The 144,179-nt window shown below is 40.1% G+C and overlaps 2 protein-coding genes across 29 annotated transcripts in view; one reads left to right on the top strand and one right to left on the bottom strand.

Moving 5' to 3' along the window:
- The window catches only part of MYBPC3 (myosin binding protein C3), a 61,395-nt gene extending 7,326 nt beyond the window's left edge, over nt 1-54,069 (top strand). The window contains exons 2-32 of the mRNA XM_027785134.2: nt 1,892-2,158; nt 4,699-4,794; nt 5,060-5,146; nt 5,285-5,433; nt 6,406-6,523; nt 7,895-7,943; nt 9,209-9,253; nt 11,596-11,652; nt 16,566-16,589; nt 17,372-17,538; nt 18,324-18,456; nt 18,690-18,692; nt 19,138-19,262; nt 19,863-19,968; nt 23,936-24,102; nt 24,484-24,649; nt 25,560-25,666; nt 25,987-26,016; nt 26,173-26,309; nt 27,748-27,825; nt 29,089-29,248; nt 30,305-30,409; nt 33,903-34,091; nt 36,209-36,343; nt 37,518-37,685; nt 38,973-39,061; nt 44,125-44,320; nt 49,619-49,758; nt 50,490-50,649; nt 51,210-51,346; nt 53,847-54,069. Of these exons, the coding sequence (XP_027640935.2) occupies nt 1,892-2,158; nt 4,699-4,794; nt 5,060-5,146; nt 5,285-5,433; nt 6,406-6,523; nt 7,895-7,943; nt 9,209-9,253; nt 11,596-11,652; nt 16,566-16,589; nt 17,372-17,538; nt 18,324-18,456; nt 18,690-18,692; nt 19,138-19,262; nt 19,863-19,968; nt 23,936-24,102; nt 24,484-24,649; nt 25,560-25,666; nt 25,987-26,016; nt 26,173-26,309; nt 27,748-27,825; nt 29,089-29,248; nt 30,305-30,409; nt 33,903-34,091; nt 36,209-36,343; nt 37,518-37,685; nt 38,973-39,061; nt 44,125-44,320; nt 49,619-49,758; nt 50,490-50,649; nt 51,210-51,346; nt 53,847-54,062 (3,806 nt within the window). The 3' untranslated portion in view covers nt 54,063-54,069. The remainder of the gene's footprint in view (nt 1-1,891; nt 2,159-4,698; nt 4,795-5,059; nt 5,147-5,284; nt 5,434-6,405; nt 6,524-7,894; nt 7,944-9,208; nt 9,254-11,595; nt 11,653-16,565; nt 16,590-17,371; nt 17,539-18,323; nt 18,457-18,689; nt 18,693-19,137; nt 19,263-19,862; nt 19,969-23,935; nt 24,103-24,483; nt 24,650-25,559; nt 25,667-25,986; nt 26,017-26,172; nt 26,310-27,747; nt 27,826-29,088; nt 29,249-30,304; nt 30,410-33,902; nt 34,092-36,208; nt 36,344-37,517; nt 37,686-38,972; nt 39,062-44,124; nt 44,321-49,618; nt 49,759-50,489; nt 50,650-51,209; nt 51,347-53,846) is intronic.
- A 12,836-nt stretch (nt 54,070-66,905) lies between these two features.
- Nucleotides 66,906-143,961, bottom strand: MADD (MAP kinase activating death domain). 28 transcript variants are annotated; one of them, XM_055791960.1, is made up of 38 exons: nt 143,816-143,961; nt 130,080-130,272; nt 126,667-127,281; nt 123,448-123,751; nt 122,968-123,099; nt 121,608-121,721; nt 120,719-120,799; nt 118,877-118,933; nt 117,943-118,121; nt 117,118-117,353; nt 116,587-116,743; nt 115,493-115,596; nt 114,417-114,610; nt 113,413-113,744; nt 112,605-112,744; nt 111,258-111,359; nt 110,362-110,400; nt 109,277-109,336; nt 108,716-108,818; nt 107,487-107,673; nt 107,162-107,312; nt 104,534-104,740; nt 99,544-99,597; nt 96,410-96,507; nt 96,002-96,085; nt 93,299-93,457; nt 91,475-91,583; nt 90,851-90,913; nt 90,335-90,455; nt 89,026-89,131; nt 86,450-86,560; nt 85,372-85,479; nt 85,124-85,288; nt 83,782-83,854; nt 82,024-82,130; nt 75,406-75,475; nt 70,433-70,479; nt 66,906-68,427 (listed from the first exon to the last, which is right to left on the bottom strand). In XM_055791960.1, the coding sequence occupies exons 2-38, from the start codon at nt 130,139-130,141 to the stop codon at nt 68,320-68,322; spliced, it is 5,139 nt and encodes a 1,712-aa protein (XP_055647935.1). In that variant the 5' UTR covers nt 130,142-130,272; nt 143,816-143,961; the 3' UTR covers nt 66,906-68,319. The 28 variants fall into 28 exon arrangements, with proteins under 28 accessions (XP_055647935.1, XP_055647941.1, XP_055647929.1 ...); XM_055791966.1 differs by having other exon boundaries at nt 113,413-113,693; XM_055791954.1 differs by having other exon boundaries at nt 115,493-115,600; nt 116,588-116,743.
- Between the last annotated feature and the right edge of the window lie 218 nt (nt 143,962-144,179).

Genomic DNA, 144,179 nt, shown 5'->3' with positions numbered 1-144,179 from the left:
TCAAATGAAAGCACACAGGGACATCCACTCCCAGAAGAAACTTAACGCACTTACATCTTAACATGGAAGAAAAGCAAGCAGAAGAGTACAACAGGAGCTTATTCCAGGCTGCTATAGGCTCAGTGCAAACCAAAACAGCTTTTTTCATCAAACACATAAAATGTGGGGAAAAAAGAAAAAAGAAAGAGAAAAATGTACTTCAGGTTTTTCATATAACAGAAGCAGGCAAAATACAACAGGTAATAAATTCTCAAGGTATTTGTAATTGATAATTTAATTTGTTTAAGCAGCTTTGAATCCTTTGCAAAACAATGCAAGAAACATGAACTGTGAGATGACTAAAGTCCAAAAGCCATCAGATGAAATCTTTGCAGATGTAACTCCACTGAGGTCAATTAATTTATTCAGTCTGAGGACATGCTACAGAAATAGAGATTTTGTGCAATGAACAGATGGTATTATTAGTCATATAACATTTATATTAGCTAAAGCACCTGTTTGAACATGAACATAAACTGTTTATTTTAAAATATTTCCATGCCATATTCCTTTCATTTTTATAAAGCAGAATCAAGAGTCTAAAGCTAATTATAACCACTGTTGTGGTATTTGGAGGAGTTCTTTTTGCTGCCCAGTAGGAAAGCCATAGACAATTTGCCACAGAGGTGACAGATGCAATTAAATGTGATGGAATTACTAATATTTTATAAAAGCTTGGTTATGCAGGGCTAAGTCAGTAAAAAGATGACATAATGATGCACAAAAGACATTCAGTGTATGAATCAATGTTAATTACTGGTATTTTTATACATTAACATAGCTTATTGCAATTAGCAAAAAGATAACAGATTTCATTAAGACCAAAACATGAGCATAAAATGAAAAACTTATTTCAAAATATAGTTGAATAAATCTAAATAAATAAATCAGGACAAAGAAATTACTAAAATAAGTTACCTTATTAAATTCTAATCTTGAGAAAGTTTAGGATACTTATGGACTGAAATCATGATAAATTGCTTGCTTTCCAAATTCCTGTTTGTTGTGCTACTTTGATTACATATGAACCAAAACATAATTTGATTTATGCCTGTTCACCCCATATATTATTAATTTCATTAATTCTCTTTATAAGCATCATAAGTGCTCCTTGGCACACAGAGGAAATATTTTGATCCACTTTGTAATTAATTATAAAACTATTTGCTGTAGACTGCTACGTAGGCAAGTATTTTAACTTTTAATGCTGAATAAATATTTGAATGCAAACAACAACTCTTATTTTAGCTGGGATAAAATTACAAGGGCCATCATAGGAGAATGCATCTCTTTCCACTAAAGCCCTGATCAGTCAAAACAGAAGGTCTAAAGATGAACCACCCATTCATTGTGGTATATTAGGATGCAGGTTACTGCACAAACTGCACTTTTGTTGAATGATCAGATCCTGATCCTATTTAACAACTGTATTAAGCAACTGTTATGACAGAATTAATATTTCTAAATAAAACTGCATGGCAAATTATTGTAGAGAGCTTGATATGTAAGCATACATATCGTGCCATCTTGTCATAAATCAAAACATTCACTTATGAAAAATCAGAGCTCATTATGGGGGGAAAGAAAGACGAAGATGGACAGTGAGATGAGTTTGCTAACCATTCCATTTTATTTCACGACAATATGGAGAAGATATGACACCTCAGTCAGAGATAAACTTTGTAAACTCAAAAGACAATTCCACAACTTCTCGGTGGAAAGTGTTGTAATTTATATCTTGCATGGGCAGATGGGACAGAAAGGAGACAGCTGTTGCAGCCACAACAGCTGACTACACCAGATATGCCGCAATTGCAAAACAGATTTTAGCGAGCCCTCTCTCTTTTTTTAGTTTCTGCATTTACCAAGAAGCCGAAGACAACAGAGGTGACAGCCGGAAGCACAGCTGTGTTTGAAGCAGAAACAGAAAAAGCTGGCATCAAGGTGAAGTGGCAGCGAGCTGGCACAGAAATTACTGAAAGTGAGAAATATGTCATCAAGGCAGAAGGAAACAAGCATTCACTGACGATCAATAACGTAGGAAAAGAAGATGATGTGATATATGCTGTAATAGCTGGAAGTTCCAAGGTCAAATTTGAACTCAAGGTCAAGGAACCAGGTACAGCGTTCCCTAAGCAATTGGCAGTTTATCAGTATTTGCAGCCCAACATACAACCTTCATGAAAGGCCCATGGAAATCAGCCTACCTTTAACCCTGTAAAACCTCCCTACCAGCAATACATCCGTTTTGCCCAATTATTTGAAGCTGCTCATTAATATTAAGCTGAGGAATACATTTCCTGTGGCTAAGGCACCAATTTCCAGATGTCAGAAATCCACACAGCAGAGATCACAGAGGAAATCCCAATGCATGACTTCAGAATTCTCTGTCAAGCTCTTCAGCTTAACTATCGAAGAGCAAAGCAAAGCCAGTTTTACCTAACCTGACCTAAACCAAGGGGCCTGCATCTTAGGCCTGGTATTTTAATTCTTTTAGATTATTTTATTTAAATACAAAATTGTTACAATTTGCAAAAAACATGCTGTAATGTTTTTAGGAACTCATAGGTTCCTTGAAATTGCCTCAAAATCACCTGCCAATAAAAATGCAGGTTTCAAGAGGGACTTAAATACAAAGAGTAACCTTTGTATTGTTACCTTGTGTTATTTGCATATCACCTATACTGCCTCTGTATGCATTAAAAGATCAGTTACATGGGAAATTGAAAAACTTCCCCAGGCCTTTCCTGGGAAAAATCTATAAAGACCCAAATTGTCTGGAATTTTCTCATGAAAAATGCCTGAAGATGCTGAGGATAGATGAAATCACTCATTTTTTGGAACATGTTGACCTTCCTGATCCCTTTTTTCTCCCCTCCAAAATGGTCCCCACTTACCTCTTCTGGTACTTTAATTTTCCCTATTTATTTTGGTGAAAAGCCTTAAACCCCAATTGTTTATCTTGCCTCCTCTCCTTTGCTACCACTTGTTTATTCTAGCAACATGCTGCTAGTGAGATCTTCTGGTCAGCTGAAAAGATACTGGTGAATATTTAACAGGGGACAAGACATCCTGTTCCAGATAAAAAGACAGTGCGTGACAGGTTATGAGGAAAGGAAAATCCTACAATTTAACAGCTGTCAGAGCATATGAAAGTATAATCCTGCTGACTATCTCATCCTGAAAGTAAACAGGTACATATTATACTAGTTATATCTTCCTCATTTTCTTTCAGGTTAGTTCCAGGTAGACCCTGCTACAGGCAGACAGTCTACAAATAACAGAGTTACTGAATTTGGAGGTGTAATCATCACCTAAAAGCAAGACACCTCTGACAAGCTCACATCAGGGATGGAGATATCATGATGGCAAAGGAGAGATAATTTTCCTTATACATTATATATTGGCCTTATATATATATATATAAAGCCTCATAATAAGCCTCTTCTAAACAGCTACACAACCAAGTTGTGAGAGCATCTACACTGCATTAGGTAGAATAATGTTTAGTTCTTTCCAGTAAAAATTAAGTTGAAATTTATTTGGACAAGATCCAACGGGATACCTTCTAACAATAAAAGTGGTAGAATTTGATACTTAAGTATTAAAATAATATCAATTTTAAATCACACTGTTTTCTTTCAAGACACAAATACAGTTTAGGGAAAAAAGTATAAATTTTCTGAGAGCGGGCTTGGCTCATGTTCATATGTTTGCAGACACTGTCTTGCTTTTCAGACCTTACTAAGATGAGATTGTTAAAGAGTAACTGGATTACCCATTATTATTTTAACAAACAATAATATTTCTGGCTCTTCATTATCAAAGGAAAGGAAAATGGCCCCTAACATGCCCAGACAGAGCCCCCTCCCTTTGTGGCAGAGGAGCCACTCAAATTATTCATCACAAAGCACAACAGGGCCAGAAATCCCTGGTGTTAAAAATAGCCGGGAAACTGCATGCAGGACTTGTGTGAGAGGTAGGCGAGACCCTTTGGAAGTGGCTCTACCACCTATGGAAAAAAAAAACCAACAAATCTTGCTGCAACTGATCTGTTTCAAGAAATTCTACCTCCCTCCATCTGTCCCAGTTGCTCACTCCTACTCCCTTTTCGTACATTTCTATCTTCTCTATTGTGCCAAATGCATTTGCCTGAATTTGTCTGTGAGGTCATTGTTTAACTGAGAGGCCATAAAATACCATGAGCCAGGGGAAGAAATGATAGACGGATTTTTTAAATACTTTCTCCATATCGATTACTGGCAGTGTCTAGAGCTTTACTCAAGCTGCACACAGCAGTAGCATTTGGAACATTACATTCCAACAGCAGTTAAACAAAATCTCATGAATAAGCAAATTGTTTACAAAAATAATAGCTGTGTCATTTTTTATTACCTTTCCTATTTAGACCACTGATGTTAACATCAAACAACAGTGTTATTCATCAGCTGACAACTTTTTACACATCAAGACTATACAATTTAAAAATGCAGCTTCAGTAGGCCCCTTCTGCTTCCAGCACATCCTCAAAGTGCTAGAAAATGACAGCTAATCCCTCTGCATGTCCTAACATATGTTAAAAGCTGTTCTTTTAAAAAATTTCTTCGGAAAGGAAGTAAAACATGACTTTCTCTAACCTTGGCTTACATTCATTTCCAGAAAAGAGTGAGACAGTCACTCCTGCTGAAGCTGCTCCAGCCCCAGCTGCCCCAGAGCCACCTGCTCCACCAGTAGAAAGCAGCCAAAACACAGAAGGTAATAGAGAATTAACACTCTTAACCAAGTCTGGTTCATTAACAGAAGGGAAGAACGGGAACATGGACTCCTTAGAGTCAGTGAGGTAGGGACGGGAGCTGAAAGCAGACCACTAGTGATAATGATAGACAATAAAGAAGAAGGAATCTCAGAGACTGAAGAAACACATTGAGATATTTTGAAATGACTTAACAAATTCACTACACAGGCTGTAACAGAAGCTGATGCAGAAAGTTCTAAGCAGTAATTCTGATGTTTATTTCAGTTGCACCTGCTGGGACTCACCCAGAAGAGCCTCTAGACCCTATTGGGCTCTTTGTGACACGACCCCAGGATGGAGAAGTTACTGTTGGTGAGTACAAAGTGTGAGTCAAGTGATGTTTGTAAACTGCACCTGTTGCTTAGACTATTTAGCTCTCAGTGTACAGGAGTGATATAACAGATAAATTAAACACTTCATAATCTTATTTTAACCTACTTCCCTTACAAGGTGGAAACATCACATTCACTGCCAAAGTGGCAGGTGAGAGCCTGCTGAAGAAACCATCAGTGAAGTGGTTCAAAGGAAAGTGGATGGACCTGGGAAGCAAAGTGGGGCAACACCTCCAGCTACATGACAATTATGATCGAAATAACAAGGTACAATAGGCAGAGTAAGGTTCTCCATCTTCTGGATACTAATCTTTAATCTGAGGAAAAGACAGGAATATTTCGATATTAAGGTACCCAAAGCTACACACAATGCTATACTTATGCATAGAGGTCTTGTTTTGACCATGCAGGCAAGAGACAAGCACTACATAGAGACTCTTGTACACATTATCTACAATGAAATGAGATTTTCTCATTCCTGTAGGACTAGGGGAGTAGTTTTTGCATCTACTGCAGAATTCCCTCCATCTTCCTCTCAAGTAATAGATACCTGTTATGTTTAAGAGAAAACAATAGATCAGACAAATCTTTGAGTATGGTCTATCCTGGGTTTAGTACATCAAGCATTCAGCTACTAGTGTTGGAATTTATTCTTGTCTTGCATTGTCTACACTACTTTAAATACCTGAGTAAGATCCAACTGTACCACAAATACATTTGAAAATAACATAAATCAGGAATACAAGATAGTCTGTACCATGACTTCTCAAGCCTGTGTGGTATGTGAAACACTACTACCCTCTCCTGGATGGAACAGAACAGACTTGCTCACATTAGCCACTCCTTTTGCTGAATTTTTAAATGTATCGTATACATTCTGGGTAGAGGCTGTATTTGTTTAATGAAAGCTCTGCCCTGGTTTCCAGTGTACATACAATTACTGTATATGATGACTGCACACACCAGTACACCAGCAGAGTTTGCTAATATAACGACGTATCCTCTGGAAGACCTGTTCTGATAATACTCTTTAGCTGTCCCTACTGAATCGGGTGGCTCCATGCAATTTTTGTGACAGCAATGAGTTACACGCTCAGGAGGTTCTTAATTCTAAAAGGACACAGAGGCACATTTCATCCCCTGCCTATGCCTTTCCATGCCTTACTATGCTGTATTCTCTCTCTCCATTTCACTGTTCATTCCCTAACTTAGAAATTGTGTCGCTGGTGTCTGTTCTAGGTGTACACCTTTGAATTGGAAATCATCGAGGCAAATATGACTTTTGCAGGAGGGTACAGATGTGAGGTGTCTACCAAGGACAAGTTTGATAGTTCTAATTTCAACCTGACAGTCAATGGTAAGATGAATTCCTGCCAACTTGTTATTTTTTTCTTCCTGTATGTCTACCAACAATTCTTTCTGGTATAAGTGGCTACCAGACAAGCATAGATCTGAAGTGTAGACCTGGAGAGCTACAGGTACACTTACAGAGGCCCACAGATGAGGATTGGCCTGGGTTGGCAGAGGTACAGAGCATTAGAAGACTTGAACATCACTGAAGTCAGAACTGTGATGCTCTTAAAGAAAGCACACAGAAAGATGCAAATCAACTTTTCTCTGGCTTTATTCAGAGTTCAGATCCGTTCTTTCATGACATAAAATTTCACTAGAATCAAAGAGAGGTCCTTTCTTACTTTGGCAAAAGTTCAGACTAAAATTAGTACTAAAAATGGATACTTGAAAAGAAAAAAGGGGGGAAATGGAAAAATTTAGACACGTAACACTATTATCAATTCCTTTTTTCCTCGATAAATTTAAGTCATGCAGAAGCACCTTGTTATATAAAATTGCTTTAAGGTTAGATGACTTATATTACATAATACATGGTGTCACCCTCAACCGCTATACTGCAGATCTTATCAGCAATTTAAAAGGAAGTACATTTTAGCATCCATTTCCCCCTAGTGTGGAAGGGTTTAGGTAAAACAGCGTAAGCACAGATCACCTGAATTATCTGAACGTTTGGGCTGTTTCCTCTTTCAGCAGTTCTGTTGAAGGGACTGTAACATTAACTTGCACCCAGTGACTAATGAGACTAATATGCAAAGACAAAAGCTTACTGATGTTATTCAATTAGTAGTGTTCATTTTTGAAGTTTCCCTAGTTGGCTGTAGGACTTACAAGACTTTGGAGCTATGACTGTGAACAGTTTTTCTCCCAGTAGTAGCAGTATACCTATTTATACCAACAAAGCTTAGAACACAGTGACGTTCTCTCTGAGCATCATCGTTGATGGAGTTTCTGTACATCTCTACATATTTCCAGGAATTTACCTTTCATTCAGAGGATATATTACAATTTATTAGTAGTAATAATATTTAGTTGCTATCCAGAGGTTTTCTTAAGAGTGTGAAGCTAGTATTGAAACTAAAGCTTACCAGCAGGAGAACTGACAAACAAGAGAAGACTGTTCATCATGCTGCAGGTTATGAAGAAGCATGAGAAAGAATTAAGTTATACATGAAACACTGGATGTTGAAAGCTAAGTAGTGAAGACTGCATGTTTAAAGATGATGCTTCAATTTTGCAAGATGTAATTGATCACAATTTATAATGTAAGAACTTTAGGAAAAAAGTCTGCAAAGGAAAAGCTTTAGAAATAGCACTGTATTTTTGCGTTATTCTCACTTACTCTCCCATTCTTGTTTGTCACTTTTTGTCACATCAGAAGCACCAATAACTGGAGACTTAGATATTCGCACTGCCTTCCGACGCACGTGAGTATGTACAGTAGACACTTATGTAGATCAGATTATACTTCCATGTGGGATTCATTACTTTCCTAGACAAAACTAACTAAAAGCAAAGCTTTTGTAAAAACAAGCACAAAGATAGGGATGTCTACTAAGAAAATGTTCCTATTAAAATATTTCTATTAAAATACTGTGCAACTAGAAATCATCTAAGAGAGTTTAGACTGTACTAGCATAACAATCATGCTTGTCTTCAGTTATGCAATTGATAATGTGCATAATTCTACCAAGAACTTCAGAACTTTTTTTCTAAACTTGTAAAGAGCACTCTAGATGTAGACCAACAGAAAAGGAAAAGATTCTGTGTAGTGCCTAGTCTTGATTTGGTCTGGCTTAAAGAAATACATGTACCTTAATACAAACATTTGCTAAACAAAGTGGAGGTTGACGTGAGCTCTGTAAGCATCATATCACTGATAACATTAATACAACCATTTTGATTGTATTTGTTTTCATGTTGTATAGTTAATTGAATGAAGACAATGATACTGTGTCTGTGTAAAAACTCAGATATATGTAGGTCTCTAGATATTAAAGACTGCAAGGTATTGTGCACTGGTGTGGAAAAGGCTTTTTTCCCCCACATCTGTAATACTGTCTGAATTGATACACGACTTAATGGAATAATGTTCCCTTCTTTAGTAAAATTTGCAAAATCAGTTGTGGGTTTTTTTTAATTATTTAGGCATTATCAATGTGTTTTTTCACGGATGAATATTTCTTCTCCCTTTCTGTAATTCAGTTTCTGTTTTAGCGTTTATATATTTTTGCAAAGTTACCAGACCAAGAATATTCCAACATCTATTTCCCTAACATAGGACACGAATCATCTGTGGCAATTCCTTGAGTTTTTCCCTATAATGATAAGATGCTATTTTTATGGGGGGTGGGGGGTGAGGTGGTGTAACATTCTATCAGAAAGAACTAAAAAAGGCTTGCAGAATTTATCTACAGTGCAATCCATGGGTAGCAAAGCAGCCTCGCTGCGATGCCTATTATACAGTACACTCAGTGCATAGCTGCATTGTATTATTTCACGGTGGTGAAATTAAGCCTCAAGAATTTCTTTCCTTGCTAGCCCAATTAAAAGCATTCAGAACCACTTCAGCCTGAGTGCACTGTGAGCAGCTTCAGGCTGTTCAGCTTTTCAGTTTTGTCTGGAAGAATGGAGGCAGATTTTGAACTGAACTGTTTAAATCTGAAACTTTGTCTTTGATACCCTCACTCAGGAGCCTAGCAGGAGGGGGCAGACGGATGACTTCAGCCTTTCTCAGGTAGCCACTCTCTGTGTTCAGCAGACGAATTAATTTTTAACAATGAACTGTCTCTCTCTGCTTAGGAAAAGGAAAAAAAGAAAAAGCCACGGAACTAGCTGCAGCTTAAATTTCCAATAAATCATGGTTTATAGTATGTAGTATTTATATAAGATGAATGCATACAAGTAAATTAATGTAAGATGAGTATAAATAATGAGTAGTTTGATAGCTCTGTGAGAGGCAGATTCATCTACAGAAAATGCATGTTTGCTAAGTAGCATCTCACCACTGTTAGAAGAAAAAAAAGTAACTTATATGCATGTCTGCTCCCTCTGTTTTGTGGTTTGCTCTCTGATGAGCGCATCCTGACTAAAACTGCTATTGCTCACAGAAACGTACCAACACATTTGTACACAAAAATCTGTTGTATCCTGGCATATTCTTTATGCTAGTATCATTAAATTTCCCACCCTATCCCTTTTGGTCCCAGTGTCCTCTACCATAACAAAAATAGGAACTCTGAGATTAGACTTAACTCTATGCATGTTAAAGCAATTATTAGGGTCTTATTCTTCAGAAAAGCGAAACACTGATTGCTGGGCTTTCCTGAAAATCTGATTTAACTACCACCTGGGAAGCAATAAGGTGACTAATTATTCTCTCAACTGTATATTCTGATTTACTGAATCTTTGGTCACAAGAAGCCCATTTCAAATTTGGGATTACACCTGTGATTTTTATGTAGATTTTATGCCTGCAAACAGTAAAAATCTTCTGAAAGTAGGGAACAAAGTGACCAAAAATACACTTTTCTGTTTGAGCGTTATACCCAGAAAATGATCCCTTTCACCAGTACAGTACTATTTTGAAAGTAATTACAGAAGTAAAACCAGTATTTTCTTAATAAGATCTCTTCTCACAACATATTCAAAATTACACTGATTTGAAATTGTTACTTATTCTCGCTAACCTTGCATTGTCAAGCAGCACAAGAAGTTTGGTACTCATTTCTCTTCTATTTTATGAACAGTACTGTTAGAATTCCCATCATTTACATGTTGAGGCTGTTTTCTTCCTTCTAAAAATATTTACTCCTGCAATATTGAGTTTTCCTGACATTATGGTTTACACTTCTACAGACAGACTGATTTTCTCTGAAGGAACTGTGCATTAACAGAAACAACATTATGGGCTACCACTAGCACGACCACTTTTCAGTACAACTGAGAAGAACAACTTCCATGTATAAAACAATAATTAAATATAAGGTGTTGTTGCTGGAAGAATCTGAATGCTGTGAGATAGCATCACATTATTCTTATCCTCAAGACAACAAGTGATGTCAAGGAGCAGCTGGACATTGATGATGAGAGACTGAATGAGATAAAGAAAATCCATTTTGACTTTCTAAATCCTGACAGAATGGGAGTTTTCCAGTGTAACTCCCAATACTTTTAGATCAAATCCCTGAAGCATTATTTTGTATTTTTTTTAGGAATTAAACCCAAAGAAGTGATTTTAGTGACTTTACAATAAGTTTTCACAGTAGGTCTGTACTTCGAATATTAAAAAGCACAGCTAAAACACATTTGATTCACAACACCAAAAATAACTGCATTCCATCTGAGTTCACCATATGTAACAGACAGATTTACACCTCAAAAAACTGCTTGTTGCTTCTCGTTCTCATCAATCAATTTATTCACAACATTGCTTGCCATGATATTTGTTGAACAACAGCACAATGAACCTCAGAATGAAAGTCAGGTCACAGAAATTCTCCTTTCACTCTCCCAAGCACCAATGATGTGACACCTTTTTCGTGTATATGAATTTCAGTACAATGAATTCTGGAGTCTGAAGAGCCCTAAGAAACAATTACAGCTGGGATTATACTAGGAAAAAAATGTGATTTTAGATTGCAAGAAGTCCCACAAAAAGGTTGGTTAAATACCGTTCCCCATGGCAAACAATATCCACATTCCAGAAACTACAGCTTTCCAAAAGCACTAATGATTCTAAAGGAAAGCTTCTGCTACATCTCTATGATAATGAATACATTCCAGATCAATATGACCACCAAATTAATACCTGTACAACTTCATCCATTGGTATTTTTCAATATCATTCATTGATATTTTTCAATAAAGAAAAAATACAAGTTTATTATATTTCTTAAACCTATATGAAGACCAATACAGACAAAGAGTCTAAGTCACCTTCCACGCCAATGCAAATTCTGTCATACTAAACCCATCTACTACTCCCCTGCAAAAATATATCACCTACATAATGATATAGTCTCACAAGTTATTCCCATTTCCTTCCAAAACTAATTATCATTTTCTGTTACTATACAGTGCCGAGGGACATGAAGAAGGTGGAGAGTTTAATTTTAGTGCCCTGCTGAAAAAGAGGTGAGTAAAAATCCATAGACTGAGAAAGAAAGTAACCAGCTTCTGTTGAACAACTATGAAAACACTAAAATTCAAATAAGTGAAAGTTCTGTAAATTCAGAATCATTATAGTTTTCCTAAAGCAGCTGTAACTGGAAAAAGGATAATAGGTAATTATGGAAAATTCCCCAAATACTCAGTATTTGATGCATTTCTGCTAGGTTTATTCTGGAGAAAGAAAACAAAAATTGATATTTCCCAAGATAGAAATGGCAGGGACTAGGGTAAGCGCTGGTGGAAGCACGTCATTTTCATTAGAAACAACCTAAAACACAACAATTTACTTGTCTATAACACTGCCTTACTAAGAATTTACTGTCCTAAGTTTTTACAAGACAGCATCAGAGAGCTCGGAGGACTAGCCGTTATGTATTTTATAGCTGTTTATCTTATATATGAAAAGACATTCGATGTTGTGTAAATATATATAAAAAATTTACTCTTCTGATTCTAATTCTTACTTCTTGCTTTTACTTTCACTTTTTTGGTGGAATTTCCTCTCCCATTCTTATCCTTCCTTGCCACATTTGTTTTCATAACCTGTTTACTTATCTTTTTCTCTTTTTACCACATTCTTAATCTGGATGTTTTGGATTCCACTGTTGCCAACAGAGAGTAAGATTTCTATTTAATTTTATTATAAATGCATGGGTCACTCTGAACACAAGGACCATTTGTTTTAAACTACTGCATGCATCGTTATCTTGCTTACATGTAGAGTGTGACAAAAATTAGGTAGTATGAAAGAAAATTATCAGCCACCAATTTCTGAGACAGAAATGCTTTTAAAAAATTAGAATTAAGGGTGGGCCATTTAATACAAATAAATGTATTCCTCCAAATGTCCTTTGGTTTTCACCACCACTTTTTTTTATAAGCAGTTTTAAATTGTCCTTGAATTTCCAGCTTTTCTCCATAACCTGCTGCTTTAAATTCCTATTGTCATAAAAATTAGAATCAGAAAAATAATTTGCATAATATGCTTGCTGGTGCCTATAAAATATGTGCTGAAGTTTTGTTCCATTCTCCTTAAACGTGTTAAGTGAATGTATTACTGAAGTCACTTACCCCATAAAATGTACAGGATTGTCTGTTACAAAACATTTCTTTTTATTCCACGTAAAGTTTCTATTGCTATTTATCATCCCATTACTCCAAGCATGCTTCTTGCTGTTCACTGCCCCTGGCCACTCTGTCTTTTCAGCTCCTGGAGTTACTATAAACATTTGACACTAGACTCTTGTTTCACAAACCTAAACTTACTCAGTTTAAGTTTTCACAATCAACTACTTGGATGAATGTTGTTGTGCACCTGTGTTCAGTCTCTGCTCAGGTATTGGTATCACTATTTACAAAAAATGTTTTGTCTTCACAAGGAGTACAGGATCATGTAGACATCTGAACTAACTTGTTACAGCAGGCAATAAAGCCACAGCAGCCCCACGTTTCACCCAGGTTAACTCACCCAAATTTCAGTGGAGCAAAGGTCACACAGGTATACAAAGCCCTGCTAAGCCACACGCAATGTATCCAGCTAGAAGTGGATTCTGGCTTTGCAGTAACCCTACAGCCAGAGCTCTCAAGGGGGGGGCAACTAGACAAGACAGAACATGCACCTAACAAACCTTCCATAGCTGGCATTGATAACAAAGTTTCTTGTTTCAAGTTGGAAAAAAAATAAGTGCCTCAGAAATTTTTTATAATTCCCAAGTAGGGAAAAGATGCTTTCTGAATAATGGCAGTAATCAAAATTCTACAGATTTGAGAGTAGTTGTACACAAACTCTAATTTCTATAGCAAATATAAGGCAAAAAAAGAATTGATTTCTTTTTAAAATTTTCAAATAAGCAGAGGCCAACGTGAAAATCTTTGCGTAATTTCATACAGTGACTCCAGCTGGAATGAAGTGCTAAGTATTATGAGCCCCTCTTCTAGTGCCATTCCCTTCTGCTTTCATTATTAGTTTTGAGCAGTGATAGAACTCTAAAAGGTAGTAAAAATCTCCAGTATTTCCAGAAATGTTGTTTGTGGATTTAGCTATTCATTATTTGTTAGAGTAGAAATACAATTTGTTAAAAGAAGCTTACAATTTCACTGCATTTTATCAGTGGCTTTGACCTTTCTTGACTTACAAATCTCCATTTAGTGACTTAAAGCATACTGATAAATTCACTGCTCCTAGTTGTTTTTCACAGCCACTTTAGAAGTAATTTGTGGATCCTTCAGGCTTTGCACACCACAGGTTGAAGACCACTCCCACATTAACAAGAACTGATAGGCATAAAAGCTCACCATGGAATGAAATTATTCTTCATTAAAATAGAATAGAAAAAGGAACTCTTAAGAGCTATGCAGATTCAAAGAGAATTGAAGACTATTCTTTCACCACTTCTGCTTTGTCCCACCTAATTTACAAGCGCCTCTCAATCCAGAGGTAATGAACATTCCTGCTATAATAAAGAGAGCTTCATTTAATACTCTATCTCCTATCGCTGTAATTTAATTAACTGGTGTTGACATACAGATGTCATGGGCCAAGGAGAGGTCATTGGGAAGAGGAAGCAAACAGCTGTCACAGAACTATTAAATGGGACAGTGAGCAGAGACCTTGAAGGAGGTGACAGCTGACAGGGTCCAATCAGTTGACAGTAATGAGATAGGAAGAAACCATCTCTGGGATGTACAAAACTATTTTTAACCCCTCTACACATGTTTAAAACATATCAGCTGTGTATTCCATTTACAGCAGATTCACTAAGCTGCATCTTAATGCCCCCGAGTGCATAGTTAACCTATGAGGTGGTCACTCTGAATAAGGATCCCCAACATCAGGGAGAGTAACGTAGCGGTGGGAGAAACTGCAGGAGTCCAAGTGCTCTGTTACTTTTCGTACACTGCTCAGCTCTTGTTGGTAGTGTAAGAGTACAGCCTAACTGTGCAAACTCTGTGTCTTTATGGGATCAAAGAGAACGTTTTAACAAACATAAGATGGTGAAAAGGAGTACTGGGACGGGAAAACCTTTGCTCAGAGGCAGAGACATTTTTTTTCTTTTTCAGAACTCAATTAAACAATATACAAATTCCCTTTAGCTTTTAGTACCATTTTGCATGCAATTTACAAGCCTTCCCCTGTACTTAGAAAATGTTAGTATTTCCAAGGAAGAGACTATACTCTTGCTTATGATCAAATTCCTTGTATTTCAGCTTGCATACACCAAAACAGCATTGCCAGATATAACAATGGGATGACACTGAGTAATGGAAAAGCTGAAGCAAAAAATTAAGGAAGTCTTCTCAACAGTGAGATATCCTAGACTGTGGAATTGCTTCCAAATTGGAAGATTTTTCTCATGATGTATTTAAAAATAACTCACACAAAATATATTTGAAAACTCCACGAATAAGCCTACCTGCAAATTTTCAGGTAAAGAGGTGCATACAGATAAGCATAAATAGGCAGATAGAGAGGGAGACCACCAATATTTACATAATACCTAAGGGAAAATAATAACATTTGAACCTGTTAAGACTTCCTTATTTCCTGGGATTTTTTATTTCCTTTCGAAATAGTTTGCTCCACAGAACATTAATTGTACTAGTACAAAGAAATCTGCACATATTAAAAATTCCTGGGTTTATGTACTTATATGTCTATTCCAATTTACATGTATTTAGAAATATTTTAAAGTTGTTCACTGGTATGACCAGGGCAACTAGCCCAAGAACTGTTTATATTAAAAAAGTTCAGTCTATTTGGCAAATCAGTTAAATGGTCCTGCCTTCTGCTAGGCAAAAATACAAACCATTTGTAGTTGCCTCAAACTAGAAGGTAGGTAGATAGAGGAATCCTAAAAAAAATTGTGGATGATGTTGATGTGCTGTTAAGACAGAGCAAATACACGGTAGGCTGCACTTACTGTAAGGAGTCCAAAATTCAGATACACCTATCCATTCGTAAGTGCTAGTGAGGGCTTAGAGCTTAGTGAATGCTAAACCACTCCAAAGAGATATTACATGCCATATTTCAGCTCAAACTCACTGCACTGAACTCCTCTTCTCTTGCTTCCTTTCTGCTCAAGAGCTACAAGGGTGCTGGAAATTGCAAGCCTGGACTGAAGCACTTTAATAAACATAGGGCTCTCCTTACAAGCCAGACTTTTTGGGGCAAATAAGGAATACCAGAAAAGTTTGGTTATACCTGCTGACTAGACTGACTACAGTCATGCTTTTTAAGTAGCAATGTTTCCCACAGACTAATGGGACTGTTCTTTTACTGGGGGGGGGGGGGGGGCAATGCAACCAATAATCTTCCACTTTTCTCCACATTACCTGCTGCATAACTTGTCTTCTTGCTGGGGTTTACTACTGAATATGGCTTCATTACAAGGGTGTGCTCTACTGCACTGGAATGTGCTTGGTCCTGGTGAGATCAGAAACCACAGCCACGGGAAGTTCCTTTTCCTAAAGAAAGTTTTAAGAAAATGTTACTTCTTTGGTCTCTTCTCTGTTTACCAAAATGCAAACCATGACAGGCAACAGTTCCATGATGACAGGGCAAAGCAGAGCTATTTGTTTCCCTGTAAGGCAATCAGCCATAATTAGGAATAAGCAGAAGCGCTTACACTTTTAAATTGCAGATTGGAACTGTACAAAGTGTGGGAGTGAGTTTGGTTTCAATAGAGAGCAGCATTTTTCTTAAGGCTGTTTCACAGTTTTTGCATGAGTGCCTTCATCTCCCCACTACTGAAGTGTTGTTCTGCTAGAGGTGAAGATGACATTCATGGGTCTTTTGTATTAACACGATGCCCTCTTTCTTGCCCATTGGGATGCTGCATGTTTTTCCGAACGGTTCTCTGCATCATTCTGGAGTACAGCAGCTTCTTGCGCTCGGTAAATCGGTAAGGTTACACCAATTTCTTTTTCTATTTATGATCTATTAAATAAAAAACATGATGACAGAAAAAGAATGTCTTACCCAAAACCAGACAACCGAATTTCTACTTGGTTTTGCTAAACCAAACATTAATTCTTCCATAAACACTAGCTTTGTGGTTAAAATATAAAATAAGTATTCCATCATAAATACTGTCATTTGCCACCACTCACCTGTCTATGTGTCTTTATGTTTTATAGATTACTATCACCTGTATATATATACACACATACATATGCCTATACCCTAACAATTGTCTTTGCAATATCTAATAAATATTTTAATAATCTGTCATTCATTCATTTTAGTGAAGAGAAAAACGTCCTGAGTAGAAAAGGATTTGTTTCTAATTAACGCAAACCAACTGCCTTGTTTCTAAGGCGTTCTCAGGATATCAGTCCAGTTCCTTGCTTTGCCACATGTTTTGTGTATGACCATGACAGGAAAATAAGTTTTCTTGTGTTTCCATTACCCATCGTTAAAGGGAAGTTAATATTTATTTGCTTTGGCTATTAGAAAGTAAACCCTTCAGGAGCACTTTTATTTTGATCGCTGTATAGATAAATATAAGTAACACTTATCAAAAGTTTTATTTCATTATTTTAGGTAATAATATAATAAAAACTAGACTGCTAAATTTTTTATTAAGAAATGGCTTCATCAAACTGATATGTAGCTTGTCAAGCCTATGGCTGTTCTTAAATCCTCTCAGTAGTGGCATTCAGGCACTCTGATCCCTTTCTGCAGAGGTGAAGCAAAATCTGAATCACAATCTGATGTTGATGTCTGGGAAATCCTGAGGAAAGCTCCTCCTTCTGAATATGAGAAAATTGCTTTTCAGTATGGTATCACAGATTTGCGTGGGATGCTGAAACGCCTCAAACGCATAAAAAAGGAAGAGAAAAAAAGTACAGGTTGGTAAGCTGTATTTATTCCAAACATACCTGTTCATATCTGCTTTGGAAGCCGTTTAAATATTAACAGCAGCCCAAAACAAGAGCATGAGAAATAGGAGTTTCCTATTACAGTCTGTAAATGTGAAATGTCGATTACCAAAGATTAAAGCTCTGCCTGAAGCTCTGAGCTACCTTGCTCTGAAACTCTGGATGTTCTGAACCAGCTCATTTTACTCATTTCTTCTGCTCTGCCCTTTATCTTTCCCTCAACATAAAGCACCACCACACCCCACTCCTCCCACCCCCAAAACTGGTCAGTATGGCAGGCATCAGTGAATGTGGAAAGAATTTCATTGGGATGATACATTTGGATTCTTGAGTCTTTTCTAGCCTTATGAAGTATTGATCACCTAATTTTAACTAATTTGTTTTAAAAGTCTGAAACAGAGAAGGCAAACCGACATTCACCACTACTGAGGTCAGTATCATTTTCTTACATGGGCAGATGTAGCTGTAACTATTTAGGATGTGTTGAAGTACATATTCAAATGTGATCTATAATATTCTACCTCACTTATTTTAGTTTATATCACCCACTTTCCATCCGATGTTAAGGAAAACCAGAACAGGATGAAGACCAGACAGAAATGGTAAAAATGCAAACAGGGATGCAGAAAGTGGGACAGGTCTAAAATGATGGTAAACAACAGGAAAGGGAATAAAGACTTGCTCTACTGGTAGAAAATGTTAAAAAAAAATATGTTAAGTATAAATTTTTTAAAAAAATTCATTCTTCATCATAGCATTTCTCAAGAAACTGGATCCAGCTTACCAAGTGGACAAAGGACAAAAGATTAAATTAATGGTTGAAGTTGCCAATCCAGATGCTGATGTGAAATGGCTGAAGAACGGACAGGAGATCCAAGTGAGCGGCAGGTAAACTAGAAATACAGGAAATCCAAAAAGGAACGAGCTACAGCTTAGACAAAGTGGAAAACCTAGGTTTTCTTAGAAAGAAAGGAATAAAATAGGGAGAAATAGGAGCTGAGAAAGAATCTACCTAGTTCTTTGGCTCTGGATCGTTTTGCTGTTCTCATGAATTTCTCTTTTTCTTCCCTCTGCTCTGTGTATCTACATGTGGTCCTGGATGCTTACATCTACCTACTTAGCAAGTAAGTTCTCAGATTATATTCTGATCTTTATGCGTATATCCAGGGTTCAAAATTACTTTCTCATGATACGGGATATACTTCAGTGTAGCTTGTTTGTAAAACAAATTTTAAGTGATTTTACAGTGAGGCCATGACAAAGCATTTTTAATGGTAGTCAGGTTTGTTGTATGGCTACATGTTAGAAAAGCATCTAAAACCAGTCACAGGAGTTTGTACATCTCACACGTGTATCAAGATTTCACCCTAATTTCCTACGCTAGTTTTTCAAACGCTACTGCTGCCCACCGCACTGGGTCAGGGATATACGGCTGGAGTCACAAAAAAAACCCTTGTCACTGAAGTCAGATAAAAATGTAGGAACCTTTTTCTCTGCCAGGCAGGGGAAGAGTGTGACTGGGTCCAAAAGAGTTGCTGTCTGATAATTACATTTATATTCTCTTTTCAGATATATTTTTGAGGCAGTTGGGAATAAGAGAATACTGACCATAAACCACTGCTCCCTGGCCGACGATGCAGCCTACGAATGTGTGGTGGGGGAGGAGAAGAGCTTCACAGAATTATTCGTAAAAGGTGAGCAATGAAGATCTCCCCTAGCATTTAGCTTTAAATTACTGTCATCTCTGCTCTCAGATTAGTTAATCTCATAGGAAAGGAAATTCTCAAACATATGAACAAATTCTGACTTTCAAGTACATCTTTTTTTTTTACAGTTAAATGAAGGAAAATTTTCCTATACCTGCAGCTAAGAAAGCACAGGAAAACAGCACAGTGAGAACTACCGTTAATTCTCATTTAGAAAGTGATCTAAGTCTTCCCAATAATGGGGCTAGAAACTTTCAAAGTTTGATTCCACTCAAGATAAACATGTGCCTCAAACTCTACAAGCAGATCAAGTAGTACAGAGAACTAATGCCTCCAGTTTAGAATTTCAGAATAGATATGAGAACTGATTAATCCTGTGTTTCTATTCTGTCTCATGAAGCAAAACCCAAAAGGTCATTTGATAACATTGATAATGTGATGTGGCACAGTAAATGTTAGGATCCAACACAGAGAGCATCACTGTGTATTTGGCCGGGGGTTCTTCCTGTGGAGTGCAGAGCGGTGAAATATACCTCTGGTATTCGGTCTTTCAGAATGTTGTTTTAATGAAGGTCTCTTCATTTCCAGAGCCTCCGATCCTGATCACCCACCCACTGGAGGACCAGATGGTGATGGTTGGAGAGAGGGTGGAGTTTGAGTGTGAAGTGTCTGAGGAAGGAGCTACTGTGAAATGGTAAGGTAATAGAAAAGGGGGGGGGGGGGGGGGGGGGGGGGGCAGGGAACCCACAACACAACAACATGAAACCATCTCTCTTCACTGGACAATCTAAGACCATAGTTTGTGGACAAAAGCTGTGGAATAAAAAGGAAAGTGGCATTCTACATAACTGTTTTCAGGAAAAGATTGATCCTCCTCCTATAAGTATAGATATTTTATAATGTCTCTAGAATCTCTTGTTCAGTGCTTACAGGATGCTACTGACTGTACTGAGCTGTTAAGTTTTCTGAACAGGTGACAGCAATATCTAACTATTGCCCATACTAAACAGATCTGTATTGAGAGGAGTTTGCTGTACTTCTGGGCTTCTCAACTACAGTGAGGTGTGCATTTCTTTTTTTTAAAGTGTTTTTTCTTAGGTAAAACGTAAGTGTCTCTTGAAACAGAGAGGGAAGGTCATTGACTTATTTTAACATATCTGTTGTGGCGATCCTGCAAAGTCAGTCATTATGCATACGCAGCGAGCAGGATTACGATGATAAACATTTAGACCATAGAGACCTTTTTGTTGGGCATTCCAGCTGAGCGGAAGCTGGAAGGTTCACGCTACCCGGGCAGGCACAGCAGGCAGTGCTCACATACCAGGTTTTACACACACTGTTCTCACTTCATTTCTCTACCAGATGAAATTCTCTTGTGCTTGTTAACAGCTTCAGGCACATGGTTATCAACTGTTCCCACAATGCCCATTACATTCCTGGAAAGTGCCAACCACTCATCTGCTCTCCCAAAGGAAGGAACTGAGAATTTAAATAGAGCCCAAGAGCTAGTTCAGCATATGCATTACACTGTTGAAGCCACATGTACAGACACACACATGCTATTGTTCAGGAACTGCTTACAGACGCCTGGTCACAAGAGATGGTGACAACCAGATCTGTCCCTCTCAGAGCACAGTGCAGCTGCCGCACTTTGATCCTATGCCTTTGAACAACTCCCATACATCTTGCAGAGCTGGTATATGTGGGATGAGCATTTGGTGTGACAAGGGCAAACCTGCAGCTGTCTCAGCCTGAAATGCAGCAAGTGGTCAGAGAAACTCTTCAAAACATAGCAACAGAAAACTGAGCAGTTAGACATTTACACCGTATTTTACTGCTTTTATCACGTGAGACTCAGTCAATGCTCTTTGGCAACAGAGGGAGTCTTTTGGACAATGGAGAGATGAGTCCAGAGAAAACATGAAACACAATATGGAGAAAGAAATCCAGTTTTATGGCTCATTAGGGAAATAATCAACAGTTTAAGGCAAGTAACAGGCACTAACAGGGCACCTGTTATAGCTCTTGTACCCTTTAAACCTGGCACATAAAATCACAAGCACATGAACAAAAGCCATTACGTGACTTGCACAAGACAGAAATAAGGCTTAGAGCCTCTTAGGCATGGCCATCAGACTAGGGCTTGCAGAAGGGTCTCTTCATAGTAATCAGGAAACAATGTTTGCCTGAACACCCAGAAAGGTCTTACGTTATTATTATGAAGTACTACAGAATAGTTATTTCTGAACTTCAGATGGTCTTGGAAATAATGTAATTCTTGAAGACAAAGATTTAATAAAATACATAGTTTTGACCTGATATTTCCATCTCTGAATGCTGGATGTGTCATCTTATCAGCTCCTAATGAAAGCAAAGTATTGTAACATAACAACAACAATAAATCTATGTGTCCCCATTATCACATAGTGCCTACATCAGTGATATCTCAGAACACATTCACAAATTTATCCTTAGAACTGAAACAGGAAAGCATTTCCAGAGAAAAGAGGTGTTTCATGGCAAAGTTGAGAGCAGATATTTGATCTTGCAAATGTTCAGGACTGATAGAATAAACCATGGCTGACCTACATATTATTGCACTAGTTCTGCTTCAAGTGTGAGGCTGGACCAGATGACCTACAGTGGTCTTTAAACCAACACTTCTACGGTTCTATAAAATCCTCCACTTACATTTCATTATAAGTAGATTCCTCTACCTCATTGTCCTCGTTACCAAAGGAAGTGTCTGTAACATTACCTTCTATGAAATTTTTCACTTTTCACTGCAGCAGAGTATTATTTTAAGCCAAATGGTATCTGGCAGTTCTTTTTTGAGGTTTACTGTTTTATCATTCCACTATTTGTCAGTACCCCCCTCTGCAAACTTTCTACTCACATACAGCATTCAGCAATGTGCTAGTCAGTAAAACAAAGTGAAATGCACTATTCCCTTCCCAGGGATTTAAGACACTGGTCATTGCAAAAGTCCGTTTTCATTATTTAGACAAGATTTCAAGAAATCTCTCTCTTACCAATAGCTGAATATAACACTCAGATATCTTTCATGAGCCACATGGCAAAATAAATCACCAAAAAATAGATTTAAAAGTTCAACTTTAGAACGCTAGCCACAGTGCACGTGCCTGGTTTTGCCACAGCAGCATGCTGCACTTCGGGATTACAGTCCATTCTCAGCAGCTCAGCAAATGTTCACACATTGCATTGTAGCACTTGTTCCAGAACTAATCTGCATGAATGAGAATATCAGCCTCAGGAGAGCATCTTGCACATGGCCTCAGACCCCTTGTCACTCAGCAAACAGAGGAAACATCATCCTGACATAACACTACGCACTGTGTTTCACATGGTTGTTACAGGCATCCTCTGTTTCCTCCCTTACTAGTAGTGTAGTTCTGTGGTCTGGTAGGGAGGCCTGTGTTTTTCTAAACCACCTGTTGATTCCAATATGCTGTGCTGTAAAGGACAGTTAGGGGGGATGCAGCTGCAGCAGGTACGTACATCTAAATCACAAGTTTTAAGATTCCTGTCTCTGCTGTGAAGTTTTGATCGTGTGACTCACTTCAGCAGACTAAGAGGCAAAAGGTTTTCTTGCATACATCTACCCAGAAATTTGAGCTATAGTATTTTAATTAGTCCCAAAGTGGCATTTCAGTTTGCTATCCTGTAAGATCATTTGTTATTGGTTACCAGTGGATATTCAGCTTAAGGGAAGTAATACAAGATAGAAAGAAAATTCTTACTTCGTTAAAAGCAGATCATCTTTTCTATTTCTTTTTCCACATAAGTAAATATCAAAGAGAAAACTTTTTTCATTTACAAACTGCAGCAGTATTCAAGTAACATAATATAAATATATTAAAATAATAATGAAAAAAATTATATCAAAGGAGTAAGTCAACGAAATTGCAACTTATTTTCTTATAGCTTGTTGAAGTTATTTAGGATAAGGATCAGGAAATCTTTAAAACATTTTATGTATTTTTGTGTGACCTTGACTGAACAGCATGAATCCTCTCTGCTCGTTTCCCTTTATGACAATTGAAAATTACAATAATTAAATTTCCTGCAAGGCTGAAAAGTGAAGCTTAATTTAGTAATGTCTTAAATGTACCACAGCATCTTTGAATGGAAAGGGTAACAAAATCCAAAATACATCTTCATTTAAATCCATCCTAAAATTTTCTTCTTTCACTGATGCCCACAAACCATGAATTTGTAACAATTATAATTCACATCAGGAAAATTAAGACTTTTAAGTCATTTCCCAGAAAGTCCCTTTTACTTTATGTCAGCTTTTAAGATAGTAAATTCCCTGCTGGTGAAGTGTGTCTTCATCCCTGTATCTTCTACAGAAATGAATATATTTTCATGTTTACCTGTAGCATAGAAATAATAATAATAAAGTACTTCCTTGTGAGTGAACTCTCTTGAACCAGAGGTTCAAGCGAAGATTAACGGTCAAACTAGAAGCGTTCCAGGCGTGCTTCCAATAACGTTTGTGCAATGGTCTCTTTTGCTAACCTGAAATGCTACAAAGATTGGATTTATCTTGTGTCTTCCAATCTCTAGTAACATCGAGCTGAGTCTTACTCTCCTCTCCCAACCACAGAAAAATGACTCAACGCTATTTGGCATTGCAGGGAAAAGGACGGGATTGAGCTGACACGGGAAGAGACATTCAAATACCGATTCAAGAAAGATGGAAAGAAGCAATATCTGATTATTAATGAGACATCCAAGGAGGACAGTGGACACTACACGGTGAAGACCAATGGTGGGGTATCAGTCGCTGAACTAATCGTACAAGGTAGGCACAGGTAATATTACAGAACCAGAGAAGCTGAGAAATGAAAACAGGCCGAAGGTAACCTTCTCTAGGATAGGGCACAGGAGTAGCATAATCCCCATGCCAGGGGAAACAGCAACTTAATAAGGGGCATAAGGTTTGATAATAAAGGCCTCAAGAACTCAGACCTGCGTGCTGGATGTAATAGATACTCTGATAACAACAGGTGCTTAGCTATCAATCCTGTTAAAGCCCTGCACGCTGTGGATTTCCCTTCATATTTCACTCTTCCACAAACAGCTTGCTCAGCCCTAGCCCTTTCTATTCAGTAAATCCACACCATTTACTTACAGAGCTATTCCGATTTTTTGATGTGTGTATCGATTATTCTCACAATATCAGAGAAAAAGCTGGAAGTTTATCAGAGCATCGCAGACCTGACAGTGAAGGCACGCGACCAGGCAGTCTTCAAGTGTGAAGTTTCTGATGAAAACGTGAAAGGAATCTGGTTGAAAAATGGGAAGGAGGTGGTCCCAGATGAAAGGATAAAGATCTCTCATATCGGCAGGTAAATCTTGTTTCAGAAATCAGGTACAGTCTTGGGTACTGCATTACAATCCACAGGAACTAGTATCTCAGGGGATAGGAATATAAAATAAGACTTCATCCTGGCTCCAGCTAGAAGGAAAATAAGTTTAAAGCCTTCTCATATGCAATCGACATAGTCACAGACTTGCTTTGGTATGCATGCAGTCTTTCAGTGTTGGTACGTTTTGCATGTATGGCAGCAGAATGGCATATCAGCAGAATTCATTCTTTCCTTGGTATTCAATCTAGAAAACACCTTGTTGATAACTTTAAAATTAGAAGTAGTATTTAGACAGATTAAGATAGCACATATGCAGAAACCCCTTCACGAAAACGAGCGTTTATATTAACGCATACAGTTGTGCAATTCTGTGCTCAGGTTTCTTCGCAGTTTAACTACTACTGAAAATGGAGACCAAGGAAATTCAAAAGATACATAAACATTACATGTTAGGTAAAGCTGTCCTTGGTATTCCTTTTCTGTATTGTTTTGAATTTACAGTACTACAGGGATGGAGCATTAATTTTTAGCTTATTTTTCCAGAATTTATTGCAGTCGCAATCTGATGAAATGAAACCAGTCAGCAGCGTTACAACTGCCCTTGTAAGGGGAAAGGACTGGACTAAAGCAGAGAAATTGCTTCCTCTGTTCACACTAGAGGATGCATTTACCTTGATAAGAAAAATCCATTCATATGCTGACATGGATTTGCTTCAATACTGAAAGTACAGCAGTCTACAGTCCTGGTGGTTGTTGACTTGATGGTAGGGCAAGGGGAGAAGAAACAGCAGTGTCTGTTAATATCCTATAGCCTGCATCTTGTCTTGTGAGATAGTACGGTTTCTCCTGGAGAGGTAAGGGAGTGGACTATATTTGTTCACGTTTCCAGAATCCATAAGCTAACTATTGAGGACGTAACACCAGATGACGAGGCTGATTATTCCTTCATCCCTCAGGGATTTGCTTACAACCTTTCAGCCAAGCTCCAGTTTTTGGGTAAGTTATCTTCAGAATAAGTCATGGGAATTCCAGAGATATAAAATTATGGCATTAATCATAGTCATACCAGGAAAAAGCACACAATCTCTTTCCTGATACTTTAACATAAGCAACATTGCTTTTCCCTGTTATGTTGTGTTATCATTATCACGTTGTTTTACAGAGCTTAGTTTCCAGTTTGAGTTAATCTGTTGATGTTTATGCCTTATGAGGTTTTAATGATGAACAGTTTTAACATTACTTTGTGGGTGTAGATGCTATGTAAATTCTGTTTTCTGATCTGTTTCTCCTATTCCTTCCCCCACTTTCTTCCCCAGAGGTCAAGATTGATTTTGTACCAAGAGAAGGTAAGAACAGTGGTCATTATTTATATGCAAGTAAACATGCTTTCAACAGCAAAGCAAGCAAAGTATTTTCATTTTTAATGTATGACTCTTCACCTTTTTTTCCATACAGAATACTCAAACTATATTTAAAACTTATTTTCTCTGCCTTTTCTATAGAACCTCCCAAAATCCACCTTGACTGTCTGGGCCAGTCCCCTGACACTATTGTCGTGGTGGCTGGGAACAAATTGAGACTGGATGTTCCCATATCAGGAGATCCAACACCCACTGTCATCTGGCAGAAAGTAAACAAGGTAATGCATAACCCAGCACAACAACTGAGGCAAGGAAGGCACAATTAATTTACAATTCTTAGTTACAAGTATTTTCATCTTGCTTCTATTTTTCTTAAAATCCCCAGGAAAAAAAATATGTATCTGCAATGCAGCTGTTTGGGATTTAGCTCTTTTTGTGAGAGCCGTCCTGAACTGTTCTTTTCCTGAACCGTTCCAAAAGAAGGGGCTGAGTACATATGAGTAGACATTTGTATATGCAGACAGTAAGATACCATACACATTTATTCACTTCCTACCTCAGAGAAAAAGAAATAAGTGATGAGTCATCTCCATCACCTTCACCTGACAGGATGGACATGTTCTGGAGATGGCAGCTTCTTTTTTAATCTTTCTCAAGAATTCTACAGTCAGAAGAAAATATCTTCTTAGCAGACCACTGGGGTAAAACTATTTGGGATAGTGAAAATAGATAACACTTGGTATTTACCTTATCAAGAAAAGAATTTAGAAGCTAGACACAAACTGTGAGCTTCCTTTCTGGCTATATCAGAACATCCCCACCCCCACCATCTGCAGGCTCATGAGCTATAACTAGCACAAAGCACAGAAATACTTTGCATAATATTGTACAGCATCATTACACTTCCCATAGGTGTAGATATAGACAATATACCATTGCAAATTAATTTCCCCAATCTCATTTCTTCGTAATCCTGTTGCATTCTTTGTTCAGGTTAGCATATTTAACAACAGTTAGGACTTTTTTTTCTGCAATGCAGAATTAGTATGGGAACAAAAAAGCCATTTGTCTCTTTTGGGAACCAAGAGAAATTGACTTTTCTCATACACAAGCTTCTCTGACAAAATTATATCAGTGGTGACGGGATATCAGACAACCTCTATACAGTGGTATTTCTGAGGTATGAGGTCTCTATGTGTTAAAGAAGCCAGTCTTGATTTGAAAGATGTATAACATATACTTACTAATGAAATCCTAAACAAACAGTAGCACAGCTTCAGAATATACTGTTTGATGTTACAGACCTGACTATATTTCTGCGTGCTAAAACATCTAAATCAACTTACTATCCCGTTGTTACAAAAAGAAGTAATCCTTATTTTCATAGTTAGACAAGATGAGTAACTAGTACCACATCCCGTTACAATTCTACTGCAGGAATGTCATGTATCTTTAAGCTGTAAATTTGGTTTTGCTGACTTATCCTCCCCTTAACTCACTGCAATCTGATACATCTGTTTCCTTTTCTGCTTTTTACATTTGCATAGTTTATTTCCTTTCCAGGTTAGCTTGCCGCCTCACTTTGCTCTTTGCTTTCATCACACCTCCATACTGAACCCCCTGCTTACAAACCTATGGACCGCTCTGTCTTACAGAAACAGCTTTACTGTTCTGCTCAGACTTCGCTTACTTTCTGGCATTTCTTTGCTTATCTAGAAAAGCAACCTTGTTCGAAGCAATGATGATTCCATGACTCCCTCAGAAAACAGCAGTGATACAAATACTGATAGTAAGGTAAGTTGCTTATGATTTATGCAGACACACAAATATGCATAGCATCTTCCAGATAAAAGGTCACATTCAGAAGGAAATAAAATTGAAGTCAATAGATATTAAAACTGGTGGAGCAAATAGCACATCAGGCCCAGCATCCTGCCTCACAAAGGTAATTACCAAACACTTTGAATGGGCACAAGAGATCTGGTGAATAATTTTGGAGTAAGATGCTGATCAAGGAAATATTTTTAATCACTGCCACGTGGTAGATTGATTAAGAGGAATCAAAGCAGTTATTTGAAAACTCTTCTAAATGTACTTACAAATATTTATCTCTTTTTTTTCCTCCCCTCACTAACCTGTAAGCTTCAATAATAACTAGAGGGAAAAAAACCCTAGGGCAAAATCTTACAGGACACTGGAAAAGATGACAATGGATCAAGAGAGTGACTATATGCACAACACAGTGAAAGAGGATTTTCCACAAGTTTCTATTTTTTCCAGAAGTCTCCATTTTTTTCATAAATACTCTTTATTTTAATAGTCAAAAATTCATTTATTACGCAGCAATAAACCTTTCTCAGGGATAGGGTTCTGCTGTATTCATCACTCTTCAGGCGCATATGCTTTCTAATAGTTCCTGTTCTAACTCTAAGATAAGCAGACACATGAAGGAAGAAATGTGTTATAAGTGTACAGCAAAGTTGTGTTCATTATGTTTAGACCTCAGCTCAGCGAAGAGTAAGAAGTAGCCTATATGACACTGAGTGACAGAAATCACAGGGATGCCATTAAAAGTTACAAGAAACATGGTAATTATTTTAGAGGGAAATTGTTCAAGTCTATGCTATCTGATGCCAAATGTAGATACTGTTGATCGGGAAGGTTTGCTCAATCATTTAAATTTGCAAAACTTCTTGAATTTACATAGCACCCAACTGTTATCCATGAAACTCTTTACATCGGTACTAGCAGCTATCCCAAGCAGGAATTTGTGGAAGTACTGATTAATGTCATTGAAACATAACTGGGCATGTGTAACTAGCAATGAATCTTAACAAGCTGCAGACTTTCAGAGCCAATTTCCCCAAATGTTTTTTATGTCAGCCACTTAGTCTATATTTTCTCTTCTGCATACAAGTAGAACTTGAAAAACCTTGTAACTTTTCAATAATTTTTATAATGTTCAATGACTTGAAGATTTTCACCAGCTTACACACTAGGCTCATCAGACTATCCCAGCAAAACTTACAGTGACTTTGTTACTTTCACCGCCCACAGCTTCTGTTTGAGTCTGAAGGCAGAGTTCGTGTGGAGATGCATGAAGATCACTGTGTTTTCATCATTGAAGGAGCAGAAAAGGAGGATGAGGGTGTATACAGAGTTATAGTTAAGAATCCAGTGGGAGAGGATAAGGCTGATATCACAGTCAAAGTTATCGGTAAGTGAAGGAAGGAAACAACCAGAGTATGAGAGCATCTTGAGTTCACTGAAACCCACCCTCCTCAGACTGAGGCAGCTTCTGATTTTCAGTTTAGAAAAACTGAAAAGGGTCATAAAGGCAGGAATACTAGCAATCACAAAGTTTAGCAGAAGGCAACTACCTGTGAAAAACACTTCTGTCAAGAGGTAAGAGAACAACTCCCAGCTGAAATCTATGTACTCCCTTATGTATTTCCAATTTCAAGTGATCCTATCATTTTATAAATGACATTCCATTCTGAGGTATATGATTCATGCTTGTCTGAGATAAAAAAAAATTCTTGCCATTTTGTTGTGGTTTATGTTTTCAAGCAAAGATCACCTTATTCTATAAGCAGTAAATGGTTAATAGAATAGAGACATCATGATTCTGATATAAACAGATTGCCACTACAAATCACAGAACAGCAGGTGGAATATGATTTAGAGTTATTAATTTTTATAACATTTTTCATATTTAACTGTTTATACCCTGCCACACATGTGACAAAGGGTCAGCTTATAAGCAAACTCAGAAATAATAAAGTTACTTTCAGCTACAGTATTAAAATTCAGAATTCACTGCTTAGGTGAATAATAAGTTTCTTTTCATCTTTTATAAATCCTAAATCAGGACATTTGCCACTAATATCTCCAAATAAAATGAGACATGTCACCATTATATTCTATATAAAGTTAATTCTAGAGAAAATAGGAAACCCTGGAGCAAGCCTTTTCTTACAGAACAGTGTCACCTTGTTACCATACATTTTTTTGTGCAAAAAGCTGATTATTCAGCTCCCTTGTCCTTTCCAGACACGATCAATGGTGTTTAAAGGAAAACCAACCTAACACAGAAGCACCAAAGAGCAAGATTCACTTTAGAATAAGATAATACATCCTCAGTTGTACCCACTATTGCCGACAGAGCTGTATCAATATGATAAAGAAAAAGCATTAAAGAAACCTATTTAATTGACTTGTATACAGAAACTGAAACAGTAACAACTCTCATTCATTCTCACACTTTCTTCAGATGTTCCTGACCCTCCAGAAGCTCCCAAGATCAGCAACATTGGAGAAGATTACTGTACTGTGCAGTGGCAACCCCCTAAGTACGATGGTGGGCAACCAGTACTTGGTAAGAAGTACCAAAATACAGTCCCCAGCAACCTTGCCTGTATTTTTTTGTTGGTTCTTTACAACGGCACAGGATTCTCCTTTTACTCTAGGGAAGGCTGACCCTCCACAGCTAACATAGCAAACATTCCAACTAGGTTCTGGCCCTGCAATTTTAGGGAGAGGGTGCCCCCTACCAGCACAATCTGAATCAGACAAACGCTTCCAAAAAAAGCACAAGAAGGTGATACCAAAAATAGTTTATGCTAAACATTTTCATTCAAGACTGAAATTGTAGATCAACCTTTGGACCTACCTAGGGATACCAGCACAGATCTGTGGCCACCTCAGTCAGCAACTCCAGTCGTCTGCAACCTCAACCGCTTACACATTACATCTATTTTCTTTTAGAAAGCGACTTCATAATTCTGCTCCACATACAACCACACACCACTGCTCACAAAACACTTTTCAATCATTTTAATGACCTTAAAATCTGTAGTAAAAACCTAGAGGCCATAGTTACCATGCAATACAGGAAATAAGCAGAAGTAATCAAGAATATCTCTGATACCAATTTAAGTTCTCTGCAGAGCATGGTGGTTTCTAGATAAAACTCCCTAGGATCCTAGGAAAAAAGTCAAAATAATGTAGGGTCTTGGCCAATTTTAGGGAGAAATTTCTCTGGACTCCAAATCTAGCCATTCGTTTAATGAAGATCACCAGAATTTGAGTTTCTTTTCAAAGAAATACAATGAAAGCTATATGGGATGCCAGGGCTAGAAGTGTTCTAAAACTCTTTTAACCCCCTGCATAGTATCTGGAAGAGAGAAGTTTGTATTTGCTTTTGGATACTTGGGGTTTATTCACTTCCACAAGAATAAAGTAACCTCATTTACTTCAACAGAAGTTATCTGTGGAGGAATAAACAAGATACTACTGGGCCAGCCCTTTGCGGTTTCATCTGTTCTGGCAGGAAGCAAGCAAGTCAACAATTCAAACTTATGTGCAAAGATATGTACCAATAGCTGTCCCATCACCACAGCCCACCCACACACACCCCATTTACTAGGCAAAGCACATGATTTTGTTTTGTATAGTTTTCAGGACACATACTTTGAAAGTTCTTTATTTTGTTTTCACAGAATGACACGGTTAACGTTCCACTAACTCTTTGCACTACATGAGGAGGTTTCTTCAGTTAGCACAAGGACTGTACTACTAGTAGAGCTAGAACAAAACATCTGGAGGAAAAAAAGCCCAGATGCAGCACTATCCATTCAAAGTTTTAAAAGCAAGTTAAAAAGGCAGGGGAAAGAGACATACGCATTCTTATGTCTTCATATTGTTACAGATGGCATTGTAGGCAGTCTGCTACAGTCTTTATTAGCTATATCCAATATAGAAAAGAAATTCACACTCCATCTTCACTGTTACACAAATGGGGTCTCATATACTTTTTGTATTACTAAAGCAGTATCTTTATCTATCATACATCTGTGCATTTGGGGAAATAATCTGCTTTACCAAATGTCACCAATAGTCCCAGTATGGTCTTTTTTTAAAAAATTCCAATTCTGATCTGCCACAATGAAGAAGCATCTCAGTTCTGACAGGAAACTATGGTTATCTAAAATTGCAGAAAACCAGAAACTGAGTTGCTGAAACCCCTCCCAGTCTCACAGACCCTGGTGGAGAAAAAAAAAAAAAAAAAAAAAAAAGAGGAACATGTCAAAGGAACCATAGGTTCTTTGCTTACAGCATTAACCCTGCTTAAAAGCTACTGAAAACAAGCATGCCAGGAGTAACTTTATACATTAGAAGTAATGATACAACCTTTCAGCTCACCACCACTTGTTTCCCAAAACATTCTATAGACTCCCATACTCTTTTTGAAGTTCAGTGTAGGCAGGAAAGGCTGCTGATGCATGGTGTCTGTGCTATAGCATGTCAACAAACATGCCTGTCATGCTCCATCCCCCATTAGACACTGTGAATCAACTTCCCAGGTACACCAAAGGGACACCTGCAAGTTGATAGCCACGACCTTTGTGAGCAGCAGGGATTGAATCACCAGCACACACTGCTCGATTCATAAATCTTTACAATGTATTTGTTATAGACTTACATTATTGTAGCTGACCACTGTTACAGATTTATCCTCTGTAGACTATGGTAGAAACAGACATACATTACATAAAAATACACTGAATAGTGATTAACACATACCATGTATTTTCTGATTATTCACTCCCTAGTTCAAGATTAACAGCTTTGAGAACAAGTTCTGTTTAAAAGAAGTCTTTGAGAACAAGTTCTGTTTAAAAAAAGTCTATATGCATCACATCCAGGCGTACTATCTGCAACACAGAAGCAGCAGAAATTTAACATAGCTAGATGGAAAGAAAGCATCGATAACTTGTAGCATGTCACTGGAAAATAATGTATACAAACATTTCCAATGGGATATACAGCCATTCTCCGTATTAAGGACCAAGAATCACAGATTCCACTCCCAGTTTTGGGAAATCAGAGTTTAAAAGATGAACTGATAACCCAGCCTGACTTAGTCATTCTGAAAAACAGCACAATAGTTTGGGAAAGGCTGTGGATATTGAGGGGGTGAGGGAGGTGCATTAAAGACCTGGATTCTGGGCTGGGCATACAGACTACATCTAAGCTATACTACAGATTTGTTCTGCAGTGCATCCAGCTCTCTTGGTTCTCTGTAATCATACAGAGCATCTGTATTCACTTTCCTTCCCAAGGGAATCTAAGCAAGAAAAACTGTGTGTGGCCAGGACTTGCTCCACTCCGCCATGGGACTGAAGCAGAGGTGGGATCTTCGCTGTCTGGGAAGCACGCCACAATTCCACCACTTGGCAATAGACACAGAGATCTAACTTCAGTTCTTTAATAAATCATATATAAATAATAAAAAAGAAAAAAACCACACACACAAAAATAAGTGTTCTTCCAACTAATTTTTTGCTTTGGGAATTATGCTGTTAGTGAAGATCAGTGAATTGCAGCAGAATATAAACTCTGTCTCATCTTACACATTTCAAGGCAATTTCTCTTTCACTGTGGAATTTCTGTGGAAATGCTCTGTCTTGTTTCTTTGCTGTTAGGAGTGAATGCTCCACCATTCTCACCAGAGAGGAATTACCATTTAAACCAGATCTGTTGTATCTATTTTGCATACATCTAAATGCCTTGATAGTAGCGTACAACATGCAAAATGTGCTTAAAGCCTAATACCAGACATAGAAAATTCTAAATAACTTCTACTCTGAAAAGTATAATTGTTCAGGTAAGAACGTCAGATAGAAGGAAAGTAATGCAAAAGGAAACTGTAGGAAAATACCAAAGCTTCAAACAGTTCAGTTATACACAATAATTCTGAATCACATTTGGCTCTTTCATGCCATTGGGTGGAAAAAAATAGGTGATTTTATTTTTTCCTGTGATAATAATTTGCAGTTCTATTACATCATAAGAGCTATCCTTTTCAGGCTATATTTTGGAGAGAAAGAAGAAGAAGAGCTATCGATGGATGAGACTGAACTTTGACCTTTTAAAAGAGCTAACCTACGAAGCCAAGCGAATGATTGAAGGAGTAGTTTATGAGATGCGGGTTTATGCTGTGAATTCTATTGGTATGTCCCGGCCAAGTCCTGCATCACAACCCTTCATGCCAATTGGTAAGTTTTACCACACTCTATGTTATTTTAGGACAAAACCAAGACAGGACAATTTTTACCTCTTCTCTTCAACTGCCCTTATACCTAAAAAAGAATGTCTTAGGAAAGAGGCCATCAACAGACGGTCTCTATGTTCTACAACTGGCAACTCTATATTCTGTATTTATTCAACATTCTATAATTATTCTACAAGATGGCTACTCTCTATTTAATCAACCTTTTCCTTTGCAATCTTCCTCTTCTCTGTCTCTATTCCCCTTCCTGAGAAGCACAGAGGTTCCAGTTTCATGAAATTGCTGATGAATTTTTAGCTGTTATAATTAGAAGTGTGAGAGGCAAGCTGGATCTGGAAAGGAGGAGAGCTAATTGACAGAAATTTCCCTGTCCCTCTCAGCTTCTGCCATTCCCTTATGGGTGCAAATATCACAGTATCCCACCCAAGTACTCCCTTAATCCTGGCCCTCTCCACAGCTAAAAGGATAGCTGATTAAGAAAATATTTGAGGAATGATTTTCTATAAATAATCCTTCCCAACACAGCAGTGCAGTGTCTCCTGCAGTTCCTGAGCAAGGAGCAAGCTAAAGGAGTCCTCAGGAAGCCTGCCTGCTAAGAGCTTTAGGAAGAAGACCCAAAAAAATACAAACAGCTGGAGACTGAAATGACTAGGGTTGCTGAATCTACAAGTATCAGTGATGGGGGACAGTCTGCTGAAGGAAATAATATGAAAGCAGATGATGCAGTGAAGGGGTCAGAAGGAAAGGATGAACTGCAAGAAGGGTCTCTTAACTCTGGATTTCACACACACAACGGCTGGTCTGCAACAAAAGAGGACAAACAAAAGCCATCAAGCGGAGCTACTGAAAACAAAGGTCCACAGTTTTCATGGGATAGGCAGAGTTTTACTTGATTAAGGACAAAGTTCACACTTACTGCTTCAGAGAACAGGTTTGGGGTTTTGACTGTGTACTGTGTGGCTGTGTATGCTCCCAAATGCCTTCGCCTCCTGGGTGCAGTTCACAGTCCTTGCTGCCATTTCAATATGAAAATTTTTGACACAGCTACAGGAAGGAAACTGGGTGATATTTTTTTCATATTTTTTTTTTATAACAACTTTGGGAACTAAGATCAATTTCCACCAGTTGCACAGTTTATAAACCTGTACTTAACTTACTTTATTAAATATTTCTAATACATAAAATCTGTTATGTGCATTCAAAAGATATTCAGCTTATAATGCATATACACAGAGTATGCCAAACATACATTTATTTAACATGATTGCTTTTATGCCATGTATACTAACTTTTACATTCAGCACTCTAAGTGTTATCTTGAAAAAGTTACCATTGTTTGCTTTTTAGAATCTATGATTTCACAGTAGCATTTGTATCTGTTTGGAATTCTCCAGTAAGGGCTTTTCTTGATGGTTTTTTAATTAGTAGACAACAGTCATGCTTCAGAAGACCAAATTTAGCTAGTGTTCTTTCTGAACTATGGATTTCAAAAGAGCCATGACACGTTCTGAAAAGATATAAAATAGCTGTATCTAACTGAAACAAAAACTTTTCAGCCCCAAAATATTTTTCTCAGGCATGTCTCTATTGCAAATGTGCAAATCAGAACTAGTGTTTCTGTAAACACATAAACCTAACTTTTGGTCATTTTTCTGCACAGTTAGAGGGAAGTGAGTGAAATGAAATTTTGCCACCGATTAATTTGGTCCTCTGATACTGTACATTTTGTCTAATTACAATCAGGGTGTAAGAACAGCATAAAAATTTTACATATTTTTATTCCTAGACTTTTTTGCAGACTCCTGCTGATAATTTCACTCCCTTCTACAACTCTTCTTTTTTCATTGGCTTTTACTTATAAGGGAGCATATGTAACTAGGAACTACTTTAACTTCCTATTCCCCTCCCCATTGTAAGAACCTTATACTGCACTTCTATTAAATGAAGTATTAGGCGTTACATTTTACAATCGAGCTTCAGCTAATTTTTATTAAAACAGACAGTGGTAGATAATTCAGCTGTTAATCACTTGTTCTATTGCCTTTGAATTCTCACAGTTATATTGCTATTTCTCAGAATTTACTTCTACGTATTTCCTTATAGCTCCTCCAAGTGAACCAACCCACTTTACAGTAGAAGATGTTTCTGACAGCACTGTTGCCTTGAAGTGGAGACCCCCTGAGCGTATTGGAGCTGGGGGATTAGATGGTTATATCGTGGAATACTGCAAAGATGGATGTAAGTAAGCATGAGGACTCAGCAGCAGCAAGTGAACGTTATCAAAATACTGTTTCAATAGCTCCACTGCAATATCTCAGTAAATTAACCATATCCAGTATCACTAAATTTGAACTCTAATCTATGACTAACAACCATCACCAGATTACTATGACGTGACTGTAAAACTACAAGTCACATCAACCATAACACAACCCTCACAACCATCATAAACTTTAGTGTAGAAAAATACTAGTGCTGTTCCACAGTCTCTACTATACTTTATAGAGCATTCACAAACCGCATATTTCTTAAAGCCAATAAAACAACATGACCGTAACAACATCAGTCAATCTTTCAAGTAACTTACCTTAGCTCATTTAGTACTTGTGGTCTGGGAAGAGTGTAACTCTACCATATCCACAACGTTCAACTTACTGTGATGCTACAATATAACATTTGTGTCAAAAACCCAACAAATGTATCACTTCAGTCATGAAATCTTCTCTGACACTAAGTTCAATTGCCATATAACCTAAACTAGGGGGTTTACAGGGTATGATTTATCCAGAATTAGTTTATAGTCTTTAATGAGATATCATCACAGAATTACCAGAATCCCTATGTCATCATCATAGAGTAATGATGTTATCAGTCATACTTCTGTGTCATTAGAATAACTAAGGAAGCCCTAGAATTCTGTTCTACAGTGTCAATTAAGAAGTTAATAAATCCCAACAATTGTGTGCTCTATTATTGTTTTCAGCATATGTGGCTCTCACCCATCTGTTTGGACACCCACAGGAGACACACTTATTCCAAGAAAAATTAAATTAAGGCCTCACTTTCTTGCTAAAAATAGTTCCAAAATTCCCCCTAACCCCCACTAATGAAAACAAATTTAGAGAAGCCATGCAGCTCTAAGCTCCATAAAATGGGACATCAGAGGAACTACCCAAAGGTGTCTCACTTGACCTTAGCTGTTTTGAATAACAAAGTGTACATATTCCTTAACTCCATGTGTAAACACACCTTCTAAATCCAGAGTTCTTTCTCCACGTTAGTTTATGCCCTTTTAAGTGTAGTATTGCATGTTAAATTCATTTTACCCTAACACAAATTTACTTTCAATTATAGAAAAGGCATCAGTTTGGAAAAAAAATATTATTACAATAAGCAAATCCTGTACTTGCAGCTACAGAATGGATTCCAGCTCTTCCTGGCCTAACTGAGCGCACATCTGCACTGATCAAAGACCTGGTGACAGGAGACAAACTTCATTTCCGTATAAAGGCTATAAACGTGGCTGGTGAAAGCGGTGCAGCAATCATCAAAGAGCCTGTTACCGTTCAAGAGATCCTGCGTGAGTATCTAGACTGAATAAATCTTACTCGTCTATTTCTTCTGGTAAAAATTTTGCTTTCCGAGTATAACACCCAACTTTGACTAGGTGCCTGATACATTCCGGTTCTAAGAACATTACTATACTGCCCGGGTCTTGCATTTCTAAAGCATAGCTCTTAAAACAAAATCCTACTTGTTACTTTCAAAATATGGGTATTTTACCTCTTGTAAATAGCACTGTCACCCTTTATGAGACACTTTTTTTAGTTTTAGCTCTGTGCTGGAAAAGCTGTTAAATTACAGCAAAATGACCGCAGTGGCTATGGCAAGAGATCACTTTAAATAAAAGCCAGTTATCTATACTTGATTATCCTAGGTTATTAATTAACATCCTGTGTATCACCTAACAGCAGTAGATTATAAGTCATTTGACTGGAGTCCAAAAGATAAAGAGCTGCTAACAGTGGATTCCTCAGCCTTGACTCACACGACACGTCTGCCAGCCTCTCACTGACAGTAAAATGACTGTGTAAATGAAACAAAGCTGTAATGTATCTCCAAACCAAATGGACATTAAGACAGATACTCCAACTGTATTGTTAAGAAATACTTTCTGTAAATGACTAGGAAAAGAATAAAGAACACATGGAGAACATAAAAAGCTTTCCAATGAGGTAAAGCAGGGACTAGATGAAAAAACATGCACTAAAGTCCTCATTTTGTTGGTGAAGAGTAAACTGCTACAATGAGACTCCACTCCTTCCACCTCATAGAAAGAATTATAATTGAATGATTGTAAAAAAAGTAAAGGAAATCCATTGATCAATCTGCTTTCAAAGTCCGTAAGTATCTCCAAATGGCAATTTACAAGGAGCTGCAGTAGCAACAGATTAATCAGTCTATAACCACTCTTTTACTCCAATACACTGTTGTCTCATCCTTTCTATAGAACTGATAAAGTTCTCCAAAGAAACAAAGTCCACACAGAAGGCTCACATCCAAGGGAAGTCACCCAGATCTGGCAGTTCAGATGCAACAGTTTCATAAATCCTGCTGTCATTGAAACCTGCTCAGTTGTAAATACATAACTGAGATTTGCAACTAAATTTGTATCTAATAGTCAAATATATTTGAAATTACTTAGAGAATTAGTTACTCCCCACCTATACAAACAGTGTTTGCACAATTTTCTTATGCTTACAAGTATCCAAGCCTCTCCTCTTTGGTGTTTTGTCTTATTCGACCTATAAGTAATATTACAAATTATCTAAAACTTTCTATTTAATGTACTAATGCTTAACTGCAGAGCGTCCCAAAATCTGGTTGCCACGTCATCTCAGACAGACTCTGGTGAAGAAAGTAGGAGAGACAATCAATATTGTGATCCCTTTTCAGGTATGTATCAGTTTCTACTGTGTCACGGTTATTTGTCATTACTTACCTAGAGTAGTTTCCCCTTATGTGAGTTCCCATTCCTTCACTGCTTAAGTAGTATTACATAATGTGTAGCTGATGATTTAAAAAAAAAAAAACAAAAAAAAACCCACCACGCTCAAACATTAAAGGAAGGAGAAAAAAAAATCGTCACTCTTTCAGTCACTTTTTTTTTTTTTTTTTTTTTTTTTTTTTTACACAATCAAAGTTTCTTACATAAATCCTCCTTTTGGGGAAAAAGTACTGTAAGTAAACACAAGCCTGTTCTTACTTATTGACCACAGGATGCATCTTAAAGAAAGCAGTACACGTAAGCATAAAAACTCAACCAACTACTTTTCTGGAGCCAAGGTACATGATGTTACCAGGCAACTTCTTTGTCAGAAGTGGTATGTTCATTTCTAAAAGGCTGACTACAAAAAAGAGTTTGTACATAAACAATCAGCCCTATATACAGAATCTCTGCATATAGAAAGAATAGCTTGGGTATTACTGTATGTGAGCTCAAGGTGTAAAAACACACAGCATTCCAAGGATTATCAAAAGTGTATGCATGTAACTACACATGCTGCTATGGCATGTGCAAAACTGCTAAAATATACACACAGGCTGACCTAACCAGTTACCCTGTCTTTGCATTTTCTACAGCTGTGTAAGCAACTATAATGACCTTCTGTAAAACACCACATGTATTTTCTCAGATGCAAGACTATAATATTAATGCAGTGCAAGTATTAGTGTGTGAAAGGAAAAGGCTTTCTGAGTGAGACACAGGAAAAATTGTAAATTAAGATTCTGGTTCTGACAGAGATAGCCTCAGTAATAATAAATATATCGTTTAATCTAATCCTCATTCATAATTTGAATAAACTAAAATCTCTTTGCTGTCCAGGGTAGACACTTATGAAAATGTAATCACTTCTATTAGTGAAAAGCTTTGAAATTGTCATGTAAAAGATGGTGGAGATAGGCAAAACATTTTTTCAGCAAGGGAGACATATGCACACATGGCCTATATTCTTTTTTGGTTTGGGTAATACCAACGAGGGGATCTACATAAGAGCAAAACCTATGTAAAATACAATATACATGTCTTTTGCCCTGTGGTTACTGGGTTACATGAAAAGTTGGGTGGTTTTTTTTTTTTCACAAAGATGTATCTAACCAGTAAACAGTTGCAAACCAATACATGGAGGAACTGCCTTGAATTGCATGCTTGCACTGCTTGGACACCACATGCTTATTTTTTTCTTTCATGTTTCTTATCTCCAAAATTGCTAAAATGGCCCCTTCACTGAGGTCTAGCCACATGCAAAGTTCAAGATTTTACACCTGATATTTCTGAGTTCTGTAAGTCTTTAAAAACATTATGTAAACAGATACTTTTACTGCTTTTATGTCCGAGTTGAAGAAAGTTTGCAGAAAATTGACAAGCTGTCCCACAAGCAGAGGAACAGATAAAGTTAAGACACATACCTATAAAATGTTTTATGTCCCCTATATCACTATCTTCCCAGCATAATAACCCCCCTCTTTTGCTTAGAGCAGCCTCATGGTGATATTCCCAGAGATTTGCCTGTTCCTTGCCCTACTCCCCTCCGTAGTCCTAGCTGACATCTCCTCCGCTCCCCAGGCCAGGGAAAGTACATGTAGCAACTAACCCTGAGCTTCACTTATCCTGCCTGATCATTCAGCCGTTGCCAAACAAAACAGATAAGGACCAAGTCTTCCCCGACTTTTCCTCAAGTAGAGGCACTAACTGAGGTTTTGGTATCTCACCCTGTCATTATTCATAAAACTGTACTAAGCTCATCTTCGAGATTTCCAGTACACTGCCAGATTTAGCCAAAATGAACTAACTGATTCAAAAGTTGAGCAGCTGACTGACAGTTGAAATCATGTGCTGGTATAAACTCTTGCATTCTAAGAGGTAAGGCTAATAAAAAAAAAAAATCCACCAAACTTTAGCCTGAGAACAAAACCAGGGGATTTTAATTAAGAGGTATTTGAGTGAATTATGTTCATAATAGTGTTGAATTGCAGCTATAGCTGTAATTCTTAATACTGCAAAAGCTATTTGGAATGCACAAAACTGAGGATCTTTCAAAAAAAGCAAAGCAAAAAGAACATTTCACTTCACATTTTGAAAAGGTTTAAATCACTGACAATTTCTATCGAAGGAAATAATCTAAGTAGGTATGATTGCAATCTTCAAGTTACAAAAATGATATAAGAGAAAATACATAAATACTGGAATTATGTGAACCCTGAGCTAGGGAACACAAGCAGGTAGAATACTAACTAAACTAATTAAAGTGTCAGTCAATGTCTTACACTATTTACAGTTTCTGTGCAACCCTGCCAGTGACCTCTGTGGTGACTACTATATCATTTAACACTGAAATTCTATTAAATACCTTGTCAAGGTATCCCGGGCTAAATGCTATTTTCAAGCCTATTCAAATCTGTACATTAAAATGCACAGAAAAGAACAAGTACAACGTTACTACTAACTCCTTCTGTTAAGTGCACTAAGCAGGTGGGACATTCTGCCGAAAGGAAGGGAGTGAACACATTCTTGTTTTAAAATAAACTACATGGGCACATGATTGAAGGGATATTATGTGCTATTAGTGGATTAAATTCACATAATTACTAAGCAGTTTTCTTGCCCATCATATATGTGTGAACATCTAAAAGCACTTAAATCAGGTCTCCCCTGGCAGTAAACTCCTTGAAGTTTCTCTGATGTGTTATTTACACGTTGTCAGTCACTGTTCTCTCTCAGATTACCTATTACACATTGCAGAAATCCAATCCTCTGAGAGATGTATTAGGAACATGCTTTCTATCTGTTTATGCTTTTCACAGTCTATAAATATAAGTAGTATATGAAAACCAATCCTTGGAACACTTGCAATCTTCCACTGGCACTCATAACACCTCAAAAAAGGAGGTGCTGTGAGTGCACATATCTGATCAACCACACTAGAACAGCAGCAGCAAAGCTTGATTTACAGTCAAGATACTTCTTACGATAAAGATAATGCTATGGTTTCTCACATCCATTTTTGCCAAAATACTTAGAGCCAGATCCTCAATTCCCCTCATTCCTCAATCCATCAAGAACTATTAAATCTTGTAATCAGTCTGAAAACCTAGCCAAGTATTTGTCCTGACACATTGTTAGAAGTTTAAATAAGATTTCCATATAATTATACCATATTAAGTAGATTATTTTCAGTTTGAAAGCATTCCCCTAGCCAAAACTTTCAAGCAAAATCCTTCTATCATTTTGAAAGAGACACACTAGTGGAAAGTAAAATAGAGTGAATTCTTGTAAAGTTCACCAGTAATTAGACAGGATATAGAAAAAAAACCCCAAACAACCACACAACAACAAAACCCACATCCTTTTACTTGTTCAAGTATTCCTACTATACCTTCCAGCTGAAGAAGAGAAGCTATGTCTTCCTTTAACAGGTTTTTGTAAAGGTTCTATGAAATGAGACCAGAGTAAAGGTACATTAGAACTGAACAAAATAATCTTGCATCTAATATTTCAGAGCTACAGGCCTGAGGTGACTATACCCTTGGCAGAAAGCAGTAAGAAAATCAGTTACAAGATGGGGAAAACGGAAGATCCAAAAACATTGCTCATTCAGAGTTTATTGTTAGGCCCGATGTAAAATCAGTTACAATACATCTGACTATTCAGATGTCAGAGAAAAGAACAAGTACTAAAGAACAGTGATTTCTAGGTGTTTTAGAAGTCCTTTAAGCGTAATCTTGGCCTGACTCTTATAAAACAAGTTTTTTTCTAATACCACAGAAAAATTATGCTGCACAGAGTTTCTGATCAAATACCAGAAAAAACCTGAAACAAAGGTGTAGCAAAGCACAAAGATTTTTTTTCTGCCTACCTTTACGCACCTAACCCAGGAGTATCTTAATCTCCTGTAGCCTAAGGAAAAGATGCAGTCTTAAAGAGCTATTCCAGCCACCCAGTGAATCGAGGAGCCTTCCAGAGGTGCTCTCTCTGCTGTTTACTAGAGGCGCAGGGCAGTATGTGTCCTAATTTCACTGCCTTGGCTTCAGTTCCAGAGCAGCCTAAGCTGACCTGCCTGCTGGCTTGGATGATCTCAGTTTCCCTCCCCACCCATTTGAGCTACTCCTGGCATTCATCTAGCCCCGTGCTGCACCGTTTCACCACGTTAACTGGCAGAAACTTCCTTTTTAAAAAAAAACAACAAAACACCAAGTTATTTTCTGCTAGATTAACTATACAGTTAATAAATATGATATGATCTTTTCCTGTTTTCTTGGGATTCTTGGTTTGGAGTGAAACACTTTAAAAGAACTAAATATAATCTACCAGTTTTCCTGGAAATGGCCAAATGACAGTGATGTAAACCACAGATATCTTACTGATTCCACAACGTCATCTTCCATGGGTGTAGCAACACTGACTACTTAGGTTGACAGTCACCAAAAAAAATTTTACAATGCAGAAATAATTTTACAGTAAGATTCACATCCCAAGACTTCAAGATAAAAACAATTTTTCAGAAGCTCTTAGAAGTGTCCGGGGATAGAAAATCAAATGTTTTAAGAAAGGGAGAAGAGGGGAAAAAAAGCTAATAAACTGCTCTAATATTAAAGGCTTGTGTTACTTAGCAATAATCAGAGCAAGCCAGATCCACTGATGGCTTCACAGATGCCTGGGAAAGAGTACAAGAGCAGCACAAGTACATTTTTTCTGGATTTGTTCTCAACATAAATTCAGTCTCTTTTCTAACTATAACTAAACAGCATCTTTAGGGCATGGTGCCACTAAACTACACAGATGGGAGCAAATATTTGTCTGCAAGAAAACACAAATTGCAAAGTATTTAAACTTTACTATCTCAACCCTGCCTATTAAAGTAGGCTTTCTAGATCACAAAGAAAAAAAGCCCAGAAAAATGAAAAATTGAAATCTATTATAGCCTAAAAAAAAAAAATAATCCTTTTTTCCTCTTCAGGGTAAACCAAGACCCAAAATCATTTGGATGAAAGATGGTCAAACCCTAGACTCCAAAGATGTGGGAATTCGGAACAGCAACACAGACACAATCCTTTTCATCAGAAAGGCAGAGCTTCATCACTCAGGAGCATATGAAGTAATTCTTCAGATAGAAACCATGACTGATAAAGTTGCAATAACGATACAAATCATAGGTAAGAACCTGACAACATCAAAAGTAAGCATATCATACAAAATAAAATAGTGGCCATACTGAGGCAATCCAAAGATCCAGCTACCCTCCAGATCCCTTCTCTGACACTGGTTGGTAGCAGGTGACTAGAATAAAGCTCAGAGCAGGGCTACCATGTCACTTTGTCTTCCTGGCATATTATCCCAGCTTGAAATGATGTTTCCTAGAGACTTTTGTGAAGGGAGAGGGATTATCTCTGTGTCACACAGCTCTCGAGGGATTTTTCTTGCATGATTTATCCAGTCAGTCTTTTAATCCATGTCTAATTTCAGAATCAAAACATGCTTTCATAAGGAATTTTAGTTTAAGCGCACGTACAACTGCCTATTTGGGGTGGTGGGGTGAGGTGGTGGTGTTGAGTCTCTCTCCCGATAGTCTCATTTGATGTCTATAAAATTTTGTATCAGAAAAAACATGATTAATTATTCACCGTTTCCATACTATAGCCTTCAGTCACACTCTCCTCAGTTAACTTCCTCAAGTTTTAGGCTCTTGATTTATTTTCAAAAAAGATGCCATTCCATATCTTTGATCATCTTTTATCATCCTTCTTTTTACCACTTCAAGTGCGATAGAAAGAATTTAAAAGTTCTGGTGTTCTTGGGAATAGCCATATTGTCCTCAAGAAAGGAAATATGAATCCTGGAATGTATATACGCTTACTGGGTTTTTGCACCAGATGAGGACAGTGAGGATAAAATCATTCACTAATATACCATATTAGTGTTCCAAGAACTAGAAATGACAACCAGATACAGTCCTGTGAATTTGGAAAATTCACATTTAATGCCTTATTCTGTTAACAGCATCTAGTTAGCTTGAGGCTTGGTGGAAGCTTATTCTCTGCTATACAATTTCTATTCTCTTCTCTATTTTCTATATATAGTTATATATATTATTTATTTTCATTATATATTCTATAGCATATTATTTATATATATAATAATATGCTATAGAATATATAATTATATATATAAAATTATATATTCTATTTTCATTTTAAAGAATGCATTGCCAAAGTTTCAACAACTTCACTTAGGATTTTGAGAGATATATTCAGAGATCTTGCCTACTCAGATAATTCATTTCAGCCAGAGCTCTTCTATTTCTCATTAGAGCTTTACATAACATTCTTGATAATTGTTTTTACTTCTCCTTCCCCACACTTTCACACTGTCATCCAAAATTTCCTCCAATGTATCAATACATTTTAGACTATGTATCTTGGAACAAAAAGAGTATATAAACATAACTTCAGAATTAAAGATATAATGCTGGCTGTATTCTGCCTAAAATTTTATAAAATGACGTTGGCAGAATAGGTATGCAGTGGTGCCAACAGCAAACAAGAAAGGCATAAAAAATTGGAGGAAGTATGTTTTAATAGGACCAGCTGCTTCTGCTAAAAATGGCTGCAGTTCTGCCACAGCAAAATAAGTAAACAGCAGCTAAACCAAAGTAACCCAAACAAACTCGGGTAAAGGGGAACAGTGCACCCTAGACACCAAAACACCTTTCTATAACTGGTTAGTGACTCCAGATTCCAGCACATAGCTCTTACAGCACAATTCCAAGTATCTTCCACCCATTCTCTGGTACTGTAGAAAGGCATAAAAACACATACATATGCCATTGTCAAAGAGTTATTTTATATAGAAAATGAATGGCTGGAAAAAAGCAACTGATCTTATCACACAGATTAATACATGTCAGAATTGGAGGACAGGCTGTGAGCTTTTTACCTCTTGGGCAGCTTGCACAACTGAAAGGGAATAAAAAAATTTCACTTCATTCCTGGCCAATAAGAGACAGGGCTTGTAAAATACAGAGATACTTCTGCAACCAAGGCATCTACTCAGATTCCCGATTCTGAAACTCTCATCAGAACTACCTCTTGTTAATTCTATCAACAGCACTTTTTGCTCTTCAGATCATATATTCTCTTGGTAGGAGAAATGTGGGTGATTCAGGCGCTCTTTCTATACTACTAGTAATGCTTTAGGTGCTTTAGAATGGCATGCTGAAAAGCCAAGTCAGGCTTTCAGAGAGATAATAAATCAGTCAGTGACCTTTTGAGGTGTCTGTTCACCAGCTAACTTCCTTTGGCAAATGTCTACTTGATGAAGGAGTAATGCTTGTAGCTTCAGCCCTTATTGGTTTTGGAGTAAGGCAAGAATGCAGATAGCCAAAAGCTCTGCTGCGACAACAAGGTCAGTTCTAAACAGGAGCAAACACTTCTATTACTGCCATCACCTTCCCATACAGCCAAAATAATTGCTGCGGTTTACTCAAGGCCTATGAAATACAGACTTTTACTACAGAAATACAGTATATTTCAAATACTTACAGAAAAGGCGTCAAATGATGAAAATATCTCCAATCTCTGAAAAATACAGTTCCCTCAGCTTTTCCCTCCTCTACATGAATCAATAAATCATGCCTTCTCTTGACCAAAGCAAACCTCAGTTTTTTGGGTTTTGGTGTTTGCTTTTTTTTTTTTTAAAGTGGAATTATATATCATTCTCATTATGTGTTATATTTGAAAAGGTAAGTTATCATTTCTTTTTGAAAGATGATTGGCACTATCTCTTCTCCCCATTCTATTGGATTCATTAGTATGCAAAAATCCTCAGACATGCTTGTGCTGAAGGTAGCAGAATATTTCCCCAGAACATAAATAGCCACTCCAACAGTGTCCTACATAGGAAAATAATTTGTTACAGATGCATCACTAGGATTAATTCTCCCATCCTTTGTTCACCAGCTAGAGATGTACTGGTGAGTACTGAGAAAGGAATATTCTACAATTCTACAATGGAATTTTGAATAGATATTCTTGCATATTGCATTATCTCATCAAACCACAAAGATGAAAAATATAAAAATCCATTTAGCAAATTTATCCATCTCTACCTTTTCTAAGACTGTCCTTTGTAAAGCCTTACAAGTCTTGAGGCTTTCAGGACTCTTTTTCTTTATTCTATCTATACCACCATGGGTAGAAGTAATAATTTATTAAAAATGAAAAAGGGATTATTTAATACATCACTGAGTTCTTATCACATAGTAATCTAATAGCAGGTTAAGGCTTAAAGTCTTCTTCTGTTGTTAATGTAGTCATACTCTGAAATCGTTCCCCCCAAAATCATATCTGTATCTATGTACACATAGATAAGAATGCCTTACAGATATTACACACACACATTCTGAAGTCTAACTCTTTCAGTAATTACTGAATTAATGAATGACCTGCCATCCTGTTATTTTCAGTTTTCAAGGGAGGTTCGCAGATAATTGCTTTTAGGTAGTTAGGAGCAGTAAGGCACAGGCTTCAAAATTACCTGTCCAGTGAGGCCTCCCCAAAAAGTGTTCTTTTGCCTTCCGTTTCACCTAGGACTGTGGTTTTCTTCCATTTATCAATCTCTTCCTATAGGATTTAAACCAACTACCATCACCAGGATCTCCACAGTTTTTGACAAAACATTGTGTAGGGACCTGTTAAAACAAAACAAAAACCCAAAAATCCAACAAACCAACCCTGTTGTGTAGATATATCTGTAGGTAAAAACACAGGAAAAATACTTGTAAAACTAGACAGATACTGTGGAGGGTTATAACAGCAGGTAGACTTGAAAATAAATAATAAATTGCTAAATGTCACAATATCTGCCTACTATGAGATTATAATGCACTTAATTCAGGGCTTGTAGAGCTTTGTCCACTGAAACTGTTGCAGTTTTCATATGTAGCATGCAAAATTCTTCTCTTCAAATCTATTCTGATTGATTGGCTTCTGTCTAACAAAGAGACGCACCTAGAATATATCTAGATTTTTGAAGTTGCAATTCAAGGTAACAACATATACATTTCCACATCTTCATAAGCAACGTTGTGCTTTTGGCATTACCATTCCCTATTTGAGAAACAGGGAAGAAAAAGAAAGGAGGTTGGTAGCTGTTGAAAAACACAGAAGACTGCAGCTTTTTCTCTGAAATGTTAGTGTAAGAGAGGAAGGAAGAGAACAATAAATGGAATGAAAACAATGCATTCCATATTCCTTATTGAACTTCATGCAGTGTTCTAGTTGGTCCCAGCATTTTGCAATTTGAAGGACAAAAAAGGGTTAAAGATAGTTATAAAACAGTCTTTGATTCCCAAGTATGTCAGTGAAAAGAGAATTAAAGCGTGTTATGCTTTGACATCGAAAGTCACAGTTCCTCTAATAACAATCAAAGGCTGGTTTATTATTGGTTTACATATCCCTCTTTAAGGAAATATATGACAAACAACCTGTAGTTACATTCCTTTGTGCCTTGCTCATCTCAAACCTACATCTGTCAGATTATTACTATTTTCTTCATTTTTCCAGCTTAGCTCAAAACAGGAAGACAGTTTCCATTCAAATATCTGGAATGAACCCAAACTATCCTTCACTTAATCACAAGACCATCTACCCAGACCTAACTATCATCTCCCCAATAGGACCTGTAACTGTGAAAAACAGCCCAACATATTAGAAAGGGGAACTAGAATCTTCAAATTAAAACAGACAGGAATTATTACTTAATAAAGCCAATTTAAATGTTACATTTGATTAAACAACATAGGTATAAATATGAATGAATGATCCTTAAAAGAAGGAAAATTATTATAATTTTATAACATATATTCTTCTACATATTTCCACATATCTTACAATGGACATAGACTTCTGTACCTCTTTGAGAGTTCACTCTTTTTCTAGTTTTTACAGAGAAATGTCACTGGTGGGCAAACTAACAAGGACTGAGGCAACAGGAAAAAAGTGTCAGCCAGTTCCCAAATGGCTGGCCTTCCTTACCTGAATATATACCCAGTTGCCTTTGTTGTTTGTATTACTCTCAGCGTACCTAAATAGCTGAGAAATTGCACTGAGGTAACAAAGTAAAAACTGTAGTAAAAGAATTAATCACACACAGCCAAACACAAACTTCTTACTCCATTTTAAGTAAGAGTTTGTCTGGTTCCAGCATTACTAAGTCTACTGCGTCATCCATTTCTCTGTAGGTTTCAGGCCTCTCAGAGGAATATTAGGAGGGTATTTGAAAATTTCCCAACTTTCCTGTTTACAGTTTCAACTTCATATAAATGAAGTGTATTGCCACGGAACAATTATAGAAGGCTATCAAGTTCTATTTTTTCCCTGCATGGAAGGAAGTGACAAAGCTCTTAGATCTTCAACCAAAAGCTATGGGTTGTTTTTTTCATGTCTTCTCTGCAGACAAGCCTGGTCCTCCCCAGAACATAAAGCTTGTAGATGTTTGGGGATTTAATGCAGCGCTGGAGTGGACACCTCCACAAGATGATGGCAATGCACAGATCTTGGGCTACACAGTCCAGAAAGCTGACAAAAAGACAATGGTAAGAAATTGCACTGAGTCAGTGACTTTGTATGGAGTTTAACCTACTACTTGCTCTGGGAACAGAGACTTGAGAAAAACAGTTGAATACTTGATTCTCAGTTGTGTGTCCAAGGCATCCTATGGCATATCAGAGGCAGCTAAATATCGAAGAACAGAATCTAAAAAGAACCAAAAGGCTAAGTATAGAACTGTGTAAAACGTCTGGTAGAAAATGTAGAGAGAGACACCTAGCCTGCCCCATCTCTGGTGGATGGATAGCTCTTCTCAGAAGGTGGAATTATTTTTCATAAATGCCAGGATAAACTGAAGGGGAGGGAGGAAGAGCTAAGACCTGAGGTCCAATGCTAAGCACACTAGGGTATACACTGGGGGAGGTATGTATGCTAATCAAACTGGAAAATGTGCTCTCATGGAAGGCCCCATAAAGTAGTCATGTTCCAACGACACATCCTGGATCACGTTTCCCAGATATGAGTCGGGGCAGTGTAAAGAGTTTGAGTTTTTTCCTCCAAATGCAAGTATTCATCTATCATACCAGCCAGAAAACAAAAGTAAGAAAATTTATCAGTTGATCTCCACAGGAAGCAACATAATATTCATTTCACAGGCTACTGTTAAATACTTGTCTACCTGTCTTCTCCTTGTAGCAAGAAGGATCTCTCCATACCAAAATTAGCACCATGTCTGACCTCTCATAGCATCTTTCTAAACAGTATAGTCTTGTTACAGGAATGGTATACTGTTTTTGATCACTATCGTCGCACAAACTGTATAGTGTCAGACCTGATTATGGGAAATGAGTATTTTTTTCGAATCTTCAGTGAAAATTTGTGTGGATTGAGTGAAACTGCTGCAACCACCAAAAACCCTGCCTATATCCAAAAAACAGGTAACATATTCTTCAAAACAAAGATCACAAAAGCTGCTAAGTACCAGAAGTAATACACTGGCAAATGAAAAATACAGTATTACTAGATGCACCACTAGAGATATTTTCATTACTTAGTAACCAGCACTTGTATTTTAGTATCAAGAGCCCTTATCTAGGCAGATCTCCTTTACTAACACAAACACCTGTTCAAAAATATTTAGTCACAGTGTCTTCTTAAACTGTATTATTTTAAGAAAATAATACAGCTGGGTTTTATTCTTATATTCTGGGGTTAAAAGTTTAAGATGTCTGTGGCGAAGACTTCCCCTGCAGACACACGTCTTTCATATTTTTAACAGAAGCTGAAAACCCATGATTGCCAGGACCTTTTACATTATCTAAAGCATTAAATGAGAGATGTTTTAGACTGAAGTGAATGTGAAGATTTCTTATCTCATAAATGCCATAGTGTTGAAGCTTCTTTAAATCATACAGGCAAATTAAATAAGAAATAGATTGTATACAAGTCAACAGGATTGAAAACACAGTTCTTACTATTTTGTTTCTTTGAATTGCAGGCACCACTTACAAGCCACCTACTTACAAAGAACATGACTTCTCCGAGCCTCCTAAATTCACTCACCCTTTAGTAAACCGTTCCGTGATTGCAGGATACAACACCACACTCAGCTGTGCTGTAAGAGGAATCCCCAAGGTACAGATTACATCAACTGTCATTGATAGCACAATAAGCCAAGATACCACCTTAGAATTCATGCCAGTTCAGCGTGACTGGAGTGTAACACAACTTGATTTAAAAAAAAAGTAAGAGTCATCCAATAATCTCCCACTGCACTGATGCTTCACCAGAATGCATAGTGCAAGCATGTGCGTGGCTACACATAGAACCAGGTGGGCAACACAGTAAAGGAGATAGAGGAAAGGACAGTCATTGCTTATGGTAACACCATACCATTGAAAATGTACCATGTATACATAAAATCTACTCAATGAAGAAGGTAAAAAACAAAAAAGTACCTTCCCACAATGTGTATTTTTTTCTCTTCAGCCTTTCAAGAGCAGCTAATATAATATACTGTTCCATCAACCTAAACAATACATAGAAACACCAGTTCTTCTATTACATCAACAATTTTGAGAGTCAAGAGTTATTTTGCAAAACTAACTAGAATAAGACTGCTGTCATGTGTGAAGTTTTGGGGCTTTTTATTTTTTTGAAATCTCACCGGAATATTTTCTCAGTTTAAATATATTTGTTGAAGTCTTGTCAAAAAGATGTACTTTTTTGTTAGTCAGGAACAAGCAGTAAAAACTGTTTCAGCTAGGAGCTAAATTTAGGTTTCTCAAAAAAGGGAAATAGGCTTTTTGTCTGCAGTGAAGGAATTTACCATATTATGACATAATCTTGTCATAATATTAAATTAGTACAATCACCGAAAAAATGCAGTACCTTTTTCCCTTGCCCTTATAGCTGCTTATTTCCAGCTCCTCTCCCTTCCTCCTACCTGCACAAGGATCTAATAGCTACACAGCAAAACATGTAAGATAATTGCTCAAAGTTCAAATTAACTGAAAAAAAAAAAAAGTCTTAATGTAATCATTTGCTGCAATTCATTGGATGAAGGAGTGTTAAACAAAACTCAAATATAAAAAGGAAGCATACCCATGCAAGGAGCTGCAAAAGAACATGAACATTATAGAATACCAGCAACTGTAGGCAAAATCCATCCCCCAGTAGCTTCCTCGGATTCATCAGGAAATGACAGTAACGATATTCCCTCTCGGTTAACCAACTTTTTCTGCATCTGTATCCACTTAATTTGGTTTCCACGGTTTTAAGAAGATTCTGTTAAGTACAGTAATCACAGGTTTTTAGGTCTGAGCATGCTTGCTCTTCCTTCCACATTAGCCTGAAGGATACAAATAGTCCTCATCCTTCAGTACATCTAATACTCTTAAAGCAACTTTTCCAGATACATTTGTGCACTTGCATTGCCCAAATTAACCTTAGCAAAAAGCTTCTGTACCTACTGCAGAGCTCTGCAACAGGTATTCTCTGTGAAAACAACCTTCTATTAACAGAGCTTTCCAATTCTGAATAACTGTAGATTATCAAGTAGACCTCAGATATGACCCGTATGGCACGAAAAAGTTACCACTTCTAGCAGAGCCAATATTTGTGCCCTGGTGGAAGTGTTGAAGTAAAAGACACACCCAGAAAGATAGAGGCCATAGGAAAAGAAGCAAAAAAAAGTTTGAGGCAGGAAAAAATCCAGCTAGTATCTTTAAAGAAAATTAAGCATGCTAACTGGGATGCACTGAATTGTCTATCACAGGTCAGAGACAAAAGCAATTCAGTAGATTTGAAAGCACTCTATAACTATAAAACAGTGCAGCAGTTTGGTGGTTTGTTTGGGTTTTTTTTTTTTTTTGGGGGGGGGGTGGTGGATGAAAAAATGGAAAACAACAATTCTGAAAGTAAAATAGATGAATACAAAGCTTGGTCTCCTACTCTTTAAAGCTTATTTCTTCACTGTATGTACTAACAAGGCTGAAATAAACAAAACCAGTTGGCTTTCTATCAGATTTTTCATTTTCAAAATCTCATTTATAAAAATTAATGGCACATTTCAGGTACCAGAAACAAACAAAATGACTTGAATAAGTACAGAGCCAACTACTTTATTACTCAGCTGAAGCCAACAGGAACTTTATTTTTAAATTCCTGAAGGTGCTAAAGATATGCTGAATCCTTTCCCAGCCCAACACCAAGTTGGCCACCTAACATCTGTGGACATTTATGATACTTCTGCTCTAATAATCTGTGCATTTTAATCCCCCTTCTGTAAAAATAGTTGAAGGATTCAAATATATTTTAATAAGCACAATTAAATAACTCCTGAAGGAATGAATTTGCTACTGGTTCATAGGGTGGAGTTTTTTAAATTGTAGTAAAAAAGGGTACAGATCTATATTCTCTACATGCTATGAGAGCTAAATACTGAACATTTGAATTATTAGTTTCATGTGTTTGTACCAAATAAGATGTTCCTTGAAAAATTATTAACGCTGCTGTGCAATATGTAGCTCTCATAATGCACAAGCCTTTGATGGCTAAATTAAAGCTGCAAGATCAGCTGTAAGTCTTCCACTTTCTGCATTTTATTTTAAATTTCTTCCTTTGTGTTCTTCAGCCAAAGATATTCTGGTACAAAAACAAAATGGATCTCTCTGGGGATGCCAAATACCGCATGTTCAGCAAACAGGGCGTGTTGACCCTGGAGATCCGGAAACCCACTCCATTTGATGGTGGCTGTTATACCTGTAAAGCTGTTAACGAGTGCGGTGAAGCTGAAATAGAGTGCAGACTGGACGTCAGAGGTAATCTAATGAACCTTATGGATAACTAGTACTGCAATGAAGAAAGATTAACAGAGATCTTAAACATATATTTCTCTTTTATCTTACTCTGACTTCTCCTGTGATATAAGAAGTTTGGTAATTACGTACACCAGCAAGATGGTGTTTTTCATTCTGAACTGTTATAAAGTTAGGTTACTTGCTAGGTAATACAGGTCTGAAGGTGGACCTTATTATGCTTCTAACTTCTAGAGAAGCTACTTAGCACTGGAATGGAAGTCTACCTACCAACACTGCAGCGTGGATGATTTTATTAGCCTTTCTGCCATACTCTAACTGAAAGTTTTAAATTAAGTCATTAGCCACATGTAAAAGGTAACACATGCTACATCACAAACATCTTTCAAACACTGCTAATTTATTTTGTTTATCAAAAGAGCCAGGAAAAAGAAGTCACAATAAAAAATATTGACTAAATATTTTGGTAAAGTTCCTACTCATGTATCTATTTGCCAATACAAACATAAATAACACCACTTCAAGTGCTCTTCAAAAGCTGAACGAGCTGTGAAACTGATGCACGTAATGGGCATTGGCAGAGCTCAGCCTGCAGCGCAGCAAGCCTGAAGGCAGCTCTGTGCAGCAGTTCAGTGTTTTATTCTGCACTAAGTCAGGACTGCGTGCATATAGTGCACCTTGGAGTGCAGCCACAGGTATCCTCACGGGGTCTTGGCAGCAAGCAATTTCACTGCATTAGTACAACGATGAACCCAGACTAAGAACTCTGAGATGTTTAGCTAATTGATGCAGCAGCTTATTAAGACGTGCTACTTTCAGTTCAATGGCTAGCTCAAGTATTTCTGTTCAGTGCTATACTGTACAGCATAGATATGGCTCAAAGCTTAACATAATCATCCTCTAAAGCTTGTTTTCAGAACATTAAATCTCCTTGGAATCATCAGATAAAAGCAACTGCTATAAAGCTTCCATATTTCACCTTCAGCACCAAGCCTCAATTTAAAATTAGCATCCTTTAATGTCTGACAGATTTTTATATTTTTTTTTAATTCTCCAGCACCTCAGTAATACTCTGCATCTCATTGCATCTGCAAGTCAAGGTACGAATCAAAATAATTCAGCTGGATAAAGAAGCAATGGCTGTTTGGTTAGATATAAAATTAAACAGTCATTAGAAATTCATTTTAGAGTCTTTATGGAATTTTTATAGTGTTGGCAGGGGGTGTGTATGCTTGTTTTGATTTCTGTTTATTTTTTCAATAATCATACTAAAATCACATTCCTGTAAGATAAATTATCTTGTTTATTTTAAAGGCAGGATTTCAGGCCTCAACCTTTAATATGTGCCAGTGTCAAAGTATGTAAGCATAACAGAATACTTTGTTGACTTTTTTCCTTAACTCACTACAAGCACTCCCTCTAGACTTCTTTATTAATATAGAGCTAATTATTATCAATAATCTGTGTACATTGCTTTAACCAAACAAGCAGAGTTAAAGTTACAATGCATCTAAAAAGTTTAATACACATTTTAGACTTCAAAAAAATAAAATGCTATAATAAACAATCAAGTAATGTATTTGACAAGAAATTCTTCTCCTCATTCTCTGTCTCAGCATTGGAATAGAATTTGAAAAGAAGAAAACTGAAGAAATTAATGAAGGATGTCTCAGCTACATTTATGAGTCCTGTTCACCTTAAAAGTCGTTTAATATATGTGTACTAGGAGGCGGCAGTATCTTGTGTCCTGCTTACTCCGCATATTTTCAGACAGTATTTCCTCTTTTCATACATCTGTTTTAGTTACATTGCCCCCATCTCCATGTGAAGAAATTCAGAGAAAAAGATAAAACTTTCTCCCATTACATGCATATGTCTAAAAACCCCCAAGTATTAGTTACATGCAAACTCAGTCCACTTAGTAATGTCTGAACCTAACAAATTCCCCACTTCTACAGTTGACTCCATTCTCTCTTCTCAGAATTCTGACATTCTTTGTAAGAAGTAGCTCAGGATAATGAAACAGTAACAAATTACTTGTAATATTTAATCACCTTTCATTATACTTTCTTTGCACAATAGAAAGTAAGTTTTGTTCCTGCTGCTTTTACTGCCGGTGCTTGAAATTGCCACTTCTGTGCTCTTGAGCAGATCTTTGTAGAAACACATCTGAAACACACCATTTAGGCATCTCTGGCTAAATCCACTGTTCTGCTTTACATAGAAAATATTTCTTTGACAATTACTCACTACTGGTTTTCTAGCTTTTAAAAAGACACCAGCATAGAATTCCAGTTACTAGATGTTTCTGCCACCAATCATAGGCATCACACAGAGATAGTTTTGTATCATCACACAAAACAGTGAAAGACTTAGCAAGAAAGATTATTTGCACGTCAACAAAAGATTTGAAAACAAAAATTTGTGATAAGTGCAATAAACTTACTGTCATCAAGTATTACTGAAAGCTTTTGAATGTCTATGAATGGTATGTATGTATTTTTGCAGATAATTTTGTCTAATCAAATGACACAATAGCATTTTTGGCTACTCAGTAGTTTGAATAGAATTTTGGTTGGGGGTTTTTGGTTTTGGTTTTGGTTTGGTTTGGGGTTTTTTTGACCTGCAGTAGCTGTTAGTTTCTGACTGGAGAGTACTTTTTCACAATCACAGTACAAAAGAAGGTGGAAAGATCAAATTAATCCAGGAAACATTGCCTTTCAAAAGAACCAACACAAAGGAACTGAAGTAATACTGCTGCCCTGCCTCCAACATGCCAGTTGAGATGGGAAAGCACGTCTGACACAGTGTTAAGTTGTACTAAACAAGCAAATACGTCTTCATAATAAAAACACTGATGAAAAGGAGATGTGCATTTTGATTATTCTATTTTGGTATCAGAACAAAGAAGGGTACTCCTCTAAAAGCAAAGTCAGCTTATTCAAGGCTAACATTTGTCTGTTGTATGTTGTTATTACACAACAAATAATTAAAAAACAATGGAAAAAACCACAAACAAGTTTACATTCTTTTGTACTTTAGTGTTCTGAGCAACACTCTTATTTAAAAAATAATGCACATACACGACATAAAACTCAGGTTCTATATTATAAAGAATCTATGACCAGAAACCAGCGAACTGAGAGGATGGTCCCAGCATCTGTAGGCCAATGCTTATGGAAAAGCAGACTGAATTGCAAAAGCTTAGATTACAAAGGACAGTTTACCCTATAGAATGAGGTGCTACACCAAACACATTCTATTATCAGAAAAGTGTTTCATGAGGAGATTAGAATTTGATGCTGTAATAGCATACAATACTGAAAGAATACAAAAAATACATCAAGAATTACTAGGGAAATGGCATTTTCTCCTCAATTCTTAGCTATTCCACACAAGTACAATGGTTTTGGGAAGAGCAGTGCTTGTATAAGCGAACATTTATTTCACCTCAGCTTTGAAAAGCAGTATACTGCAACCTGATGCTTTCACTAGATGTTAGTCCATTTTTTCAAGTATGAAATTCTACCATATATAGAAATATATAATAGATTTCCCGTGCTCACAAGTTTACTTTACTATTGTTTTGAAGTGCTCAAACTAACGACAATCAAAGAAATGCTTCCTCAGAAAAACTTGCTGAGAAGTAGGGTAGAGCCAAATAGTTAGAATTCAATTATATACAGTTAGAATCTAATTCTATACAGCCTTTTAAGATAATGCTGTGCTTCTACATGAAAAAAACCACAAACTAGTTTTAACTCCCAAAACCTAGAGACAAGGAGTGAATCAAATCCAGATCTGAATGGTTTCAAAAAAAGAAGCACACTCTATTTAGGTTTCTAGAAGTTATTCCTAAAAAATTCTGAAAATTCAAACTGCTAACCACTCCTTAGACACTGAAGAGAGGAAAAGGGGCAAGGTGCACCTTCAAGATGTGAACTTTCTGTGATTAGCTCTAGAAGAGTCTTTAGAAAATGGTAGGTGTTTATTGATACCTTGCAAGCATATAGTATTGCCATTTATCTGTTCCATGGCTGATGTTGATCCTGAATTTATAGCTTACCAATTGCCCATTAATCCTATGTTGTTAATCCGATTAGAACTACATAAACCGAGCAGTTTCTCCCAAACCTAGCTGGCTAAGAACAACAAATATCTCACAATTTTTCCTCATCACACCTAGAAGACTAACTTACTTTGTAGGATCTCCTCTAATGCAAAAATCAGACTTACCTCTAAATGGCAAGTATTCTTGTAGTTAAGTACTGCTATAAAGAATTATGCAAGGTAAAATCAAGAGCAAAAGATTTATTAACATAGACCATAAAGTTTAAAAGTTCTTATATACTAGCATTTTCTTTCAGCATATTATATCCCTTTAACACTGACAGCAACTGCTTTCAAAAACAAGTCTTACTGAAGTCCTTTCAGCAGTTTTCCTGAGGCAAAAAACTGTTACTGCTCAAGTAAAAGTATACGTAACTTAGACAAACATAATCTCTTCAGGCCTGCGATTTCCATCCAGTTGGATATGAGATTGACTTTAACTTCTAACACCACCACAATTTCAATTTAAAACTTACCAATTCAAACTACTTGCTGCCAGTGCGGTGTACATACCTTTTCTTCAGGGAAATTACTGCTAAGTATATGCCAGGAATGGACATACTAAGATGCTTTGAAACAACATACGTAAGACTTAGCTGAAGCTCAGGGCTTTTGCCCAGCACTGTTTCAAAAAGTACAAAACCACAGCAGCATGCAGCACAGAACTTGTCAGGCTGGCCCAGGGCTTCACTGGAGCCGAGATGCCACTTACAAGAAGCATCAGCTAATCCCCAAAAATAAGACAACAAAACTCAAACCGATGCTCCTGTTAGCTCAGCTCTGGGTGCTGCATTGCCTGCTAGCCAAATAAACCCCAGGGGACACTTCAGCCTAGGATAACATGCATTTCACACTGCAGCATCAATTCTTTCTTGTTTCACCCTGTGTATCAGCAGCGTTGTGTACATAAATAATGTTTACTCACTCCTGGCAATGGGAAGCTTCACTTTACACTCTATAAAAGCTACAAGACAGAAGCAAGCTGCCAAACGCAGGCAAGCCTTCCCTGGTTTCCTGCAGTTACTTGAGGCTGCCTTGGTGCTCAAATCCTGAGCGTTACTCTAGAAGCACACAAAAAAAGTAAAATTAATCATTGGTTAACCAATACTCCATAAAATAATAGAAGAAAAAAATAGTATATGAAACTGAGGCAAAATTCAAAAGCAAAAGCATACTATAAAGAAAACTATCTTTTCCCTCAAGTGTAATTCTAAAATTGAGTAGACTTCTCGAAGATTAGCTCCTTCAAGCCTGTACCTTCTCTTCCTTACTAATCTGATTTTAAAGCATAACCCAAATATAAATTAAAAAACACAAAACTGAGTTTCTTTTCAGAGTACTCACAAGCAACTTCAAAGCAGCAGCGGGGATTGGGGCACGGGGCTTTTTGCCTTAAATACCAACACCTGAATTTTGGGTAGTGTCAGTTGCGGGATTTGAGGAGGGTAATTAAAATTCGCCTCCAGGACCGCAGGTGGGAGCTGATTTGGGCACCTCGGCACCCCCGCCGCGCCGGGCAGCGCCCGCATTCCCGGGGCCGCCCGGTTTGTCGCGGTTAGGGGCGCGGAGCTGTCCTGGCGCAGCCCCCGCGGGCCGCCATGGCGACGCCTCAGCGCGGCGTTTCCCGCCCGAGGCGGCCGTTGGGGCGTTCCCGCCGCTGCCTCCCTGAGGGGATACTGTCCGCGGCTGCGAAACCTGAAGAAAATCACTTCAGATTGTGCTGTGAGCATAGAGGATAAAGTAAAGCGTGCTGGGCTTCACCCTGTTCCTCTTCTAGTGTTAACTCAGCAGGTTTATACAGCAGCGGTCAGAGGCAGTGTGGGAATTAACTGATGGTCCCCCATGGAAATAGTTAATTTCTTCTTTTAACAAAGTGGATCAGCTGGAGCTAAACAAGGGAATATAGCCATGCTGAAGTCATGACACTGACTACGTTTGGTGGAGTTTGCCACGTTGCAGTGTATTTTGTGTTCTGCTACCATACATACACAACTATTAGTTTAAAACTAGCAGGCATATCCATAGTAGTATCTGCAGAATAAACATGCTCATTGTTTCTTTCCTGAGCATTAGATTTCTGGCTGGTTAATAAAAACGCGTGTGTGTAGTGTTTCATCCCCAAGCTGCTGTCAATCCAGGTGTGTGCTCTAGGACTAGAGCTATTCACGGAGAAAGGGTGCCAGTTACTAAATATATAACATCCTCAATGCAGTGGCTCCTCGTGTGACCAAGGAAGGGTAACCTGTGTAATAAGAAGCTATGTTTCCCTCAGTATGAGTATGTTGTTGTAACTTAGGTACTGATGCATTTTATTTAGATATTCAAGTGAGAATTACACCAATCAATGCTCATTGGTGTAACTGAAGGTGCCCTGGCATGTTGGGGTCTGCAGCGGGCCTGCAGACAAGTTAGTTGACCTCAAAGCCTTAGCCGTGTACCTTTAAGACAGCCACAGATTGTCAGGTATGTGAACAGGATGGGAAGAATCGGAACTTAGAACCGCAGCATACGGGCACCTACAGCAACAGCAAATAGCAAGAAGAAGAAGGACACAAAAACCTATCAGGGTCTAACACCTGCACTGTCTAAGATATATAAATAGTTTGTATAAACAATAAAGGCCATTTTGTCCGAAGCCAGCCACGCAGACATAGTGTTTCTTTTAAGTCCGCCTCGACTTGCGTCACCACACTGGCATAGTTATGCTGATACAAATACTGTAAAATGAAAGAGTCCTACATTTTCACATGTTCACGTTTGCTAATAAATCACTGCTTGGCAGATCATTCTCATTTTAGGCAGAAGTTAAACACAAAGAAAATACTTGCGTTCACTAACATGTTTAGAAAAATCTCGCCTTCCTTAGTAGCTTGTAAAGTCTAAACGTTGTCCTTGATGGATTGTTTCGGTTTAGGATATCACTTTGGTCAACGCATGACCTGATTTTAGCACAAGCTGATGATCTGTGCCCCTGCTTTGCTGCTGAGGTTACAATACTTGTGATACAGTGGGGTGAAATGCAAATTAAATGGAGTGAGGTCAAATTGTTCCAACAGAATGTTTAATGTGATATAAAGTGCCTTACCTGTCATGAGCTTAGCTTCCTTTCCCTCTACAAGAGGGAAGTTACATTTCAGGACTTTTTCAAATTTGTCTAAGTTTCTTATATAAGATTATACACAAAAATTAAATTCTACTTGTTGAAAATTACAGTAAGAGGTCAAGAAGTTCCCATGTATTATTGTAACAAAGCTTTTCAATGCACGGCAAGACAGATAGTAAAGATAACTTCAGCATTCCTCACTAGCAGGTTTCCTCCTTTCTAAGAAAGGGTTACTGTGTTAGCTATTCCAAGGGAGATCTATAGTTCCATAGGATGAATAAAATCACAATAAAATACTAATTGATAGCATTTTTGCCTTAATTTAATCATACAATGGCTATTCAAATGAGGGCAGCAAGTGACAAGACATTGCTGGAAATCAGAGAAGCCATTTATGTTGCTTTTATCAGATTTTTTTTTTAAATTAAGTCCTGGTATGTGTTGAGGAGAGAACTTTGTCACTAACATATTGTCTTGGATTTAGAACTACAAGCCATTCCTGTCTCCTTACGAATGAATTTTGTAAGAAGAGTCTGCTGAGATTAAAAATAGCCCCACTGATACCTTTCAAGTGCTTCCCAACCACAGAACTCTATTTTAGGGAAACAAAAGCTGTCAGTGAGATAGCCTTTACTTGTCTTTGGCCAGGGTCCCCACCACAGTCTGCATAAGCAACACTTCTTAAAACAGGTTGAACTGGTGAAAGTTTAAAAGAAACAGATAAGAACAGCTTCATTTAGGTCCTGATATGGAAAAAAATAGTCTAGCATCTACTTTCTGTGCCAGACAGAAATGTTGATAATAAGCAGCCCTAAAACCATAGGTAACTGTCATAGCTATGAACACATTTCAGTCATAATTCTGAATACCTTTACAAAAGGCAATCCAAAAAACTGACTAATCCAATATATATAAAATATCCATGGATTGAAAATGTGGAAATCAATATTAGGTGGAAAAAAGTGTTAAGTGTGCCCACTTTTTCAAGATGGATAATCATCTGAACTTTATTTTATATTCCTTATGGTTTATTTAGCAAACATAAAGAGTATCATACATAGTTTCCATTGTGCTCTTGAAAATATAAATTGTGGGACCCAAATACATGAACCCAGATTGTGGATGAATCTGGTGGTAATTTATGTGGTAGTTTAACCTTCAGTAAGGTTTGCATTTGCTTGGTATCTGTCATGATGCTAGTAATTAACCCAGTAATCCAGATCTATTCCAGGAAAGCATGACCATGAAAAGACTAATATAACTCTCAAATACGGTTTTGTTGTTTACTGCTGGTTTTCATATACCAAACCCAGAAAAAAAAAAAAGCCAAAAAAATCCAAGTTTTTCTTCTGCTTTGGAGGTCAGTTCATGTATATGTTGCCTTAAAAAAACCCAAGTATATAGATTTTGATCATGGGGAAGTCCTCAAAAATTTCTACCTGGAAATGGGATTTATTCTTCCTCACTGGTATAAGGGGGGAGGGGGGGCTAACAGTACTATGTATTTACAAAGCATGATATTTCCTCTTATGCTTTTTTATTTCCTACAGCACTGGAAAACTTTATCTATTTAAAAAGTGTTAGGTTACATGTCTGTTTTAGACAAAGTTATTTATTTGGAGTATCAGATTAAACAATTGAGCCATTTCTAACAAGAAGTGTAGGGAAGGGCTGCTGCTGGCAGCTATTGCAGGACAGCAGAACTAAGGCTGGAAATCTTTTCTGTTCTCTCTATAGCACTCTTCAGCACTCCATCAAAAATAATTATATTTAAATGCAAAGGGAGTAAGAGTGGAATGAGGCAGAGGGATGAAAGATGACCGAGAGCTTGCTAAGAACAAGAACTATGACTGGAATCTGGAAAGGAGCAGGGAGTGGCTGAGCAGGAGACCAGGGAAGAGCATAGGTCTGAACTCTTTGGGCAAAGAGGCTGGAAGATGATGATGGTCAGAGAGGTGAGAAGAATGGATGAAAAAACACCAAGAGAAACACATGGAGACATCTGATGAGAAATTGAGGTTCAGAACTGAGCCTGAGTGCCTGAAGAGAGTGTAGGCCAAGAAAATGTGAGCAGAAACCGTGAGAAATCCAAGCAGGGAGACAGGTAAAAAAAGAAGAAGAAAGCACTTTGATTCTCAGAGCACTGTGGGTAGACTGGCACTCAGTGGAGTTGTTAAGAGAAACTGAAAAGGCAAAAAAGACTGGAAGGAATGGAAATACAGAACCAGAGTTTTTGTATACTTGAAGGAAGCAACTGTTTATAGAGTTTCACTGGTGTTTTTCCTGCCACTGTTTGTTCCTTTTTATGTATAGCTATTCTGGAGGAAGGGGATTTCTATTTCTATGTAGGTTCCTAAACCACGTTTATCACTATAGTAACTCTTGCAAATAGAAGCAGGACTGTTTGCCCGTGGCTGTTGTATATGTGATTCTTTGCTGGACTGATACTTTAAAATATAAATACTCAGTGCTAGAACTACTATGCTGCAAAAATTTCAGGATATTTTACACCCATAAAGAGAAAATTAACTTACAACTTACAATTATACTAAGCACATATGAACAGAAAATTATATTACAATTTTGCAAACCTTCGTATAAATGTTGAACTGATTTTTAGCATATCTGAGCAGAGAATCTGCCTGAAAGAGGTCCTCTCTGAGTCTGGTTTGTACTCGACTGCACTCAAACTTCACTTGTCACCAACATCAAGCTCTTAAACCTTCAGATACAGTGCTGGAAAGAGGGCTCACATATCTGCTATTATTTAAAGCATCATCACATTACTGTTTTAGTGAAACAGCCACAATGGGAACGCCTGAAGGAATTCAAACCTGTTGCTCACACTGGACATCTCACAAGAGCATTACAGGGAAGGGCAGCGTACATGAAGCCATTGCTGCTGGCAGAGGCAAATACCACTCAGCTATTCGGAAATCTCTCACCCTTCTGAGAGGCAGACGCTTCTGGCTGAATTGCACCTTCTGGAAGAACAAGAGGCCGTTTGGCATTGCCTCTTGTGTGACAAGGTCCTTTGCACAAAGCTGCTGCTGCTTCTTGGTCTTAATTCCCACTTCCTCAGGAGATAGGAGATGCCTTTCACCAAAACTTGGCTGGTCTAAGAGCAGTGACTTGGAGTTCCTAAATACAACTGGCAACAAAGCTGAGCATAAGTAATTTTTCTCACAGAAGGAAGATCTTGCCTCAGAGGCAACACCTGACTTTCATCCATTTGGCAGTCAAGGGGAACTGGGATGTAAATACCGCTTCTTGTGAGAAGCTTAGCTTCTATTTTCTGTCTAGTTCTGAATTCAGTGGTAGCAGGAGCATAGGCCTGACAGAGGGGCAAGCAACTGGTTTGTTCCCATTCGAGGCAACTGCTTCCTTATTACAAACACCCTCAGTGGGAACCAAAAGCCTTCCTCTGGTATAAGCAGCATGATTCTAGAAACGTCTTTGATATCTTTGCAACATAAAGATTCCTAAGTTGTCTTAGAATCATAGCCATGTTTCCATCCACTTTGATCAATATGATGTAACTTTAGTTTGAATCAAAATTATTCATGATTTATCTTTACTAGCAATCCAGCTTCTGAATATCCAGCTGAACATTTTATCTTACAAACTTGGCTATCCTGAAGAGTCAGAGTAGGAGGGTAGGGATTATCTGAAGCTAGGAATCAGGGTGTAGGAAATTTTTACAGTGGTTTTCTTAAAGTAATGGACTTTTCCCTTCAACAGACATCTTGAAAGTTTTTTCCAGAGATATCTTTAATATATAATTACTTACTAAGTACCATTGTTGTGACACTCGCTGATATTAAAACCTTTAACCTTAAAAATGTGGATCCACTCCTATTAGAAACTGACACCACATTCACGAACAAAGCAAGGGCATTTTTTCGGAACATCACAATGAAGACCTGCAATCTAAAAAACACAAATTAGTAACCTTGGTTCCATTTTGACAACTGCCAGGAGGACTAGGCACAAACCCCAGTGTTTGCAGAGAACATTTAATGGTCATTGTGAAAACCAGCTTCCACAAACAAGAAATTGTAGCAGAAAAAGAAACTTGTTGAGGCTAAGCAAGTATTTTAAGGCAAGTTCATGAATTTGTCACATTTGTGTAAATGCCTTAGAAGTATCACAAGTGTCAAAATAAAAAGGTTGTCATCTTGAATACTTAAAAACTAAGACACAGGCTCCTCCTAGTGGTAACACCGGAAGATTCTAAGAATCTTCTAGCACTATTTATTATTATCACTTATGGCCAGTTAGTCTTCCATTTGGTTCTGGAAGGTTTAGAAGCCTCTGAGTTCTAACTGCTGCTAAGGAATTCTTACCTAAAGATCAAAGTAAGTGGGATGTGAAAAAACACATGCAAATCACTGTAACGATACTTTTTTTTCCTCCTCGTTCAAGTTTATGTACCTCTCAGTGCTTAGGTGTGAAGTGAAGGTGGAAACTCTGCATTCCAAAAGATTTACACTTTTATACCAATTTTACATCTGACTTGTATACCACTTGGTATCCAGAGAACAGCGCTGTATTTAGCAGTGGAAACACCACATGGCATGCCTGCGTCTCAGATGAATACACTGCATTTCCACAGTTAGCAGAATACCTGTCAAGTCACCATCACTGAGTACAAAAAAGATTTTATATATTTGAAAAAGTCTTCCGTTTTGAAGCCAAGTCAGTTGCTCTCACTTAAAGAGCAAAAGCCCTGTGTCAGTCCACTTGCTGAGGTTCTTACTGATCCTTCCTTGCCACTGAACAGCAAGTGCTAGAACTATTTAGCCACACCTGTTCTTTAAAAAAAATTGTCAAAAGGGACAGAGGGCCATTTTTATTATCAGGCCCTTTAAGTCTTATTCTGGACTGAAGCTTCTCAGCAGTCTAAAGCATACAGCAGTTTTATGTAATTTATGATTTTAAGTCACAGAAAAAAAAACATTTTTAAAAACACAGCTTCTAAGGGGGGGAAAAGGAGCTGTATATAGTATGTGATGCTGTGCAGATAATTATTTTAAACTCTGCTCTTCCCCTTAAAAGTTTAAGTTAATGGTTTGAATATGTTAGTAGGCCTGCTAGCCTAATTTAAATAGTAAAATTGCCCGCCTAAGCCCAGTATTGCAGTAAATGGAATATCTATTGTAGATCAAAGTGATTTCAGTCTTAACTGTACCTGTAATATAGTACTATCAAGACTACTACGATTGCTAAAAGCTCAGATACTGCTAGAAGAAAATTTAGTCTCCAAAGGCAAAAGAAAGAAAATAAATTAAATCCAAAACAGGCTGATTTCAGCGTCTGCCAATTTCAGTTTTGCCTTTATATTAGGAAAGGATGAAAACTCCTTTACATGTTGCTTCTACTTGTACCTGTGCAAAGAAAATTCAGTGTTTCAGATGTATCTGTTCTCCCTATTCATGCTTTTCAGACACTTGGGTTTTTTGAAGACAAATTACATGGAAGTTATGCTAGGAGAAAAAACCACAAACCAACTTTCACCTGCTTATGTGGAAAGCAGTGCGGTTTTTCCATTTATAGGCTTTTTTTCACTGTTTCATATATTTGTATGATGTATTTTGTATATAATTATATTAATTTCAGAACAAGTCGCATCAATAGAAAAGCACAGGAGGATGAAAACCAGTTGCTGGTTGAATGACATTTTATTTTCACATTCAGAGCGCTGTACAGTTTCTATAAATAGATGTGGTACTGTAATATTTACATAATTTCCTCCCCCATTACTAGTGTATTCCATTCAAAACGGTAGGTACCCTGACCAAGCCAAAACAGGGTTATTTCTGGGTGCATTTACTCAGAATTCTATGTCAAAACATACAATACATCAGTATGCATCAGAGCATTTTTTCCAGGTATTTTACATGTAACATTATTTTCTCTAGACAGTCTCTCCTTCCAGCATCCCAAGAGCTTTCCAGACAAGTGCAGTACAGTTCAAGAACAAAAACAGGATGCAAAAAACATTCATATCCAGCCTACTTAAAATAAGGAACGTGATGGATAGTTTTAAGTGTGGGAGTTTCATTGTATATTAACATGGTATTTGCAAGATTCCTTGATATACAGGTACAGATTGAGAAAAAGCAATAGCTTAAACAATTTAGAGACAGCATAATCCTTTGGGCTTCTGAACACGTTCTGCAGACTGCTATAGGAATACCTTGTGTAGAGTATAGTTAACAAACCCAAAAAGACATGGGTCTGCCCTGTGCTTCTGCCAATTATATTTCCAAAGTTTACATTTCCTTACGCATTTTCCAATGCCTGTAGTTAACCACTTTCAGCAGTGCTTATATGTATCTACAGCTGCGATATCTACAAATGTTACCTGAACTCCCATTTGAAAATCTACACAAGCCATGAGGTGTCAGGGTTCTTCACAATACACTGCCTTCAGAGTTTCTCTCTCCACTTCTTTTCCCACTCGAGAAGCAGTCATCTCCACAGATGGTCCAATTTAACAGCCAAACTTCAATCGTCACATGATATTTTAAGACTACAGTAGCTAAATTGTTGATCTCTACCAAAAGGGTCTGAAGAACTACGTGACAAGAACTCCAAGTTGGTGGGTAAAAATGAACGACACAGAAGGAAAACAAAACACTAGATTTGAACAACATGCAGGACCAGACTGCTTCCACTGTGCACATACCAGAGGATCTGAAAGCAGATGCCTGCAGTTGTAAAGTGATTAATCTGTAACAAGTACCACTAGAAACAAAAACCCAACTTAACTCAAGCTGTTAGTCATCTTAAGAAAAAAGGAATTCCAAAGGAATGGCCAGAGGAGGTCACAGCTGGACGCAGATGCTCAAAACTGTCTGATTAACACCTCATATAAAAACTCCATTAAGGATGAATTCAGGAGGAGACTGAGTAGCGAAGTCTTAGGATTTTCTATGGGGAAAGACTTGCAGGGTCATACATAAATAATCAAGTTCTCATAGAAGACAGCAAAGTCAGCTCCAGTAACTGCCGTAAAAATGGGAGTACTGCATGTGAACGTGCCAAAGGGTAGGTATTTCCCAATATCATGATCAACTGGAAACTGGTCGAGGTGGTTTGCTTTTGTTTTCTGCCTCTTTTCCACGAATGGCAGCCACATAAGAGAAGAGACACAGCACGGAGTAGCAGATCTCATGAGCCTGTAAGTATTTAGAAAAGACGACAATAAAATTCAGAGAATTTAGCGCTTTACAAAATCCACTGCACATTTCATATTTTGCTGCCTGTCTTCCTTCATGGGACAACTACTCTGGCTACAGACAAAATCAGGAAAAAGTGTCCCATACTACCTTCTAGCTGAGGTGGATATAGAAGAAAAACCTTATAACAAAAAAAACCTCCTCTGGGATAAAAATATTAGTTGCTTGTTAGTATGATTCAAATAATTTTTAAGAACAGTATGCTAAGCTACAAAAATAGTAGCTGGCTTTAGAAAAAAAATCCTACTTTTTTGCTTTTGGTCTGTTGTCTGAAGTTACAAGAAACTTTCTGGGAAGGGTTGAAGGAGCTAACTAAAAAGACTAAAACTAAACATCCAGTACTGTAACTTGACTCATAAGACAGTTGTGAATAAGGAAGAATCCCACCATCTTTTTATGCTCAAAAGTACCAGGACAGATAATCCTTGTAATTTTTAACCAATGCTAGGGAATCCACGGATAATACAGGGGTGTGGGGTTTTTTTGTTTTTAATTAAAAAACCCCACAACCCAACATTGCATGTTACATGTGAAGAATACCAAACAACTTTGTCACTACCTTAAAGCAGAGGGTTCCACATAGCATTAGCAAGATTTACAGTTATTACTTTTAACTGACTAAGTAAGCTATTATTTAAAAGAAAATCCTCTTCTAGCATGTGGCTGGCAGCACAATTCAGTGAAGGTAAGAGACAAGTTTATATCCTAGTTCTAATACTGGCTGTTCTGGTGATCTTAAAAGTTCTTGTCCTGTAAATTGACATTTATAATCTCTATAAAGGTAATAAGCATAACAATGTGTTTTGCTGTATTATAGTACAAGCTAAAACACTTGTGTAAAATATAATTACTTTTCATTAAACTGGCTTTTCTTATTAAAAGACCATGGAATCACAGAACGGTTTGGGTTGGAAGGAAACCTTAAAGACCATCCAGTTCCCACCCCCGCCACGGGCAGGGACACCTCCCACCAGCCCAGGCTGCCCCCAGCCCCGTCCAGCCTGGCCTGGGACACTGCCAGGGATGGGGCACCCACAGCTGCTCTGGGCAACTGTGCCAGTGCCTCACCGCCCTCACAGGAAAGAATTTCTTCCTAATGTCTAATCTAAATCTCCTCTCTTAGTTTAAAACCATTCGCCCTTGTCCTATACAGCTGTCTGCTGCTTAAATTACATATATTCTAAGCATCTTGTTGCTAAAACATTTGTAGCTTCTTCAAGTAATTTTTCTCTCTCCTCTTGAAGGACTGTGAGTTTCCATGCCATTACCAAATGTACAGACCGCACTTCAGACATCAAATAACAGAAGACATTTCAGTTCTGATGATAATCATTCACTTCTGTTTCTTCCTCATAAGTGCACACAAGGCCTGATAATTGAACTATTATGTGTAAAAGTGCTAAGTATCATTAAACTGCTGGTCTTCAAAAAATGTTATAAGAACTGAACACTAAACCACAGCAGTATCTCACCTATATGGCAGGAATCAGCATTTACACTGTTCTCTTGCATCTCACTGCTCACTTTCATGAGGAAATGGGAATTTTTCATAAACTCAGCAATAATTTTATTCTCAGGAACTAGTCTCCCTTTCCATCTGTTCTGTGGATTAAAGATTGTGTTCTGCACTGTCTTAAATGTAACAAGTCTGCTAGCTCTTCTTGTGCTAAAGTTCATGCCAAACCAGCTATCTTGCATCTTTTATCTATCTTAACAAGAGACCATGCTTTCTATACTACCTGGGAGTTCCTCTAGTTGCATAGAAACAACAATCAGAACGTTTTGTTGTCTTCCCTTAAGGAAAACTATCATAAAAGAGCAGCTGGGGTTTCACTGCAGTATTAGCACTGCAAAGCCTGCAATCTCAATATAATTCTTTTTGCCACATGAAAATGTAAACATATATCCTCTAAAGAACTACCGGAAGGCATCACAGTTGACTCACCATTGGCGTCTTGTACTTGTGGCTCACCACTTCTTTAGTTTCAGGAACTAAAACCGGACGGGCAAGAGACAAAACAAAAAGTTCAAAAAACGAGAGGAAAAGGGGAAAGAAATAGCACAATGTTCCCATAGGAAAGGGAAGGGATGCACACAGACAGCAGGTGCAGGTACAGGGCACCTCACTATTCCTCACTACTAGATACTCCTCCTTCTCTTAATTTACATTACATATGTCCTGGAAGGTACTGGTAATGGCATAATAAATTACTCAGGTTGGCAAAAGTACTTTGCTGCCTCTGTTTGGAAAACCATAGTAGTTATTTGATGGTTCTTAAGAGATTCTGACTTTTCCTCATACTACTTATTCCTGCTAGACAGCAAAATTAATGACAAAATATGCCTCATGTCTACTATGATAAAACATAAATCAGTGATTCCATAGGAATTTGTCAGTATGAGATTCCCAATGGCTTTATCCTTTAGATGTCTGAATCCTTCTCTGCTGAGTAACAGATCTCAAAAGAACTGTTGAGCAGTCTTGTAACTTAGTAAAATCCAGGGGGAAAAAATGAGCTGAGAGAGAAAATTTTCTAAGCTGGAAGACTGTTTCCCAGCTCTATTTCAAGTTTCTCAAGACATTCTTTCTCTTGTCTAGGATGTATGTGACGGTGTTTACTTAACATACTGAAAGTGTTCATTCCTTTTGAACAAGTTGCCTCAAGGTAAAATATTTGTTTCAGTTACATGTATTCTTAAAATACCAGGGTTCTTGATTTCTAGGAGATTTTCTATACAAAGAGGATTAGGGCACTAATGAAAAATAAAATCTATTACCCAGAAAATTTCATCTTGCCCCCTTGTACTGCCTCAAACTAACAGAAAAGAAACAGGCATAATATAGCTAAAGAAAATGTGCCTTTTGTTTTCCTTGTGGAATACATTAAAAATGCAAGCTGTAACCATCCCATTGGTGTGCATTGCATCTGAACTGTGCCTTTGGCTCACACATGGTCTACAAATATTGTTGTGAACAGATACCATGGGAAATCACCAAAAGAGAACAAAGACCACACTAAGAACATGTAAGTGTCAAATTTAAAATATCAAGATCAGTGGAATACCAAGACCAGCTTTCAATACTTCCCTTTCCAGCACAGTTGAAATTTGCCATGGCATTTCTGTGTCACAACAAAAATAATTTAGAAGAAACAATACAGAAATTATGCAAAACCAAATCATACCAGGTTTATAAAGGAAGGGTAAATGTTTTATTACACATAGTACTTAGTGACAAGAAAAGAAAGAGAGGCTGATGAGTTCAGTATGAATAACTAGGAAAAGTCCACACCAAAACCTATCCATGCAAATGTCATTTTTTCAACTATGATATGGCACAGCTAAATGCTGGAGAGGGAGACGGGTCACACTCTAAGGGGCCAAAAGGAGGCAGTGCAGACTGGGTTTGAGAAAGTACTCTGAATATAAACCAGCGCCTACTAATTCTTGTATGTCATGGTATTGTCATTCTTGAAAAAAAACAACTAGTGAAAAGTACACAGTATGATTGTAAAAAGCAACGTGATATTTTTGTTTAATTTTTCAGTTCTCTCTTTTCTTGGAGTTGGCAGTTACATTAAAAACTAAGAAACTGGGGAAGCGCACACCCAGGCTGCACTGCCCTGTGATACCACTGACTAGAGCTGGGGAGATACGGAGGCGCACATCCAAGCTACCTTACCCGTTGGCACCAGATGTTCCAAATTAACTCCATGTCACCAGGGGATAAAGGTGGCAGTGAGGCTGGTGCACAGCCAAATAGGGAAGGATTTTTACAGCTGTGTAAGTCTCACTGCCCACTGGATAATACAACTGTTCATATACTCTTCAAAAAGCAGGAAGGGAAACCTGTAAGGACCTTGTGCCACGAGGGAAGGAGAGAATGGAAGCTGTCAAGTCCTGTATCATAACTGAGAATAGGAAGAGAGGGAACAGGAGAGCACCTAAGCAAGGTACTGCCTCCCCACTTCACAGTAAATTGCCTTGACTTTAAGTGCTCCTTCACAGTCCTTCCAATGGGGAAAATTCTCCTGAGAGGACTGAGTTAGGAAAAGTAAAAAAGAGTGGGTTTGGATGTACACTCAGAGAAGTCAGATCACTACTGCTGCAGAATACAAAGAAAAAAGAAGAAAGAAAGAAAAAAACCCAAACCACCCACAAAAAAAGACCCAAGCCTCAAATTAAGAGATTAGCAGAAGCACTCTTCTAACATTAAAAGTTATTCCTGATGCTGTTGAACTAAGTGGATGAAGGGAGTAAATTATTAAGCACCATCCTGCAGCCTTTGGTCCTGTGAATGAAAATATGGCGCTAGCATTGAATGAGTTCAGGGGACATCACTTTACCTGCTGGAGAATGAAGGTTTTCATAGCAGCGGCGGTGAAGGGGCCACAAGAAAGTAAAGCACAAGTACGCAGCAGTAACTCAAATTCCAGAGGGAAGAGCCTTGGGTTTCCTCACTCACTTAAATCTCCACTTCCCTGTGGGCAACAATTCCTGAACTTCTGCTTGCAACCTGCTCTGAAATCACAGCTCCAACTTTCATGCTGCCATCTAAATCCAGCATTAACACAAACAGACCTTTAGTTTCCTGCTGCGGTACCACTAAACTCGGAGCACTCGTGCTTGCCAGTGTCAGATGAATGAATCTGGCACCGAGGTACCTCCCGTCGGAGCGGAGCACGCACGCCGACCACTCTGCCTTTTTAAGAGGAGACAGCACTGCAGTATACTCCTGTACTCCTACTGTGATGAACCTGATTGCAAGGGTCATGATGTGTAACACAGCTAAGTAACTGCATCCTTAAGAAGTCCACACAAGTTTTTGCTGAATGCTGTTAGTTCACCATTACCAAATTAACCTGTTAATTTCTCTTGAACAGAACAGACTGACGTATCTTCTCATCTTTATAACAACTAAAAAAGCAGCTGTGAGGTAGTCTCTCTGCACAAGAAGAAAGGTTAGGTCCCCCGCAACACCTTTCTTCCTTTTTTCTTTCTCTTAATTAGCTAGATGGACAAATTGTAAATCTCATTTGGTACATTTAAATTGGTTCTTGCCTGTGACCTCTATTTTGGGAGAAGAGTACTTTTAATTTAATTAGTTTAATTTCTCAGGTTTTGTTTGTAGTGCCCAAGTCCCAGTTTAGGTTTAATTACTTCTTTAAACTACCCTTTCCTAAGTTCCGTATCACAATTCTAGCTTTTGCAATAGGCCCTTGATTACAAAACTTTTTGTGAAAAAATTTTCTTTTTCTTACAGTTATTACAGTCATTATTTAGGGGCTAAATGCTGTATTACAGTCATAAATAGAGTCTGGCTGGAACTAAGCAAGTCGAACACTGTCTTTCTTCTTGTGCAATATAAACAAACTATTAAAAGAAATACTTTGAATTAAAACCTCTCAAAAATGATCCAAAATTAATTTCTGAGCCAAGTAATTTCTATTAAGTTAAAGATTTCAGAAGCTGAAGCCATTCTTTAAGCTAATTTTATGGCTTCTGAATGCTCATCTTTCTAAAACTCATCAATAATCTTTTACAGTTGTAAACAGTTTCTGTAAGCAGTAGAATGAATCATGCCTATCAGGGTGGAAACATGCTATTAAAGGAATATGCAACCATAGAGTGCAGACAACTTCTGAATATCTAACCTATTACAAATTTTTCAGGGTTTAAATACACTGATCGGACCATGTGAACCATGAACAAGATTTTCAGAAAATGAGAAAAAATTGTTCACAAATTCAAATCCCAAATTTCTGGGAGATTATAAGCAGCAAACTGCAATACTCAGAAAGGCTTTATCATTAAAATACTTTGTAACTTTGTGTCACCCAAAGGAGATGACACGATATTATGGACAAAGACATTAATTTCAGCAAACTCATCTTAAATGTCTTTTATATTCTAAGAGAGAATCCGTCAGCACCAAAGAACAGTGAGAGTCTTGGTAAAGGGAGCTGCTGATTTAGGCTTTGATTAATGGCCCAAGTAGGGATGCTGATCTACTATGGAAAGAACGGTGTAAACTTTATCTTCTTTTAAAATGTTTCATAACTACACTTAAGTCCTAGACAATGTCTCACAGATGGGCAGAAGAATAAACCAATACAGGTTTGGGGACTATTTCAAGAGAAGTATGTGGATCACTCTTCTGGTGGAAGAATAAACCAATACAGGTTTGGGGACTATTTCAAGAGAAGTATGTGGATCACTCTTCTGGAGAGCTGCACCTGAAGTTACTCACTTTTTTCAGACACTAGTTAAGTACAGTGTGACTGACACTTAACACTGAATAGTAACTCATAACGTACCCCAAACCAGCCTGCAGGCAGATTGTATGTAACAGCAATAACTGACCAAAATACCACAAATTCTCTATTCTCCTTAACCTTTACTTCTCCACTCTTTACCAGCCACACTCTGAAACAAAACTACATAAAGTGCAACCTAAAAAAAAGGTCTTCTGCTCCATACAACAAAAAATGAAATTCCACATAGAGCAAAGAGGAAACTTTGCAATTAACAGTAATTCTTTGTAATGAAAGCACAGTTTGTTGAGAAAGATCAACTATAAGTCCTGCTTAAAAAAGTGGTTTCTCAGATTAAAAAGGAACGTACCAAAGAAAACTACACATACCCAAGTTTAACTGTTGGTTTGTTTGCTTCAGGAGACTCGGAACATCTTCTCTGTCTATTATCAGAAAGCACTTAAGCCACAAATCTCAGTATGATGAAAATTAACTTGTGAATTTTTATGTTAAGTCACCCATCTCTCACAGTTCGGCAACTCCTCACACACAATCTACACTTCTCTTCCATCTTTGAAACTGCAGTGCAACTCTGAATCTGAAGACTGGAAATTTGAGTTACTGCCGTGTGAGTACAGACCTAATATCAAAATAATGTAATTACCAAATTCCTCCAGGACAAAGACTCCTCGCACAGTATTGCACTTTTTAATGTGATTCAGCTCTATGAAAACCTACAAAAACAGGAGGAAAAGTAACATAAAATTAGTCAGGCTTGATTTTCTTTTTGTAAACTAAAAACCAAAATTAAACAAAAACATCATTACAGCAGGTACAACCTGAAGTGTTATAGCATACACTACCAGTTCATTTACAGTTTAATATATAAATAAAGGGTGAAATAAATATTCAAAAGACAAACTTGCCACAATGCTAGAAATCAACAAATAACTTAAAAGTGCTAAGAAGCGAAGACAGCAGAAGATGAAGTACCTTCCGCTCCTTGCAGGAGGAGAAAGCATGGAAGAGAAACGAAGGAGTTAGTAACTCTGACATATCCAACATTGCTACCCCTTCAGGCACTCAAATGAGTTATTGCAAAAAGAATACCAACACACCTGAAATACAACAGAAGAGGGGGACAAGAAAAAAGCTGGCTCCCAAATTTGGCACGATTTGTAGCCTCTGATCCATCCCAGTTAGTTTCTGCCCCTCCATGCATCCTCCTCCAGCACAGAGGGCAGGTAAGGGGCACTATACTTCCCACCCTGACAACAATCCTCCTAACCTATGCAGTAGTCAGATTTAATCCAATGAGGAAACACTTCCTTCTTCCTTCTCCCTCACAGCTTTGCTGTTTAAGGTTTTACTGCAGTTTATGACACATGATCTGCATACATACTCTAGGAACTGTCTCCTTTAACAGGCAGTACCAGTTTCCTGCTTTAAGCAGGATGGGAGAGTTTGGACCCTTCTCTGTTGCTTGCTCACTTCACATACGGCTGCTGCCAGCTGAGCAGTCACTTGGAAAACAAACCTGCTTTAAACTGAAGTTTTACATATGTGAACCCCAAAAGGCAAAACAGTTGAACCACAGGAGTAGGTTTTTCAGTCCAGAACCTTGATGCCAAGATTGCATGAATAAACAAGTTCTCCGAGCATGAGTTTGTTCAATATCCAATTTATTTCAAGATACAAACCAATCCCTTCTTGTATGCACATCTCCAAAGGGGTCAGAGTCAGTACACAGACATAAGAAGCTGTAGAATAGAAAGTGCTATAAGGAATCAATTCTATACTCCAGTTTCTAATAAGCTTGCTTTTTCAAGGCAAGAGAAACACTGAGAGTAACATTGCCCTAACATTCAGAGTAAGTTTATGTCCAATAGCTTAGAGAGACCCTTGCAAGACTGTATTGCAATAGTCTGGATGGATACTTTCGGTGCCTGTACACTTACAACACCATGATCTCTGGAACTTTTTAAAAGAAATGTTACTAGAGAAACTGCATTGTCTTGGAAAGAAGGGAAAGGAAAACTCTGCAACCCTCCTGAATCCAATATTGGCAACACCCCTGTAACCAAGATTATATGCTACCCAGGAAAGGCAAAGTCAGTCAACACCGGAACTGTGGCTTTTTTAGGAACCAGGCTTATCTGTATCTGTAGAGATCATCAGTAAATGCACCGTATGTCTGAGAGGTCAGGCTGATTGTCAAGTCAAAGGGGTTTTATTATTATTTTTATTAGCAGAGAACTAACAAACAGACCCAGGATATTTTTTGCTCAGTATAAAAACCTAAACTTCCGCTTACTTGATCAGAAAATCTGAAGCTTGCTTTCTGCTTATATTCAAGCACTCAAGCAAAAGGAGACAATCCCATCTGTTTTGTTTGCCTGGTCTTTCCCATGTTCTAAATCAGTTTAGTTGGTCAAAAACACTATATTTTTTGAGGAGCAGTTACAGAGTAAACAAGTCAATAACAGAACATTTTCTTTATTGCACTTAGTTTCCTTTTTCTATAATATTTTCTGTAGGAAGTTTTTGCTAGTAGTCTAACGTACAAAATTCAGAAACTCAATAGAAAGGCTCAGGCGAAACAAGGGTTGTTTTGTCTGGTAACAGTAAAGCTGCCTGAAGGACTTGAGTGCCCCAGGTGCGCATGATCTGAGCGTTAGAGAGTGCTGCATCACCACAAGAGTCACGAGCAAGATGAGAATTTATCAGGTTTGTCACCATTACAGTAAGTTATCCATTTTCAGAAGACAAGAATTGATGGGCAATTTCTTGCCATATTCTTTAAGGGACAGAGATGCTCTCCTCTCACTCAATCAGAAAACAAGCATAAAGGAAATAACAATTACTTACCCTGGGGAAACTGCGGTTCTTCAAGACAGAGCATTCAGTGTGGATCCTACTGTAGGTGGGCATGTGCCTGCTGCATTTTATTAAACTTCCATCTATTTTTGACACAGATGAATTCATAATAGGGACAGAGTGACTGAGTCCCAATATTGTAACATAATTTGTAGATGTAAACTCAGAATAATCTGCCAATGCCACAGGTACACTGGATTCCTCCCTATTCCAAAGGACTTCTCTGACCTGCTAGGCACAGATAGACTTGAACATTTTTTCTTCTTAAACTTTTGTGTGCTGCTGGCATGGTGAGACAATTTGTGAACACTAAAGACAACTATCATGTGTCAATAACAGGTTGGCCCACCACGCATCAGACATTTCCCGAGGAATTCACAAGACAGTATGAAAGTATACACACTGCAAATCAAGAGCCTTCAAAAAGTTTCAGGAAAGCAAGCACCATTCTAACACTGAAGCAGCATGTTCAGTCTTCTCAGGTAAAGACAGAATAGACTCCATTTATCTTCCCCCCTCTCCCACAACAACAAAAAAAAGGTGGAATCCCCTCTTCTTATGTTCTAAATTAATTATTCCTATGACATCCAACCAAGTAGAGCAACAGAAATCCCTTCTTTCAGTAAGATGCTGGGAAGAGGGCTGGGATCAGGGTCTATATATGGAGTAAGGAAAGGCAGATGAAGAGAAAGCTGTGCCTGGTGAGGTCCCGTAGGCATTTACTGGTTGGTATCCCTATCCAAACTCAACAGAAACAGAAAAAGCCATTTTCAACACAGAGAAATGGCTATAGGAGCCTGGTTTTAATCATGCTCATATACATATTCTGAACAACAGCTGCCCTAGAGAGCAATTCATACAATTTATACAAAAATTGGAAAGCACAATTCATCCAGAATAGCAGACCTCTTATTAACAAAGCAGACTGCTTGATGAGTGTTAGAGTAAGAATGCAAACATCCCTTAGCTCCACAGATTATGACATTGGAGGGGATTTGTTTTTGTATGGTGCAACTAGTAGGAGTACTTTATGTAGCTGCTACAGTTGTCCATTCTATACACATCCTCAAATGGCAGACCTCTGGTATCTGTTTAGACACTTTGTTTTGAGAGGGAAAACAAGGGTATGTCTTAGGTCCGCTAAACCGTACTGAATGCCCTTGCCAGTTGGCAATGTAAACCTAACAGACAAAGAATTAAACATACTGAATAAATTAAGTGTATTTTCCAGAACTGTACTTATTTCAATATCTATCTTCAGTAATCCCAGAATCCCGGAGCAGCGCAGGCGGGCAGCGCCCCCCCGAGCCCCCATCCCCATCCCCCCCCCGCAGGCTGCACAGTGGCCCCGCAGAAGGAGCCTCCCCAGCCGCTCTGGGCAGCCCGGCCCAGCGCCCCGCCACCCGCCAGGGACACACGTTCTCCCTCCTGCTCAGAGGGAACCGGCCGTGTGGCGGTTTGTGCCCGGTGCCCCTCGTCCCACCGCTGGGCACCGCTGGGAAGAGCCTGGCCCCGTCCCCTGGGCACCCGCCCTGGGATACCTGCAGCCATGGGTGACATCCCCTCTCGGCTGCTCCTCTCCAGGCTGAACAGCCCCCGCCCGCTCAGCCCTTCCTCCCCGGGGAGATGCTCCAGCCCCTCACCCCCTTCGCAGCCCCCGCCGGCCCCTCCCCAGCAGCTCCCTGTCCCTCTGGAACTGGGGAGCCCAGCACTGGGCCCAGCGCTCCAGATGCGCCTCCCCAGGGCAGAGCAGAGGGGGAGGACCCCCCCCCTCCACCTGCTGGCCACGCGCCTCCTCGTGCCCCCCGGGGTCCCACTGGCCCCTTGGCCACCCGGGCACACGGCTGGCCCGTGGGCAACCGGCTGCCCCCCAGCACTGGCAGCCCCTCCCCCACAGAGCTGTCCCCCCCCCAGGGCAGGGCCCGGCACTGGCCCCGGCCCTGGCTGAGCTCCATGGGGTCCCCCTGCCCAGCCCCCCAGCCCCGGGGTCCCGCCGAACGGCAGCGCAGCCTCTGGGCTACCGGCCGCTCCCCCCCGTCCTGTACCACCCGCAGCCCTGCTGAGGGGTCTCTGCCCCCTCAACCACGGCGCTGATGGGTAAGGTGAACTGGACCAGACCCAGCACTGACCCGGGGATCACCGCTGGCTACTGGCCTCCAAGGAGACTCTGCCGCGTTGCTCGCAGCCCTCTGAGCTCCTCCACCCAGGCAGTTCTCAACCCACCTCACTGTCCACTCAGCTAACCCGTCCTTCCCATGAGGATGTGACGGGAGACAGTGTCAAAAGCCTTGCTGAGGTCAAGGTAGACAACTTCCACTGCTCTCCCTTCATCTACCCAGCCAGTCACTCCATCACAGAAGGCTATCAGACCATGATTTCCTGGAATGGAAACTCAGCTGGCTACAGCCTCATTAGGTGATGAAGAGGAGGAATAATCTTTCAGGTGGGGGAGACAGCTGGCATACTTCCTGGTTCTGACCTGCACAGGCTGTCTTCCAGAAGAGATGCAGTAATTCTCATTACAGACAGCAAATTAGAACACCATTCTCTGAAGGAAAGCCTGGTAAAGCTGATACTCCAGGAGTGCTGGTGGCAGCACAGGACTCACTATCTGTGGTACGAAATTCAAATGGTAACGGCCCTGACAGTCTGTAACAATGATCAGTACTAGGCTTCTCTAAGGTTTCTTTCAGAATGTCATTCCAGTCTTTCAAGGGGCAGGGGGAAGCAGCTTTGAATTTAAGGCCAAGGGTAAGTTCTAGGATTTGGAAGTTTCCCTTTTGGACAGATGCATGTGTGCTCACTATGTGCTTGACACTGAATGCCTTTCTTTTGTGAAGATGCCTGTTACACTTCAGAAATCATGATGATGATGATGTGGCTGCCATCTTATGTATCTTTCCTCTCTGCAAATGCACATACGCCTGGCTGTTTAAGAAATAAAAGTAATCTCCATAGACTGTTCAAGAGATGAGCAGTTTGAGCTCAACATCATTTTCAGCTTTGGCAGAAGAAAAAGGAGAAGCAAACAGAACATCCCCTGTGGTGGGTCTTTACCTTAGGACAAAGAAATTTCTATTACATCCAGTCTCTAATGATATCAAACTGTTGCTTCAAGACCAGCATTTAATTTTCAAAGGCTTTAGACCTGCCAATTCCAGTAGCTATGAAAATTCATTCTGTACTACCAACGAGTTCCTCTTGCAGTTCTTCCTATTTCAGCATATCCAATAAAAAGTTAAAATCTATAACTAAGTCAGGTAGACTGTTCCATCACAGAGTGGGTTTGAAATAATACAGCAGGTCAGCTGCAGTCCAAGTTCTACTGTAGCAATGCACAGGAAGAAAACTGAAGGAGGTTCCCAACTCCCCACTCCTTTTCCTGGCACATATGAACTCAAAGAGGCACATGGTGCTGCTGTGACCTTGGGAGAAGCATTAAAGATTCTGAGCTTGTGTGTTTGAGATGCACGTGCACTTCCAGTGGGATCTACACTGATGTATCCTCAAAGAAGAACAAAGCTTGTGTGGGGAGAAAAGTCTAGTCAGGAGGAAAGGAAAACACACTCCACTGAGGACTGACAGAAGCTTTTCTTTCTCTCTCTCACACACACACTCTCTCTCCCCTAAAAAGTGATTCTACTGTCTAGCGTAGCATGCATTTAATATCATATGCAAAACAAAAAAACACAAAGCAAAATAAAAACAAGGATCAAAGGAAGCAACAGAAACAACATCCAGAGAAAGGAAGAAATGACAATTCTAGTTGTGTTTCCTCTATACCCACAAGATCTGCTCTTTGGAAAGAAAAAAAGAATCAATAATTTTTTCTTATTTTTGTGAATTACAGCAAGAGCCACTTAGCCATTTTATTTTCATACTAAATTCTACAGGTGATTTCTCAAATTTTAAAGCGTGACAGATTAAAAACGATGCAGAAGGTTGCCCTCTGCACCTGCAATATTCAAACACTTTACCTTTACGGCTGACTGCTTATGCCATTTGATATGTTCACAGTGTCGGGCATTATGGCAGTTTAGATGACTACTGATCACTGGTTCTGTCCCTCAGTATCCTGGCTACCATCGTTTTGTGCTTACACAATTCAGACCACCAGAAACAAGAACTTGAAACCTGTATCAACAATTTTCTTCAGTTGATTACAGTTTTCCTGAGGATATTTATTTTCAGTTTATTTTTACATACATACATATTTATATATATGTGTTTATATTTTTATATGTCTTTTCTTATAGATAGGTGTGTTTGAGTGAATATCCATATGCTTTTTACCCCCCTCAGGCTATCCCTTGTCCTTGTTGATACTCTGGGAAGAGGAAACACATATACAGGCGTGCTGCAAAAAGCTTCATGCTCACAGGCTTCTCATAGATTTCCCTCATACCTGACTGTGCATAAACTTCAGGTTAATTCCTTCCAGTGTGACCTGAAGAAGACCTCCTTCACCAGTTTTCATATCCTGCACAGGGAACTCACCACCCAACTCAGGGCCTGTGATATGTTAATGAAAAAAAATTCAAAGAAACAAACAAAAATATCCGGGGGGGGGGGGGGGGGGGGGGGGGGCAAGAAAAGAAATCCATCAGCCAAGTAATGATATGTGGAAGGGAAATATAAAACAATACAAACATAATTTCCATTTGATGTGTATAGCAAGATGACACTACTAAGAACAGTAGGGGCAGCTCAGCACAGCCCAGTCACTAATGACAGCCGCCTGAGAACCACTAGAGTTTTAAGTATTATAACAAATCTCAGCAATGAAAGTATCAACATGGTTAAAACAATGACAAGTTAATAGAGGGCATTAATAGATGACAATCTAGGCATTTTCATCTAGTTTCTTTTGCATCATTCAGTTTGGCTAGAAAATGTGAAAAATTATCTTTTGTGCAGAACAAATGAACTCTGTAGAATGGCTCTCAAACACATTTTCAATACTACATTATCGCCCAATTCTTAAAGTAGTTTTCAAAGGCACTTTTGCATCCCCTGCCCTCAGTGAATGTCCAGTCCTTCCTCCCTCCTCAAATTAAACTGGACTAATGGTAGGAGGAAGAAAATGGTAGCTTCTTCCAAGCCCCAGCAGCTAGCTGAGGGTTGAACACCTAGGACGCTAGATTTAAACACAAGTGATTTTCTCAGTCATGCTGGTGCCAGTTATGAGTATAAAATGCAGATCTCTTAGATCTGGCATTAAGACACACCTAAAATAGGTCTGTACCTCTGAGCATGGCTCCCAGAGACCTAGCATCCACTTGAAAATAAAGGAATAGTTGCAACAAAAATCAAACGTGAAAACATGAAACCACAGTGATGTTATTCTGAACCTGCAAACAAACTCCAGCACAGGAGAAACAACCACCTCATGAAGGTATATAAAAGCCACCTTCACGTCTGTTACCCAGGTACAGCACCTGCTGCTCTCTGGGGACCTAGAAAAACGGAAAACTGCCTTCCCAAGAACTCAATCTCCTAAAACTGCAAATCCACTTTTCTGGCGGTTTTTGACTCAACAGGAAAAGGAAAAGGGTGTTTGCCAAGGAAAGTTTCACTGGTGTAATTACGCTATCCTGTTCCGGACGCCGATGCAAAGCTAAGAAGCAGGTGTACGTTGGAGAAGGTACACTGATACACGGGACACGGGGGGCATTAACTGCGCCTCTTGGCCTGCACCGGCGGTATCAGACTTGCCCATGAGGAAAGGTTTGTGCGTGGGAAGCCTGCGGAAAGCCGCAGATTCATCACTGTAGATTCACTAACAAACAATCGTATTTATTCGCCTCCATTCTCCACACAAAGTAGTTCTGTGTCTCTGTCAGGACTATAAGGAGTAGCCAGCATGAAGGGAGAGTGAAGCTGAAGGTGCACAGTCTTTTCTAGTTATCATTTTACTGGCAGCTAGTCCTCCTTACATGTAACTCTCCTTTATACAGGTGTTTCCGTTTTGTTTGTATTTAGAGTGAGGTATATGGGGGCAAGCTAATGATAACACTAAGCCTGCTACGTACACACGGCTGTACAAAGCTACCCTAAGATTTCCAAGTAAAAGGAGATTACGTTAAAAGAAGTTATGAATATAAAAAAAAATTGCTGACTGCAGATTAAACAACAAACATATCCAACAAGCAAAATCTTGTACCTGGTTTAATGCTTTGCTGTCTTGCTGCTGCTCGCTCCATACTGTCTTTCACACAGTAGTATAATTCCCGACACTAACATATAAAAGAAGAAGAATGCAACGTTATTTTTCTAAATGACTAATGAAAAGAACAGCAAGATTCTAAGATTCTACAGAAAGAACAAGCCCCGTGTGGTGCATAAAGACAACAAGCCTACAGAAGTTCAACCACAGCTAATTACTAGATGGTATTCATATTTACTTTTCAAGTTGTCAGAGAAACTATTTCATACCATTTCATAGCAGAAGCTAGTGAAGAGTTCATGGCTTGGCACAAGCTCATGAGCAATCTAATCAAGTTTACTCACTTTCCTAGTGTAGAAAAAGCCTCAAAACAGTATCACAATCTCTCTCTTTCAGTTTCCAGCAGTCAATGTTACTGGTCATGCTCTGCTCCTACGTTCTATCTTTTTGTTGTTTCTATCAATTTCCTTATGCCGTATTCTTCTATTCATCTTCCTCCAACTCCCCTCTGTAGTATCAAATAATAGTTAAGCCATAATTCTCAGAGTAAAATGTAAGAAAATTTTCTATCCAAAGCCCAAGATACATGCCATTACTTTTCCAAGTAACTTCTGTAGCACACTGCTTTTGTCTTCCTTCCCTTTGTATTCACACCCACGTTACAAAGTCCTGGTCTACATAAAATGAATTTTTTGAAGCAGAAATCTCATCCCTTTATACATCTCAAAGATAATAACCTTACAATATATTACTTGCATTTACAAACCTTTACCTTTTGTCTACTGGTCATTGTGTAGGAGTTACTGGAGTTTTCCTAGTAGGTTTAAGCTATTTCTTTATATTTGCTATTAATATTAGTGGAGAATGTAGGTATATGTGAAATAAAAGTCAAACACGGGCCCATGGAGAAAAGTTTTTATCAATTTTGTCAGTTTGGGTTTGGCATTAAAAAAATGACAATTAACTCAATTACTACGACATTGTTTTATTTAGCTTTTTCCCCATGAATCTACCACCATATTTTTTCTACCTTTACAAGCCTGCAAGCTCACTCAATATTTAGTAATACCAATGCTTTCCTTCTTCTCACCAAAAAACCCAAGTAAAAGCTACACATGTAATTTCTTAAATTACATCCTGCTGTACTGCTGTCTTCAAGTAAGTGACAAGGCATAATGTCACTGTCAGATGTCTGTGCTGTTAAACAGCCACTGCCATTCAGTAACCACTGCTGGAGAGAGGTGGCTATTTTTTGATGGAACATGGAATATCACACCAAGGGTTTGTTTGTTCTATGCAGTTTTCCCGCAGTATTGTGTGTATTCAACGTGCTGCGTACCTTCTTGGTGTAGAACTTGTTCAGTTGTGTCTCCTGACCGTTCCTCCGCCAGAGGCACAGCACTTTTGTTTTGGGACAGTAAGTCATGTTGATGAGTTTCTCATACCACCACCGCTCATACACAGTTCCAATGTTGCTTCTCAGCACAATGCAATCATCACATACCTGGGGGTGCGAAATACTGCATAAGATTTCTAATATTATTTATCGAATGCTACTAACTGCATTAATATTATTCTTCGCTCTACCTCCATGAAAAATATGTCTCCTGTTGTGTCTGTCCCAGCATGTACTACAAAAGTCTGCTTCTTGATGTGGCGGCTGCCACTGGGTCTTACAGGGAGCTCCCGTCCATTCTAGGAAAAAAACCCATAATCATTAATGAACTTTGAAATCAGTTTCTCCTGACCTGTTGAAAAAAAAGTCCATTAGGTGACACTAGAAGCATTTGCAACAAATAAAAGAAAAAAATTTTAACACAGCTGATCAGAAGCAATTTTAAACAAAGTCTTAAGCAAGACACTCTAGTAAGTTTAGTTTCAACATGTGTGACAAGTTTAGTTTCAACATGCGCGACTAGGAGAGCTACCACAGCGTACAACATTGACGCTGGTACCACACTCAGTATGGGACAGCGAAGTGTCTGCGTTCTGGCAGCACTGCAGTAAAAACCTGGTCTGCTTTTTCCCAGTTAACTGTAAGGTAATTTTGTGTCCTTTCTGCGCATAAAACTAAGTTCCAAATGTAAAAATGCTTTGAAAAATTAGCTTTCAAAGGGCCTAACTTGCATCCCCCCCTGGTGACGGCTGTGCCAAAAGCTGGCTAGTTTTATTAACTTAAGCGTTAGCCTATATTCTTAGTGAGCATTACAGGCTGCAAGGTTTATATTCTGCTTGGCAGCTGATAGAACTGGTTTTGTATAGAAACTTGCTGCAAGTCTTATAATGACCTAAACCTGATAAAATACTAAACACTTGTTACAGTTGTAGTAAGAATAAAGGTTCCCACCCACAAAGGCGATATTAAAAATCCAGCAGGGTTACTGGATTAAAAATACAGCAGGTTAACAGAGAACTGTGTTACTGAAGTGTCTTGTTTACACATATATGTATTACACTTCTAATTGATAACTGTATAACATGACAATATTATGAACAGGGTCATACAGTCACAGGCTTTATTCTATACATGTGAAGGCAGTATTTAATAATTCAATTTAATTATTTTTAAATTAGTGTTGCAGGGCATTTATAGAAGAATTTTCAGATAAGTATTTTCCTCCACTGTAGCTCCCACAGATACATCACTCATCACTGTTTTACTTACCAGATTAGCAAGTTTGTCTAGAATATCATTTATTTGCTGGCTGTGCACCAATCCAATATGTGATTTTCCCATTAGACGACGCACCTTTTTCCTGATATCATTCTTATTCACCTAGAAGGCAGATATAAAGACAGTTACTCTTCTCTATTCACAGGCAGCAGCTCCTATCTCCCAGCATCAACATCATCTTGGTTTCCGTTGCTCAGACAGCAAAACAACCGATCTCCAGCTCAGCCATGCTGGGGCCTCTTTAGCCCAGCACCAGCGGTACAAGCAGAAGTTGCACGTACACCACTTCTCCCAGCTACTGGGCAAGGGATACTGGGCACAACAGATTTCCTGCCTACTCTTGCACAAGAGCAGCAATTCCACTACCCTCCACTTCCAAATCCTGACATCAGAAGCCTCAGTTCTCCATGTTGACATGTATGTGATGAGTCTCATCTGCCAGCGTAGCTTCTCCACCTCTTCCTCTGCAAAGAGCTGACTTAGTCAGCTGTGGAGCCCTCAACACAAGAAATATTAACACAAAGGCATGGTATCTTTGAGAATTCTCACTCTTTCACAGTCCGTTTCCTGGTCACTGGGCCAGGGCTCTAACAAACATTTCCAGATAGTCCTCCAACAGCAGCAGGTTGCTCCTGAAGACAAGCTGCAGGGAAGATCAGAAGCAAAAACATTTCTGCCTCAGGTGCCGTTTCAAAAGGCTATTATGAATTCCAGCCACTGACACTAAAGGCTTCAAGACAGCACGCTCACCCCTGGGCACTGACTCCAAGCTAGACTGGATATTCTTTTTAATTATACTGTGATTATGACCTTAATGCTGCGGAGCATACAAACCAAACTCAACCTTGCTTCCTTCCTTTGGCAAGAATTCTCCGCGCTTAAACAAAAGCGTTGTATTTTTCAATAATAATTTAGGTAAAAACTACCAGGCTCTGCTATCCCAAAACAAGAAAATAAATTAAAATACCAAGATGTTGGGTTTAAAGCATTATGTTTCCCTTGTTAGTTCCAGGGAATTCACCTCTCCAGTAACACAAAACCTTCCAAATTTGCAGTTTCTACTAGAAGCTGTCCTAAGATGAGATATCTTGGTACAGTCTTTAGTCTCTTAAAGCCTTCACTCTAACTGCTTGAAAAAAATCCTACATACAAATAACACATAACAAATTCTAGATCCACCATCTTTCATCCCAAAACTGATAATCGGGGGGGGGGAAAAGTAACCACAATAACAACAAAAAACACAACCCTTGACAACCCTTCTTTTGCTCAGTTCTTCATCCCATCCTCACTCCTGAGCATCTCTGAAGATGCACTGAAAGAAACAATACTTTCCATCACAACTCTCAGATTTCCTGTATTCCCTTCTCTTCTATAATCGATAGGCCAGAGTGATATAATTTTCAAAGGCATAATATCCTGCTCGCCACCTTATCCCTTTCCCCCAGGAAACTGCTCTCTTGGGGATCTGATTATTTTCACATCAAAAGACACTCTTACCCTCTGGGACTAACTCTATCAACATCTCTCAGGAGACAGCCTTTTGAAACCAGTATTATTTGCTCTCCTCTTTTGCATCCGTTGATGAAAGTAGCTGCACTGGTTATTATTAATTCTACTTTAAGTGTTGCAGCAATGCAAGACATAATGGCCAAATCCCTCAGTCTTCTCCTGAAATAAACTAATTCCAAATATACTCAAATCCCATCTTAAAACTTACCTTCACATTCCATTTATGTCAGAAAAAATGAGCACCTTCATTCTCTCTCCCCATTCCCCTGACTCCCTCCAACCCATAAACAATTACTACTTCTTCCAGCTGTTGGGTATCACACATTTGTCATCTATGGGATTGTCTCTCACCTCCTCACTCAAACACTGGAAGTTATGGAACTAGCACCTGTGTACGGCTGTTCTCACTGTCAGGCTGTTTCACTGGACAGCACAGTGCATCAAAACTGTTACAGGTAAAACCATGCACCTAAGCTGGTTCTAACCATGACAAAAATTTTTAAAGACTGATTTTCCAGTGACTTTGAAGGAGGATTTGGACTATCTGAGAAATTATTCAGACTAGAAGATATTGCTGGTATCTACCTGCAGCATTAAGGTGCATACAGCCAGCCCACTGAATGAGATAGAAAGGGTTGCTCACTAGTAACAGCAGATTTCATGTAAAGGTATTGATAGGCATATTCACAATCTGCCCACATTTGGAATTTTCAGTTGTGAGGAAATCATATTAGAAGATGCTCTCTACTGAATTTACAACACATAGTCTTAAAAATAAGAATGTCCTCTAAAGTTACAAGCAGAAACAGTAAATTTCTGTTTTAAATGGCAATGTATATGCATGCCCAGGGCATAGAACTGTGTAAACTCGCACAATGTATCTCAAAGAATCTCCAGGTACTGAAGCAATTTTTTCATTAAGATTAGGAGATGTTTTATAACATTTTTTTATACTTCACTGTTCTGAGCGCTGTGAACAGAGATGTATGGTTTCAAGAAAACCCCACAAAATATACTGCTTAAATCTGAGCAGTGATCTATTAAAAAGAAGTCACCTTTATCATAAGCATGTAAGCAATCATATTATGCAGCAGCGTAGCCAACAAGCGGTCCTCATCATCCTCCAAACGCTTTCGATCATGTTCTCCCAAGGAAAGATACCTGCAAGAAGAGCTAGAACTGAAGCAGACTCACAGGCATACTTTGTCCAATTCATTACAGCACTGACAGAGGTCAGAGCACCATTTGTAAAGCATATGGCAGATAAAACCTCCAAAAACACTAAGCCCAATGGGCATTTTCCAGTGAAACACTGTGATCACTAATTAAACATGCCCATTAATTATTAACTAGTCGAAGTAAATAAGATCTGGGCACAGGAAAGTTCTCAGTGGATTGCTGGGCTTATGCATTTCCTCTTTTCTGCAGCTGCAGCTCCCCGCCAGCTGCCACTGCCAGCGGAGAAAGGCAGCACTCAGTGCCAGAGCTACCTGCCTTCAGAGCTTAAATGCAGCTCCAAGGCAGAAGTAAGCTGATGAAGGAAGTACACAGGCACTCTCTTCTTCAGTACAGTAGATAATTTGTGGAAAAAGAAACAGTTTTTAAAGTAGCACCCCACAAACTAGTTCTTCTTTTGGCTACCAGATCCCACGTCACATGATAGCACGCACGTAGGTGGTGGGCAGAGCAGAGAATGATCAGATGTTAATGGAGCTGACAGAGAATAAAGAAAAAAGCAAAAAGCAAGCAGGTAGTGAAGGCTGACATCTTAGAAGTAGTCTAGCTTTACACAACAACACAGGTGTTTCTAGAGAGTGGTTGCCTCATGGGTTTTTATTTGTTTCTTTTAACTACAAAGTGTAAAGCAAAAATACCTGTAAGTGACATTGCATTTTGAGAAGGCTCAAAATGCAGTTTCTGAGGACATGTAATTCTTTCACTTCACGTCAACACACTGATATCTTCCTTTATTCCAGAATATAATCATCTTTCCACAGAAATCGCTTGCTTTACTACTGATCTAGTCCATTCCATCTATTCATACTGTGATTAAGCTTACATAATCTGGAATCTGTATTTTTACATACATCAAACAAACTCTGGAAACATCTGGATACATAAATCATACAAACTCTGGAAACATCCCCTGTCCACAAGACTTAAAGCAATGTATGCTGCACTGAAGACAGTATTTCGGTATCAGGAGATGCAGGCCAGCACAGAAGAACACTTTGGAATAGTCAGCTATAGCAACAAGGTTTACAAAGTGACAACAGCATGTTCAGCAGAGGTTTTTTTTATTCTTTTTTACTATTTCAGCCCCAAGTGAAACAATGAGGAAGGAGGTCTGGTAAAGAACTTTACCTGTCAATCATCTCCTGAGGTCCCTGGTCCATCCCCATTCCTTCTCGCTCTAGCATCACAGCATCCAAAAAAGCATCCTCCCAGAACTGCATCTGGTCCCACAAAGTCGAACGCTCTTTGCCTATGCAATGTATACAAAAATTGAGCATTTATTCCATTTACTCAAGCCAAATGCTTTGATTAATCCCTGTTCCTTCCCACTCCTTGAAAATGCCATAAGCCAACACACAATTCATCCATATATTAAGGAAAAAAAATAAACTGTTACTTTTAAACCACAAGCAGTATCAACAAAAACAACTGAGCAAAAGTGTAAAAGAGAAGACAAGACATAGCTCTCACACTAATTCACAGCATAATCTTTTCAAACACTTACACAAAAGTACCTCTCATCTCTATTCTTTAAGGAATATATCTTCTTCCACAGACTCTTAACACTGCCCAAGAGACAGGAATCTCTCACACAAACACAGATCATGGCAAACACACAGAGAAATGGAAAGATAAGATTATTACTCATAGAGAAGGTTTCCATTGCAGCATCCTCTAACTGGTCCCAGACAGATCCTTTATCCCTACCTGCACCATTCCCAGCAGGTAGAAACGACAAATGGAAAGGATGAAAAACACAGGAAGAGAGAGCTCTTGATTAACAGCAAGTCCAGATGAAATACATTTCAAAAAAGCCAATATACTCCTAATTCAAGGACACACTCAAAGGCCATGAGTATACTGAGTTTAGTAGCACGCTACTCAATGACTTAAGCTGAAGGATCTTTTTTTCAGTATCAGCGATACATTTTAGCCTTCCATGCACAGCTAAGTTCCTTCTCTCCCTTTTCCAATGGTTTAAAGAACTCATATTCAAGAACGTCAAGAGACTTGGACAAACTACATTTTACGTAAACTATACCACTCACACCCCCTCTCTTCTTACTCTTATTTAACCCTCCCAGCAAATTTTTGGCTTTAGTCTGAATGACCTGATGCACCTTCCTATTCTACCAGTATGGACGACATGAAGTGGTTAACATAGTCTTTGGGAATGTAAAAATTCCCAGAGATGTCTGTCTGCCCCAGAGATGACTCCACCTGAACTTGAGTCTAAAAGATCCCCTCCCCGCAAAAAAAATAGTTTACCTAAAAGTCCTTCATAGAGATAGACACGTTGGTTCCCATCCTCTGGACCTCTCCCTGGAGTACTGCCTTTGCTGTCCTTCACACTCTGCTTCAGGTTGTGAGACTTCGCCTGAAAATAACACAAGAGATGTCAGACAATTGCCTTCTGCGCCCTGCGGGGCTACTTCTTGCAGTCCACTGTTGTGCTTAACAGATGCAGATTGCAAGCTGTACCTCATAGAGCTTCTCCCACAGCTGCTCATAAAACAAATAAATTACTCTGTTCAAAGAGCAAGGTGATACACTTAGAAGCCCAGAGTCAAAGGAAAAACTAAGAGACAGATAGAGAAATCAAATCACAGAGGAAGCAAAATGCTTCCCTGAAGGAAAACAGGCAAAATGAAAAATGCAAATCCCGGATTAAAGGGAAGCACAGTTACACCTCTTCCGTCATCCTCCATGTTTCATGCTGATGCAGTTTGCCCAAATTCTAACAGTAAATCTTTCCCACTGTTTAGGAAATAGCTGAATAACAGTGTCATTGTACAGACTGTGAAGCACAGAGGAAGAAATACGCAGCCTTCTCAGGACTACACAGAAAATGAATGTTCACAAGCAGGATAAGATTACCTGAGCTCTATCACCCATTCAGATTTTACAGGTTTGTCTTTCATTTACCATTCGTAAATGTATGACATTACACAAATGATTACATATCATTGGCTCTAAGAACTGTGTGCTGGGACTATCAGCCAGCAGGAACTGTTACAACAAAGCTGGCCCATCTATTTCTCTACCACCAGGCAAACTATGGCGCGATACTTGACGTTTGTCGTACACCATGTACACCCATCGTCTTTGTTCTAGCTCTGTTGCAAGGGTTCTCAGATTTCCATTTAGTTTCATTAATTGAGTAGAAAACCACAAAACCCTAAAGTTTAAAAAAAAAATAGTCTAACTCTTCAGTAACTGAGAAGACACCCTCTTGCAGCTAAATAGGTGGACATGGTTACATCATTTTCATGCTTTCAGAAGAAATCTGCAATGGAGCACAATGATTTTGTTTGTTGCTTAAAATTAGAAGTCCTGTAAAGGCTTTTATGATCTTATAAGAATTATAAAATAATGCACAGTGAGACCAATCTTAAGACATTGCAAGTTGTTTTCATATTTGTCTGACAGCTTGATTTAGCCGAATTGAGTACACAATTATTTTCTTGGTAAGATGGACATTAGAGGCTACACCCAATAATCAAGGACTTTAAAAACCAAAATGAACAAGAAGTGCTCCCAGATCATTTGAATTTTGCTGCATACAGATCCCTCAACTAGAAAAATGTATTTTAAAATTATCATTACACTTCAAACAGAATTAATGTTTTAAAGAAACAGAACAGCTGTGAAACCTTCAGTGGGTCATCCCTTTCCTGTATCAAACAGCTGCTCCTAAGAGAGAGTCTGTTCCTCTTAGGAAGGGTAAACGACGCCCATCGATGTTGTTTTGGTCTGAGGGGCAATTAAATGCCCATTTGGTTGGGAGAAAAAATGAATGAGGGAATGAAACATTGTCAGAGCCTGTAACATGGTGTGAGATGTAAATCTACTGTTCTTAAAGAACCATATATTACACAGGAAATGAAGAAATGTACGTGGATCCATACAAAATTACAATATTAAAATATTAAAGAAGTCACTGCTGTATAACCCTTAGAACAGATTCAGAGATCATTTTCCATACATGCACACACATTGAAATGATTACTGTACAAGATTTAGTTTCAAAAAAAAAAAAAAAAAAAAAAAAGAAAAGAAAAATAAAAAAAGGGAAGTCTGCAATGCCCTTACAAAGATAGAGCTAGTAGCAGAGTTTGTCTCAATTTCACTGTCTGACACAGTGCCTCTGGATCCTGCCAGATTGCCACCATTCTCCACACTCGGGCCATCACCAGCGTTGCTACTCAAGTCACTGTCTGCTCCTAATGTCTCTCCGGAACTGTTACTAACCTGTGGAGAAAAACAGTTACCTTCAACAGACAAAGAGAGAAAAGTTGTAAAACGTTTCTTCTTAAGGCACAAAACAAGCATCAGTACAACTAAAGGCCACATTTGCCTTTTCCCCTTCAGTAACATTACCTTTTCACTGAATCCTACTCTGCAGGAAAAGATGAAGAGAGACTCAAAAAGCCCTTCCGCGAGACCACAGGCCTGTTCAATTTGAAAGGGATCTGTTAAGATCATCTACAGATGAGCCCCCCTGCTCAAGCAGGGTCAGCTAGAGTACGTTGGTGAGGACCATGTCGAGCAAAGCAGAATCACCTCCCTCAACCTTCCTAATGCAGCCCAGAACAGCGCTGGCCTTTCTGCCCCAAGGGCTCACTGCTGCCTCACGGTCACCTTGTTGTCCAGCAGGATCCCAAGGTCCTTCCCAGCAAAGCTGCTTTCCAGCCAGTCACCCCCAGTGCGTATTGGTGGCTGGGGTTATTCTTCCCCAGATGCTGGACTTGGCGCTTTCCCCTTGTTGAACTTCATGGATTCCTCCCTGTCCTCCAGCCTGCTGAGGCCCCTCTGAATGCTGGCACAAGCACCTAGTGTGTCAGTCACCTCTCCCAGCTTTGTAACACCTGCAAACTTGCTCTGTACTGTCACCCAGGTCACCAGTGAAGCTGCAGAACAGCACTGGCCCCAGTACTGAGCCCAGGGGTACACCACTAGTGACTTGTCTCCAGCTGGACTTTGGGCCACTGACCACAAGCCTCTGAGCCCAGTCGCTGAGCCAGTTTTCAGCCCACCTCCCTGTCCACTTACCTAACCCATACTCTTGTCAGCTCACCATTGCTACAGTTGACAATTTTGACAGTGTCAAAAGCTTTGCAGAAGCTGAAGTAAACAACTGCTGCTCTCCCCTCATCCTCCACGCTAGCCACCTCACGGCAGAAGGCTACCCGGTTGGTTAAGCCAGCCTGCCCTTTGTACATCTACGGTGACCAGTTCCAACCACCTTCTTGTACTGCATGTGTTTGGAAACATTTTCCAGAAAGACTTTTTCCACGACCTTTCCCAAGGACTGAGGTGAGGCTAGGTGCCCAGATGTTTCTTGTTGTCCTCCATGAAAATAAGAGTGGTATTTGCTGTCTTCCAGTCTTCAGGAACCTCTTCTAATCACCATGACTGTTCAGAGACAATCGAGAGTGGCCTCGCAATGGCACCAGCCAGCTCTCTCAGTGCTTGTGGCTGCAGCCCCTCAGAAACCACAGATTTATGTATATCCAGTTTGTTGAAGCACTCCCTAGCCTGGTCATCCTCCACCAAGGCAAGCCTTTCTCATTGCAGACTTCTCCTCCGGTCTCAGGGGGCTGGGATTCCTGAAGGCTGGTTTTACTGGGAAAGACTAAAGGCAAAGAATGCCCCAAGTACCTCAGTCTTTTCCATCTCTCACCAGCTCCCCTGCCCCATTCAGCAGCAGGCCCACGTCTTCCCCAGTCCTTTCTCTTGCTGCTTATGTACTTGTAGAATCCTTTCCTGTTTCCAATCACATTCCATGCCAGATTCAGCTCCAGGTCCATATTGGCTTTCCTAACCCTATCCCTGCAGGATGAGACAGCAAATGTATACTCTCCTGGGTCACCTGCCCCTGCCTTCCACCTCTCGTATACTTCCTTTCCATTCCATGTCTGATTTCAGTTAGGAGCTCTTTGGCCATCCATACAGGCCTCCTGCTGCCTTTGCCTGGTTACCTACTTGTCAGGATGGACCTTTCCTGAGCTTGGAGAAGGACATACTTGGACATCAACAGCTCTTCTAGACTTCTCTTCTGTCTGGAGCAGTATCCCATAGAATACAATTTCTGCGTCCATTAGAGAAAGACAATCAGACTATTTTTCTTGTTACAGGCTGGGAAAAGATCATGGAAAGCCAGATATTCACAGGAATGCAGCAGTGTAGAGAGAAGAAAAACTAACAACAGCAGTAAGTAAAGTTCCTTGGGTTTTATCCCTGGAACATGCTATATCAGGTAACATGTGGTAGGGAGAAGACTCACTTTTTACTCAGTGCATTCCTGTAACCTTTTCCCTCTAGGCCCTATAGTTGATTGGAAAGCAAGCGGATGTATTTTGATATGATTCAAGTGCTTTAAGGTAATACATCAGAAAGTTTATTCTTGTTTTTAATGCATCAAACAATCTACCCGTTTTGTTCTCAGGTCACATTTTTAAACTTCTATCCTTTATAGATGGTTTATACCCAACTAAGGCATATTTATAAAATTATTGCAAACCACCAGTTCCATAAATACACCAATACATAGGAATACGTAACAGCAACAAGCACCATATATGAAGGATGCAATCTGCTAATGAAGCGCTGTGTACGTCCTGTCAGGCACACACGCTTGCCACCCACTCAGAGGCTCTGGAGAGAGCACTCAGACATAGGTTATGCATGTGTGACAGTATGCAGCTATACCACACAAAATGCAGGCATGAAATGCCCTCCCCCACTTCAGCAAGCAGCGGATCACGTGAAGATTGCACTTTGGGCATATCCTACCACTGTGCTAACTTCAGAATCCTGGCTGGTACTTCGGACCATAACCGCCGGTCCTCCAGTGGGAACAGAGTCGAAATCGCTCTTCTGCAATCAAAACATGAAAAGGACAGGAAGAAAAGTCACATTAGTTTTTATCATAGGGAGAGAACATCACTTCCCAATGCTTTGGGGTCTTGAATGACACGCCTTACACTTCCTTGGTTTATTTAGACAGCCAAATAGAAACTACTGCCTGCATGTCACAAAAGATCACAGGGTCTTACAATTGACAAGTTCACAACATTTGGTCCCTTACAGAATAAGCCTTTCAATAATGCTCAAACCCTAGAAATCTTCCCACAATCAAGTAGCGAATAGAAGAATCCTCTCTCTCACCACATAAATAAAGCAAGCATAGAAGCCACTGACCTGAGAACCTGAGGCCAAACTGAGGCCACTGTCTGCACTGATCTGGGATTTCTTCTCATCCGTTTCTCCCAAATCAAAGTGTTTCACACCTTCTGGCCCTGAACAAAGGAAGAAGTAAATCATTACTGCACCAAGAACAAACAGTATGGCAGAAAGCAGATGACAGACTTGAAAGCAGGAACAGTACCAAGAAAACAAATTTGCTTTCTCATTCCTTTGATTTTATTTTTTTTTATTCCTTGGTACTGTAAACAACAAGGCCAGCAGGACACATCTGCCATTCTTCAAACATTACTGTGAATTTCAAATACTCCAAAGGCATAGTCCAGGAATGACTATCACTAAACAGTAACTTTGTTAGCCATTCAAGAGAAAAAGGAGGACACACAACGGTCAAGTAGCTTCCAGTTACACTAACACATGCAGAGCAGTTGCCATTCAACTCCAGGAAGCCACTTCCTTTATTCTTGGCAAAATAAAGGACACCTACTTGAAGTCAGAATCCGTTTTTAAACTGCTGATTTGCTTAAAGTCTTGGACTGAGTTTGTTAGGTTGCCCGCAGCAACTATCTAGGCAAAAATCAGGCAACACATGACAAGAACATAAACAACTGGTGTTACACCAGTAAGAATTTCAAGAAGGAAGCTCGTATGATGCTGTACTTTACAACATTCCCCAATTACATGAACAAATGGCTCTCCAGAGTTGGCAATCACACAGGTCATTAGTGAGAGAGGGAATCAGCAAGCTTTAAATCATGCATTCATTAACTCGCCGACCCAAAAACAAAGAAAGGGAAAAAAAGGATAAAGAACTTTATGTTCAATTTCCCATGCAGCTCTAGAATCATATCATCTATTGTCCTCTGATGGGATGGCAGAAGGAAAAGAGAATGATGGCGAGTAGAGCCTGAAAAGAAACTTGGATAAGCACTGAACAAAGTAAATAACAAGGCAAGAAAAGAATGTCTTATAGACTGTACACACAAAGTCACTACTCTCAGAAAGGGCAAGAGACTGAATGCAACACTTCTGCCATATCCATATCTGCCAACTATTCAGTAACAGGAAGACATGATCAGCAGCTGGAATATTTGTATTCTATACCCATGACTACACCCAGTATCTCTAAGCAAACAATGCCACTATGCCTTATAACCACTGATCACAACCACCTGGGAATTATGAACATGTTTGTATTATATGTAATATTAGAGAGGGTAAGACAGTGAAAAGGAAAGAAAAAGGGAAGGGAGGAGAGAGAGAGAGAGAGAAGGATAATATACAAAGATTTGTGGGAGTGAGTTTGAGATGGTATGTAAACTCATGAATAGCAAAGCCGTTAAGTGGGCTGTGCAGACCATACTAGCTTACTACTCAACCACCAATTCTCCATGTGAGACGTTTTACAGAAAGTGTTCTTCATTTATTATAGCATTCTGCCTCTGAATCCATATGCCTTAGTTACTGTAAATCAAATCATCCAAGATTCTAACAGAGATAGTATGAACAAATTTTATAGCAAAGAAAAAAAAAAACCTAAAAATAACCTTAGTAAGAATTTAGGACCTTATTTTCCACTGAAGTATACAGTGCTCACTTCTAGAGTCTACTTCCACTCATTCCAACAGCCACCATTTCTAGTTTTGAGGAATGATGCAGCAAAAAGTTTCGTATCTCATTGCTACAACAAGAATACTAAACCTCAGCTGTGTGTTTTAAGCAATTTGAGAGTTCCTTGTCCCAACACATAATTCAGATATATTTCTGGCAATTCCACTTTTAAAGCAAGTGAAACTGACTGAAGCGTTTCAGTTATTTGACAGCTGTGGGCAACAGCCATAACTGAGTTTAAGGAGCACAATAACCACAATCACATTGTTGTCACTATCAGTTTACAGGCCCTTGCAAACCTCTCCTTCTCTTCTTAATGGAGTTGTATGTCCGATACACATAGAACTCTAAAACGTCGATTTATGCCTCCCAGTGTAGGCACCTACCTGAAAGGCCCAGTTTGGGACAGGAGACGTGTGCACGTGCTGTGTGCCTGCCTCACACACTCCCACCTCAGCAGAAGGCAAGTCAGACCTTAAATGTAGGTGCCCCAATCTCTCTGAACCAACTCCAAATGCTCACTTGTACTTAACTGAAGTATTTAACTGAGGAGCCTAAAAATAATATTACTAACAGCAAATCCAGGCCTAGTCAGAATGTCAGGAATTATCACCCATTCATCTCAGCTATTCATCCTCCCCAATCTTCAGTCTGTAAAAGGGGCACCAGCTCTGCAAAGTAGAAACTACACTTACAGTTAGGAAGCACCTACTACATCACGGTTATTATAGACTAATTATTGTCCTTATGTCATATTTCCTTATTTACAACAGTGACAGCCAAAAGAGCAAAACCTGGTGCTACACCTGCAGATAATACATATTCCATATTTTATTCAATATCATATTTCAATAGGTGTTAAGAATTGTGTAGATTTAGACTACTATTTAGATTCTGCAAACAGCCTCAGACTATTTCACTCCTTTAATATGGGATATAAAAAACCAAAATGGGGTTAATTCCTTATTATGCGGCTATTCTCAAACAGCCATCACTAAATACAATTCTTCACATACACCTTCTCTCTCCCCCTCGAAGGTATTTCTTGTTGCAGACTGACTGCGGTTATAAACTGTTCATGGCTGATGCCAGGTAACACAATTTGCCATCCCACAGCTTGAAAGCACAGAGAATTCTTTGTTCAGTAACATCCAATCAATAGATTCATGTCAAAGACTTGTTAAGCAAAACTGGTCTTTAACTTTTAAGAAAGGAGACTGAATATCTTAAAATCCTTCCATACACATCTGATACGGTGAGGATGCAGAATATCTGCTTCCCCTTCTTTGAAGAAGGCAACATTCAGGGGAGGAAAAAAAAGAAAGAAAAAAAAAAAAAAGGAAGAGACATTTGGACACAATTTCCCCAGGGCAAACTGATCTGTTTGGTCTGCTCTATAATGCAGGCTTTTGTGGGTATAAAAACTGTGTGCCATAGATGCAAGCTCACCCTGCACCTGGGGAGTTGGCAGTTATGGGGAGGCTGGAGGAGTCAGTTTCTATGTTTTTTAATTTCCTTACTCGTTTTTTCCAAAGATTTTTGCTTTTTCACTTCCTGGTGCTTGTTCCACAATTCTACTCAAGATGCAGTGAAAGCAGGAGAGAAAGAGAAAGAGTCAGCGGCTGGTCAGACAGGTGAAAATGGGGACAAAAATCTGAAACAAAACCCCACCCCTTCAGCTCAAAAAAAAAAAAAAAAAAAAGAAAAACAAAACAAAAAAAAAAAAAAAAACAAAAACAAAAAAAGGCAGAAACTTACAACAACTACCGAGTGAAGGGTCAATTAATGCCATTTTGCAAGAAATCAATGTTAGGAATTGAGCACTGCATCACCTCTCATTTACAGACTTCAAATGTTGGAGATGACTTCATACCGTGAACCAATTAAGCAAAACCAGCCATTATGAACACATATAATGCAATTAATCACCTTTCCTGAGAAAGGCCTTTAAGACTGTCACATATTTATTCCTCCAAAATGTAGGCACCACAGAAGCTCTAATCAACAGAAACATTTTAATGTCTCTAGTTTAAGTCAGTCATTGAAAGGAAAAGGCACAAAAACAGCAGCAGCAATTCCAAGAAAATTTAAACAGTAGGTTAACACAATATTTAACCAATATTGTATCTTTAAAAATATCACAAAATTTACAAATAAACCAAGTTATTTTTGACCTGGCAGCATTCTCAATAAATGCTTGGCTCTGCCTATCAACCAGTCCCTACATGCAAAAAGCTGAACTCTGCATCCACTTGTTCCTATCAGGGTATAAAGAATGAAAAATAGGGAAGAACAAAACCAAGCAAGATATCAGTCATGCTTAATGCTAATTTCCAAAATTCAATTAGGTGACTATTCCAATCAAGGCAAGGAATGCCATAAGAGGATACAATGCAGAGAAAAGGAAAAAAAAGTCTGACATCTGCATGCACTCTCTTCATTTGAAGCTTAGCCCTGAGAAGAAACAGTGATGAGGCACTTGCACTTCTCCGTCACTCACATTCCTCAACCCTCTGAAACGCAGCCATCTTTTCTGCTCAGAAACATCAGATCATTCCAGGTGCTGGCCTGCTGGCCAAGGGAGACGGTACAAGCTGACATGCTGAACTGACAGAATGCTGGGCACTGTCCTCTCTCACTAGCACAGTTAAAGCTGGCAATGCTACAGAGGAAGATACTCTCAGAAAAGCAGCAAAGGGAAGGGAAAAGTACAACAATCTTTTATTGCTCTTCGAGGAAGCTTGCCAGGCAACTAAAGTCACTAGAAGCGTGTCAGAAAAGCATCCCATCCCGCAAATGGCAGAAATCAGGGCAAGAAAGGCTCCAAAAAGTTCTCTTTCACAAAACGTCTCTTGAAAAAAAGAAAAATTAAAAAAGCATAGTATTATGATTGTGTAGGAAAGCTCCAAAGTATTATCATTAAACATTTTAGGAGCAAGGCAAATGTAGCAAGGGAGAAAAAGCTAGAAAGACAGCTGCTAGCCAACTGATTTCTATATCTGCTTCACGATTGATGGATGTTCCTTCAACTTTCATAAGTACACAGATGGATAGGATAAAATTGCTTATAGATCCAAACAGCATCCTATAGGCTTATCTAGCTGAGCACACACTGACACAGATAACATTCTCTTCAAGATGTACTGAGTTTGTTTGTTAAAGGGCTTTGAAAACATCTGGTCTCTTTAAGTGCCCAGTTTATATGGCTTCACTTTAAAAACCACCAGGCTGAAAGCTACAATACCTGCCATTAGATTACTTTCAGCTGACTTGCCTGTTAATTCTGGGTAGGGTATATCCCAGTGCACTAAAAACAGTCTAGATTTTACTCTCAACTATTTTGTCAAAGAAGAAAAGGAAAACCTCAGATAAACTCAAGGGGTATAAAATAGTGTGCTTATGGCTTTGTTACATGAGCCTGAACTAAACAGGACAGCAGGTCCAAAAAGGATCTGATGCAAAGTAGGTAGCACATTCTTTTCTGTTTCAAAAAACTGTCAAAATAAAGTGATCCACCAGCATTAAGCAATTATTTAAGAAGTAGTAATGGAAACTTCAGTAAGTACTGACACTTCATTGACAGTTACTGCAAGTATGCAATAAACTAAACTAATAACTAACGTAAAGAGGGAAACTATTAACTATCAACTTTAAAGCCACCGGTGTCCTAACAAAAAGGCCAACACTACAGGTGATGACCACGGACCCTGGAAGACAAGAACTCCAGAAGTAAGCAAATAATTGGTGACCTTTTAGGAAATGATATATCAGAAGCACCATCTTCACAATGAATTTCCAATCTAAACAATTAGGTATTAAAGCACAGCGAGGATCAGTCCTCAACTCATAAAAATCCACCACTCTTCTAAGAATTTTGAACACCAACAGCACTCCCTGTTACAAGTGAGCATCCTACATACTTCAGGAGGTACACAAGAAACCATAAACTTTCTGAAAAATGAACAACAAAAGGCTGTCAAGCAGGAACATATCCATCCTGAACTTCGGAAACCTGTGAACCTCCTGGCTGTTGCTCCTGTAGCACAAGAAGAATGCACACAACATTCAGCTAGCGTACTTCTAGATCTCAGAGATGCAGTTCAACAACCACAGCAACATACACTTCATGTTACAATTCTAGTCTGACTTCTCATTCTAGTATTTCCTCATGTAACTAGGTCAAAAGGTTAGCAGCCCAATTTGTATTTTGCCCATACAATACCGACAGATTCATTGAGAGTTTTATTTACGTATCTGCCACCCAAGGCCGTAAGAACCTTCCAAACTTCACAGAATCAAGGAACTGATGAGTTTCAAAGGGACCTCTGGAGATCACCTAGTCAAAGCTCCCTGCTCAGAGCAAGGTCACCTGGAGCAGGCTGCCACAGGACCATGTCCAGTCAGGCGTTCACTGTCTCCACAGATGGAGAATTCACAACCTTTCCCAGCAACCTGTTCTAGTGTTGGATCATCTTCACATAATTTTTTTTTCTTATGTTTAAATGGAATTACTTACGAATACTTTGTTATTTCAGCAACACGTAGATGTTTATCTCCTTCCCATAAGAAGTTACTTTGAATGAGAAAGCCTGTGTTTCACTACAGAAGGAATTTCAGCCCAGCCATGACTAATGCTGGTCCCAGTATTGTCTTATACTGAAGCCTCCATAACAGAACATAAAGGAAGCATAACAGCCGAGTAACTTTTTATTACCTTCCAGCAACACAGAAAGAGAAATTCCCTTTACTTCAAGACCTCAAGAGTCAGATGAACATGGACACTACATTGTTTTTAGAGCAGTTTCTTCAAGTCTGACTTGCACACTAGCTCATGGTACTTGGTGACAGACAAAACCAGCTAGAAAAAAAAGGCTTCAGAAAAAGCACGTAAGTCTTTCAAACTCTGATCAGTTTTGGTGAAACCATATCCTTCTCCTGACTTAGTTCCATAGAAGAGAAATGGAAATCATTACAGCATCAGAACCACCAACAGGAATTTACCTGTTGCCCGTCCTTGAAGGCTGTGAATTGTTTAAGGTTAATATTCTGGCAACAGTAGTTAACATAACATATTAAGTATCACTTCTTTTGAAAAGCACTTCCATCGATGCTTCATAAACGTGGACTCTCTGATCTCCATGATTTCCATTTCCATGAGGCTTTCATTTCATCTGAGGGAAAGGAGCAGTCTCAGCAATCCAGTCAAAAGCTGTCTCTTCATTCTTCAAAAGAACGCTGTCCTAGCTTCTGTTTTATTCTTAGCAGTGTCAGAAGCACACTTTGCTTTTTGTGTTTTCTACGGAACAGAAATTAAGTACCCAGAGCAATCCAAACCGCTGAACTGAAATGCTAGAAATCTGCATCTTTCTTAACTCCCTGACAGATTTTCAAATAGAGTGCAAGGCTAGTTTCTGAGCAACTGCCTCCATAGGTTACCTCTTGACACAAGAAACCAAATCAAGTCAGAGGGGCTCAGTATCAGTTCTGAAGGACTCAGCACCACTCAGCCTGCAGCTGTGATGTGGGTGCAAGAATGAATATCTGCACTCCTGCCATGTAACTGCCCGATACACACATTCCCTTGCCTTACGCCACATACTGCAGGTACAGCCTCACAGCAGCACGCTGCTCTCAGAAGATTAATCTTTCATATGGTGATTCCATTAAAAAGTTATTTTAAACAGCCTGTAAGAAGCAATGCCTAAAATTTAACATGACATATTTTTGGAGTTACCAAAGAATCTCTCTCATATGCTGATGGTATTTTCCTGTTGTTTACAATCCACAGCAGGTTGGATCCAACCAAAACATTTTTTTTCTTTTTTTTTTTCCCTCCCCCAAAAATGTCTAAGGCTCTCTTCAGGTAAAATAGTTTAAAGCCTACCTCTAACTTTTTCCCAGACATAGATAAAAGCTACACCAGCTAAGAAATTAGACTGGCAAAATTTCCAGTGACCAGCCTAGCAGATGCTGTTTAGAAGGACACGCATTCCATTTGCTGTTGCATAGAAGGAAGATCCATCAGTCCTGCTCCCTGAAACTGTAACACTACAACTAAAATCTTTCCGGCAGTTTTTATTCTTAACAATCAGCAGATCCTGGGTCCCACTTCTATCAGGATACAATCTAGATAACCCACAGGTAGTCAGCAATGACTACAAAACTTTTGTTTCATGTAGTCCCTCCCACAGTTGCCCTTTACAAGTCCTGCTGCCCCGTTTCCCCTTTGCCGTTTCCTGTTGCTTGAAAACATCAATCACAAAGCAAACAAAGCTGTCTGAAGTGTAATGAAATTCAGAAACAATCAAGATTAGAAAACTTCTGGGAGAAAACTGCCCTGGATAGTTCATCCAAGAGTAGAGTGAAAACACGTATGATTGTTCATTGTGATCTAAGGTGTAAATGAAGCATGTTACAGCAGCAATGTAGTGTGTTAAAATGGAGAGAATGCAAGTAGAACCTAAAGGCAAAATAGTCCCTCCTGCACTTCACATGCACCTCAATACACACCAATGGAAGCAATAAAATTTTCTTCCTTTAGACTCCTTGTGTCAAACTCCCTTGGCCCTTTGCCTGCAGGGCTCGGTGCCTTTGGCATTAGCTGAGGTACCGGCAGCTGCATCGCAGGTTTTGGCTCCACTCTTGGGGATGACGCAGGATCCTTGCCAACTGGAGTGACAGATCCATCCGTTGGACTTCGTTTTCTTTTTTCTGGTTCTTTAAAGAAAAAAACCAAAGTGTTGGGAAAAGAAAAAAAAAAAACATAAAGAAAAAGGAAATGAGAGCAGGAAAAGGAAGATCAGACAGATGGTCTCCCTAAGCCTGGCACTGAAACAGCTCAGTCCCACATTTGTTCCCATAGGTCACCATGACTTGCAGATAGACTGACTGACGCACTGGTGGAAACAGTAGAGGACAAAGCCAGAGTGCTGGTTTTGGGATACTCAAATTATCTCCTTCCTGTATATTTGAAACCTAGGAATCTTCTCTGACACAGTAACTGTAGTATCTCCCCTGCTGAGCTGTGCGAAGTTAAACAACTCTGCCTGAACTACTATGAATATCACTTCTAGAATACAAGCAAGCTCCCCTCGCAGTGCAAAGGTTACACTAAATGAAACTTCAGGTAGGAAAAAACCCTCAAAAAACTATCAGCTAAAGCTCTTCCATCATTCTCCAAGACTTCCCATAATCACACATCCCCCAAGGCAGTTTGGATTATTTCTCTGTATCAAACTCCACGGTTTGAATTACACCAGAACTTCCAGAATAGAATAATTAAAATCAGGTTTTCCACAAAGAACCTCCTGCAAACCTGCACAATCTGTTCCAATAGCTGATGAGGCTAATAGTCAAAATTTCATATCCTAACCTCTAAATTTGTTGTACCGCTGGACCTTGTGACACTTTTTCCAGTAGATTAAAGATTCTGCTATCAGCAACACCTTTCCATTTAGACAATAATTGAAAACAATCAACACTTAACATTCAACAGACTCAATATCTCCATCTTTCAGAGCAAAAGTGTTTTCCCAGTTTCTTGCGGGCTTTTTCAGAAACCTCCTCGTTTTTTCAAGCTGCGACGAACAGAACTGGAAGCACTACCTCAGCTGCGGGTCTTGTTAGTGACATATCCAGAGACAGAACAGGAGCTGCATTCCAAACCGATATTCCCAGGTTTACACAGTGCCCCCCTCCCCAGTTTTTACAGACACAGTAAACAGTGGGACGTGCACACATAGCTGCCATTTTCAGAGACACTGCTTCCTAGGATACAGTTCCCAGTCCTGCTATTATTGCCAGCCGTCCTTGTTCCTGAACACAAGCCCTTTGTTTGGCCATATAAAAATAAATTAATCACAGCCATGCTTTCTTAAGATTCAGCTTCCTCTAGACAAATAACCCATATCTATCACATCCCATTCAAACAGTATGTATCATATGCAAACTGAAAATTTTTAGGATTACTAAATCAATACTATAGGTTAAAGAACATCAAGATAAGCACTAATTTCTATAAAACATTTCTAGAAATATCAACTCTTTGAAAACAGGTAAAACATACTAAACAGCTAAAATCTGGCTATAAACCAAGGTGTCATGCAATAATAAGAGAAGTCCTTTAAAGATGTATGAAGGCTTTAAAAGCATCTAACAAATTTCGTCTATTGTGACCACGATTAATTTACTGGGTAAACTCTACTTACCATCGAATTATGGTATCTGATTTTACATTAGCAAGCCTTGACTCTAAAGCCACTACACATCAGTCGCTCTATAATTTTGGTTAGTATCAGTGTCAGACTAAAAGGCTTGTGATTACCAGAATGAGCCTATTCCCCACGTTCAGGACTGTTGCACTAGCACAGCCTTCCTTACCCTCCTCAGCATTCTAACAAGTGGAAAGGAACGCCAGTAACCCCCAGGACAACTAAGCCAACTCATAATATCCCTGATGCAAGCCACCCAGAACACAACTGTAAAGTGTTTAGTAGATGTTACTCCTCTGCTACAACGAAATAAATAGCTTTTCATCATTTGAGCAGCTGAATCAGATACTAAGCAGAGAGGAAGCTTTTTGTCATCTTTTTGGTCTTTTTCCTTACACATGCATTTTCTTATTTTGCATTAAGAATCAGATTTTAAGAAAAAGATGAAAAATAAAGAGGTATTTTCAGACTGTCTTCTCCAAGAGTACTTAGTGATATAAGAATCGTTATGGAATGCAAGGTGGTTGGCGAGATATGTCTTGTATGGTTCCGCATTAGAAAAATCTCCCTCCCTGTTCAAGGATGTTTGGTATAATTTTCCACGACTGTAGTGAAGACAGTGTTAGCTGACGGTCCCCACTCTCAGAATTTCCACTTTATCTGTAAAAGTCCCAAGTTTTATATCTCGTTGCACAGTTTCCATTTTCAATCGAATATCAGTATGGCTGTTATTCTGCTCTGGTCCAGTTACACGTGTGCAGGAAATGGTTTCAAGCTTTGTAAGGTCTCACAACAATGGCACAGTTCTCACCTATTTTTGAAAGTGTCATGAAACTCCTGAAATATCAGAAGCCACAAAACATCAACCTTCACAATAAGGATCCTGTTTGGTTCACGAACACTGCATTCTCACAAACAGTTCTCTTACCTTTGTTGTAATAGTGCGTATGTGCTATCTCGAGCAGGCCAAAAACACTGGCCATGCCTCCCAGGCCAGCATTTGCATAAGACTGCTCCAGGCTCAACACTGTGCACTTCAGCAAGTCCAGCATGCCTTTATAAACCTTGCGGCTGATCTCCTGCAATGAAAATCCCGTTAGTGTCATGATTTCAGAAATGAGAAAGTAATTAAAGAACATACATTCCAAAACTGCTGTAACATCAGCTTTTAGGAGGCCATTTAGCAAAAACGTTCTACAAATTGAGCCTCAGCCGCCACAAGGTATGAGGACCCTGCCGGGTTCAACACTGACCACATCCTGAATGACATCTTGTCGAGCATCTTCTTCCGACTGGATTGTGCGATTCAGCTTGCTTAGTACAAAGACACGGAGCTGCTCACTCTCCAGCAGACGTCGGACTCTCTTCATGTTCAGCCAGCCAACACCTTGCCCATCGAGAACGTTGTGTACCACCTCCTTCAGGAACTGCTGGTTCTCACTGATGGATTTCAGAGGAAGCAGGCAAAAGTTAGCCCTCTGCTTCCCTTGGCTTGCATGGGAAGACACATACGGCCAGGACACACACAGAAACGCTTTTCCTACCAACGCAAAGGTTGCAAGGAAAGAAGTTCAAATCTAGCTATGCCTGCTACTAGCGTAACTGCACACAGCCCAAGCTCTGTTCTACAGGTGTAGTAGCAAATATTTTATTTTGTCCCTTATTTCCTATAATAACCCATAACCAGGTTTTCCTCTAGTCCCTCTAGCTACCACCCTACTCCTTGCCTTCACAGCCCTCCTCAGAATCCGTAGGAATCCTCTGTGCCACAACCTTCTCCCACAGCCACCTTGTCTGGCCTGAAGGTTTTCCCAAAAAGAGGAAGCACAGTGCTACGGTGAGCACTAGTGCAGCAGCCCTGGCACGTGTACTGCTTCAGCTTGTTTTGCCACAGGGGAGGGAATGGTAAAAGGGAGGGAACTCCTGTGCAGCCTGCTGCATTCCCCAGTCTGAACTGCAGTTACTGTTCTTCCTTGTCTCCCAACTCCAAAAGCTCAAAGTAAATGTCACTCTACCCATGACTGCTACATAAGAAAGGAGGAGAAAGCACAGGCACAGGTCAGGTAGTGTTTACCTGCACTTTCTCAAGGCTGAGAAAGGAGTTCCATGTGAATTCATGGAATCAAACTGCTTCATACGACCCAGCTGATCCCCTGCATGCTGTATCACAACTCCCCTGGCTAGACTACCTTGTTCAGAACAGACTGTTACAAAGAATAAATATTGAGTTAAAGTAGGGACCTAGAATTTTTTTGATCTCAGACAGAAAAAGGATACATTATGGAGCACAGAAAAATACGTACGTGTACAACTAACTGTAAAACCATCCATACCAAATCTTCTTGGACAATAATACGTGCAGGTTTAGGGCCACAGAAAAGTATTATTTAGTTTTCAACAGCTAGACTTCTGAGGAAACACTAGCCAAGTACGGGGCCACTCTAACCACACTTTATACTCCAAAAGAAATGAAAAATATTACCTGGAATTGCTAGTTCGTCCCTGAGGTGATGGAGATTCTCTCTTCACCGTTGGGCTGTGCTTAATCACTGAAGACTTTTGATCCACAAGGGCTCGCCTGTTTCCTAAATGGAGAGGAAACAGGATGAAAGGAAGGGGTGGGAGGAAAACAATCTGATCCCAGGACAGTAACAAGCAACGCTAAGGCTGGCTAACACACCTATTCAGATTACAGGTAACAGACTTCAAACAAAATGGAAACTCCAAAAAAGCAGCAGCGTATATCATATTCTAGCATCACACATCGGCAGAAAACAGTAATGGGAGTAATGCAGAGAGAAAAAGAGAAGATGGTAATGAGAGCAGGAGGTGAAAGGCAAGAAAAGTTCAGCTGCTCTGCATGCAGTTCCACAACAAGAACCATCTTCAAATTAGTCACTATATGTAAAAGCATAATGCATTGGGGGTGACTAGTATAGATCATGTGGTACTGGTTACCCAGTGAGAAAGGTAGCCCAAAGTCAGGCATAGGGAATGCTGGAAATTGTTATATCATGCACAGCTCATGCTGTAGGGAACCCACCTTCATTGCTTACTGGGCCAGCTTCAGTAATAATCTCCATTATAGTATTTAACCCAAATACTGGGACACAAAATATACAATTAGTAGTGTACTACAATATCTACACTCCCCACCATCAGCATCAAAAGAATCCAACTACCAGCTTCTTCCCAGCCCTCCCTCAAAACAAAACCCAAATGACGCTTGAGCAGGAAGGATGCTCGGAAGCCCAAGACAACAAGGGCCAGCATAATTAATCTTAGAGATAGTGCTTGACTTGAAATTTGGCACCGTGGAACCAATGTATCGCATCTTCAAGGACATTATTGCACACACTGTTATTTCAAGGGCACTATCAAAAACACCTGCATCACTGAGGAAAAAATATCAATGGATGTGCATGAAATAAAAATTAAAAAGGAAGATGGAAAGTGGTCAAACAGCAGCAATGAGATGGAGTCCCAGCATCATTTCCCATTACAGTTAGAAACACAAGGTACCACACACACTTGGTAAGAACAAGTTAATGCAGCGATTTTATACCTGTACAACAGGGACAAAAACATTTAAAAAACAGTGAAGTGCCCAGTGGGAATCCCAGTGAGCCAGCATGCACACGTAAATGAACATGAATACACACACACACACTTGCACATGCACAAAAGAGACTGAGCTACTCCATGGAAACCCCATCCTTGTATCTGCGCAGTAACGTTAAAGGCCCTACAGGATTACAATAGTCAAGAACACCAAAGTGCAGAAGATGAGGCACAAAGCATGAACGTGGGATGGCAAACCCCATCACTGTTTTCTTCCAATGCATGGAATCGGTCATTAAGTTTACCCATGGAAATACCCCTGACATGAAGCATGTTTCTTATCCAGTACAACTGGACATGAGAACATAACCAACTGGTAAAAGGTTATTCAAAAACAGCTGTGCAGAGTCTCTGCTAGTGTTTTCACCCTACCAGTCCTGTTCCTCCTCACTTTACACACAGGGAATGATCACTCATCTCAAAAACAAAGTCCAAAGCAGAAACACAAAAAACAGCCTTTGGTCTTTGTTTCTACAAGGTCAAAGGTCAGCCAAACATCATACCAACCTTCATTCACATCCCTTCCCACTTCCAGATTAAAGTAATCTTTACCGATTAAAAAGATGAGGAGGAAAAAATAAATGAAAAAAAATCAGCATATTAGAGCAAAAGCAGTAACTTCTAATCAGCTAGAATAACTCAAAAGGTAAAATAAAACCTTCCCCCAGTTCAGCAACTGAAAAGCTCTCAACACTAAAACACCGGCACGTGCTCTTTTGTCACTACGCCTGGTACAAGGACAACCAGGCTGTCTGACTCCCCACAGTAAAAGGGTCATTTCTCTAGTGCCATTCAGGCATGTTGTCTAATGAGACTGCAGGCAAACAGGAGATGTTCCAAAGAAAAGACTGTAGACATAAGTTAGGGATCGATTTTCACCTTGAATGAGCTGAAGCATGGTTATAACTTGCTTTTGATCAGAAAGTTTCTATTCAGTGAACTGAAAAGACTATAAACACTTTCAAAACCCACGTAAACTGCAGTGTCCACGGGAGGCTGGCATTATCGTCACTTACAAATGCAACATCATTGCTCTTACAGGTTACCTGAGGCTAATCATGAAGATAGCGGCAGTACAACAAAAGCAGGACCTACCTCTTGGTTCTCATTCTTTACACTAAGTACTTAAATACTTTAAAATAAACCAAAATGAAACACAAACCAAGACCAACATTCACAGTGTATCTGTTAACACAGGCTAGACCAGCCAGCCTCCCATCCCAACACAGCCCAGTTGTTGGGAAGAAGTCTGAGAAATACCAAGACAATTCACTCGAGAGACAGGTACTACCCAAACTACCAAAATGCATCGCCCACCAGGACTCCTGGTGGGGCTAAGTACCTCAGGCTGCCAGGTCACAAGAACTGTAAAGGCTGTAGAGAACAAAGGGAAAAATGGTTACCTTTCAGGCTGGGAAAGGGAGTACTCTTGTCTCTCCCAACTTTGGTTGGTAGGGCTAAGTTGGACAGACTGAAACTTGTGCTGTGGTTTCTGTACAGGCTGCCTGTGACGGAAGAAGATAACAATTAAACGCCTAATGCTCACTGCACACACCCAAACTCCCTAAAGTTCCTGTAATTCACCTTCTTATTCCAGAACCTTAATGATTAAAGCTCATTACCCAAAAGTCTCACAAGCATAACACTGTATCATATACACTGTAACCACACCTGTAATCAGATTATTCTAAATTGTACAAAAATGTAATTCTCAGCTTTTATGTTACAATCATCGCTGTTGCATCTTTTGAGACTTAAATGTAACAGCATCATCCACCTGTCTGCCTGCACTTACACAGGCAGCCTCGTCAGCTGTGTCTTCTAGTTTGATCCTCTTTTTTTCAGAAGCAAATGAATGGCAGAGGCCACATGAGAAAACAGAATGATGGAAGATGTCCAAAACATGTAATTCTGAAGTGGGGATTGTGCACTGTGCCTTGTAAAACACTGTAAATCTGCCACAGGAGTATGCTTTACAATAGAAGCTTTCCATTTATTAAGAGAAAATGAAAGTTCCTCCTAGTACAGACAGACCTTAAGCACACAATAATGCATCATCATCTGGTTAAGCCTGCAGACAGCCTGAAAGCATCTCATGTAAACCAATGAGCTAACACTTCAAGATGTTAATTTAAAATGTCAGCGTACTATTTCAGTTTGCTTTGGTTCTTTTCTTGCAGCCTTATTTTAGTAACAATCTTTTTACCAGAAACATCCAATATACTTTCCCCACTGCTGCAAACTTCTTGCATTGCTCCCTGCTATAGGGCGAGACTCAACTGGACAACTTTCACTCATTAGAAAACTCTAGATTAGTTTTCCACACCTGTGGATTTTATTAGTAAAATATAATTGAAAGTAGATGAGCACAGTCAAGAAATCAAATTTAGCACCTAAACACACAACATGGTAGCATGGAAGGCATACTACTGGTAAGATTTGTTATCAACTTCATGAACTTGCATAATTTTTTTGCTTAAATCAGAAAGAATTTCTATTTGTGCCCTAAAGTGCCATATAACTCCAGGGCCTAACCACATAATCAAAGTCCTTCTTACGGAAAAATACATAAAATGGTAGTTATCAGCAGTGTAAGTTAAACAGGTCCTGTGGCTCCCAACATGACTTCTGGAGAGCCAGTAACAATTTGACAACCAAGTCATTCTCCTACTAGCCATCCCTCTATTCCATCTCTCTGTGAACTCTAATACAATAAATAAAACCAGCTGAATGAACGCATTAGTACATACTTGCAAAAGACATGATGCCCCCAAAACCTTCACTGCTGTTGTTGGAGACAGTAGAGTTTGGGGAGCTGGCCCTGGAATCTGAATCTGCATCAGAATCATTGGCCAGTTTTAAACTGTTTGGACGGAGTAACTTCTGAGACCTTTAAAGAAATTAAGTACAACTGTTATTAGCCTTCCCTCTTTCCTCCCCAAATCAACACATTGTATGACTGTGGGAGATCGATGCTGGTCTCATTCTTCATCAGCTTTCACCACACTACCCTTACCTTGTGAGAAAGAGAAAAAAAGTAAAAGAAAAACCGAGAGAATTGAAGTATCTTTGCATTCAGGCTTTTATTACATTTTAGGGCGTGCTGAAAACTTGTCTGCAAAAGGGCATGGGTGGATTTGGGGATGAAAGGGTTCTGCTTTGAGAAGAGTAACAAGAAAACCCTATGTCATCCATCACTATAGCATCTTTCCTCCCAAAAGATAAAGCTTCACCAACAGAAAAAAAATAAAATTATATTAAAAAAAAAAATCACTCAAAGGTTTCCAGAATTCAGTAGCTGATAAACTAGAATGTTTCTAGAAAGAACTGGTAATTCTGTTAGCTCCCACTGCTTACATAAAAGCAAGGAACTGAGGGAAATGAGCAAGTGCCTTTACTCAAACCAGAAGAGTTTACAGAATTTCAGTATTAAATGGAGTGACCAACAACACATTTCAGGTGCAAAAGGCGTTGGAACGAACGAGCGTTAAAACTACACGGAGCAGACGGAAACCCCAACAGTGCTGTACAGAAGGGCAGGAGACAAGGAGGACTCGCCTGCTTCCATTGAGATTCTGGTTAAATCTTGGGGTGTAGCTCTCTTCCTGCTCATCATCTTCATCTTCCGTAGGAAAACCATACTGTGGTTCAAAGTATGGATTGTCATACTCCCGCTTCCTCAGCACCCCTTCCGAGGAGCTCGTGCTGCCAGCTGCACCGTCGCTCTCACCACGATCCAAGCTTATCTTGGGAAAGCTTGGTTGCAGTGGCAAGGAAGGGAGGTGGTTTGAAAATCCAGCAACCAACTTCTCTTCAATTTCTGCTGTATCTGCTGACTCCTGTGGACCAGTCAAATCATTGATCTGTTCGCTAATTTGCGTTACATACAACTGAAGGGCAGGACAAAAACAATTATTTCAAACTGGGAAGTCTGCAGGGTCCTCGCTGTTTGTTACTGCCCCCCCCCACCCCCACCCCACCCCCCATCCCCCCAATCCATGGCTTTAACCTAGGATTTTATACAGGCTGCAGTATTTGTGCATTGCTCTAGGGACTTACTCCCCTGTAAAACATATCTTACTAGTGAGTGTTAGCTCAGGATAACGGTTCTCCATTACCCTGTTTTGTGGTTACACAGGCAACTCCCTTTCTTCTTAAATGACCACAGATTAATGAGTTTCCCCACCCTACTCCCTGTTCCTATAATGCACTGAGTCTTTCCAGACTGTAAAAGCAATTCCTGCAGTCACAGCCTGGACTGCTGCTCTAAGTTAATGTTGCATTTTCCAATGCATGGGAGTTCTTACGTACAGGAATGCTCTATCGCAGCATAAAAGGGTAAGAGTAAACTCCACCTTGCTCAGAAAGTCCAAAAAGAGCATGCAATTTTGAAGGGAATGACCCCAGAGTCACATAGAGAGGTGAGCTGTGGGACCATTTAATCTGTGCATGGTTTCGCAGGCCTATTAGCTTTTGCCCTTCTCAGAAAGAACCACGTGCATTCTCCCATTCTTTATATCCTAATACGCTGATCTTGGGGCTGAACTCATCTCAGTACACACATGATTCACTCCATGGATGACAGTGCTGGGGCTGCTACTGGCTGTAGTACTGGAACTTGAACGAGGCTGGTTGTTTTCTTGGGAGTTTTCACTGTCCATGGCCTGTTCATCCAGATCCCCTGAATATTCTTGAAAATCATCAAACTCCACTTCACTAGCATCACCAAGGGCTGCGTGAGTCAGGGGGTCAACATCTGCGAACACATCATTTTGCATTAAAGAACACTGCCTTCCTCAGCCTTCTGCCCACCTAACTAAAGATCCCTTAGCAGATGAAGACTGCTCAGGAGAATAAACCTGCATAAAAATCTAGGTTGTAAAGGGCTTTCAGAGGTCACCTATTCCAACTCCCTGCTCAGAGCAGGGGTAACTTCAAAGTTAAAGCAGGTTGCTCAGGGCCTTGTCCCACTGACTTCTGAAAGTCTCCCAGGCTTGACATTCTACTGTGATGCTGGGAACCTGTTTGACTACACTAACCATGAAGATCTTTTCCTTATGACCAAGCAGATTTCCTTTTGTTGCACCTTACGATTATTACTCTTACCCTTGGGACACTGGAAATGTGTTGGCACTCCTAGATTTAGTTTACTGAAGAAAGTGAGAATTTCCCACTCTCACGAGAGAAGCCACTGCTGCAGCCTCCATATAAGCCACAGAGAATGCATTTTCCTGTCTCCACTAGGACAGAGTGACCCGTTAAAGTCCACACTGAGATGTACGGGGGCAGGGGGAAGCTTGTACTCTGCCGCCCATATTGCACAGTATCTACTAGCAGCAGCTAGTTGTTTCCAGGTTGTTTCCAGATCTAGTGAGCCAGTTTTGTTCAGCAGCACCTATTTCTGTTCCTCCTCCTTCCAGTGTCCTTTATAAGCAGGAGAAATGTCTTTTTTCAGTCTACCCCTGGGTATTGAAGAAGGAGCACAGAATGCACTTTTACCTCAGAGCAAGACTACAATGGAACAATACTTTGCTCTGATTCAGGGAGACTTAGGGGAGGCATTTTTCCTACCGTGCGGATGAATGGGGAAGAGGAACCTGTGTGGACCTCACAAAAGTAAAGCTCAAAAGTTACTCACTTGGGGTATCGCCATTAATGTCACATTTCATCATCTCACTGACAAAGTCCCCGAGGGAGGAGTAGGAAGAACTCGAGTCATCATAGTCGACACTGTCACTGCCACTGCCACAACAGGTGAGAGAGAGAGATGAGTGGCAGCATAACAGCGTAACAGCAACAGCGGGGCCTGATGCTTCAAAGATGTGAATCAGCACTGTCTGCATGGGTCTTTCAAAAATCTCATGATTTTTGCCACAAATTTCTGGCAAGAGTCAGAAGCCAACTTCTGAAAGGTCAGAGCAAATGAAATAACTCTGTGGTACATGAAGAGACAATATGGGAAGACATTTAAAGGCTCTCAGCAAAATCAACAAGGTCAAGCGTAAGTGATCAGGGAGTGGTATTAATTGTCAGTGTGTGAGTAGGGTGACTTCAAGGGAACTGGAAATCACAAGTAAAGGCATTCCCTTTTTATATTAACGATAAATTCCACTCACTCTGTCAGGACCACTGGTGCTGTGTAGAACATAGATGTGCAAGTCCAAGCCTGAAAGATCTCACAGGCTAGCAGACAATGAAGGACAATAAAACGAGATGCAAAACTGGGAAATATGGCCAAAACTACTACAACAAAAAAGTTTACTCTTATTTTACCGAACACACGAGGTCTCAGGCAGTGGGTAGTGCTAACAAGCTTCGCATAACTACATGCACACTGAGTAGAGATTTGAAGGAGTGGTAAGATAGGTGGGTGTACTTGTAGTACTGTAATAGAAACAACTAGAGAAAGAACAGCATGGAAGAGAAAAGCATTAGGGTGGGAGGAAACACCAAATGTCAAGTGGCATACAAATAGCAAAAGAAAACCAGAAAATACAAGTGGAGCATCACATTAAATGAAGGCTTGAGAAGACACTAGCAAGGGGTTAAGAAGCTGCTGTGATGACAAAGCAGTAAGACAACAATTCACTTGTGTGTCAGTATTCTGCCCAGACAGAAGAAATGATACAGTGGCCTAGCAGGCTACAGGGAAGGCTGCAAATGAGAACTAGGAGGAGAGGCCCAGCCATCTGAAGTGACCATCACATGCCTAGGGTCATGGTTCCCACTAACCTGTCATCAGTGGGATCAGAATCTGTTTCTTTCTCTGCTGGAACATTCAGCGCTTCAGCCAGCTGTGAATTACTGTCATAGACACGATAGTGGATGGGCTGCAGCTGGTGAGCATACCACTTTGGTTTGTCACCAATCAGTGCTGGGTCAAACATGTCTGCACAAAAAAAAAGAGAGAGTTAATTGATCTCGTTTATTGGCATCAAAGGCTTCATTCACAGTGAGGCTATCTCCTACGAAGTCCTGCACAAAGAAAGGGACAATCTCTACTCTTAAAAAGCCTACAAGACTTCTCTGTAACCAAACAAGACAAGAGATAAAATTAACTGGAGGAGTGAGCTGCTAATAACAGGGCTAACTTGGAAGAAGCACATGAAGATATACATAAAAATGAAAAAATTGTTCCTTGAACTGGATTTCCCACCCCAGCAGGAATAACATGGTGTAAAACAAAATCCTTCCCTAGAATCTCTTTGCTTTTTAAGTTCTGCCATGACATCCAAGTCCAGGAAAGGCAAGACCAAAACGTACTGTTATGAATTCTTTGGAAAGCATAGTTAGTAGGGTTGAGTGACCATTCTCCAAAGTACTCTACTGCCTGTGTCCTGGAAAGCTTATCTGCAAAAGGTGTTTGCTTCGGCCTAGAGGCAAGAAAAGAATTTGCCTGGAAGGCCACCACTGGTCGTGGGAAGAGACGAAGAGTGCGAGTATGCATCTGGAAACCTTGCAAAACATTGGGCGAGTTGAAGAATCTCACCATAGCAACCCTAAAAAGAAACAGAGGACAATGTATTAGATAAAAACACAGAACAAAACAGAGAGCCTTTGAAACATATGCAGTAGGCAGTGTTTCAAACCTCTGAAGAATGGTAACCCAGTATGAAAATCTAAGTCTTCTTAGAAAACAGTTATCTTGAAAAAAAAAGGAAAAACCCAAACAAACCCCAAACCCAAGAAATCACTTTGTTTTAATTCACCATCCCAACACTAAGACCCACTCAATGAGGGACATCGTTCTCATATCTGCTAGCTGAAGTGACAACTAAGTCTCCAGCTTTTTTTTTTTTTTTTAGTTCAAGGCTTGTGATTTAAGCTGAGGATACAATATCAGACTGACACCAGGTGAATATTCTATAGGAAAATACAAGAAACAAAACACCCCCTCAAGATATACAGTTATGTTCATGCTGTTAATAAATCTGAGATAAACACTGTAATTTCTGCTCTTTTTTTCCCCGTGATGTAAAGTGGAACCTGGAAGATGCTGCTTCCACCACAGGACCCCCAGAAGTGTCTGTGCTGCCTCCAAGCGCAACCTTTACAAAGACTCAACGCTACTCTCCTGTTCAGCCTCACCTGGTAGCCACATCCACAGAGTCCACGTCATTTCCATAGATCAGAGGGTTGAATTCTGTGGAGGGAGTAGACTGCAAATCATTCTGCGGTCTTCCCAGCAGCAGTGACACTTCCTGCCCCTCGTGGAACTTCTCTAGATTAAGAATGGGCTGAGTATTCAGACTCATGCTGGCCAGTGCCTAGTGAAGGACAATATTATGCACACATTCAGCAAGAAAAGTGATTCAAGGAAGAAGAGAGAGATAAGAGCTACCCTGCCCTCTAGGCAATTGCAACAATTGTGCATGCTCCATTAGTTCATCTTAAACCATCTCCTGTGCTGAGTCAACAAATACTTCCAGGCCCTCCTTTATGGGGATTGTCAAAGCAATCTCCTCAATGCTGAAACAGTCCTGGAGCCAGCCAAGGAGTAGCACAGAAGTTCTCTGCTAGGTCATTCATGACATGAAAACAGATAGTCCAAACTGGACCACTAGAAGTATGGCACTGTGTACAATTTATTGCAGAGGTATTCCCATGTGTAATCTGAATACATCTCAGGACCTAGAGGCCTTGAAACTTGCCTTGCAACTTGGCCATTCAACCAGTGAGTGTGGTATCCCAGGACAATGTGGAGACACCTTTACACAGCCACCTGCCTGCATCCATGAAAACCTCCACTTCCTATCTGAATGAGGTCTTCATCTCTCCATAAAGCTACCTCCTCTTCAACCCTTCTAACATCTTCAAGGATATGCACTGGAGCAGCACAGGTGGTACATCAGTCCTGGACACCCAGACCTAGCCTAAATCCTCCTCGCTTCTCCCACTTGCCCACTGAGTCTTCATCTTTTTATTTCAAAAGTAAATAAATATATAAAACAAAACAAAAACCAAAACTCCAAAGGAAAAGGGTAAAATGGAAAATTGAGGGGAAAAGAATAAAATAAAGAACCTTTTTGTCAGGAGTGAGCAGCTGTTTCTGAGTGATTGCAGTCATGCTAACCAGACACTGGAGGCAAGATGGAAGATCATATGATAACACCAGCAGCCCATCAGAGCCAAGACGAGCACATGACCACAGAGAAACAGATGGAAGGAAAAAAAAATAAATATCTATTACTACAAAATATCACAAATGAGAGGAAATAAAAGTGACCACAAAATAGGCACATCTTGGGAGACAGGTCTAACTGCCCCACCCCCAAACATTCACATCTGGCCACTCTGGAAAGTAGAAAGGCTGCTGGCCTTATTTTTGCAGCTAAGAATTTTCTACTGTAGTTTAAAAGCAGATATCCTGAATTTTATTCATTGTCACCAAGACCCAAAGGCACACTGAAGTGTTAATCTTAGTGAAGTGGGCCACAATTTAGTCTTCTCTACTTTGTACAGCAGCCAGTGGCACTCTTTCTCCTTTGCCAATGGTCAACTCTTCATGACAATGCCTACAGGAATACACAAAGATGTAATTCAAATTTGGGTGAACACTCTCAGAATTTTAAATATGTCTTCAAGGAAATTGCAATTTGTTCTTCTGATACCGAATTTTGCCCTAGTGAGTTTTGCTGAATAGTGCCTGAAATTGCAAGGGGGTGAGGCAGAAGTGGGGGGAAGGTGGATCTAACAAAACTCCAAGCAACACATCGCTTCCATCTGTGCTGACAGCAGGTACTGAGGTATCAAACAGGTTACACACCTTGCTCTCCTGGTCTACAAGGAGAGAGAAAGAGCAGAGCTCATCACATTAGTTACACACTTTACCTTTAGATACTGCATGCAGCGTGCATAAGGAAAACAGAAATAAAGAGATAAAACCTGCTTGACACGATCAGCCAGGATGACCCAAGCTGATTAATGGCTTAGCAGGACCTGAGAGGAGAGACTGAGACCTCACACACAGATCTGTGAATGGAGGGGAAACAGAGATGATCATAGCTTGATGGATCAAGTCAGTTTAAAGCCCACGTGGCAAATGTAAAGGAGGAATCTGCAACTTTCTATACCAACCAGAAACAGTTAGCCCCGAACAACAGTAAAAAACAGAAACCATCTGTTGTGTCCAGGAGCATTTCAAATTATCCCTCACCTGGGTAAGAAATTAACTGCAGTTATAAGCCTCAGTGACCACTCAGTTTTCCAAATTAACTCTCTCCGTTAATATAGAAAAGCAGCAACTGGATACCTAGCACTTAATATCTGTATGAACTGATACTGCTTTTCAAGCTCAAAATGCTGTTGCTTTCTAACATGGGGGTCGTTCTACCTGGCCAACTATATGGAAGAGGCACCTTAAACAGGTTGACAGAAAAGTCCTAGTCCTGTGCTTCCCCTACAAATGATGAAAGTGGAAGCAGTAGAGACAGAAAAAGATGAAACAGGTAACAAAAATGACAACAAAGTCCTCTGGAGAAACTACAGAGAGATCTGAAACAAGATGAAAGTCTCAGATTTAGCTTAGTCAGGAGAAGACAATGTTAGAAAGTCATACAGCTCAGCAACCTCAAAAGAAACCCCCACAACTTTGTTTAACCAGCCCTGTTGATTAGCCCACCTCCACATTCAGAGAAGTAGACCTCTCCATGAGTGACCAAGGGACACTTCTTTGAACAAGAGTATCTAGTAGTCTGAAACATTTCCACATCCATCTGATGTGCCAGGATACACACCTGCTTTTAACACATTTTGCTTTATATTTGCTGACTTGCGTTCTTGTCCAGTACAGCAGAAGAGCTGTGCAAGACTACATCTGCTAAGTTCTACTGAGCCCGAGTCCTTTCCCCAAAGTGCTTATTACCTGTTTCAGATGTTTTTTCAGCTCTGAAGCTTCTGGTTCTGGCAGTGCTGGCAAAGATTCTGCATTTGTAGGAACGATCACCTGGAATTAAGCACAGCAACAGACTACAATTTCCCCAGCTGTAGTCATTTTCAAAATAGAATCTCCACCACACCAGAGACTGAAGAATAAAAGCCATAAAGTATAATAATTAATTTAAAAAAAACCCACAATACAACCCCCACACACAGACACCTGCATCAACACTTTGATTTTCACTTCTTCATGGTTGTTATTGTTCACAATATCACAAACTATGGACTTATCATTTACCACACAAAAGAGAAGTTTGAGTGAACCCACGCTCATCCTTCGGAATTTCCATCAAGGAGAAGAAGATATACACATTTCCCTTGAATTAGCCCTGCCTATGCCGCAGCAGAAAGTGGGATACATAGTACCATCTGAATCATGACAAACCATGGTGCTGGAATGCTCTTAGCAGACTGGGTTTCTTAGGTTGGGCTATAAGAGACAGGGTCTCTCTGCAAGAGAGCACTGAAGCAGTAAGCCGGCCTGAATTCTACCTTTCCAAGCAAAACAATGAGCTCCTGCTGAGAGCCGACTACTGGCAAAACCCAGGGTCCCAGCTGAAGTAACTCAACAGTTCATATTTCTGAGAAGAATACATTGCAGGCAACTCAAGAAGACAGCTTTATTATTTTTTTGAGGGTTTATCTTCTAATGATACAGTCACATGAATTAACTGAAAAACAATGCCTTGCCAGCAAAAGAAATGAGGACCTTGAGACACAGCTAGGAACGGAATCCTAAAGTCTCAGCGGGTACACCGCTGAAAGCACACAGTTCCCTGGAAACAAAGCCGCAAGTCCTTATGGACACCACTTACCCTATTGGTATCCAGGTCAATCAGCCATACATCGTCAGGCATTTTAAAATCCAGTTTATAAAGGAAGAAACTTGCTGGAACACCAATGATATAAGGTGTAGGGGCTAGAAGCAACTGAGAGAAAGAGAGACTTCAGTAAGGACAAGATCTGCATTTGATATCACCACATCCTTCCCAATTATTTATTTATTAACTACAGGATGTTTATAGCTGAGGAGACACCACACAAGGCACTGATAATTAATTAATTTCATACAATAGAAACATTTAGGGGGGAAAAAAAAAAAAAAAGGCAGAATAAAAGCTCCTACTCAGAGACCTTCAATTTTCATCTGGAAGACAATGAATTTCCACGTCCTGTGCCTTCCCCTACCCTGGGATGTAATTTATATGACTGCATGGCTCTTGGGAAAAAAAACTTAGCTAATCTAACAGCTTGCCACATCTGTCAATCTGTCACGGACCAAGCCTAACTAGAGATGCAGTGAGCACAGCTGAATACACCCTCAGCTCAAACTGAGTCTGTGCCATTGTAAATATGGCTCTACCCATGCAAAGGGCTTTACCCTTACCCTTGTAATGGTATTTTGGTTTCAAAACAACATCTCCAGGAAGCAGAAGGAATTGACACATTTTTTCAAATGTACATGGAAAACCTAAGGAAAAATTCAGGTTGTTTCTGATAAGGGAATCAGCAGAGGGAAAAGCTTACATCAATAAGGCATGTAGCAGCTTGAGACCAGTGGCTTTAATTTATTCTTTAAATCTAGAACAGTTGGTCACCTCCAAGGGTGCTATGAGAACAAACCTGCAGCATCAGTTGCAAGAGAGCACTGAAGCAGTAAGCCAGCCTGAATTCTACCTTTCCAAGCAAAACAATGAGCTCCTGCTGAGAGCCGACTACTGGCAAAAGCCAGGGTCCCAGCTGAAGTAACTCAACAGTTCATATTTCTGAGAAGAATACATTGCAGGCAACAGATCCCAACCCCTGAATCAAGAACCTGCAAGCATCCTTAAATATTACGCTGGACTCTCCCCAAAGACCTTAATACTCAGCTGGGGGGAGGGTGGGGGGTAAATACTCGTCATAATATTGTGGATCTATGGTCTTTCAGTCCATTGCTTGTGAACTACTGCTTAGTGTCATACTATTCACTAAGCATGCTTTGAAGATATCCTAAATAAGTGGTGCTACCTCTGATTTAAATAGTTATGGCGCACAAAGAACGTTCTTTGCAAGGCAGACTTTGCTACAATCCCTGCGAAAACAGTGGGGAAGGAAACAAGGGCTACTCCTATATAAGTTTCAGACATCACAGAAACAGCCTTTGTAAAAGAGCAATAAAGGAAAAATACGTACCTGTTCTGCAGAGGCCATGCAGGTGGGAAGCAGAGGGATCACTGGGAACATGTACTCTAACGGGTAGATCATAGCCACAAAGGCCATCACAGACATTGAGAGTGCATTATAATCTCGGGACTGCAATACAACCTGGAACCAAAGAAACTCACATTAGCACTGCAGCCCATTCACTTCTAATGCTCCCCCGCCTCCCAGGGGCATGCAAAGCTCACAGCCAGAAGGCCTCTGATTCGATGGCTGTGAACTGGGTGACCCTCTATTAATCTGTCTGAAAACAAGCTTCAGGTGCTTTTTTGAGGGAGAGCAAAACTTTTCAAAACAAGAATGTCAGAAAGAGCTATCCCTTGCCCCCCTGCAAACTGATTCCAGGCAGTGCAGGAGACAGCTGTTCTACACACCCAGCCTGTTCTACACACTCCATCTGAAGAGAAGAGCACTTCCTACATACCTACCAAAGATCACCTCCTCCCTTCTTACCTTGTGCTCCAGAAGGATGCAGGTCAGCACCTGCAGGCAGGCATCCACTCCCAACAACTCCAAAGGCAGATGTAAAGGGAAATCCACCAAGGTGAAGCGGGATGGATCAGGAAGAGCAAAGGTCAAAGCTGGCTGCAATTCATGTGGCAAGACTTCCACATCCACCCGCTTCTGACCAGCGACAGGCATTGGCGAGCGGAGCAACCGGTATATCCAGGCTTCAATCTCCCGCAAGTCATGTAGCAACACACTAGACTTTTCTTCCACCAGGAGGGAGCCTGTGAAAATCCGCCACATTGTATCCCTGTACAGGGAGAACAAGATTAATACTCCAACAGCTTCACTTGACAGCCCTTCCACAAGGGTCTTCCAGGGAAAAGGCAGACCCACCGTGAATTACAAGATGCAGCTAACAATCACTTGGTTACACAGATGAATGGAGGGTAGGGATTTAACTTGCTAGAACAACCACTGTGGGGAAGTATAAATCTTCCTGCGGCAGGAATTAACACAAGTATGCCACTGGCAGAAATCTCGGAGCAGCGTGGGCGGGCAGTGCCCCCCGAGCCCCCAGCCCCATCCCCCCCCGCAGGCTCTCCCCGCAGGCTGCACAGTGGCCCCGCAGAAGGAGCCTCCCCAGCCGCTCTGGGCAGCCCGGCCCAGCGCCCCGCCACCCGCCAGGGACACATGTTCTCCCTCCTGCTCAGAGGGAACCGGCCGTGTGGCGGTTTGTGCCCGGTGCCCCTCGTCCCGCCGCTGGGCACCGCTGGGAAGAGCCTGGCCCCGTCCCCTGGGCACCCGCCCTGGGATACCTGCAGCCATGGGTGACATCCCCTCTCGGCTGCTCCTCTCCAGGCTGAACAGCCCCCGCCCGCTCAGCCCTTCCTCCCCGGGGAGATGCTCCAGCCCCTCACCACCTTTTTAAATCAACACAAGTATGTCACTCCCGCCTAAGAATTCCTTCATTTATTTAAAGGGTTCAGTCAGGTCCAGACCTCTAAAGATCTCTCATCACCCTGGTGCTTGAAATGCAGCACACACAGAGGATACTCTCACATCTCACCCAGAATTGCGGCAGACTGACTGCAGGATGCTGCTTCCAGCAGTCCTACAAACATTTGCAAGAATAGGAACTAAACCCAAGACAAGAAAAATATGCCACACCAAGATCTCCCAGATGTTTTGGCATAATAAAATACTCTTCTTTTATCCTACCCTAAATTTCATTATGTCATTCTTAAGAGCTGAATAACCAATAGCAGAAGGGGATGCATTTCAGCTGACAATATGAATTTCTGAAAGCTGTCTAGAGAGCCTTAGCCCCTTAATGTTGTAGCACAGTGAAGGCTACGTGTTGTAGCCATTCGACAACAAACTTCAGCCTGATAAATATCTTCAGTTACTCCAACAGATCCCTTAGAATGGCATGGGTTCCCATTAGAGGCTCTACCTTACAGTTCAAAAAGGAAAAAGGACACACTGGAGGCTTCAGAAAGGAAGAAAAATTAGAGAAGTTTGGAGGGGTCAAAAGAAGGGCAATTTGAGATTATGCCGAGCAAGTGATACACCTCTCAGGAACTGCAATGCTTCTCATCCTCCACTCTTCCTTCAGCCACTTGTAATGCACAAGACATTAGGTTGTTAACAGGCATGCTCATCCTTTTGCAAGCTTTAAGAATTCAGTTTCACCTTTATTCTGCCACCACTTCAAAACCGTTCCACTTTTTCAGGTCACGACTTGCAAACCACATGGTAATTCAAACCCACGGAGACGTATGCTCAGTATTCCTTCTCCTGCCCTCCTCATCTGTCACTCAGCTCTGCTCTTTAAGAATTATGTCCAAAAAGAGCAAACTTTTCAAATACCACACACCCTTCAAACACTGGAATATTTTAGCACCTCTTTCCAAAATCAGATGAGCTCTCAGAGTTGAGGAAAATAATTAAATTTAGCTCTTTTTCTGCTTCAGTAATTATCAGACTAAACCAAGTGACAAAATAAGCTCCCTTAATACGCACTTCCATGGGGAGGGAAAAAAAAAAAGAAGTTTTGTTATGACAGAATAATTTTTTTTCCCCAGCAGTCAGTGGATTCAGGTGATAAATCTGCTAATGCAAGAGAGTCAGTTATAAGCCCAGGAGACTCACCTAGAACTGTTCCAGGGCAGTAACCCAAGAAGTAGGCTACCGCTCTGTGAACAGGACAGATTTCTCCCCCACTTTTTTGCAAAAAATGCAAAGAGGTCATAAAGATAAAAATGATAGATGTCCTGTCATTTTTTGCTTTTGACAAGTTTAATTTGGAATGTACCAGGCTACTTAAATCACATTATGAGCCATCTCACAGCCCCATCCCTCTTACTATTGAGACAATCTCCTCCTCCAGAAATTCCTTTTATATTTTCTCTTTTCAGTTAGCATATTGGAAAGGAAAATATCCTGGAATGTAGGTGTCAGACACAACAGCACAGATAAAAATCCATGACTGATACACATAAAGACACTGTTCCTTCTCTACCCTACAGTGCAACAGCTTTTGTTCCATACCCAACATTTTAATAGCAGATATGCAAGATTACTACGTCACATTAAAAATACACCAAGTTCCTGTTAATTTGCTGTTACCAACCCCCATTCCCATATGCTTCCTAGACAACTCCTTTGTTTTCTACCTCTCCTCCCTCTCCCCTTCAAATATTGTACTTTGATCTCTTTCAGCCATTCCTGATTCTCTAGTCTTTTCTCTCCCACGCTGAAGTTCAGACTGTTCCATAAGCTCATTAGGCACACTTTCCATTTGGGGCAAGAGGGAAATGGTGAAATTCTCTACGTTGCTTCTTGGCTGTTTCTAGTTTTCTAGAGAATCAGTCCTGACATACACTGCCATGGAGCTTATAGGCCAAAGCAGCAATAACAGCATCAGTGCTCAGCTTCAGAAAAGATGATGCTCAGTCAGTTGTTAGCAGGATAGTGCCTCCTTAGGCATATCAAAAATTAAAATCTTACCAGGTTACAGAATCAGACAGAGAAGTTTTAAGTCAATCATCACAAAACTTTCCTTTTCCCACTGTGATCCTGGGTTAAAACATCAAAAAGGTCAACCGCCAGTATCTGGCAGCTTCTGCAGCCACACCTGTAGCTACAATTTGCCATGCAGACAATTGCAGCCCTGGACACAAACAGCGGGAGGAAAAAGTTCTTTCTTCCCCTTCAACATACCTCTGCACCCCACGAGGAATCCCCAACTTCTTGCCCAACAATCTCTCACTACAGCAGTCCACAAGTCTCTTGAGGGTGTACAGACACTCACGAAAGGTGGAAAAGAAGGGATAATGACTAAGGATGCACAGAGAAGTCAGAGTGCTGTTCCGAGAGCGATGGCTGCCTTTGGCCAGGCGCTTACTGCGCGGTGATCGATTCACATCTGGAGTAGACTCTGTACTTGGAGCTTGCAGGGAAGAACCACTCTCAGAACTCTCAGTACCCACTTCCTCTTGGGGTGCAGATGCGTCCCCAGATTTGGTGGATTTCTGTCCCTCCCGAGCTCGATGGCCCCCCGTGCCTTCTCCCTTCTCCTTGGGTACTCGCTTCTGGAAGGAACGGTAGAAGTTGACACAGATTCCATAGCGAATGACACCTGTATCCTTGTCTGTGAGCGTGAAGACAAAGGAAGTGTCATCACGGAAGCTCATGCGTTTTTGCCGCATGCTCAGGCATCCTTCTGGCTGGCAGAAGAACACAACATCAGGTGGTAGGGGAAAGTCCACGTGGTCTTCTAGAGGGTAACGTCGCAGCAGTTCAGGAGTCTGAGCAACACTATCACTACTTGGCTGCCTACAAAAAAAAGCAAACAAAACCCCCATAAATAGTTGACTAATCATAAAGCCATGGAATGGTTAGTATGCCCATAATCATCTTTGGTATCTCCCTGCTAACGTGTCAGGAGCCTGTGGGCGCAGCTTCATCTTTATTTCTTCTCTCCCCTACTGTGCAGGGAAAGCACAACTTCTCAGTCACTAGTCACAATGCTCCATCACTAGCACAAGGCCACAGCTGCAGAAAGGTTAAATAAAAAGGTCTATACCATCTTTATCAAGGCCCAATACAAAGCCTTTTCAAATTTGACCAAGGAAAGGCCTTTCAGAAGTATGTTGTTCCCGGAAGAACGTATTATCATGTTTTCCTGACTTTGATTTCATTTGATGAATTCAACCACACAGGTTTCCGGGCAACACTTGGGTAAGAAATACTGTCCCTCTCCAAATATACAGTCAGATGAAACCTCCCTGGATTTCAGCCATCTATGAAAATTTAGGAAGAAAATCCAGTATCAATTCCTAACTGGAAAGACAAGAATTTACTAGGAAAGAACTCAGAAAAATAGTAGAATGATATGGACCTCATCCTGTAAAATTTTCAATAAAAAGTTCTAGCAACCATAGATATAGATACATATTCCTGGGTTTGATTTTCAAGTTGGATTTGAAGTGTAAGTTATTATAAAAGCCAGGCATTAATATGCAGACCTGCGTAACACTGGCTCACCAGCCTTTTTACTACAATCACTTATGGAACACAAAGACAGAAAGGTAATCCTGTTCATTCCTAATTTTCCACCAGAAGAACAGATTCTTTCCAGATATTAACTATCTCCCTACCACTATTTTTCTATTAAAGTTACTGCGTAAGTGCCAGACAAATAGTATGAGATCCATGTGGCGAAGGAAGAAAAGTATGTCCCCAGAACAACCGCTCTTTGGTTTGACCTCTTTGCTCTAAAGTCTGACCTCTCACCATTTTCTAACGTAATTAGCATTTAGTATCATGTTTACTTAATGGGATGTATGAGACCTGGCTCCACCATCACTCTCCTATGGGATCTCCTACAAGACATTTTCTCGCCTTGATACTTTAGACTTGCTCATTTTGAAATAGAAATTACATTTGCTTTCCTCTTATCTGAGAGGTGAGAAAACCCAAACAAGTAGTAATAGAACGTTGGTAATTTACAAAAAGTGAGTTTACACTGGTGTAAATAGCTCTGCTGACTAATTCTCCCAAACTAATATTTTATTAAAGAAAAAATAAAAATGCTTTAGTAATAAAGCATAAGTTGATCACAGAATTTATCCTGCCTGTACAGTTAAGTACTGAAATACTGTATGAAAAGAAAAAAGAAACCCTGAAAAGCTTTTACATACAGTGGACACAACTAATGCATCATATGCTGAAGAAGAAATGTCAAATAATGCTGGTACTGTTTAGAGAGTTTATTTGACAGTAAATGGTTAAAGGACAAAGTCGCCAACAAAGCACCAGTGGATACATCATCAGTTCATGCCTTTGCAGTAATATTAGCTACAGAGTCTGCTCAGACATATAGAAAATCTGCATCTAATAAAAGGGAATACTTCCAAAAGGCACTGCTATTTGCACATGGTAGATAACAAGATGTGATGGTAAAGGCCACGTGGAGCTTTAAGGACTTTGCAGTAGCTGATTACTTCAGTCAGCTCCATCTCTTATCACAGGCATTTTTGTTCAAGTGCCTAATGAGACAACACACCTCTGGGCATTAGCAATCCAGCTGCCGCTGTCCAGCAAAAACCAAGAGAACTGCAGGACTCCAGAAGTGATGCTAGCAAATTCCTCAGTGGGAACATCAGACACTATAAGCATTACTGGAGGAGGCAATTAACATTTCTTCCTCCTTTTCCTAGTCAGTGACACACATATGGAAAACTTCGTTATTTTTCTACATACAATAAGAACTAATTAAACTATTATTCTGTCCAGAATATACAATAAGAGAAATAATTATTACTTAGGATTATACGATTTCTTCCATTTAGCCTATTTAAATGCTGCACCCCAAAGTATTCCAAAAAGGAAGTGGGAGGTAAAGCAACAGGGTGATGCACATAAACCACTGATACTTAAAAATGAAAGTAAAATAGCCTTCAGAACACATGCATCAAATAGACTGGCAGAAAGTTGCTGCATAAACTTTGAATAAAGAAAAATAGCATTTACTGAGCACCTGTGTATTTGAACAAACAGCACACGTATCAACCGTACATTTCATATACACTTTAAGTAAATAAGCATAATGTTTTGTCCGCTGATTGTTAATAAGACTTTAAAAAAATAAAGCATTCGCGTCATTCCTATGAGGATAAATGAGTATTAGAAGGAGAAACAGCCAAGTAAGGCAAGTTCCAGATGATTTTTTTTAAACTAAATTTACAGACTACGCTTCAAAGGCTAGAAAAGTAACCCTAAACTAGAATTTTACTTGCATGTGGCTTTCAGTATTTTCGATTTCTGAATCCCTCTATCCTGATGCCAGCAGAAGCAAAGTTCAGATGCATAGGCTACCAGAGAGTCATATATAAAATCACTTTTCTTAGTCACCCTTTGCAGACCCTCAAAAAGCAGTCTGAAGACTGCAAATTAAAGAACTTTGGCTGCACAAGTATCTTTTAGAAGGTGCCCTGGCCCAAGTAGATGCTCCCATTATGCATTCCAGACAGCACCTGCTCAGCTCCAAGCAAGGGTTCATCGGTGGATGCCAGGCTATCCATCCCCACTCTACTGCCCAAACAAAAGCAGTGCTGAGACTCTTACATTACCTGGCTCCAATGATCACAAGATAGTCAAGTAACCGAGGGCAGGTTTTCTTTTTCTGCACCATTGTCCTTGACACCCCTCCCTATGTCATCTCAGTGAATTTCTGTTCATCGATCCAGTGGTCAGTTATCCAGCCAGCCGTGATCGACTGCCTTGGGGAACAGAATCTGCTTGGAATCGTCTGGCAAGTCCAACCTGCAATCAAGAAAAGCAAGAGTGTCAAAGGCATAATCAGGAATACCAAATACATATGAGCAACTTCATGACCTTAATTACATTCCCCAAAATCCTCAGTGTCCTGTGCAGTTACGGACATCTACCGATCTCTCTCTTCATGAGTATAAAACCACAATCACATGCCCACAAAAGCAGAGAGAGCTGAAAAACACACAACAAAGTACAAGAGGACCTCAAGAAAAACCAGACAAACAAAGCAGCATGTCACTGGCAAAGAGCTATTCATGAAATGGTTCGAGGCAAAAGTATTGTTCAGGAAAATCCCTGGGATTCCTCAGTGCTTGGGAAAGGAGCTTTAATTGGCAATCTGTACAGTTAAACATGACTGACATAAAACATGCAACCTGAACTTCAGCTGTCTGATAAACAGACTGACTAAAAAAGGGATAATATCAAGAAAGTCTGATCTGATATAATGCACCTCACCCTCCCAAACCTGGATGTGGCCTAGAGCAAGAATGACCTCCACAATCCTCAACGACTGAGACGACCAACACTTCTTCTGTGAAGATACAGAACCACAGTTCTACAGAACTGCAGTTTGCAATAGCAAAAGTGCTTCTGGTAAATCATACTGGTTTTTTCACTTACTTTATAGAATTTCATTTATCTTGTGTATCTGCACCATTTAATCTTGATATCCATGCCTCCCACAGCTACTTTCTCAGACCACTTTATAACAGAAAAATCCCCTTGGCACAATTGGTATTTTACTGCAGCATTACCATTTGTTAAAAACTATGCTTAATAGACATCCAGAATTCACTAAGCACTGTAAAATTGTTCCTTCCAATCTCACCGTTCACACTCCATTGAATTCATGACAGAGATTAAAAAAAAAAAAAAAATCTTACAAAGTAACAAATTACAATGTTTCCTATCTACATTCAAAAACAACCTGAAAACAGAAATTTTCTGAAACAGTTCTTGGAAACTCTAAAATCAGAGATGCTCAAACTATATAAGTTGAGCACCCCAGTGCAAGCATTAATAAAGTTATTTTACATAAAAACATGTGAACTGATTCCCTTTTGGGGCATATTCAGAGTGAGGTTTGTATTCCAGTTCATATTTACATCCTATGGCTATCACAGAATTCAGACAACTATTATTACTGTACTGAAATCTTTCAGTTCTGCAGCATAAAGTTTATAAGTTTATCTGTTATATAAAATTATAACAGATTTATTAACAATGTGTAAATCTCACCAAATTTAGGTAATATTCTTGATGTTTCTCTCATTAGTTCACAACCAAAGGTCAGTTAAAGCCACTGTAACTGTCAGCATCTCACAGTTGCATTCCAAGTCTAGCAACATATTTGCTTTGTAACCAGCCCTTCGCATTCCAGGTACAGACTTGGGGAATTTTATTCATGAGCCCGCCAAATACCAGTAAAAACGCAAACACACACAAGAAGTATGTATATAATTTATCAAAAAAGGAAAATCATACTCGTAAGTATTAATTATGGAATAATAAACTGAAAGGAACCTTAACGCTCACACCTACAAACCCCCACGTTTTATAAGACTTTGTGGCACGGTTTTAGCAGATCCTCAGTTACAGCCGTTGTAGGTTCCTACGTGACAGCACTATGAATCACCTTCTCTGAGCACCAATACTTCATAAAGTATCTTCTCTAAACAACAGAGAAAACACAGGCACAGGAAGTAAAGCTCCTGTCTCTTCATTTCTCTTCATTTTAATGATATTACTGAAAACATTGTAAAATCTGTCCTGCAACAGCTCTTGATCCAACATATTCTGCAAGTATTTCGGCATAGATGAACTTGAGAAGAACAAGATGAAGTTGGCATGATCAAGGGGATCTTTTTGCCTTCAGTTTGAAGAACTACTTTGTTTCCTTTCCAAACAGCTTTACCCAGAACTGTTTAAGGAACCCACTGTTCAGTTACAGATACGGGCATAAGAGTAAATTACCATGAGGTAACCTACGAGTTTGACTTTGAGGAACTTCCACTGCTCAATGGTAACCAAATATATGTTCTTTGTAACAGAGACTATCCTACTCCTCAGTGAAGACTTAGAAACTAAACTGCATTTACAATGGACTAAAAACACATGCAATAACTACAGAGTAACTGAGAGGCTACAAGACCACAACCTTAGCTTGCCTTTTAGTAACTTGTCCATATCCTGTGGTTTTGTCCTGTTCTCTAGCCTGGAGAACACCTCTTAGGACTGCAATGCTTAACACAGCTTCCCTACAGTTCTGCAAAGGAGCTAGCACGGTAGGCAGTACAAACACTCCATCAAAACCATAAAATTTTCAAACGAGTATGTGAGCAGACCACCAGCACAAGGGAACACATGCAGCGCTTCCAATGTCCCTGGAATGGCTGAAGTTGCATCCTAGTGATGCCATAAATCAATAATTCTGTCAGGTTTTTTTTTTTAAAGAAAAGATCTGAGCGCTTCCAAAGATTCCCGATTTCTACTGCAGCACAAGTAGATCAGACTGCTGCAGATAATCTGCAGGGGCTTCTAGAGGCTTCTAGGGGCTCCTATGCTTGAATACTTATTTTTAACAAGGTCATAGTTACAGTGAGACCTAAGAGGACAAAGGCTTTCTTTTGGAAGATGAAGTTCTGTTGGACTGGAACAAGAGCTAGAAGAATTAGAACCAAGTTCAGGTTTTTTGCCTTCCCCTATTCATTCTCTTGCTCCTTCAAAGACCTAGTAATGCCTGATGACAGCAGTTCAAGAGCATTAGATCAGTATTTGCTGGAACTCACCTTCCTACTCCTGACTGGAATCAGACACCACAGCTGATGATCTGTATGAACCCACAGAAACAGGCGTTACAGTGCTGCCTTTCCCTCCCTATCTCCGAAAGCTTGCTCTCAGGCCAGCGTCATTCCCTGCTCTGTGCTGCTGGAAGCGTTCATGCAGTCGCATGGTGAACCACATTGTGGAATCGATACAGACCAAAACTAACACACTCCCTTCTCCTCCCTTGCCACTTTCGTTTTTACGAGATTACTTCTATGGCTTGGTTCCCCAAGTGGCCACACAAATGCTTGTGCAGACACAAAGAAGAGATAGGAACAAGCAGCTAAGGGAATCTGGAAAGCCTGACTGAATATAATACAATCACAGAACTACAGATGACAGCTTCTTCTACAACAATAAAGAGGTAAAACAGTGTCTTTCTCAGAGGTTTGCTATCACGCTGCTTCCAGCTCCTAGATTTTACAGACTAAGTACATCAGAACAGAAAGATTGAAAAACCGAGAGACACTCCCATTTCTCCTCTTTCATGCTGGCATTTGGACCAGAACCAAGAGATTAATCTTGCCTCTGAGATGGTACAGGTTTTGACATCGATGGCCTCTCCTCTCTCTCAAGCTGCTTTAACTCTAGGTCACTATTTCTGAAAAGGTTTTCTGCAGTGTGCTTTCTCTTTGCAAAAATCCTGGAACCAGCCCTTTGAAGGCTGAATCCTCCAGCAGCGCCTGAGAAGAAACTTCCTGTAACTTCAACTCAAGAAAAGGAGAAAATTAAAGAAGCGAAGGGCACCACAGAAACATACTGTACAAACACATCACATGTCAGAGAACACCATCATTTCAATAAGCACTCATATGGATGGTGAACAGGTTGGTGAGAATTAACACCACCCACATACTGTAGCAGCTGTCAGCAGTACTCACGAACTAGGAGAAATTGGCACAGTAGCCCAGACACAAAGACAAAGGCCAGAGCCAGCACTAACCCACGGCCTACCAGTACTCAAGATGAAAAAAAGTGGTCAAAACAACACTTCTATTACTGGTACTACTCTACATTTCAAAACCCCCAAAACACCCACAGTTTAGGTTGTAGCACAACTTCTTAGAGGACAATCTGCATGGTATTCTGCAATTTAAAGTCCTCCCAGAAAAAAGGCTATATAAACTCTCAAGAAAAGCACCACACCACAGAACTGATGTGTGAAAGAACTGCAGCATTTTTTTACCAGTTCAGAGCCATCTGTGTCAGACCGATACCCAGCATTAGTCCTGAGTGACAGGAATTGTGCAGCACGCCCATCTCATCTACCCCTTGGAGTCTTCAGCCTTTTTAAGTGTCTTTTCTTTCTAGACACAAAGCTAGAGGAACAAAGTAATTTAGTCAAAAAATAACTTGAACACAACAAACTGTTAACCCAACTTAGCTCACTTACAGTCGTTTTCCTCACACAGCAGCTTTCAGCTTTGACAGGCCAGCCTTACACTCAACTGCATGATAGTCAGCAGGTATTTAAATCACTGCTTGAAAAAATTACATGAAGACAATGAGATTATTTTCCAACAGCCGGATGTTAAGCCCTGCTTTTCTTGCAACTTTTCCATAGTTTCGAACGGTACCAGAAAGGCCTCTCCTTCCATTATCTCCAGCTTTTATCTGGTACAAGGATCATACTACACAGTTCACCGGTGCATGCATATCTTTAGCATATAAATCAGGGTCATACAATTCCATTTGCTAAGTGAAAAGCATACAGTGGGACATTAATTTCTAAAAGAAAAAAAAGAAAGTTGTGAAGGAGACAGCAAGAATTACAGGACAGAAGCCACAGGAATTCTGGTTCACTGAAATGTCACCTTGCAAAAGACCAGATTTCCTGCCACGTCCAAAAGGAACTAAATTTTCCGTTCTAAAATGTCCTTGGAACATTGTGAATTTCTATTTGTTCTCAACCAAGACAGCCTGTACTGTGTTCAGATCTATAGCCACTATGCCTGACCTCAGTGCGTTGGTTACTGTGAACTCAAGACCCATACCAATTGGACTCAACAAAGCTGAAACAAACACAAGTAGGGCCAGGAGTTTCAGTGCTCCCTTGTTAGCTGATTTCTGTTTCCTCTTCTCACATTACACACCTTGAGTATTCTGAGAGAGACAGCTATCTGCTAAGCTAGAGAAATAGGTGCAAGTACCTCAGGACCAGCCAACCTCACCTGCGTGACCAGGAACCCCATGTAACTCACTGCAGAACAGGAATTACCACAGTTAGAAGCACAGTATGATCTGTTGGTAGCTTTGACCTGTTTTTAGACATTTTAATAACCTTTCTGGAATCTTTACCACTGAAATTTTGGTTACTAATTTTTCCAAGTCTATTTCAAGTGATTCCAGCCATTATCTCTGGTATAGCACATACTAATTTTGTTTGTACCAAGCTTTTAAAGAAGCCGACAAGCAGTCCCCATTTCACTTGAGCCATTTTGCACTTCCTCTGCTTTTATCAATATTAAACTTTGCTAGTTTTAAACTTAAAAATACGCAACATTCTAGGAAGCCCATTATCCCTATTACCCAGATACTACAGTGGTTCTACTAATGCAAGAAACACAGATGAGTTGAGAACACCTCCCCTTCTCCAGAGTTTGACAGAACATGGAACGATTTCTGAAACCAGACCTGGACAGACTCGCTATTCTGGTGCAACTGCTTTGTGTTCTACCATCCACCTTGGCAAGGCAGCAGTGCATGCCAATGCTGTGACTCCTAAAAAAGATACTAGCACTCTGGCACAATTAAAAAAGAAGGGTGGCATTTTCAAAGCATTGCAAGCATGCCTAAAACAGACAATGGCATATTCATCTAGTATAGTTAGTCTGTAATATAGGTGTGGTTCTGCAAAATGCCTAGGGATAGTTCCAAGCATAAGAAATCACCCAGTAGAGAATCACCCAGGACTGCAGGCAGGTTCTAAAAGCATCCTCCCTGGAGCACATGCATCACTTGAGTTAGTAAGAGTTCCTTATGGATAAAACAGCAGATGCATCCCAACTGTTTCCACCTTCCATCTAGCCATAAAGCTTGAGGGGAAGGACAGAGTAAATCAGATTAAAGAAAATTACAAAAATGAATTGGAAAAACAGGTTTTGGTAATACAAAAAGACATCCTTGGAAGCCCTTCTGAAGAACAGTAACGATTTAAACATCTCTTCCTCTCCTACTACAAAATGATACTATCTCTTTGCCTTCTGAAAGCAGTACTGACACAGCCAAATAACTTTAAGCCTCCACATCAATTTTGCAGAGCAAAATGGAGGTAGCATGGACAGAGGTGCTGCCAAATAGACCTAACATGACCAGAATTAGTTTGCAAACAGAAGTATCACGCCACACAGACAGGAACCTTTCTGCAGCATCACAGAGCGGAGCTGGACTGATTCAGGCTCTTGGTTGCTATAGTGACAGATTTCCCCATCCTGTCATATTGCTGGTCCTTGAGCGCTGCCCCCTCCCTCCCTCCTGCTTCAGGCAAAGGCTTGGTGAAAGCAGCCTGCTGTACATGCAAGACCACGCAGTCACCACACATGCACATGCTGTGAAAACAGACCCACAGGTAATCTGATTCAGATCAATCTCCATAGCAACCCCATCTTTAGTCCCTAGATCTTAGCCTGGCGGGTCTATTTATAGAGCAGCCGCAGCGCTCCACCCTCTCCGCTCCACCACCAGAGCTCCCAGCACTGCCCACACTACAAACAACCTTCACCCAGGCACAAGGACTGCCTGCAGCCAACGCTGAAACATACTCCTCCTGGCACCTGCGGGCCCCAAGCCAGATGACAGCATAGTATCTGCAACACACTGAACACCTCCCGGTTGGTGAGGTTTTCCATATCCATGAATACCACAAATATCAGAAGTCATTACTGCTCACAGAAAGCTGAGTACCAACGGCAGCTGACAAAATCCACTTATCCAGGTACCTAGAGGACGCCTCCACAGACATCAGCTGCAGCTGCTCCTTTAGTCTTGTGCAAAAAGGCTGTGCAAAGTGAGCCAAAACAAACGTGCAGTCCCAACAGGAACTGGCAGGCAGCAGCAAACGCAAAGGAGTGGTCCCAGCACAGCTGTACCCACCAGCAGATACTTCAAACCATGTGGCTAGGACATTCATCTACTAGTTGTTTGAAGAAAAAAAAAAAAAAGAATAACAAGAAAAAGAAAAATCAAGACCGAGGCCTTGAATGAGCCATGAGAGATAAGCATGTGAGAAAAAAACAGTATGCAAATAGTGTTATCCATTTTCCTCTACTACACTCTTGGGGAAAACTATCAATGATAAACTAATACAGGAGAAGCACACACTTGTACAGTAGTTATTTGCTAACAGGAAGGAGATGACAGATTTTAGCCTCAGCCCCAGTTCATGTCACACACTTCAATTTAGGTTAAAGACTTATTCTCCTCCCCTCCTTCACTGCCTGAACACCTCTGTTGCGATCCTCCCTGCAGCACCTCATAGCACAGGGCATGCAGAGCACCACTCACCATCTTCTCATAGAACATAAATTCTAGAATAAAAACCCGCTGTCAACACAGCCAGTCCTCCGGCTCTACGCCATTTGAATTTAAATTCATCTTTTATTTAAAAATAATCTCCAGAGATTTGCATGAGAACAGTAACACAGGAGCTCTGGCTCCCTGCGCTTCATTCTTTTCAGGTCTGCCCTTTTTTCCCCTCTCTCCTTGTGCAACGTCACCATCACAGAACACAAGAGCCTTCTCTTCCACCTCTACCTCATCAGCTTTTCAATGATCCTCACATCCCAGTAGCAGCCCCTTTGCAAGTGGGTGGGCAAACCAAAACCTACACAACACCCCCAAACTGAATTAGTGTCACCTTCTGCAACCTACAGCATCACATTCTTTCCCAAACCAGAACTGCTTTTGGCTCAAGCTTTGAGTTGAGAAACTTTCTCACTGCTTCTGAGTGCAGCCTAGACCCCAGCACCCGCAAGATGCTCCCATTGCCAGCCCTCTGCCCAGCTCCTGTTTGAGAAGTAGCTCCCATAACACAGGCACCAGCAGGCTTTTTTCCAAAAGCCAAACACTGCAAATGTACAGCCATAAAAAATTTACAAGAAAACAACAAAGCATGTGACATTTGAGAAGAACTGCTGGATGCAGCTGCAACTGCTAAATTATTCAGTGCTCTCCCCTGCCACAGCAAGCAGCTCTAGGCCAGGAGCTCAGGGAAGAGACGTGCACAGGACAGCAGCAGGCAGAAAACACACACCGCAGGCAAACGGTGAGGACTGCGCCAAGGACTATTTGCTTATGCCTCTCCTATAGGTTTCGAGCCGTTCACCTTCTCATTTAACTCACAGAACCACCACCACCACCACACACAGGCATGTTCAACTCTCCTTCCTGGAGATGGGCCACACAGGGACAAATGGCAGCTCGCTAGGATCCCAGCACTAAATCCCAGCCACCTATAGGGCAGGAAAGGGCAACACTCACAGCCAGTGTGGAAACACTGAAGTATTTTTATTTTTTTTGCTCGGGGTAATGAGAATCAGAAAATAAAGTACTTAAAATAATCATCATTTGGCTGCTGCTAGCACCACAGAACTAGTACTCAGAGCCTCACATGTTTTGCCTCAGCCTCTCCCCATGTATGACACCTGCCTTGTTCTTCTTCCCTCTACACGTCTTCCCCTTTTCTTTATCGACACTATGGAACGTCAGAAATTCCTACTCTCAAACCAACGTTACTATTGATTTTGGTGATAAATCCTAGTACCAGCTGGTCAAAACGGAAAGGAAATCAAAGAGAAAAGCCCATCTTCTCTCTGCTCAGGCTCCGGGATGCGAGAAGCCTGTGCTTGGCTGACCCACCCACACACAGACACCGGGAGAAGCCAGCTCAGAGCCAAGGGGAAGGAACCGCTACAAGCCACTGCTGGGCCAGCGACTGACGGAACAAGGGGTCCCAAGAGGACCTTCCAGACATTGGCAGTGACCGCGGCAAAGGAAGGAGGGAAAACAGAACACCTGCTGGGTATGTCTGAAGGCTAATGAAAGAAAGAAGGGAGAAACGAGGCAGCCTAGAGAACAGAACAAGCGTGCCCAGCTCGTAGCTCCAGCAGAGCACTGTTTAACCACTCTCAAGTGGAAACAAACACAGTCACAGCAGCAGAGCGGCTCAGTGTTTGTCAGTGAAGCAACTATGGCAAACACTGGTTTTGATTCTTAATCATCTTTATCTGATGAGACGCAAATGGGCAGAGGCAGAACTCCCCATCTCCTGCCACACAGGCCTCTCCAGAGCATGTACAACAAAGCCAGGCAAGAAGAGATCCAGGGAAGCTGGTGTCAAAGCTACAGGCAAGAAGACAATCAAATATTTGATACTGACAGTGGGAAATTCAGTCAGACTATAAAGGGAAGCAGGACACAACCATGGCGCCGGAACTCACAGATGTGACAAAAAGGAACAGATTAAGAAAAACAAGGCTGCTCTGCTCCTATGATAACACACAGTTCCTGGAGGTCATCAGATACGTTTACTGTTAATCTGCGCATCTTTGTCCCCTGTGTAAAAAACAAGGCTGATTTCCTGATTCTCCCAAATACCACTTCGAACAACTGTTTAGCAACTAGGTAGAAACACAAAAAGAAGAGATCTGACAAACATTACAGGATACATCAAAGGCAACACAATGACCAGCCCTTTTTTGAGGGCTGCTGCTGCTGTGAAATACTGAAGGCTGTTGAAGAAACAGAAAACCACAAAACTTTGTTCTTCGCTGCTACACTGATGCATTATTTCTCACAGGCACCTGGAAACTCAACAGCCTCTCATTTAACCACAGTGCCTAGGAACACAGCACGAGAACTGCCTCAGCATAGGTAATTCAGGCATACACAAGCTGCACCTCTTAAATCACTGCAAGGGTCCTGACAGTAGCAGTGACTACAAGTAAACACAACCTTCGCACAATGCAGTGATCCCTGGGCACCAAAAGGCACAACCCCCACCCCCCCCAACCTGGGATTTCGCCAGTACGAAATGATTTTAGAGCTCCTATAAGTCATTTCTTTAAAGTTTTGCTGGGTTTGGGGTTTCAGTTGAATATTCTAGTTCCAAGAGACAAGTTAGAAGCATGTTTCTCAGTCATCAACAGTAATTTTCATGTGGTCGTGACAGGTTTAAAGGCCTCCAGGGACAATGGACTTAATTGCTCTAAAATTATTCTCTAGCTCAGACAACAGAGCAAAGACCAGCTGAATTACACAGGCTCAGTTACAGAGCGCGAACAGTAGGTCATCGTAACAGTTCTTCATAGCTCTTGAGGAGCTCCTCTCCTCGAGAGCTGGAGAAGGGAAAGCAGAAAACCCTTCCATCATGAAAAGAAATATCACAATCATTCCACACATTAACAGACTATCCCACTAAAAAAACATTGCCTTCTAATTGATGCTTCATGCCGCTCATTTTTATTTCACCAGGTGTCTTGTCAGGTCACCAACGTTGCTTTTCTTTCATGAAAATTTATACCTTGAGATAGATGGAGATCATTTGAACCAAGGAAGTGATATTAATCTTGCATATCAAACTCTTTCATTCTTGTTTCTAAATCCTTCCCTCACTGCTGCAAATCCCCAAGCAGTAGCTGCGCTGTGTGTTTCCTACTAGTGTGTTGAGTAACTACATCAAAGCCCTTCTGCTAAGAAGCTGCCTGGAAATTTAATGTAGTATATCTTAAACTCAGGCACACCAGGGCCAAGGACATTTGCAGGAATTAATCCGGGGTGTAATATACGCATTGCCTACCTCTTGTTCCTTCCTAATGGCAAGTAAGTGAAACATTCAACTCTGTACTTGGTTTTAAAAAGAAGTATCCATTTCCATCTTGTGAGCACGATGGCACTACCCACCTAGTTAAAAAACTACAGCATAAAACAACAGCCAAATCACTAAATTTTATATCATTTGTGATCCACTCTCATGCACTAGATCTAATTACAGTACTTTTTTAAAAAAAAAAAAAAAAAAAAAAAGTAATTTATCTAACTGTATCTGGGAGGAAGTATCAGAGAAAATCTATTAGCTGAAGTGCTGTAAATTAAAAACTGTTGAGATTTATTCCCTTGGAACTCAGCAGTACTTGTGTCTTGCTAATTTAATACCAGAAATTTTCATAAATATTTTTTTTTCAACTGTCTCATTGCAAAAGATATTAAATAAACCAAACTGAACATCTTTCCAGAAGTAAGTCTGGTATATCCTACCTACACATAACGTGAGTATTAGATATGGCTTGAGGTGAGAGGGAAAAAGCTATAAATGATGAGCCCCTGTGCCACTCACCCCATGCCAGACAAAATCAAGGCCAACATTAATTTAATTTAGGAAGATGATATGAACAAGTGTTTTAGTAAGATCTGAGATGCACTGATGCCTCTACCATTTCTATTGAACCATCAATTCCAGTACTCTAGAAACTAAAAAGCTACTTTGGCTATTTGGGCAAGGCTTAATGTTAAAAATCCCTGAAACATTGATTCCTCCATCTCCAAAATCCATCTGCAACAGACTGAAGATGGACTTCATTACATACACACCCTGTCCGCTTTCAAAGGCGTTACAGCATGGTATCAAGGTTGAAGGAGAGGTTTGTCCTCTAGAATATTTACTTCATGTTTTTCCATGAAAACTTTAAACTAGAGGACCTGTATTTTTGCCAGTTGGTTCACCACCATTCACAGCTTTGGTACATAAAACCTACGTCATGAAAATATAACTTGGCCATATTATGCTTTTTGTATGGACAGCATTCTTCCAGCATGGCTATTACTTTCCTTTTTGCCCATCCAGTAAAACTGAACAGGTTTAAAAGTAGTAACGGTGTGGAAACTAATGCAGTAGGACACTGAAGCTTACAGCTTGAAAGCTGTTAATTTGGTAAAACCACAGAAGTCCAGACTTGCAATACAACTGCAGCACCACTGGACAGGCACGTACAAGATCTTCTAGTGCGGACAAGGCTGTATTATTTTAGAAGAAAGAAAAAAAAAAGGCAGCGTTCCAGAAAGTTGCTGATGATTTTACATTTTATTAAACACACAGCAAGATGCTTAATGCGTGTTTAATTAATTGCAGGGTACAACCAATTTGGTCCAAGAGCTATGCATTTTCTAAGAACACAACAGTAAAGCAAAAGAAGTATTTTATAGCTGGAATGATCAATCGGTTCAGTATTATATAACATGCTATGAGGGGACGGCCAGGTTAGAGCCTGCAAAAACTGCATTTTAGCTATGTCAGATGTCTGAGGTGCTCTCCCTGATGTGTCAGGATTGCAGATTTTCAGTAGTGCTGAAACCAGCAAGTACTCCCTGTGTCCGTCCAAAACAGTTTCCAAGGCTCAAGCTGAGTAAAGTCCAAAAATGGAGACACTTCCCAAATAACCTATATTTGGATGACGCCGGTTTCGTTACGTGACCCTCAGAACACCACAATACATCTTCCCTCCCCTTGCTTCTGTCTACCAGCAACATCCTTTCTGCAGATAAGCGATGCTGCAAAGAGCACAGCAAGGACACTTGAGAGCACACCAACAGAAATGCCGACCCAGAGTGGCACCGAATGTAGAGAAAATGGCTGGCTCGCCTAGGGACAGCACATTATTGCCAAATTCACAGTCCTACCGCATCTCCATGGGGCTGCAAATTTATCACATATGTTATCTTGGGTATGTCTGAAAACAGCGTGGTATACCAGGAAGTTCAGGGAGGGAAAGGAGAGAAGAAAGCCAGACAAGAAGTCAGTTTCCTCCAAGGCTTATCATTTCGCTAAACACTTCTTTATTGTGACTCCACACAAACAGTAATGAGGACGAAGCTTTCTTGCCCTCCTCTGCCTGAAAATAAAAGGGAACAACACAGCAAGGTGGTGACACCCATTCCTAAGGGTCCATTTATAGGTCACTTACTTAAAACACTGCCCAGCGTGAAGTGGATTTCCTATTCTATTGTCCTGGGGAGTAACAGGATCTGCTGTCTACGAACCAAGGAGTAACAGCACCTTTCCCACTCCCGCTGCCGCAGCAAGCCCGCACAAAGCTGCGCCCCCGGCTCCTCACGGGGGGCCGGGCCCGGCCCCCCCGGCCCTTCTCCCGGCTCCTGCCGGGGCAGCGGGCGGGACAGCGGGGGCAGGCACAGAGGGGCGCCGGGCGGACCCGCGCCCCCACCCCCGCCGGAGCCCCTTCCCCCACCGCCGCCATTTCCAGCCCCGGCACCCCGCTGGAAACGCGCGCCCGACCCCCGGGGGTGCTGCCCGCCGCCGCTCCGCCGCCGGCCGGTGGCGGCAGAGCCCCGCGGCGACAGCAGGCACCCCGCCACGGAGCGCAGCTCGGCGGGCCGCCACCCCCCCGTCCCCTCCTGCAGCGACCCTGCGGCCGGCAGCGAGCATCCCCCACGGAGGGCCCAGCCGGGCGGCTGCAGCAAGGCAGCGGGGGGAGCGGCGGGGCCCAGCCGCCCGCTGGCCGGTGCCGATCGCCTCAGGCGGCGCCGGCCGCGGACCGCGCTCCGCGCCCCGCTGCGCGACCCACGCGTCCCGGCGGTGGGGCGGGCGCCCCGCTTCTGACACGTGCGGCACGGGCGGGCCCCCTCCACCCCGCTGCCCCCGCTGCCCCCGCCTGCGGGCCAGCCCGCACGGGCACCCGGCCCCGCTCCCGCTCACCTGCCCCGCTACCGCCGCCGCCGCCTCAGCGCTCTGCGCCGCCCGGCCAGTTCCGCAACGAGCGCCAGGCGCGGAGCGCGCCACCGCCACCCGCGGGGAGGGAGGGGCGGAGCGAACCACTCGCACCCACGGCGGGGGGAGCCGCCTCACCAGCGGCGGGCGCCGCCGCTCCCCGCCCCGGGCCGGCGCTGAGAGGAGGGGGCGGGAAGCGCCCCCCGCCCCGGGGCTGCCGCGGCCGCAGGCTCTGCGACGGGCCGGGCCGCCGCCGCCATCCCGGTATCCGCCATCACAGCCAGCTGCTGGCGGGCGGCGCGGCGCGGGGCTGAAGGCAAGATGGCTGAGGGGAGAGCGGGCCGCGCGGCGC

This window comes from Falco peregrinus, chromosome 1 (assembly GCF_023634155.1).
Source record: "Falco peregrinus isolate bFalPer1 chromosome 1, bFalPer1.pri, whole genome shotgun sequence".
NCBI classification, from domain to species: domain Eukaryota; kingdom Metazoa; phylum Chordata; class Aves; order Falconiformes; family Falconidae; genus Falco; species Falco peregrinus.
Note: the sequence above shows the minus strand (reverse complement) of the source record. Positions and strands in the feature narration are given on the sequence as shown.

Bases quoted from the DNA above. Each gene is read 5' to 3' on its own strand.
- MADD (XM_055791954.1), bottom strand. From the start codon at position 130,141: ATGGTGCAGAAAAAGAAAACCTGCCCTCGGTTACTTGACTATCTTGTG. The intron at 108,819-109,276 runs GTGGGTTCCCTA...CTCTCCATTTAG, and splicing joins TGGCCCAGTAAGCAATGAAG to GAAACAGGCGAGCCCTTGTG. The intron at 82,131-83,781 runs GTACAAGATTTT...AACATATCACAG, and splicing joins ACAGCAAAGCATTAAACCAG to GCCCTGAGTTGGGTGGTGAG.